The sequence below is a fragment of the Petromyzon marinus genome, chromosome 36 (genome assembly GCF_048934315.1).
Source record: "Petromyzon marinus isolate PM22_M1 ecotype Great Lakes invasive population chromosome 36, UKy_Petmar_22M1.pri1.0, whole genome shotgun sequence".
In the NCBI taxonomy this organism is placed as follows: domain Eukaryota; kingdom Metazoa; phylum Chordata; class Hyperoartia; order Petromyzontiformes; family Petromyzontidae; genus Petromyzon; species Petromyzon marinus.
The window spans coordinates 12896262-13040440 of record NC_133702.1 but is presented as its reverse complement, the minus strand read 5'-3'; the positions used below and the strand labels follow the sequence as shown (position 1 = coordinate 13040440).

The window sequence follows — 144179 nt, the reverse complement described above, 5'->3', positions numbered from 1 at the left end:
TAAATGCCAACCCTTAAACGCCAAACCTTTAATAACAACCCTTAATCGCTAACTCTTTAAATGCCAACCCTTAAACGCAAACCCTTAAACACCAATCCTTAACCGCAAACCCTTAAACACCAACCATTAAACACCAACCCTAAAACGGCAACCCTAAAACGCGAACCCTTAAACACCAACCTTAAACGTTAACCCTTAAAGGCCAAACTTACACGCCAAACCTTTAAACACCAACCTGTAAACACCAACTCTTAAGCACCAACACTTAAACGAAAACGCTTAAACACCAACCCTTAAACACCAACCATTAAACGCCAACCCTTAAACGTCAACCATCATCCGGCAAACCTTAAACGCTAACACTTTAAAGACCAACCCTTAAACACCAACCCTTAAATGCCAACCCTTAAACGCCAACCCTTAAACACTAACCCTTAAACACCAACCATTAAACGCCAACCCTTAAACGCCAACCCTTAAACACTAACCGTTAAACGCCAACCCTTTAACGCCAATCCTTAAACGCCAACCTTTAAACACCAACCCTTAAACGCCAACCCTTAAATACCAACCTGTAAACACCACCTCTTAAGCACCAACACTTAAAGGACAACTCTTAAACGCCAAAACCTAAACACGCTAAAATTCAAACCCTAAAACGTCAACCTTTAAACACCAACCCTTAAACACCAACCCTTAAACACCAACCATTAAACGCCAATCCTTCAACACCAAACCTCATCCGGAAAACCTTAAACGCTAACTCTTTAAAGACCAACCCTTAAACACGAACCCTTGAAAGCCAACCCTTACAAACCGACGGTTAAACACCAACCCTTAAATGCCAACCATTGAACACCAACCCTAAATCGCCAACCCTTAAAAACCAACCTTAAAACACCAACCTTTAAACACCTACCATTAAAGCTAACCCTAAAACGCCAACCCGTAAACGCCAACCCTTAAACACCAAACCTTAAACGCCATCTCTTAAACACCAACCTTTAAACACCAACCCTTAAAGGCCAAACCTTAGCCGCCAAACTATTAAATACCAACCTGTAAACACCAACTCTTAAGCACCAACCCTTTAAACACCAACCTGTAAACACCACCTCTTAAGCACCAACCCTTAAACGCCAACCCTTAAATGCCAACCCTTAAACGCCAAACCTTTAATAACAACCCTTAATCGCTAACTCTTTAAATGCCAACCCTTAAACGCAAACCCTTAAACACCAATCCTTAACCGCAAACCCTTAAACACCAACCATTAAACACCAACCCTAAAACGGCAACCCTAAAACGCGAACCCTTAAACACCAACCTTAAACGTTAACCCTTAAAGGCCAAACTTACACGCCAAACCTTTAAACACCAACCTGTAAACACCAACTCTTAAGCACCAACACTTAAACGAAAACGCTTAAACACCAACCCTTAAACACCAACCATTAAACGCCAACCCTTAAACGTCAACCATCATCCGGCAAACCTTAAATGCTAACACTTTAAAGACCAACCCTTAAACACCAACCCTTAAATGCCAACCCTTAAACACCAACCCTAAATCGCCAACCCTTAAAAACAAACCTTAAAACACCAACCTTTAAACACCAACCGTTAAAGACAAACCTTAAACGCCAACCCTTAAACGCCAACCCTTAAACCCCAACCATTAAACGTCAACGCTTAAACGCCAACTATTAAAGACCAACCCTTAAACACTAAACCATAAAACACCAACCCTAAAATGCCAACCCATAAACAAACCCTTTAACGCCAACCCTTAAACGCCAACCCTTAAACGCCAACCCTTAAACGCCAACCCTTATATGCCAACCCTTAAACGCCAACCCTTAAACACCAACGCTTAATCGCTAACTCTTCAAATGCCAACCCTTAAACGCCAACCCTTGAACACCAATACTTAAACGCAAACCCTTAAACACCAACCTTAAAACACCAACCCTAAACGCCATCTATTAAACACCAAGCTTTAAACACCAACACTTAAAGGCCAAACTTACATGCCAAACCTTTAAACACCAACCTGTAAACACCAACTCTTAAGAACCAAACCTTAAACGACAACCCTTAAACGCCAAAGCCTAAACACGATTAAACACCAACCCTTAAACACCAAGCCTTAAAAGCCAACCCGTAAACGCCAACCCTTTAACGCCATCCATTAAACACCAACCATTAAACGCCAACCCTTAAACGCCAAAACATAAACACGCTTAAACACCAACCCTTAAAGGCCAACCCTTTAATGCCAACCTTTATACACCAACCCTTAATGCCAACCCTTAAACGCCAACCCTTTAAAACGCCAACCCTTAAACGCCAACCTTTAAACACCAACCCTAAAACGCCAACCCTTAAACGCCAACCCTTTAAAACGCCAACCCTTAAACGCCAATCCTTAAACCCCAACCGTTAAACGTCAACGCTTAAACGCCAACTATTAAAGACCAACCCTTAAACACTAAACCCTAAAACACCAACCCTAAAACGCCAACCCATAAACAAACCCTTTAACGCCAACCCTTAAACGCCAACCCTTAAACGCCAACCCTTAAACGCCAACCCTTAAACGCCAACCCTTATATGCCAACCCTTAAACGCCAACCCTTAAACGTCAACCATCATCCGGCAAACCTTAAACGCTAACACTTTAAAGACCAACCCTTAAACACCAACCCTTAAATGCCAACCCTTAAACACCAACCCTAAATCGCCAACCCTTAAAAACAAACCTTAAAACACCAACCTTTAAACACCAACCGTTAAACACAAACCTTAAACGCCAAACCCTTAAACACCAACCCTTAAACGCCATCCATTAAACACCAACCATTAAACGCCAACCCTTAAACGCCAAAACATAAACACGCTTAAACACCAACCCTTAAAGGCCAACCCTTTAATGCCAACCTTTAAACACCAACCCTTAATGCCAACCCTTAAACGCCAACCCTTTAAAACGCCAACCCTTAAACGCCAACCTTTAAACACCAACCCTAAAACGCCAACCCTTAAACGCCAACCCTTTAAAACGCCAACCCTTAAACGCCAACCCTTAAACCCCAACCGTTAAACGTCAACGCTTAAACGCCAACTATTAAAGACCAACCCTTAAACACTAAACCCTAAAACACCAACCCTAAAACGCCAACCCATAAACAAACCCTTTAACGCCAACCCTTAAACGCCAACCCTTAAACGCCAACCCTTAAACGCCAACCCTTATATGCCAACCCTTAAACGCCAACCCTTAAACACCAACCCTTAATCGCTAACTCTTCAAATGCCAACCCTTAAACGCCAACCCTTAAACACCAATACTTAAACGCAAACCCTTAAACACCAACCTTAAAACACCAACCCTAAACGCCATCTATTAAACACCAAGCTTTAAACACCAACACTTAAAGGCCAAACTTACATGCCAAACCTTTAAACACCAACCTGTAAACACCAACTCTTAAGAGCCAAACCTTAAACGACAACCCTTAAACGCCAAAGCCTAAACACGATTAAACACCAACCCTTAAACACCAAGCCTTAAAAGACAACCCGTAAACGCCAACCCTTTAACGCCATTCATTAAACACCAACCATTAAACGCCAACCCTTAAACGCCAAAACATAAACACGCTTAAACACCAACCCTTAAAGGCCAACCCTTTAATGCCAACCTTTAAACACCAACCCTTAATGCCAACCCTTAAACGCCAACCCTTTAAAACGCCAACCCTTAATCGCTAACTCTTCAAATGCCAACCCTTAAACGCCAACCCTTAAACACCAATACTTAAACGCAAACCCTTAAACACCAACCTTAAAACACCAACCCTAAACGCCATCTATTAAACACCAAGCTTTAAACACCAACACTTAAAGGCCAAACTTACATGCCAAACCTTTAAACACCAACCTGTAAACACCAACTCTTAAGAACCAAACCTTAAACGACAACCCTTAAGCGCCAAAGCCTAAACACGATTAAACACCAACCCTTAAACACCAAGCCTTAAAAGCCAACCCGTAAACGCCAACCCTTTAACGCCATCCATTAAACACCAACCATTAAACGCCAACCCTTAAATGCCAAAACATAAACACGCTTAAACACCAACCCTTAAAGGCCAACCCTTTAATGCCAACCTTTAAACACCAACCCTTAATGCCAACCCTTAAACGCCAACCCTTTAAAACGCCAACCCTTAAACGCCAACCTTTAAACACCAACCCTAAAACGCCAACCCTTAAACGCCAACCCTTTAAAACGCCAACCCTTAAACGCCAACCCTTAAACCCCAACCGTTAAACGTCAACGCTTAAACGCCAACTTTTAAAGACCAACCCTTAAACACTAAACCCTAAAACACCAACCCTTAAACGCCAAAGCCTAAACACGATTAAACACCAACCCTTAAACACCAAGCCTTAAAAGTCAACCCGTTAACGCCAACCCTTTAACGCCAACCCTTAAACACCAACCCCTTAAAGGCCAAACTTACATGCCAAACCTTTAAACACCAACCTGAAAACACCAACTCTTAAGCACCAACACTTAAACGAAAACGCTTAAACGCCAACCCTTAAACACCAACCATTAAACGCCAACCCTTAAACGCCAACCCTTAAACACTAACCCTTAAACACCAACTATTAAACGCCAACACTTAAACGCCAACCCTTAAACACTAACCGTTAAACGCCAACCCTTTAACGCCAATCCTTAAACGCCAACCTTTAAACACCAACCCTTAAACGCCACCCCTTAAATACCAACCTGTAAACACCACCTCTTAAGCACCAACACTTAAAGGACAACTCTTAAACGCCAAAACCTAAACACGCTAAAATTCAAACCCTAAAACGTCAACCTTTAAACACCAACCCTTAAACACCAACCCTTAAACACCAACCCTTAAACACCAACCATTAAACGCCAATCCTTCAACACCAAACCTCATCCGGAAAACCTTAAACGCTAACTCTTTAAAGACCAACCCTTAAACACGAACCCTTGAAAGCCAACCCTTACAAACCGACGGTTAAACACCAACCCTTAAAATGCCAACCATTGAACACCAACCCTAAATCGCCAACCCTTAAAAACCAACCTTAAAACACCAACCTTTAAACACCTACCGTTAAAGCTAACCCTAAAACGCCAACCCGTAAACGCCAACCCTTAAACACCAAACCTTAAACGCCATCTCTTAAACACCAACCTTTAAACACCAACCCTTAAAGGCCAAACCTTAGCCGCCAAACTATTAAACACCAACCTGTAAACACCAACTCTTAAGCACCAACCCTTTAAACACCAACCTGTAAACACCACCTCTTAAGCACCAACCCTTAAACGCCAACCCTTAAATGCCAACCCTTAAACGCCAAACCTTTAACAACAACCCTTAATCGCTAACTCTTTAAATGCCAACCCTTAAACGCAAACCCTTAAACACCAATCCTTAACCGCAAACCCTTAAACACCAACCTTTAAACACCAACCCTAAAACGCCAACCCTAAAACGCGAACCCTTAAACACCAACCTTAAACGTTAACCCTTAAAGGCCAAATTTACACGCCAAACCTTTAAACACCAACCTGTAAACACCAACTTTAAAGCACCAACACTTAAACGAAAACGCTTAAACACCAACCCTTAAACACCAACCATTAAACGCCAACCCTTAAACGTCAACCATCATCCGGCAAACCTTAAACGCTAACACTTTAAAGACCAACCCTTAAACACCAACCCTTAAATGCCAACCCTTAAACACCAACCCTAAATCGCCAACCCTTAAAAACAAACCTTAAAACACCAACCTTTAAACACCAACCGTTAAAGACAAACCTTAAACGCCAAACCCTTAAACACCAACCCTTAAACGCCATCCATTAAACACCAACCATTAAACGCCAACCCTTAAACGCCAAAACATAAACACGCTTAAACACCAACCCTTAAAGGCCAACCCTTTAATGCCAACCTTTAAGCACCAACCCTTTAAACACCAACCTGTAAACACCACCTCTTAAGCACCAACCCTTAAACGCCAACCCTTAAACGCCAATCCTTAAACCCCAACCCTTAAACGTCAACGCTTAAACGCCAACTATTAAAGACCAACCCTTAAACACTAAACCCTAAAACACCAACCCTAAAACGCCAACCCATAAACAAACCCTTTAACGCCAACCCTTAAACGCCAACCCTTAAACGCCAAACCTTAAACGCCAACCCTTAAATGCCAACCCTTAAACATCAACCCTTAAACACCAACCCTTAATCGCTAACTCTTCAAATGCCAACCCTTAAACGCCAACCCTTAAACACCAATACTTAAACGCAAACCCTTAAACACCAACTTTTAAACACCGACCCTAAAACGCCAACCCTTAAACGCCAACCGTTAAACACCAACCCCTTAAAGGCCAAACTTACACGCAAAACCTTTAAACACCAACCTGTAAACACCACCGCTTAAGCACCAACCCTTAAACGACAACCCATGAACACCAAAACCTAACACGCTAAAACGTCAACGCTTAAACACCAACCCTTAAATGCCAACCCTTAAACACCAACCCTAAATCGCCAAACCTTAAAAACCAACCTTAAAACACCAACCCTAAACGCCATCTATTAAACACGAAGCTTTAAACACCAACACTTAAAGGCCAAACTTGCATGCCAAACCTTTAAACACCAACCTGTAAACACCAACTCTTAAGAACCAAACCTTAAACGACAACCCTTAAACGCCAAAGCCTAAACACGATTAAACACCAACCCTTAAACACCAAGCCTTAAAAGCCAACCCGTAAACGCCAACCCTTTAACGCCATCCATTAAACACCAACCATTAAACGCCAACCCTTAAACGCCAAAACATAAACACGCTTAAACACCAACCCTTAAAGGCCAACCCTTTAATGCCAACCTTTAAACACCAACCCTTAATGCCAACCCTTAAACGCCAACCCTTTAAAACGCCAACCCTTAAACGCCAACCTTTAAACACCAACCCTAAAACGCCAACCCTTAAACGCCAACCCTTTAAAACGCCAACCCTTAAACGCCAACCCTTAAACCCCAACCGTTAAACGTCAACGCTTAAACGCCAACTATTAAAGACCAACCCTTAAACACTAAACCCTAAAACACCAACCCTAAAACGCCAACCCATAAACAAACCTTTTAACGCCAACCCTTAAACGCCAACCCTTAAACGCTAACTCTTCAAATGCCAACCCTTAAACGCTAACTCTTCAAATGCCAACCCTTAAACGCCAACCCTTAAACACCAATACTTAAACGCAAACCCTTAAACACCAACCTTTAAACACCGACCCTAAAACGCCAACCCTTAAACGCCAACCGTTAAACACCAACACTTAAAGGCCAAACTTACACGCCAAACCTTTAAACACCAACCTGTAAACACCAACTCTTAAGAACCAAACCTTAAACGACAACCCTTAAACGCCAAAGCCTAAACACGATTAAACACCAACCCTTAAACACCAAGCCTTAAAAGTCAACCCGTTAATGCCAACCCTTTAACGCCAACCCTTAAACACCAACCCCTTAAAGGCCAAACTTACATACCAAACCTTTAAACACCAACCTGAAAACACCAACTCTTAAGCACCAACCCTTTAAACACCAACCTGTAAACACCACCTCTTAAGCACCAACCCTTAAACGCCAACCCTTAAATGCCAACCCTTAAACGCCAAACCTTTAACAACAACCCTTAATCGCTAACTCTTTAAATGCCAACCCTTAAACGCAAACCCTTAAACACCAATCCTTAACCGCAAACCCTTAAACACCAACCTTTAAACACCAACCCTAAAACGCCAACCCTAAAACGCGAACCCTTAAACACCAACCTTAAACGTTAACCCTTAAAGGCCAAATTTACACGCCAAACCTTTAAACACCAACCTGTAAACACCAACTCTTAAGCACCAACACTTAAACGAAAACGCTTAAACACCAACCCTTAAACACCAACCATTAAACGCCAACCCTTAAACGTCAACCATCATCCGGCAAACCTTAAACGCTAACACTTTAAAGACCAACCCTTAAACACCAACCCTTAAATGCCAACCCTTAAACACCAACCCTAAATCGCCAACCCATAAAAACAAACCTTAAAACACCAACCTTTAAACACCAACCGTTAAAGACAAACCTTAAACGCCAAACCCTTAAACACCAACCCTTAAACGCCATCCATTAAACACCAACCATTAAACGCCAACCCTTAAACGCCAAAACATAAACACGCTTAAACACCAACCCTTAAAGGCCAACCCTTTAATGCCAACCTTTAAGCACCAACCCTTTAAACACCAACCTGTAAACACCACCTCTTAAGCACCAACCCTTAAACGCCAACCCTTAAACGCCAATCCTTAAACCCCAACCCTTAAACGTCAACGCTTAAACGCCAACTATTAAAGACCAACCCTTAAACACTAAACCCTAAAACACCAACCCTAAAACGCCAACCCATAAACAAACCCTTTAACGCCAACCCTTAAACGCCAACCCTTAAACGCCAACCCTTAAACGCCAACCCTTAAATGCCAACCCTTAAACATCAACCCTTAAACACCAACCCTTAATCGCTAACTCTTCAAATGCCAACCCTTAAACGCCAACCCTTAAACACCAATACTTAAACGCAAACCCTTAAACACCAACTTTTAAACACCGACCCTAAAACGCCAACCCTTAAACGCCAACCGTTAAACACCAACCCCTTAAAGGCCAAACTTACACGCAAAACCTTTAAACACCAACCTGTAAACACCACCGCTTAAGCACCAACCCTTAAACGACAACCCATGAACACCAAAACCTAACACGCTAAAACGCCAACGCTTAAACACCAACCCTTAAATGCCAACCCTTAAACACCAACCCTAAATCGCCAAACCTTAAAAACCAACCTTAAAACACCAACCCTAAACGCCATCTATTAAACACGAAGCTTTAAACACCAACACTTAAAGGCCAAACTTGCATGCCAAACCTTTAAACACCAACCTGTAAACACCAACTCTTAAGAACCAAACCTTAAACGACAACCCTTAAACGCCAAAGCCTAAACACGATTAAACACCAACCCTTGAAACACCAAGCCTTAAAAGTCAACCCGTAAACGCCAACCCTTTAACGCCATCCATTAAACACCAACCATTAAACGCCAACCCTTAAACGCCAAAACATAAACACGCTTAAACACCAACCCTTAAAGGCCAACCCTTTAATGCCAACCTTTAAACACCAACCCTTAATGCCAACCCTTAAACGCCAACCCTTTAAAACGCCAACCCTTAAACGCCAACCTTTAAACACCAACCCTAAAACGCCAACCCTTAAACGCCAACCCTTTAAAACGCCAACCCTTAAACGCCAACCCTTAAACCCCAACCGTTAAACGTCAACGCTTAAACGCCAACTATTAAAGACCAACCCTTAAACACTAAACCCTAAAACACCAACCCTAAAACGCCAACCCATAAACAAACCCTTTAACGCCAACCCTTAAACGCCAACCCTTAAACGCTAACTCTTCAAATGCCAACCCTTAAACGCTAACTCTTCAAATGCCAACCCTTAAACGCCAACCCTTAAACACCAATACTTAAACGCAAACCCTTAAACACCAACCTTTAAACACCGACCCTAAAACGCCAACCCTTAAACGCCAACCGTTAAACACCAACACTTAAAGGCCAAACTTACACGCCAAACCTTTAAACACCAACCTGTAAACACCAACTCTTAAGAACCAAACCTTAAACGACAACCCTTAAACGCCAAAGCCTAAACACGATTAAACACCAACCCTTAAACACCAAGCCTTAAAAGTCAACCCGTTAATGCCAACCCTTTAACGCCAACCCTTAAACACCAACCCCTTAAAGGCCAAACTTACATACCAAACCTTTAAACACCAACCTGAAAACACCAACTCTTAAGCACCAACACTTAAACAAAAACGCTTAAACGCCAACCCTTAAACACCAACCATTAAACGCCAACCCTTAAACGCCAACCCTTAAACACTAACCCTTAAACACCAACCATTAAACGCCAACCCTTACACGCCAACCCTTAAACACTAACCGTTAAACGCCAACCCTTTAACGCCAATCCTTAAACACCAACCTTTAAACACCAACCCTTAAACGCCAACCCTTAAATACCAACCTGTAAACACCACCTCTTAAGCACCAACACTTAAAGGACAACTCTTAAACGCCAAAACCTAAACACGCTAAAATTCAAACCCTAAAACGTCAACCTTTAAACACCAACCCTTAAACACCAACCCTTAAACACCAACCATTAAACGCCAATCCTTCAACACCAAACCTCATCCGGAAAACCTTAAACGCTAACTCTTTAAAGACCAATCCTTAAACACGAACCCTTGAAAGCCAACCCTTACAAACCGACGGTTAAACACCAACCCTTAAATGCCAACCATTGAACACCAACCCTAAATCGCCAACCCTTAAAAACCAACCTTAAAACACCAACCTTTAAACACCTACCGTTAAAGCTAACCCTAAAACGCCAACCCGTAAACGCCAACCCTTAAACACCAAACCTTAAACGCCATCTCTTAAACACCAACCTTTAAACACCAACCCTTAAAGGCCAAACCTTACCCGCCAAACTATTAAACACCAACCTGTAAACACCAACTTTTAAGCACCAACCCTTTAAACACCAACCTGTAAACACCACCTCTTAAGCACCAACCCTTAAACGCCAACCCTTAAATGCCAACCCTTAAACATCAACCCTTAAACACCAACCCTTAATCGCTAACTCTTCAAATGCCAACCCTTAAACGCCAACCCTTAAACACCAATACTTAAACGCAAACCCTTAAACACCAACCTTTAAACACCGACCCTAAAATGCCAACCCTTAAACGCCAACCGTTAAACACCAACCCCTTAAAGGCCAAACTTACACGCCAAACCTTTAAACACCAACCTGTAAACACCACCGCTTAAGCACCAAACCTTAAACGACAACCCTTAAACGCCAAAGCCTAAACACGATTAAACACCAACCCTTAAACACCAAGCCTTAAAAGCCAACCCGTAAACGCCAACCCTTTAACGCCATCCATTAAACACCAACCATTAAACGCCAACCCTTAAACGCCAAAACATAAACACGCTTAAACACCAACCCTTAAAGGCCAACCCTTTAATGCCAACCTTTAAACACCAACCCTTAATGCCAACCCTTAAACGCCAACCCTTTAAAACGCCAACCCTTAAACGCCAACCTTTAAACACCAACCCTAAAACGCCAACCCTTAAACGCCAACCCTTTAAAACGCCAACCCTTAAACGCCAACCCTTAAACCCCAACCGTTAAACGTCAACGCTTAAACGCCAACTATTAAAGACCAACCCTTAAACACTAAACCCTAAAACACCAACCCTAAAACGCCAACCCATAAACAAACCCTTTAACGCCAACCCTTAAACGCCAACCCTTAAACGCCAACCCTTAAACACCAACCCTTATATGCCAACCCTTAAACGCCAACCCTTAAACACCAACCCTTAATCGCTAACTCTTCAAATGCCAACCCTTAAACGCCAACCCTTAAACACCAATACTTAAACGCAAACCCTTAAACACCAACCTTTAAACACCGACCCTAAAACGCCAACCCTTAAACGCCAACCGTTAAACACCAACACTTAAAGGCCAAACTTACACGCCAAACCTTTAAACACCAACCTGTAAACACCAACTCTTAAGAACCAAACCTTAAACGACAACCCTTAAACGCCAAAGCCTAAACACGATTAAACACCAACCCTTAAACACCAAGCCTTAAAAGTCAACCCGTTAACGCCAACCCTTTAACGCCAACCCTTAAACACCAACCCCTTAAAGGCCAAACTTACATGCCAAACCTTTAAACACCAACCTGAAAACACCAACTCTTAAGCACCAACACTTAAACGAAAACGCTTAAACGCCAACCCTTAAACACCAACCATTAAACGCCAACCCTTAAACGCCAACCCTTAAACACTAACCCTTAAACACCAACCCTTAAACGCCATCCATTAAACACCAACCATTAAACGCCAACCCTTAAACGCCAAAACATAAACACGCTTAAACACCAACCCTTAAAGGCCAACCCTTTAATGCCAACCTTTAAACACCAACCCTTAATGCCAACCCTTAAACGCCAACCCTTAAACACCAACCCTTTAAAACGCCAACCCTTAAACGCCAATCCTTAAACCCCAACCCTTAAACGTCAACGCTTAAACGCCAACTATTAAAGAACAACCCTTAAACACTAAACCCTAAAACACCAACCCTAAAACGCCAACCCATAAACAAACCCTTTAACGCCAACCCTTAAACGCCAACCCTTAAACGCCAACCCTTAAACGCCAACCCTTAAATGCCAACCCTTAAACATCAACCCTTAAACACCAACCCTTAATCGCTAACTCTTCAAATGCCAACCCTTAAACGCCAACCCTTAAACACCAATACTTAAACGCAAACCCTTAAACACCAACTTTTAAACACCGACCCTAAAACGCCAACCCTTAAACGCCAACCGTTAAACACCAACCCCTTAAAGGCCAAACTTACACGCAAAACCTTTAAACACCAACCTGTAAACAACACCGCTTAAGCACCAACCCTTAAACGACAACCCATGAACACCAAAACCTAACACGCTAAAACGCCAACGCTTAAACACCAACCCTTAAATGCCAACCCTTAAACACCAACCCTAAATCGCCAAACCTTAAAAACCAACCTTAAAACACCAACCCTAAACGCCATCTATTAAACACGAAGCTTTAAACACCAACACTTAAAGGCCAAACTTACATGCCAAACCTTTAAACACCAACCTGTAAACACCAACTCTTAAGAACCAAACCTTAAACGACAACCCTTAAACGCCAAAGCCTAAACACGATTAAACACCAACCCTTAAACACCAAGCCTTAAAAGCCAACCCGTAAACGCCAACCCTTTAACGCCATCCATTAAACACCAACCATTAAACGCCAACCCTTAAACGCCAAAACATAAACACGCTTAAACACCAACCCTTAAAGGCCAACCCTTTAATGCCAACCTTTAAACACCAACCCTTAATGCCAACCCTTAAACGCCAACCCTTTAAAACGCCAACCCTTAAACGCCAACCTTTAAACACCAACCCTAAAACGCCAACCCTTAAACGCCAACCCTTTAAAACGCCAACCCTTAAACGCCAACCCTTAAACCCCAACCGTTAAACGTCAACGCTTAAACGCCAACTATTAAAGACCAACCCTTAAACACTAAACCCTAAAACACCAACCCTAAAACGCCAACCCATAAACAAACCCTTTAACGCCAACCCTTAAACGCCAACCCTTAAACGCTAACTCTTCAAATGCCAACCCTTAAACGCTAACTCTTCAAATACCAACCCTTAAACGCCAACCCTTAAACACCAATACTTAAACGCAAACCCTTAAACACCAACCTTTAAACACCGACCCTAAAACGCCAACCCTTAAACGCCAACCGTTAAACACCAACACTTAAAGGCCAAACTTACACGCCAAACCTTTAAACACCAACCTGTAAACACCAACTCTTAAGAACCAAACCTTAAACGACAACCTTTAAACGCCAAAGCCTAAACACGATTAAACACCAACCCTTAAACACCAAGCCTTAAAAGTCAACCCGTTAATGCCAACCCTTTAACGCCAACCCTTAAACACCAACCCCTTAAAGGCCAAACTTACATGCCAAACCTTTAAACACCAACCTGAAAACACCAACTCTTAAGCACCAACACTTAAACGAAAACGCTTAAACGCCAACCCTTAAACACCAACCATTAAACGCCAACCCTTAAACGCCAACCCTTAAACACTAACCCTTAAACACCAACCATTAAACGCCAACCCTTACACGCCAACCCTTAAACACTAACCGTTAAACGCCAACCCTTTAACGCCAATCCTTAAACGCCAACCTTTAAACACCAACCCTTAAACGCCAACCCTTAAATACCAACCTGTAAACACCACCTCTTAAGCACCAACACTTAAAGGACAACTCTTAAACACCAAAACCTAAACACGCTAAAATTCAAACCCTAAAACGTCAACCTTTAAACACCAACCCTTAAACACCAACCCTTAAACACCAACCATTAAACGCCAATCCTTCAACACCAAACCTCATCCGGAAAACCTTAAACGCTAACTCTTTAAAGACCAACCCTTAAACACGAACCCTTGAAAGCCAACCCTTACAAACCGACGGTTAAACACCAACCCTTAAATGCCAACCATTGAACACCAACCCTAAATCGCCAACCCTTAAAAACCAACCTTAAAACACCAACCTTTAAACACCTACCGTTAAAGCTAACCCTAAAACGCCAACCCGTAAACGCCAACCCTTAAACACCAAACCTTAAACGCCATCTCTTAAACACCAACCTTTAAACACCAACCCTTAAAGGCCAAACCTTACCCGCCAAACTATTAAACACCAACCTGTAAACACCAACTCTTAAGCACCAACCCTTTAAACACCAACCTGTAAACACCACCTCTTAAGCACCAACCCTTAAACGCCAACCCTTAAATGCCAACCCTTAAACATCAACCCTTAAACACCAACCCTTAATCGCTAACTCTTCAAATGCCAACCCTTAAACGCCAACCCTTAAACACCAATACTTAAACGCAAACCCTTAAACACCAACCTTTAAACACCGACCCTAAAATGCCAACCCTTAAACGCCAACCGTTAAACACCAACCCCTTAAAGGCCAAACTTACACGCCAAACCTTTAAACACCAACCTGTAAACACCACCGCTTAAGCACCAAACCTTAAACGACAACCCTTAAACGCCAAAGCCTAAACACGATTAAACACCAACCCTTAAACACCAAGCCTTAAAAGCCAACCCGTAAACGCCAACCCTTTAACGCCATCCATTAAACACCAACCATTAAACGCCAAAACATAAACACGCTTAAACACCAACCCTTAAAGGCCAACCCTTTAACGCCAACCTTTAAACACCAACCCTTAATGCCAACCCTTAAACGCCAACCCTTTAAAACGCCAACCCTTAAACGCCAACCTTTAAACACCAACCCTAAAACGCCAACCCTTAAACGCCAACCCTTTAAAACGCCAACCCTTAAACGCCAACCCTTAAACCCCAACCGTTAAACGTCAACGCTTAAACGCCAACTATTAAAGACCAACCCTTAAACACTAAACCCTAAAACACCAACCCTAAAACGCCAACCCATAAACAAACCCTTTAACGCCAACCCTTAAACGCCAACCCTTAAACGCCAACCCTTAAACACCAACCCTTATATGCCAACCCTTAAACGCCAACCCTTAAACACCAACCCTTAATCGCTAACTCTTCAAATGCCAACCCTTAAACGCCAACCCTTAAACACCAATACTTAAACGCAAACCCTTAAACACCAACCTTTAAACACCGACCCTAAAACGCCAACCCTTAAACGCCAACCGTTAAACACCAACACTTAAAGGCCAAACTTACACGCCAAACCTTTAAACACCAACCTGTAAACACCAACTCTTAAGAACCAAACCTTAAACGACAACCCTTAAACGCCAAAGCCTAAACACGATTAAACACCAACCCTTAAACACCAAGCCTTAAAAGTCAACCCGTTAACGCCAACCCTTTAACGCCAACCCTTAAACACCAACCCCTTAAAGGCCAAACTTACATGCCAAACCTTTAAACACCAACCTGAAAACACCAACTCTTAAGCACCAACAATTAAACGAAAACGCTTGAACGCCAACCCTTAAACACCAACCATTAAACGCCAACCCTTAAACGCCAACCCTTAAACACTAACCCTTAAACACCAACCATTAAACGCCAACCCTTAAACGCCAACCCTTAAACACTAACCGTTAAACGCCAACCCTTTAACGCCAATCCTTAAACGCCAACCTTTAAACACCAACCCTTAAACGCCAACCCTTAAATACCAACCTGTAAACACCACCTCTTAAGCACCAACACTTAAAGGACAACTCTTAAACGCCAAAACCTAAACACGCTAAAATTCAAACCCTAAAACGTCAACCTTTAAACACCAACCCTTAAACACCAACCCTTAAACACCAACCATTAAACGCCAATCCTTCAACACCAAACCTCATCCGGAAAACCTTAAACGCTAACTCTTTAAAGACCAACCCTTAAACACGAACCCTTGAAAGCCAAACCTTACAAACCGACGGTTAAACACCAACCCTTAAATGCCAAACCTTAAACGCCAACCCTTAAACACCAACCCTTAATCGCTAATTCTTCAAATGCCAACCCTTAAACGCCAACCCTTAAACACCAATACTTAAACGCAAACCCTTAAACACCAACCTTTAAACACCGACCCTAAAACGCCAACCCTTAAACGCCAACCGTTAAACACCAACACTTAAAGGCCAAACTTACACGCCAAACCTTTAAACACCAACCTGTAAACACCAACTCTTAAGAACCAAACCTTAAACGACAACCCTTAAACGCCAAAGCCTAAACACGATTAAACACCAACCCTTAAACACCAAGCCTTAAAAGTCAACCCGTTAACGCCAACCCTTTAACGCCAACCCTTCAACACCAACCCCTTAAAGGCCAAACTTACATGCCAAACCTTTAAACACCAACCTGAAAACACCAACTCTTAAGCACCAACACTTAAACGAAAACGCTTAAACGCCAACCCTTAAACACCAACCATTAAACGCCAACCCTTAAACGCCAACCCTTAAACACTAACCCTTAAACACCAACCATTAAACGCCAACCCTTAAACGCCAACCCTTAAACACTAACCGTTAAACGCCAACCCTTTAACGCCAATCCTTAAACGCCAACCTTTAAACACCAACCCTTAAACGCCAACCCTTAAATACCAACCTGTAAACACCACCTCTTAAGCACCAACACTTAAAGGACAACTCTTAAATGCCAAAACCTAAACACGCTAAAATTCAAACCCTAAAACGTCAACCTGTAAACACCAACCCTTAAACACCAACCCTTAAACACCAACCATTAAACGCCAATCCTTCAACACCAAACCTCATCCGGAAAACCTTAAACGCTAACTCTTTAAAGACCAACCCTTAAACACGAACCCTTGAAAGCCAACCCTTACAAACCGACGGTTAAACACCAACCCTTAAATGCCAACCATTGAACACCAACCCTAAATCGCCAACCCTTAAAAACCAACCTTAAAACACCAACCTTTAAACACCTACCGTTAAAGCTAACCCTAAAACGCCAACCCGTTAACGCCAACCCTTAAACACCAAACCTTAAACGCCATCTCTTAAACACCAACCTTTAAACACCAACCCTTAAAGGCCAAACCTTACCCGCCAAACTATTAAACACCAACCTGTAAACACCAACTCTTAAGCACCAACCCTTTAAACACCAACCTGTAAACACCACCTCTTAAGCACCAACCCTTAAACGCCAACCCTTAAATGCCAACCCTTAAATGCCAAACCTTTAACAACAACCCTTAATCGCTAACTCTTTAAATGCCAACCCTTAAACGCAAACCCTTAAACACCAATCCTTAACCGCAAACCCTTAAACACCAACCTTTAAACACCAACCCTAAAACGCCAACCCTAAAACGCGAACCCTTAAACACCAACCTTAAACGTTAACCCTGAAAGGACAAACTTACACGCCAAACCTTTAAACACCAACCTGTAAACACCAACTCTTAAGCACCAACACTTAAACGAAAACGCTTAAACACCAACCCTTAAACACCAACCATTAAACGCCAACCCTTAAACGTCAACCATCATCCGGCAAACCTTAAACGCTAACACTTTAAAGACCAACCCTTAAACACCAACCCTTAAATGCCAACCCTTAAACACCAACCCTAAATCGCCAACCCTTAAAAACAAACCTTAAAACACCAACCTTTAAATACCAACCGTTAAAGACAAACCTTAAACGCCAAACCCTTAAACACCAACCCTTAAACGCCATCCATTAAACACCAACCATTAAACGCCAACCCTTAAACGCCAAAACATAAACACGCTTAAACACCAACCCTTAAAGGCCAACCCTTTAATGCCAACCTTTAAACACCAACCCTTAATGCCAACCCTTAAACGCCAACCCTTAAACACCCACCCTTATATGCCAACCTTTAAACGCCAACCCTTAAACACCAACCCTTAATCGCTAACTCTTCAAATGCCAACCCTTAAACGCCAACCCTTAAACACCAATACTTAAACGCAAACCCTTAAACACCAACCTTTAAACACCGACCCTAAAACGCCAACCCTTAAACGCCAACCGTTAAACACCAACACTTAAAGGCCAAACTTACACGCCAAACCTTTAAACACCAACCTGTAAACACCAACTCTTAAGAACCAAACCTTAAACGACAACCCTTAAACGCCAAAGCCTAAACACGATTAAACACCAACCCTTAAACACCAAGCCTTAAAAGTCAACCCGTTAACGCCAACCCTTTAACGCCAACCCTTAAACACCAACCCCTTAAAGGCCAAACTTACATGCCAAACCTTTAAACACCAACCTGAAAACACCAACTCTTAAGCACCAACACTTAAACGAAAACGCTTAAACGCCAACCCTTAAACACCAACCATTAAACGCCAACCCTTAAACGCCAACCCTTAAACACTAACCCTTAAACACCAACCATTAAACGCCAACCCTTAAACGCCAACCCTTAAACACTAACCGTTAAACGCCAACCCTTTAACGCCAATCCTTAAACGCCAACCTTTAAACACCAACCCTTAAACGCCAACCCTTAAATACCAACCTGTAAACACCACCTCTTAAGCACCAACACTTAAAGGACAACTCTTAAACGCCAAAACCTAAACACGCTAAAATTCAAACCCTAAAACGTCAACCTTTAAACACCAACCCTTAAACACCAACCCTTAAACACCAACCATTAAACGCCAATCCTTCAACACCAAACCTCATCCGGAAAACCTTAAACGCTAACTCTTTAAAGACCAACCCTTAAACACGAACCCTTGAAAGCCAACCCTTACAAACCGACGGTTAAACACCAACCCTTAAATGCCAACCATTGAACACCAACCCTAAATCGCCAACCCTTAAAAACCAACCTTAAAACACCAACCTTTAAACACCTACCGTTAAAGCTAACCCTAAAACGCCAACCCGTAAACGCCAACCCTTAAACACCAAACCTTAAACGCCATCTCTTAAACACCAACCTTCAAACACCAACCCTTAAAGGCCAAACTTTACCCGCCAAACTATTAAACACCAACCTGTAAACACCAACTCTTAAGCACCAACCCTTTAAACACCAACCTGTAAACACCACCTCTTAAGCACCAACCCTTAAACGCCAACCCTTAAATGCCAACCCTTAAATGCCAAACCTTTAACAACAACCCTTAATCGCTAACTCTTTAAATGCCAACCCTTAAACGCAAACCCTTAAACACCAATCCTTAACCGCAAACACTTAAACACCAACCTTTAAACACCAACCCTAAAACGCGAACCCTAAAACGCGAACCCTTAAACACCAACCTTAAACGTTAACCCTTAAAGGCCAAACTTACACGCCAAACCTTTAAACACCAACCTGTAAACACCAACTCTTAAGCACCAACACTTAAACGAAAACGCTTAAACACCAACCCTTAAACACCAACCATTAAACGCCAACCCTTAAACGTCAACCATCATCCGGCAAACCTTAAACGCTAACACTTTAAAGACCAACCCTTAAACACCAACCCTTAAATGCCAACCCTTAAACACCAACCCTAAATCGCCAACCCTTAAAAACAAACCTTAAAATACCAACCTTTAAATACCAACCGTTAAAGACAAACCTTAAACGCCAAACCCTTAAACACCAACCCTTAAACGCCATCCATTAAACACCAACCATTAAACGCCAACCCTTAAACGCCAAAACATAAACACGCTTAAACACCAACCCTTAAAGGCAAACCCTTTAATGCCAACCTTTAAACACCAACCCTTAATGCCAACCCTTAAACGCCAACCCTTAAACACCAACCCTTTAAAACGCCAACCCTTAAACGCCAACCCTTAAACCCCAACCCTTAAACGTCAACGCTTAAACGCCAACTGTTAAAGACCAACCCTTAAACACTAAACCCTAAAACACCAACCCTAAAACGCCAACCCATAAACAAACCCTTTAACGCCAACCCTTAAACGCCAACCCTTAAACGCCAACCCTTAAAGGCCAACCTTTAAATGCCAACCCTTAAACACCAACCCTTAATCGCTAACTCTTCAAATGCCAACCCTTAAACGCCAACCCTTAAACACCAATACTTAAACGCAAACCCTTAAACACCAACCTTTAAACACCGACCCTAAAACGCCAACCCTTAAACGCCAACCGTTAAACACCAACCCCTTAAAGGCCAAACTTACACGCCAAACCTTTAAACACCAACCTGTAAACACCACCGCTTAAGCACCAACCCTTAAACGACAACCCATGAACGCCAAAACCTAACACGCTAAAACGCCAACGCTTAAACACCAACCCTTAAATGCCAACCCTTAAACACCAACCCTAAATCGCCAAACCTTAAAAACCAACCTTAAAACACCAACCCTAAACGCCATCTATTAAACACGAAGCTTTAAACACCAACACTTAAAGGCCAAACTTACATGCCAAACCTTTAAACACCAACCTGTAAACACCAACTCTTAAGAACCAAACCTTAAACGACAACCCTTAAACGCCAAAGCCTAAACACGATTAAACACCAACCCTTAAACACCAAGCCTTAAAAGCCAACCCGTAAACGCCAACCCTTAAACGCCAACCCTTAAACCCCAACCGTTAAACGTCAACGCTTAAACGCCAACTATGAAAGACCAACCCTTAAACACTAAACCCTAAAACACCAACCCTAAAACGCCAACCCATAAACAAACCCTTTAACGCCAACCCTTAAACGCCAACCCTTAAACGCCAACCCTTAAACGCCAACCCTTATATGCCAACCCTTAAACGCCAACCCTTAAACGTCAACCATCATCCGGCAAACCTTAAACGCTAACACTTTAAAGACCAACCCTTAAACACCAACCCTTAAATGCCAACCCTTAAACACCAACCCTAAATCGCCAACCCTTAAAAACAAACCTTAAAACACCAACCTTTAAACACCAACCGTTAAAGACAAACCTTAAACGCCAAACCCTTAAACACCAACCCTTAAACGCCATCCATTAAACACCAACCATTAAACGCCAACCCTTAAACGCCAAAACATAAACACGCTTAAACACCAACCCTTAAAGGCCAACCCTTTAATGCCAACCTTTAAACACCAACCCTTAATGCCAACCCTTAAACGCCAACCCTTTAAAACGCCAACCCTTAAACGCCAACCTTTAAACACCAACCCTAAAACGCCAACCCTTAAACGCCAACCCTTTAAAACGCCAACCCTTAAACGCCAACCCTTAAACCCCAACCGTTAAACGTCAACGCTTAAACGCCAACTATTAAAGACCAACCCTTAAACACTAAACCCTAAAACACCAACCCTAAAACGCCAACCCATAAACAAACCCTTTAACGCCAACCCTTAAACGCCAACCCTTAAACGCCAACCCTTAAACGCCAACCCTTATATGCCAACCCTTAAACGCCAACCCTTAAACACCAACCCTTAATCGCTAACTCTTCAAATGCCAACCCTTAAACGCCAACCCTTAAACACCAATACTTAAACGCAAACCCTTAAACACCAACCTTAAAACACCAACCCTAAACGCCATCTATTAAACACCAAGCTTTAAACACCAACACTTAAAGGCCAAACTTACATGCCAAACCTTTAAACACCAACCTGTAAACACCAACTCTTAAGAACCAAACCTTAAACGACAACCCTTAAACGCCAAAGCCTAAACACGATTAAACACCAACCCTTAAACACCAAGCCTTAAAAGCCAACCCGTAAACGCCAACCCTTTAACGCCATCCATTAAACACCAACCATTAAACGCCAACCCTTAAACGCCAAAACATAAACACGCTTAAACACCAACCCTTAAAGGCCAACCCTTTAATGCCAACCTTTAAACACCAACCCTTAATGCCAACCCTTAAACGCCAACCCTTTAAAACGCCAACCCTTAATCGCTAACTCTTCAAATGCCAACCCTTAAACGCTAACTCTTCAAATGCCAACCCTTAAACGCCAACCCTTAAACACCAATACTTAAACGCAAACCCTTAAACACCAACCTTTAAACACCGACCCTAAAACGCCAACCCTTAAACGCCAACCGTTAAACACCAACACTTAAAGGCCAAACTTACACGCCAAACCTTTAAACACCAACCTGTAAACACCAACTCTTAAGAACCAAACCTTAAACGACAACCCTTAAACGCCAAAGCCTAAACACGATTAAACACCAACCCTTAAACACCAAGCCTTAAAAGTCAACCCGTTAATGCCAACCCTTTAACGCCAACCCTTAAACACCAACCCCTTAAAGGCCAAACTTACATGCCAAACCTTTAAACACCAACCTGAAAACACCAACTCTTAAGCACCAACACTTAAACGAAAACGCTTAAACGCCAACCCTTAAACACCAACCATTAAACGCCAACCCTTAAACACTAACCCTTAAACACCAACCATTAAACGCCAACCCTTACACGCCAAGCCTTAAACACTAACCGTTAAACGCCAACCCTTTAACGCCAATCCTTAAACGCCAACCTTTAAACACCAACCCTTAAACGCCAACCCTTAAATACCAACCTGTAAACACCACCTCTTAAGCACCAACACTTAAAGGACAACTCTTAAACGCCAAAACCTAAACACGCTAAAATTCAAACCCTAAAACGTCAACCTTTAAACACCAACCCTTAAACACCAACCCTTAAACACCAACCATTAAACGCCAATCCTTCAACACCAAACCTCATCCGGAAAACCTTAAACGCTAACTCTTTAAAGACCAACCCTTAAACACGAACCCTTGAAAGCCAACCCTTACAAACCGACGGTTAAACACCAACCCTTAAATGCCAAACCTTAAACGCCAACCCTTAAACACCAACCCTTAATCGCTAATTCTTCAAATGCCAACCCTTAAACGCCAACCCTTAAACACCAATACTTAAACGCAAACCCTTAAACACCAACCTTTAAACACCGACCCTAAAACGCCAACCCTTAAACGCCAACCGTTAAACACCAACACTTAAAGGCCAAACTTACACGCCAAACCTTTAAACACCAACCTGTAAACACCAACTCTTAAGAACCAAACCTTAAACGACAACCCTTAAACGCCAAAGCCTAAACACGATTAAACACCAACCCTTAAACACCAAGCCTTAAAAGTCAACCCGTTAACGCCAACCCTTTAACGCCAACCCTTAAACACCAACCCCTTAAAGGCCAAACTTACATGCCAAACCTTTAAACACCAACCTGAAAACACCAACTCTTAAGCACCAACACTTAAACGAAAACGCTTAAACGCCAACCCTTAAACACCAACCATTAAACGCCAACCCTTAAACGCCAACCCTTAAACACTAACCCTTAAACACCAACCATTAAACGCCAACCCTTAAACACTAACCATTAAACGCCAACCCTTTAACGCCAATTCTTAAACGCCAACCTTTAAACACCAACCCTTAAACGCCAACCCTTAAATACCAACCTGTAAACACCACCTCTTAAGCACCAACACTTAAAGGACAACTCTTAAACGCCAAAACCTAAACACGCTAAAATTCAAACCCTAAAACGTCAACCTTTAAACACCAACCCTTAAACACCAACCCTTAAACACCAACCATTAAACGCCAATCCTTCAACACCAAACCTCATCCGGAAAACCTTAAACGCTAACTCTTTAAAGACCAACCCTTAAACACGAACCCTTGAAAGCCAACCCTTACAAACCGACGGTTAAACACCAACCCTTAAATGCCAACCATTGAACACCAACCCTAAATCGCCAACCCTTAAAAACCAACCTTAAAACACCAACCTTTAAACACCTACCGTTAAAGCTAAGCCTAAAACGCCAACCCGTAAACGCCAACCCTTAAACACCAAACCTTAACCGCCATCTCTTAAACACCAACCTTTAAACACCAACCCTTAAAGGCCAAACCTTACCCGCCAAACTATTAAACACCAACCTGTAAACACCAACTCTTAAGCACCAACCCTTTAAACACCAACCTGTAAACACCACCTCTTAAGCACCAACCCTTAAACGCCAACCCTTAAATGCCAACCCTTAAATGCCAAACCTTTAACAACAACCCTTAATCGCTAACTCTTTAAATGCCAACCCTTAAACGCAAACCCTTAAACACCAATCCTTAACCGCAAACCCTTAAACACCAACCTTTAAACACCAACCCTAAAACGCCAACCCTAAAACGCGAACCCTTAAACACCAACCTTAAACGTTAACCCTTAAAGGCCAAACTTACACGCCAAACCTTTAAACACCAACATGTAAACACCAACTCTTAAGCACCAACACTTAAACGAAAACGCTTAAACACCAACCCTTAAACACCAACCATTAAACGCCAACCCTTAAACGTCAACCATCATCCGGCAAACCTTAAACGCTAACACTTTAAAGACCAACCCTTAAACACCAACCCTTAAATGCCAACCCTTAAACACCAACCCTAAATCGCCAACCCTTAAAAACAAACCTTAAAACACCAACCTTTAAATACCAACCGTTAAAGACAAACCTTAAACGCCAAACCCTTAAACACCAACCCTTAAACGCCATCCATTAAACACCAACCATTAAACGCCAACCCTTAAACGCCAAAACATAAACACGCTTAAACACCAACCCTTAAAGGCCAACCCTTTAATGCCAACCTTTAAACACCAACCCTTAATGCCAACCCTTAAACGCCAACCCTTAAACACCAACCCTTTAAAACGCCAACCCTTAAACGCCAACCCTTAAACCCCAACCCTTAAACGTCAACGCTTAAACGCCAACTATTAAAGACCAACCCTTAAACACTAAACCCTAAAACACCAACCCTAAAACGCCAACCCATAAACAAACCCTTTAACGCCAACCCTTAAACGCCAACCCTTAAACGCCAACCCTTAAACGCCAACCCTTAAATGCCAACCCTTAAACACCAACCCTTAATCGCTAACTCTTCAAATGCCAACCCTTAAACGCCAACCCTTAAACACCAATACTTAAACGCAAACCCTTAAACACCAACTTTTAAACACCGACCCTAAAACGCCAACCCTTAAACGCCAACCGTTAAACACCAACCCCTTAAAGGCCAAACTTACACGCAAAACCTTTAAACACCAACCTGTAAACACCACCGCTTAAGCACCAACCCTTAAACGACAACCCATGAACGCCAAAACCTAACACGCTAAAACGCCAACGCTTAAACACCAACCCTTAAATGCCAACCCTTAAACACCAACCCTAAATCGCCAAACCTTAAAAACCAACCTTAAAACACCAACCCTAAACGCCATCTATTAAACACGAAGCTTTAAACACCAACACTTAAAGGCCAAACTTACATGCCAAACCTTTAAACACCAACCTGTAAACACCAACTCTTAAGAACCAAACCTTAAACGACAACCCTTAAACGCCAAAGCCTAAACACGATTAAACACCAACCCTTAAACACCAAGCCTTAAAAGCCAACCCGTAAACGCCAACCCTTTAACGCCAACACTTAAACACCAACCCCTTAAAGGCCAAACTTACATGCCAAACCTTTAAACACCAACCTGAAAACACCAACTCTTAAGCACCAACACTTAAACGAAAACGCTTAAACGCCAACCCTAAAACACCAACCATTAAACGCCAACCCTTAAACGCCAACCCTTAAACACTAACCGTTAAACGCCAACCCTTTAACGCCAACCCTTAAACGCCAACCTTTAAACACCAACCCTAAACGCCAACCCTTAAATACCAACCTGTAAACACCACATCTTAAGCACCAACACTTAAAGGACAACCCTTAAACGCCAAAACCTAAACACGCTAAAATTCAAACCCTAAAACGTCAACCTTTAAACACCAACCCTTAAACACCAACCCTTAAACACCAACCATTAAACGCCAATCCTTCAACACCAAACCTCATCCGGCAAACCTTAAACGCTAACTCTTTAAAGACCAACCCTTAAACACGAACCCTTGAAAGCCAACCCTTACAAACCGACGGTTAAACACCAACCCTTAAATGCCAACCATTGAACACCAACCCTAAATCGTCAACCCTTAAAAACCAACCTTAAAACACCAACCTTTAAACACCTACCGTTAAAGCTAACCCTAAAACGCCAACCCGTAAACGCCAACCCTTAAACACCAAACCTTAATCGCTAACTCTTCAAATGCCAACCCTTAAACGCCAACCCTTAAACACCAATACTTAAACGCCATCTCTTAAACACCAACCTTTAAACACCAACCCTTAAAAGCCAAACCTTACCCGCCAAACTATTAAACACCAACCTGTAAACACCAACTCTTAAGCACCAACCCTTTAAACACCAACCTGTAAACACCACCTCTTAAGCACCAACCCTTAAACGACAACCCATGAACGCCAAAACCTAAACATGCTAAAACGCCAACGCTTAAACACCAACCCTTAAATGCCAACCCTTAAACACCAACCCTAAATCGTCAAACCTTAAAAACCAAACCTTAAAACACCAACCCCAAACGCCATCTATTAAACACCAAGCTTTAAACACCAACACTTAAAGGCCAAACGTACACGCCAAACCTTTAAACACCAACCTGTAAACACCAACTCTTAAGAACCAAACCTTAAATGACAACCCTTAAACGCCAAAGCCTAAACACGATTAAACACCAACCCTTAAATACCAAGCCTTAAAAGCCAACCCGTAAACGCCAACCCTTTAACGCCAACCCTTAAACTCCATCTCTTAAACACAAACCTTTAAACAGCAAACCTTGAAAGCCAAACTAACACGCCAAACCTTTAAACACCAACCTGTAAATGCCAACTCTTAAGCACCAACCCTAAAAACTAAAACCCTTAAACGCCAACCTTTAAACACCAACCCTTAAATGCCAACCCTTAAACGCCAACCCTTAAACGCCAACCCTCTAAACACCAACCCTTAAACGTCAACCCTTAAACACCAACCATCATCCGGCAAACCTTAAACGCTAACACTTTAAAGACCAACCCTTAAACACCAACCCTTAAATGCCAACACTTAAACCCCAACCCTAAATCGCCAACCCTTAAAAACAAACCTTAAAATACCAACCTTTAAACACCAACCGTTAAAGACAAACCTTAAACGCCAAACCCTTAAACACCAACCCTTAAACGCCATCCATTAGACACCAACCATTAAACGCCAACCCTTAAACGCCAAAACATAAACACGCTTAAACCTCAACCCTTAAACGCCAACCCTTTAATGCCAACCTTTAAACACCAACCCTTAAACGCCAACCCTTAAACACCAACCTTTAAACACCAACCCTAAAGCGCCAACCCTTAAACGCCAACCCTTTAAAACGCTAACCCTTAAACGCCAACCCTTAAACCCCTACCCTTAAACGTCAACGCTTAAACGCCAACTATTAAAGACCAACCCTTAAACACTAAACCCTAAAACACCAACCCTAAAACGCCAATCCATCAACAAACCCTTTAACGCCAACCCTTAAACGCCAACCCTTAAACGCCCACCCTTAAACGCCAACGTTTAAGGCCAACCCTTAAACACCGACGCTTAAACGCCATCCCTTAAACACCAAGCCTTAAACACCAACGATTTGAACGCCAACCCATAAACGCCCACCTCTAAACACCAACCCTTAAACGCCAACCCTTAAACGCCAACCCTTAAACTCCGACCCTTAAACGCCAACCCTTAAACGCCAACCAGTAAACGCCAAACCTTAAACGCCAACCCTTAAACACCAACCCTTAAACGCCAACCCTTTAACGCCAACCCTTAAACGCCAACCCTTAAATGCCAACCCTTAAACGCCAACCCTTAAACACCAACCCTTAATCGCCAACCCTTTAAACGCCAACCCGTAAACGCCAACCCTTTAACGCCAACCCTTAAACACCAACCCTTAAACGCCATCTCTTAAACACCACCCTTTAAACACCAACCCTTAAAGGCCAAACCTTACCCGCCAAACCTTTAAACACCAACCTGTAAACACCACCTCTTAAGCACCAACCCTTAAACGACAACCCTTAAACGCCAACCCGTTTAACGCCAACCTTTTAATGCCAACCTTTAAACACCAACCCTTAAAGGCCGAACTTACACGCCAAACCTTTAAACACTAACCTGTCAACACCAACTCTTAAGCACCAACCCTTAAACGCCAACCCTTAAACGCCAACTCTTAAGCACCAACCCTTAAACGAAAACCCTTAAAACGCCAACCCTTAAACACCAACCCTTAAACGCCAACCCTTAAACGCCAATCCTTAAACGCCAACCCTTAAATGCCAACCCTTAAACGCCAACCCTTAAACGCCAACCCTTAAACGCAAACCCTTTAACGCCAACCCTTAAACGATAACCCTTAAACACCAACGTGTAAACACCAACTCTTAAGTACCAACCCTTAAACGACAACCCTTAAACGCCAAAACCTAAACACGCTTAAACATCAACCCTTAAACACCAACCCTTAAACGCCAACCCTTTAAACACCAACCTTTAAACGCCATCTCTTAAACACCAACCTTTAAACACCAACCCTTAAAGGCAAAACTTACATGCTAAACCTTTAAACACCAACCTGTAATCACCAACTCTTAAGCACCAACCCTTAAACGAAAACCCTTAAACGCCAACCCTTAAACACCAACCTTTAAACACCAATCCTTTAACGCCAACCCTTAAACGCCAACCCTTAAACGCAAACCCTTAAACGCCAACCCTTAAATGCCAACCCTTAAACGCCAACCCTTAAATACCAACCCTTAGTCGCCAACCCTTTAAATGCCAACCCTTAAACGCCAACCCTTAAACACTAATCCTTAAACGCAAACCCTTAAACACCAACCTTTAAACACCAACCCTAAAACGCCAACCCTTAAACGCCAACCCTTAAACACCAACCCTTAAACGCCAACCATTTAAATGCCAACCCTTAAACGCCAAGCCTTAAACACTAATCCTTAAACGCAAACCCTTAAACACCAACCTTTAAACACCAACCTTTAAACACCAACCCTTAAAGGCCAAACCTTACCCGCCAAACCTTTAATCACTAACCTGTAAACACCAACTCTTAAGCACCAACCTGTGAACACCACCTTTTAAGCACCAACCCTTAAACAACAACCCTTAAACGCCAAAACCTAAACACGCTAAAACACCAACCCTTAAACACCAACCCTTAAACGCCAACCCGTAAACGCCAACCCGTAAACGCCAACCCTTTAACGCCAACTCTTAAACACCAACCCTTAAATGCCATCTCTTAAACACCAACCTTTAAACACCAACCCTTAAAGGCCGAACTTACACACCAAACCTTTAAACACTAACCTGCCAATACCAACTTCTAAGCACCAACCCTTAAACGAAAACCCTTAAAACGCCAACCCTTAAACACTAACCCTTAAACGCCAACCCTTAAACGCCAACCTTTAAACGCCAACCCATAAATGCCAACCCTTAAATGCCAACCCTTAAACACCAACCCTTAAACGCCAACCCTTTAAAGCCAAGCCTTAAACACCAACGTTTAAATGCCAACTGTTACACGCCAAACCTTAAATGCCAACCCTTAAACACCAACTCTTAAACGCCAACCCTTTTTCGCCAACCCTTAAACGCCAACCCTTAAACAGCAACCTGTAAACACCAACTCTTAAGCACCAACCCTTAAACGAAAACCCTTAAACGCCAACCCTTAAACACCAACCCTTATACGCCAACCCTTAAACGCCAACCCTTAATAGCCAACCCTTAAATGCCAACCCTTTAACGCCAACCCTTAAACGCCAACCGTTAAACACCAACCTGTAAACACCAACACTTAAGTACCAACCCTTGACAACCTTTAAACGCCAAAACCTAAACACGCTTAAACACCAACCTGTAAACACCAACCCTTAAACGCCAACCCTCGAACGCCAACTCTTTAAACACCAACCTTTAAACGCCATCTCTTAAACACCAACCTTTAAACACCAACCCTTAAAGGCAAAACTTACACGCTAAACATTTAAACAGCAACCTGTAAACACCAACTCTTAAGCACACATCCCTTAAACGAAAAACCTTAAACGCCAACCCTTAAACGCCAACCCTTATACGCCAACCCTTATACGCCAACCCTTAAACGCCAACCCTTAAACGCCAACCCTTAAACACCAACCTTTAAACACCAACCCTTAAACGCCAACCCTTAAACGCTAACCCTTAAACGCCAACCCTTAAATGCGGGAACTTGTACCAAAACGGTCAGGCCGATCTGCTACAGAGCAAACAAATCAGGGAGACACATGGAAGGGGAGCTTTATTGACATTGGGACACTGCTTAAGAACTGGATAAAATGGTACAAAAGCGAAAACGATGTAAAAACTTCAGAAATAGCTACGCTCAACTCAGACCCTCTCGCACAGACAGACAAACAGAGATTATAGAATGAGGAAAAATTCGGAAAAGAAACGGGTGGGGCTGACAACCCCGATGTCAGAGGGAGACAGAATATTAAAACTAAGTCACCAGGGGATTCTGTACTGATAACGCGAGAAAGGGCGGAGCCGAAGCTCCGAGGCAGCTCTCCAGGAAAACGCACACCACGCACAGACGGCCGACACAAACATCGCGACAGGCACGACGCACCAGACAAATATAAATCAAACACCCCACAAAAACCACATAAGTATGAGCCATGGGATAAACAGGAGTCACCGAGCAAAGCTGACCCACGTTACAGGCGCAAAAGACACTACAAAAATCATGTTAAGCAACGCCACCGTGATATTAATAACTCATCCGAATCTGACTCGGATGACGATGATCAACTTTCCGATTACTTGTTCAGTAGTAAAACTCTGAAATCGATGGACAAAGCTCTCGCCAGAATTCCCTATTTTGATCGACACAATAAGAACAGAGACATACACACTCACATTGCAATGGTAGAAGCAGAAGCAATGATCAGGGGTCTGAGAAAAACGGATGAGAAAGCCAGTTTGCTGAAACACAGCTTGCATGGACAGTCCATATCATGGGTAAAGTTGCTACCATACGAGGTTCGGAACGATTTTAAAAAGCTGAGCTTGGCAGTGATTCGGAAGTTTGGACAATATCTAATACTGTCTGAGGGAATTAACGCTGCAAAATCTATGACCCAGTGCGCAGATGAGGATCCTCGAGAGTACCTCATACGATTTAAAAGAGCGTACTATGCGGGCGATGTGGATCAGTATCACGAAGGTGACAAAAGATTAAAAATTATGTTTGTCGGATCCTTGGGTCCAGAGATTACAAAAATCGTGGGAATGGTTTTGGATCCAGAGACGGCCTCCTTACACCGCATAGTGAATAAGGCTCACATGGCTTGGCTGTACAGGGATAAGAACAATAATTCCACAACACACAGTGAACAAGGCAAGGCAACCAGTATTTCAGAAGGAAATAAAAATCAGGGGAGCAGAAACAAAACATCACCTGCGAGGCACTCAAGACACGCAGGCCCACAGTGCAGGAAACAAAAAGCACCCGCGAATTACCAACGTAATTACATACCCAGGTGGCCAGATAGCAATTACACGAGACAATGGCACACAGACCAGGAGCGATCGCAGCGTGCAGGGACGCGTATTCGCGAGAATCGCAATGTGTGGAGACCACGAGCAAAGTCAGACCAGTTCCCAATTCCACGGCACACAGACCGAGAGCGTTCGCAGCGTGCAGGGACGCGTATTTGCGAAAATCGCCACGGGTAGAAGCCAAGAGCAGGACCAATGCCACGGCACACAGCTAGCCAAAATTACCCACACAGATGGCGAGATAACAATTCCACAATTCCACGGCACACAGGCCGGGAGCGTCCGAAGCGTGCAAGGACGCGTATTTGCGAAAATCGCCACGGGTGGAAGCCAAGAGCAGGACCATATCTATACCCAATGCCACGGCACACTGCTGGCCAAAATTACCCACACAGATGGCGAGATAACAATTACGATCGACAGTGGCACATAAATAATGGGCGATCGCAACACACAAAGACACAATCACGAGAATCACGGCGCGTATAGGCCAAGAGCAGAATCACGCCGATTCCCAACTGCTGTGACAAAGCGGGTGACATGGGCACGTGATGAATCGCTCACAGGGGTTGAGAGGAAAATGACAGGAAGAGCAGTGTCCGCTGAGCTGGAAAAAACTTCACAGCCCTTGAAAAAAATCAAGCAGGCTGGAGGTGACGAACAAAACCAGGAGGGTAACCATGATTGTGGAAAACTAAATGCACCATGCACCCGTTCTGATAATGTGGTGGAGAACGCGAGAGTCGCTCCCGTGGTGAATACACCTATTGAACAGGGAAAAATAACAATGAAGTGTGATCCAACGAGAAATGATAAGCAACAGGATCGGGGGGAGAAACCTGCTTGTTTGGTAAATGGAAACGCGATCAATTGTGTCGCGAAATTGCGTGAGAGTACTGCGAATGTGGCAGAGAAAGTTGCTACGGAGACAGAAATCCATGATGGATCGGGGAATGTGTTGAAATCCAGCACATGCAAAAACATGGAATCGAATCGTGGTACGGAGTCATCAAATCAGCACATGGCTGCGGAGAAGGCAAATGACCCCAACAGTCGAGCACGGAAACTCGTGTTGTGTACTAATCCTGGTGGCGCACGACATCGCTTCACGCCACATAAACCCACAGGGAAGGCGAGGGATAAAAAAAATTACCGATACGAACCAAGGAACCGTGCTCATTTGGCTAAAGCCATACCGACGATGAACCAAAACGACGATGTGATGATGTTGCATGGAAAGGTCACAGGTTACTCTAAAATATCTGGCCATGAGAAAAAAATATTCTGCACTCTTGACCAAAGGTGGCAGTAAGGTTGCCAATAACTTGGTAAACATTAAACAAAGAGATGCCAGGAGGGAAACGGTGTACCACCGGGCTCGAAACCGCTATCCAGTGTTTCCCAGGAACTGAAACAAAAATCAAAGTAGCAATAATTGATAAGAACCGATGTAACATGTTGCCTTAATTTTTTATTTTTCCTGTTCTTTTATTTTCTTATTTCAAATGTAATCATGCTAAGTTGTGACACGTACGCGCGCGTTGTAAGGAAAATCACAAACTCGAGGACAATCAATGCTTATGATGGGAAAAGGCATTTTTCTTTTATTTTAAAAATAATCCGTGGCAGACCACAGATCATTTTTAAAAGGGTGGTGTGTTGGATATGAGCCTTTTTCCAAAATTGATATTAACAATAATATCTGCCGATATATATAATTTTTTAAATAATAACAAAGATAAATAATGCATAAAACGCATCAACCCAAAAACACGCAAACACAGATGGAGATCATAAACAGACCATAAATAAAAAAAAGAAATAATAAAACTCTCGAGGCGAGGATGTTAACAGCTATCTGCGAAGATCTCCAGATGAACAAGAGTTTGATGTGCCCCTTTGGAAAGGTCACCCAGAGGTGAGCCTCAGGAAGACAGACGCGAGTTAAACCAATTTTTTTATTTTCCTTATTTGCCATTAAAACAACGGTTTTAATTTAAAATGCAACAACAAGAATAAGCTAAAATTAGCGATCCTCACGATCACTCCAATTAAGACCAGGCCACCAGATGCATCAGTGAATCCTTATCCAATTATTAATTCGATATCAAATTATTTTCACCTTTAATACGTTTTACTGTTAAAACAAAGCTTGGAGACAGAAATACCGAGTCACATCAAAGATTTTCGAGAAGGAATGAGACAACGGGCAAACTTACGAAACGAGTTAAACAATACTCCAAGAAACCCCGACCACCTTTGTCTCTCTCGCAGCGCGGAGAAACAGGAATTCCACCCTGGCAAGGGGCCATCTGGAAGCAGCCGGGTTTAATGAGAAAACAAAGATCCCCCATATAGCCTTAACAGACTGTAGGGGCAAGTGCTGTTAGCGAGCACCTATGAAGGCCGGAACGGTACACGAGGGGGTGGGTGGCCAGCACCACGCCCGACCGCCTTTGTCTCCCTAGTGGCAATGTTTACACACCGCACCAGGTACTCATTTGAGGCTGAGTCGACCTAGGGGAGGCCCGGGACCGGTTCAGATAATCGTCACTGGTGTTGGCCGTGAGCGGGAATCGAACCCGGGTCACCCCACACACAAACTCACCCCCCCCCCCCCCCCCCCACGATACCCTTCGGAAACAAAGGAAGATGAGGGTGGGGGGGGAACAACTCCCAAAGCCATAACCGCCAGCAAACATTTTTTTTTTAAGAAAATTGTTTAACAGGTTTTCCCTGCCAGGGATCTGAACACAATTAATTAAAAGATTGGTCCAAGATAAGAATCTCAAAGGAATACATTGCGGCCATTTGAGTTATGTGGTTACGGTCACTTGGGGGTATTTGAGTGGTTCGGTTTTTTTTTCTATTGCATAATCTTGCTGGTATCCATGAATGAACAAGACGAATCTATGAACGCATATTTGTGCCTTTAGGAATAATAATGGCTTGAGTGTCTTTCCATATGAACAGCGTTGCATAATAATCAATCGTCCTACTGTTAACGTGACAAGAATCTGCATTAAGGGTCGCATATGATCAATGACCGAATGCCGTGTTGTGTAACAATTTAAATACGAATTACATATTATAAGGTTAAGGTTTTGATAGGATAGTTTGCATGTTTTAATCTCTCTCTCAACAACCGATCAATTGCGTTACGCGTCGGGAATTAAACACAGGTGCCGTTATCGAAGTGAAACAATGCAATCGTGATGTGTACCTTGTTAATGCTGTGTTGAAATTCCGAGGTTGAGAGTTCTCATATTATCCAAAAATTAAGGTTTAGCTAGAAAATAAAATTGATTAAAGCAGAAGAGTTGTGTGTGATTCTTTCCGTGATTCTGCATAGAATTGTTCTGCGAATGAGATCTGAATCTTGGGGACCTATCATAAGCACACTAATCACTAATCCAGCACATAATCAATAAGTGTTAAATCGAAGATAATTGTATCCTTATTGAAAACACGGAATTAAATAACAAGTCGAGTCGACTCTCTCTCATTCACGCTCACAATACCTGCACAACTGCATACGATTAATTGCGTTGTTCCAATTAATAACCAACCTTCGTCACCGAGGCTGGACCTAATTATCATTACGACCTGCATCATAACCACGCCCACTCGCATAAATTAATACGATTATCTCTCGAATTAGCATAGTTTATGCACATAATTACACCAATTAATTCGGATAAATTATGCAGATTTCAAATTTAATCAAATTTTCATTATTTTCATCAAATTTTCATAACCTACATATACAACAACCTTCGAGCACCCATATCTCACAGAGCGGGCCCTAACCTATAACAGCTGGCAGTTCACCAGCATTGCTTCAAGTGAGATGGAGCGTACTGATGAATATAAAAAACGGACCAGAGCTTGGTTTGTGTACAACCAATACTGCTGAAATGATGCACTCCCAGCAGGAAAGCCGTGTGGCTAATGGGATGTGTACAAATACTTGTATTTTTTAAGTGGAAAGACAGATATGTGAAGGAGGGGAATCATCGTTTGCCTGTTAATTTTGTTACTCATATCCACGATGTAAGCGAATTATTATGTTGAAACTTCGCAGAGCTTTCATGAGTAAGAAAGTTGTACCAACAATAATTATTATCGGTTCTATTGCGATCGAGGGCTGCACGTTTCAACGGGCACACATGTGTCATGCTGCGATGGTGACGGTGCTCCCGGAAGTGAGGGCTTCACCTTTCTGGCAAATTGCCCGATGATGCTGGATGTAATTACCAGCGAAACGTCGTACTCAAAAATTGTAAATGTTGTGGATTCACTCTTCAACACACCGGTGGGCTGCAGGAGTGAACTATATCTCTTTTGTCAATGTGACACTTTTTTTTGCTGATTGGCCGTGTCGGGTAGTGGAGGGTTACGACACATTTATGAATAATGCGATCTAACCCAAAAACGTTTATTATGAATAATATTGGTCGTGAAAGCCTACGGCCTTTCTGGCCGTGATTTTTATTTCAGCAGCATTGGTTCAACACGAGCAAACGTCAGAATGGTTTTCAGCTCTGCAAAGCTCATGATGACTTTTTGTGAAGTATTCCACAGTTTTGCATAGAACTAGGACCTGTAACTAACAGAGAGCATCCTTGCCTGCAAATATCTGGCAGTTCACCAGCGTCGGTTTGAGACACTGAATGCTCAAACGAACGCAAATGTGGTAATGATTATTTTGTGTTATCTCCATATATATAAAAGTTGTGAATATGTGTGCCTGTTCAAAATGTTTAGCGTACTTCCCGACATGCAACAAACTTGAAATTTGCCATGTGGGTACTTTCCAGACTGTACACCATGCAAAAGTTATGAAAACACACTTTTTTGTGTGTGGGGAGGGGGAGCTCAATAATGCATTTTTTTGTACGGCAAGTGAGCTGTGACGTCAAATCTGTCACGTGACCTGTTGTATATGTGGGTGTGTGAAAATTGATGAAAAATAATTAAAATTAAATGAAATTCGAAATTTGCATAATTAATCCAAAATTATGCTAATTCGTGTAATTATGCGTGTAACTATGCCAATTAAGAGGTAATCTTATTAATTATACGAGTGGGTGTGATTGTGTTAATGATAGCCTTTATGATAATCAGGCCCCGCCTCGTTGACGAGGTGGGGTTATCAATCAGGATAGCGCAATCAATCGTGTGCAGTTTCGCTAGTGTCAATTCGGCCTCGTTGTCTAACTTCGTATTATTGATCAGCATAATACAATGATTCTCGCTTTAACACTCCCCGAGTGTTCATATCTTAGGTCCCAAGTTCATATCATTCGCTTTAATTAACGTTTAATGAGTGTGGATTGGTGTGTTTATAGTTTAGGTTCCCGAGTTCATATCTCGTCGCAGGATACAGATCTTATGCAAAAACTTCAGGAAAGAATCACACGACCACTTCTGTATTAATCAATTTATTTTCTAATTAAACCTTAACTATAATATGTATGTGACTCTCAATCTCGGAACTTCAACACGGTATCCACACGGTATCAAGACAGTATCATCAACGACTGTACGATTTCACTTGGATAACACATGGACCCCGCATAAAGCGATTGCTGTTAGTGAGAGAGTCAGGACATGCAAATGCTATGCTACACAAAAGCTTATACATTATAATATGAACGATCATTATGCTTGAAATGGTCAGCACATTATCACAGGCGATTGATTAACATGCATCGGTATTCATATAAAAAGACAATCAAACAGTTATTATTTCCAAAGGCATAAATGTAACAACAGATCCACCGGACAGACTATAAGATTACCGAAATGGCTTAGTGTGAGGGTATGCGGCGGAACGTGTTATCTCACGGGAGATTAATTAATTAATTCGTGAATAAGATTGTATGATCAGAAAATCGGTTTAGCACGATTCCTCCCCGGGAGCGTAGCTCCGTGGCGAAGGTGCCAAGGGCTAATTCGTATTGATGGATCGGTTGGTAACTTATGCGATTAGAAGTACAGTCCAAAACAAAATATTGAAGAGGGAAATTATGAATATACTTATAAATGACGGACTGTTATCACACGAACGATGCTTCCACAGCCAGATGGTTCACGGACTTGAGTGTTCGCTTCTGGTTAAGGACCTGTGTATGTTTGAGTGATATGAATTGTTTTGAATAGTCAGTGTTTGGAATTAATTATTTGCGTTGCCATACGCTGAAGTTGGCATCGCTTGTAGGAGAAGTAGCCTCGCTCCCTTTAGAGCGGTGAGGTGTGTGGGAGTGCGTCATACGAATCGCCGACATCCTCCACGCAGCAGCCAGCCTCCGTCCACGGGGGAGAGTTGCTTGATCGCTCTCAGTGCTGCTCAGTGGACACCTCTCTCCACTGCTGGATGAGCTGCGCGATCACGCTCGTGCTGGTTCGCTGACAGCAGTTTCTCTCCGCTGTTGGATGAGCTGCATCGGCACGCTCCCTCTCTCTGGGTGGAGAACTCGAACGTGCTCGTTGCTGGTTTGCTGAAAGCAGGTTTTTCTCCACTGCTGGATGACTCAAGTCGCACGTGGTCTTGCACTGGTTTGCAGAAGCTCTTGCTTGGTGCGTCGGTCGCTCTGCAGCTGGACTCAATGTAGAATAATCTTTCAGCAATACTCTGTCTTTCAGCTCTTGGAAATCACACTAGGTGACGCCTCACTACCCTGCGAGTCTTGCCAACGTCAGTGGGTAGCGACGGGGCCACTTTGGCCTCTGTTCGCCGCCCCCTGCTCTGCAGCTCGCCGGCTGGCGACCTGTTGCTCTCGTTCCCGATTGGAACAGCTCCTGAGCCGACCCACTGGTCGAACTCCCCGCGTTCCGACCTCCTCCGAGTCGAACTCCCCGAGTTCCGACCCCCTGGTCGAACTCCCCGAGTTCCGACCCCTCCGAGTCGAACTGTCTCCCGAGAGTCGACCGAGAGTCGGTCGAACTCTGGTGAGCCGACCCCCCCCCCCGGTCGAACTCTGGTGAGCCGACCCACTCCTGTCGAACTGTCTCCCGAGAGTCGACCCCCCGGTCGAACTCTGGTGAGCCGACCCCCCCCCCCCCCCAGTCGAACTGAGGTTTCAATGCTCAGGATCCTCTTTTTATGCCCAAAAATCCCTTCACTCGAATCCTGCCCACAAGGCGGGGTTTCTTTCGATTTTTGCTGTGTCAGGATTTGTCCGTATGTATCTGCGTCCGTGTGTGTGTGTCTGTACGTGTGTCAGTGTGTGTCCTTGTGTGGATCACCCACGGTATATTCCGTTGTCATACTCCTACCATAAAACCCACAAGTAAAACAATCAAATGTTATAAATTGTCTCGAAGGCGCCTCTCTGTCTGGGTGCACAACCTGGAGGGAGGGGCGATATTCCCTCCGACTTTCACCGACGCACAAAGGAATGGTTAAAAAGTTTTAAGTTAACATTTCATTTCATCAGAGTTCCACAGTTATGATTCTGTATTAATCCAAGGTCTGGGTCAGCTTCCCGTTGTGGTCTTTGACTCGTGTTTCCCCAAGCGTATACACACTCCTACCCCGCGCTGCGGGGATACAAAGACGGCCGGGATCTCCCTTTCTCTCCTACCCTGGGTTTAACATCGCCCTTTGCTTACGTTGCAGTTTTGCTGTGCGCTTGCATTTATTTTCCTCTCTACTCTTACTTTAACCCGGCTTATTATTTGCGTATGGGTGGATTAGAGCATTCATGTTGACTTAGGAAAACCTTTTTGTTAGGCTTCGGGTCAAGTCGTATAGAAATTATTAAAATATGTAAATACATTTCATATTAAATTAATAGACGGGTGATGGTTACATTGACGTAGCTTGTGGCAGGGTTCAATTGAAGTGGGTGTGAAGATCAATAACTTTAGCCTACCCTGTCGTTAAATTCCGACTTTAAGTTACTTTAATAGTAATGCAGAACCAATTAGCTTTTTTGACTTAACTAGATCTAGGCTAACGCAACCTCCCAGTGACCCTGGCTTTGTGTTTACGTCAGCCCTTTTGCAATCCGCTGCGCTCTGCTCTCTATCTGCTCCCTCTGACCCTGGGAGGGCTCTGAACGTCAAACTCGTGTTAGTGGGTCAAGGTAAATATGACCTCCACATGCCATGCTGAGGCCTGGTTTGGTGTTTTTATTCATTATTAAAATTTAAAAGAAACAATAGAAATATGTATCTATATGTATTGAAAAATTACTTGTTAATATTAAGATGGAAAGGGGGGCATATACAACAGACCCGCACATGTGGAAGCGTAACGCATTGTGTAGTGGTTAGCGCGCTGCGCTGCGAATCCGGCGACCCGAGTTCGATTCCCGCTCACGGCCACTACCAGTGACGATTAGTTTAACCGGTCCTGGGCCTCCCCTACGTCGACTCAGCCTCAAAACGAGTAACTGCTGTGGTGTTTAAACATCGCCACTGGGGAGACAAAGGCGGCCGGGCGTGGTGGATCCAAGTCCCAGGAGAAGCTGGGTAGTACAGCTAGTGTATTCATACTCTTTGGTTCTATTGGGTAAAGTCACGTAGGTGAAAAAAATAACAAAAAATCACGACGTTTTGGCCACAACACAAGCGGCCTTCATCAGGTGAAGGGACGAGACTGTCTGGAGGACAGCGCTGGAGTGAGAAAAGCCACGCTTAGATCACGACCTTTAAGCTGCGTGAGAAGAAAACAAAGCGCCTTGACAAAGGAATTCGCATATAATTTAGCATTGAAATGGCTCATTGAAATAGCTAAGTTAAAGTATACACATCCGCAGAGGTACCCCTTGACAAAGGAATTAGCATAGAATTTAGCATTGAAATAAATGAGTGATTAGCTTGTAACTGGTCACAGAAATAGCTATGTTAAAGTCAGAGCATATACATTCACCGAGGCACCTAGTACTAATCAAACAGGAGAATTTAGCGTAACACAACCATGCTCAGACAGCGGACCTTTAAACTGTGTGCGAGCAAACAAGGTGTTCTGACAAAGAAATTAGCATAAAGATTAGCATTTGATTGGCCAATTTTAGAAAAGAGGTGGTGTACGTGCCGGTGGACTTGCCGCCCCCCGCGCCAAACGGCAAGGCGAGGGGTGAGGAGAACGAGGTGAGAAGATGAGGGGTGAGGAGAACGAGGGGTGAGGAGAACGAGGGGTGAGGAGGGCGAGGTGAGGGGTTAGGGGTGAGGAGGACGAGGCTAGGGGTGAGGAGGATCAGGCTCGGGGTGAGAAGGATGAGGTGAGGTCGGTAAGGGAGGTATCCGTCTCCGGAGTGTTGCATGATATTTGTTGCTATGCTCGATGTTTGGTTGGTGACATAACATTCAATAAAGTTCTAAATAACATCCTGAAAGATAATAAATTACTTGTGTCTGCTGCATAGAGGCCAGGTACCCGCGTTTGCCTTCCGCGTGTGCGGGTAGATAAATCAGAATCTGTATTTTACATGAGTTTTGACGTTCTCTTTCACACACGTCCTTCTCTAACCCCTCGCTCTCCTCACCTCGTCCTCACCCATCACCTCGTCCTCCTCACCCATCGCCTCGTCCTCCTCAACCCTCGTTCTCACCCCTCGCCTCCTCCTCACCCCTCGCCTCGTCCTCTTCACCCCTCACCTCGTCCTCCTCACCCCTCACCTCGTCCTCCTCACCCCTCACCTCGTCCTCCTCACCCCTCACCTCGTCCTCAGCTCGTCCTCTTCACCCCTTCTCCTCACCCCTCGCCTCGTCCTCCTCACCCTTCGTCCTCCTCACCCCTCACCTCGTCCTCAGCTCGTCCTCTTCACCCCTTCTCCTCACCCCTCGCCTCATCTTCCTCACCCATCGTCCTCACCCCTCGTCCGCCTCACCTTTTACCTCGTCCTCCTCACCCTTAGCTCGTCCTCACTCCTCGTCCTCCCCTCCCCTCGCTGTCCTCACCATTTGCCTCGTCCTCCTCACCCCACACCTCGTTCTTCTTACCCCTCATCTTGTCCTCACACCTCGACTCGTCCTTCGCACCCCTCACCTCACCCTCCTCACTCCTCGTCCTCCTCACCCCTCGCTCTCCTCACCCCTCGCTCTCCTCACCCCTCGTCCTCCTCACCCCTCGCTCTCCTCACCCCTCGCTCTCCTCACCCCTCGTCCTCACCTCGTTTTTCTTCCCACCCCCCGTCCTCACCCCTCGCTCGTCCGCCGCACCCTGCTCCTCACCTCCTCATCCCTCGTCCTCCTCATCCCTCGTTCTCCTCACCCCTCGTCCTCCTCACCCCTCGCTCTCCTCACCCCTCGCTCTCCTCACCCCTCGCTCTCCTCACCCCTCGTCCTCCTCACCCCCACACCTCGTTCTTCTTGCTTCTCACCCCCCGTCCTCCTCACTTCTCGTCCTCCTCACCCCTCGCTCGTCCACCGCACCCTGCTCCTCATCCTCCTCACCCCTCACCTCGTCCTCCTTACCCCTCACGTCGTCCGCTTGACCCCTCACCTCGTCCTCTTGACCCCTCACCTCGTCCACCTCACTTGTCCTCAATCCTCACCTCGTTATCACCCCTCACCTCGTCCTCCTCACCCCCACAGCTCGTTCTTCTTACCCCTCACCCATCACTCTCCTCACCCCTCGTCCTCCTCACTCTCGTCGTCCTCACCCCTCGTCCTCCTCACCCCTCGCCTCATCTTCCTCACCCATCGTCCGCCTCACCTTTCACCTCGTCCTCCTCACCCCTCGACTCGTCCTCCTCACCCCTCGACTCGTCCTCACCTCTCACCTCAGCTCGTCCTCCTCACCCGTCTTCGTCCTCACCGCTCACCTCACCGTCTTCACCCCTCGTCCTCCACCCATTGTCCTCCTCACCGCTCGTTCTCACCCCTCGTTCTCCTCACCCCTCAGCTCGTCTTCCTCACCCCTCACCTCACGTCGTCCACCGCACCCCGCGCCTCGTCATCCTCACGCCTCGCCCGCCTCACCCCTCACCTCGTCCTCACCCACACCGCGTTCTTCTTACCCCTCACCTCTTCCTCCTCACCCCTCGACTCGTCCTCCGCACCCCTCACCTCCTCACCCCTCGTCCTCCTCAACCCTCGTCCTCACCCCCACACCTCGTTTTTCTTCTCACCCCCCGTCCTCACCCCTAGCTCGTCCACCGCACCCTGCTCCTCACCTCTCGTCCTCCTCACCCCTCGTCCTCCTCACCCCTCGTCCTCCTCACCCCTCGTCCTCCTCACCCCTCGCTCTCCTCAGCCCTCGCCTCGTCCTCCTCACCCCTCGTCCTCCTCACTTCTCGTCCTCCTCACCCCTCGTCCTCCTCACTTCTCGTCCTCCTCACCCCTCGCTCGTCCACCGCACCCTGCTCCTCATCCTCCTCACCCCTCACCTCGTCCTCACATCTCACCTCAGCTCGTCCTCCCCTCGCTGTGCTCACCATTTGCCTCGTCCTCCTCACCCCTCGTCGTCCTCACCCCTCGTCCTCCTCACCCCTCGTCCTCCTCACTCTCGTCATCGTCACCCCTCATCCTCACCCCTCGTCCTCCTCACCCCTCGCCTCATCTTCCTCACCCATCGTCCTCCTCACCCCTCGTCCGCCTCACCTTTCACCTCGTCCTCCTCACCCCTCACCTCTCCCTCGCCTCGTCCTCCTCACCCTTAGCTCGTCCTCACTCCTCGTCCTCCCCTCGCTGTCCTCACCATTTGCCTCGTCCTCCTCACCCCACACCTCGTTCTTCTTACCCCTCATCTTGTCCTCCTCACCACTCGACTCATCCTACTCACCCCTCACCTCACCTCACCCTCCTCACTCCTCGTCCTCCTCACCCATCGTCCTCCTCACCCATTGTCGTCCTCACCCCTCTCTCTCCTCACCCCTCGCTCTCTTCACCCCTCGCTCTCCTCAACCCTCATCCTCACCCCCACACCTCGTTTTTCTTCTCACCCCCCGTCCTCACCCCTCGCTCGTCCACCGCACCCTGCTCCTCACCTCCTCATCCCTCGTCCTCCTCACCCCTCGTCCTCCTCACCCCTCGCTCTCCTCACCCCTCGCTCTCCTCACCCCTCGCCTCGTCCTCCTCACCCCACACCTCGTTCTTCTTACCCCTCATCTTGTCCTCCTCACCACTCGACTCATCCTACTCACCCCTCACCTCACCTCACCCTCCTCACTCCTCGTCCTCACCCATCGTCCTCCTCACCCATTGTCGTCCTCACCACTCTTTCTCCTCACCCCTCGTTCTCCTCACCCCTCAGCTCGTCTTCCTCACCCCTCACCTCACCTCGTCCACCGCACCCCGCGCCTCGTCCTCCTCACCCCTCGCTCTCTTCACCCCTCGCTCTCTTCACCCCTCGCTCTCCTCAACCCTCATCCTCACCCCCACACCTCGTTTTTCTTCTCACCCCCCGTCCTCACCCTTCGCTCGTCCACCGCACCCTGCTCCTCATCCTCCTCACCCCTCACCTCGTCCTCACATCTCACCTCAGCTCGTCCTCCCCTCGCTGTGCTCACCATTTGCCTCGTCCTCCTCACCCCACACCTCGTTCTTCTTACCCCTCATCTTGTCCTCCTCACCACTCGAATCGTCCTACTCACCCCTCACCTCACCCTCCTCACTCCTCGTCCTCCTCACCCATTGTCCTCCTCACCGCTCGTTCTCCTCACCCCTCGTTCTCCTCACCCCTCAGCTCGTCTTCCTCACCCTTCACCTCACCTCGTCCAAGGCACCCCGCGCCTCGTCATCCTCACGCCTCGCCCGCCTCACCCCTCACCTCGTTCTTCTCACCCACACCGTGTTCTTCTTACACCTCACCTCTTCCTCCTCACCGCTCGACTCGTCCTCCGCTCCCCTCACCTCCTCACCCCTCGTCCTCCTCACCCCTCATCCTCCTCACCCCTCGCTCTCCTCACCCCTCGTCCTCCTCACCCCTCGCTCTGCTCACCCCTCGTCCTCACCCCCACACCTCGTTTTTCTTCTCACCCCCCGTCCTCACCCCTCGCTCGTCGACCGCACCCTGCTCCTCACCTCCTCATCCCTCGTCCTCCTCACCCCTCGCTCTCCTCACCCCTCGCCTCGTCCTCCTCACCCCTCGTCCTCCTCACCCCCACACCTCGTTCTTCTTACTCCTCACCCCCCGTCCTCACTTCTCGTCCTCCTCACCCCTCGCTCGTCCACCGCACCCTGCTCCTCATCCTCCTCACCCCTCACCTCGTCCTCCTTACCTCTCACGTCGTCCGCTTGACCCCTCAACGCGTCCTCTTGACCCCTCACCTCGTTCTCACCTCTCACCTCGTCCACCTCACTTGTCCTCAACCCTCACCTCGTCCTCCTCACCCCCAAAGCTCGTTCTTCTTACTCCTCACCCCTCACTCCATCACCCCTCGTCCACCTCACCCCTCATCTTCCTCACCCATCGTCCTCCTCACCCCTCGTCCGCCTCACCTTTCACCTCGTCCTCCTCACCCCTCACCTCTCCCTCGCCTCGTCCTCCTCACCCTTAGCTCGTCCTCACTCCTCGTCCTCCCCTCGCTGTCCTCACCATTTGCCTCGTCCTCCTCACCCCACACCTCGTTCTTCTTACCCCTCATCTTGTCCTCCTCACCACTCGACTCATCCTACTCACCCCTCACCTCACCTCACCCTCCTCACTCCTCGTCCTCCTCACCCATCGTCCTCCTCACCCATTGTCGTCCTCACCACTCTTTCTCCTCACCCCTCGTTCTCCTCACCCCTCAGCTCGTCTTCCTCACCCCTCACCTCACCTCGTCCACCGCACCCCGCGCCTCGTCCTCCTCACCCCTCGCTCTCTTCACCCCTCGCTCTCTTCACCCCTCGCTCTCCTCAACCCTCATCCTCACCCCCACACCTCGTTTTTCTTCTCACCCCCCGTCCTCACCCTTCGCTCGTCCACCGCACCCTGCTCCTCACCTCCTCATTCCTCGTCCTCCTCATTCCTCGTCCTCCTCACCCCTCGCTCTCCTCACCCCTCGCTCTCCTCACCCCTCGCCTCGTCCTCCTCACCCCTCGTCCTCCTCACCCCCACACCTCGTTCTTCTTACTCCTCACCCCCCGTCCTCACTTCTCGTCCTCCTCACCCCTCGCTCGTCCACCGCACCCTGCTCCTTATCCTCCTCACCCCTCACCTCGTCCTCCTTACCTCTCACGTCGTCCGCTTGACCCCTCAACGCGTCCTCTTGACCCCTCACCTCGTTCTCACCCCTCACCTCGTCCACCTCACTTGTCCTCAACCCTCACCTCGTCCTCCTAACCCCCACAGCTCGTTCTTCTTACTCCTCACCCCTCACTCCATCACCCCTCGTCCTCCTCACCCCTCGTCGTCCTCACCCCTCGTCCTCCTCACCCCGCGTCCTCTTCACTCTCGTCATCGTCACCCCTCATCCTCACCCCTCGTCCTCCTCACCCCTCGCCTCATCTTCCTCACCCATCGTCCTCCTCACCCCTCGTCCGCCTCACCTTTCACCTCGTCCTCCTCACCCCTCACCTCTCCCTCGCCTCGTCCTCCTCACCCTTAGCTCGTCCTCACTCCTCGTCCTCCCCTCGCTGTCCTCACCATTTGCCTCGTCCTCCTCACCCCACACCTCGTTCTTCTTACCCCTCATCTTGTCCTCCTCACCACTCGACTCATCCTACTCACCCCTCACCTCACCTCACCCTCCTCACTCCTCGTCCTCCTCACCCATCGTCCTCCTCACCCATTGTCGTCCTCACCGCTCTTTCTCCTCACCCCTCGTTCTCCTCACCCCTCAGCTCGTCTTCCTCACCCCTCACCTCACCTCGTCCACCGCACCCCGCGCCTCGTCCTCCTCACCCCTCTCTCTCCTCACCCCTCGCTCTCTTCACCCCTCGCTCTCCTCAACCCTCATCCTCACCCCCACACCTCGTTTTTCTTCTCACCCCCCGTCCTCACCCCTCGCTCGTCCACCGCACCCTGCTCCTCACCTCCTCATCCCTCGTCCTCCTCACCCCTCGTCCTCCTCACCCCTCGCTCTCCTCACCCCTCGCTCTCCTCACCCCTCGCTCTCCTCACCCCTCGCCTCGTCCTCCTCGCCCCTCGTCCTCCTCACCCCCACACCTCGTTCTTCTTACTCCTCACCCCCCGTCCTCACTTCTCGTCCTCCTCACTCCTCGCTCGTCCACCGCACCCTGCTCCTCATCCTCCTCACCCCTCACCTCGTCCTCCTTACCCCTCACGTCGTCCGCTTGACCCCTCACCTCGTCCTCTTGACCCCTCACTTCGTCCTCTTGACCCCTCACCCCTTTCTCACCCCTCACCTCGTCCACCTCACTTGTCCTCAACCCTCACCTCGTTCTCACCCCTCACCTCGTCCTTCTCACTCCCACAGCTCGTTCTTCTTACTCCTCATCCCTCACTCTCCTCACCCCTCGTCCTCCTCACCCCTCGCCTCATCTTTCTCACCCATCGTCCTCCTCACCCCTCGTCCGCCTCACCTTTCACCTCGTCCTCCTCACCCCTCGACTCGTCCTCACCTCTTACCTCAGCTCGTCCTCCTCACCCGTCGTCCTCCTCACCCCTCACCTCTCCCTCGCCTCGTCCTCCTCACCCTTAGCTCGTCCTCACTCCTCGTCCTCCCCTCGCTGTCCTCACCATTTTCCTCGTCCTCACCCCACACCTCGTTCTTCTTACCCCCCATCTTGTCCTCCTCACCACTCGACTCGTCCTACTCACCCCTCACCTCGTCCTTCTCACCCACACCGCGTTCTTCTTACCCCTCACCTATTCCTCCTCACCCCTCGACTCGTCCTCCGCACCCCTCACCTCCTCACCCCTCGTCCTCCTCACCCCTCGTCCTCCTCACCCCTCACCTCCTCACCCCTCGCTCTCCTCACCCCTCGTCCTCCTCACCCCTCACCTCCTCACCCCTCGTCCTCCTCACCCCTCGTCCTCCTCACCCCTCGTCCTCCTCACCCCTCGTCCTCCTCACCCCTCACCTCCTCACCCCTCACCTCCTCACCCCTCGTCCTCCTCACCCCTCGTCCTCCTCACCCCTCGTCCTCCTCACCCCTCGTCCTCCTCACCCCTCGTCCTCCTCACCCCTCGTCCTCCTCACCCCTCACCTCCTCACCCCTCACCTCCTCACCCCTCGTCCTCCTCACCCCTCGTCCTCCTCACCCCTCGTCCTCCTCACCCCTCGTCCTCCTCACCCCTCGTCCTCCTCACCCCTCGTCCTCCTCACCCCTCGTTCTCTTCACTCCTCGTTCTCCTCACCCCTCGTTCTCCTCACCCCTCGTTCTCCTCACCCCTCTCCTCGTCCTCCTCACACCTCATCTCGTCCTCCTCACCCCTCACCTCCTGACCTCGTTCTTCTTACCCTTCACCTCGTCCTCCTCACCCCTTGCCTCGTCCTCCTCACCCGCTCCTGACACGGCCAACACACACGCCCATGGCAACCTCACTTAGGGCACGGCACACCGACTTAGCATCACCCTCATTTATACCTCCACGTTTATCGGCCTCGTTCTATCGTGACGGCCAAGACGCTGGACGTTTGTGATAAAGAACTTCGTAGCTCATCGGATTCCTCCTCCAGTGTACAAATAAATAAATATCACGGCTCTGATCTCTTTGCGGCGCCGCAGTGGCGTTCATCACTCGCCGCCTCCCCATGGCACGACTACGACGCCCTCTGTTGGACGCTGTGTGTCATCAACATTGTTGCCTGTGATTACACTCAACACAACGTTGTTGTTGTTGTAAGTTATTACACTCAACACAACGTCGTTGTTAGTGATTACACTCAACACAACGTCGTTGTTAGTGATTACACTAAACACAACGTCGTTGTGTGTGATTACACTAAACAACGTCGTTGTGTGTAATTACACTCAACACAATGTCGTTTTGAGTGATTACACTCAACACAACGTCGTTGTGTGTGATTACACTAAACACAACGTCGTTGTGAGTGATTACACTCAACACAACGTCGTTGTGAGTGATTACACTAAACACAACGTCGTTGTGAGTGATTACACTAAACACAACGTAGTTGTGAGTGATTACACTAAACACAACGTCGTTGTGAGTGATTACACTCAACACAACGTCGTTGTGAGTGATTACACTCAACACAACGTCGTTGTGAGTGATTACACTCAACACAACGTCGTTGTGAGTGATTACACTCAACACAACGTCGTTGTGAGTGATTACACTCAACACAACGTCGTGTGTGATTACACTCAACACAACGTCGTTGTGAGTGATTACACTCAACACAACGTAGTTGTGAGTGATTACACTCAACACAACGTCGTTGTGAGTGATTACACTATACACAACGTCGTTATGAGTGATTACACTAAACACAACGTCGTTGTGAGTGATTACATTATACACAACGTCGTTGTGAGTGATTACACTATAGACAACGTCGTTGTGAGTGATTACACTATACACAACGTCGTTGTGAGTGATTACACTAAACACAACGTCGTTGTGAGTGATTACACTATACACAACGTCGTTGTGAGTGATTACACTAAACACAACGTAGTTGTGAGTGATTACACTCAACACACGTCGTTGTGAGTGATTACACTATACACAACGTTGTTGTGAGTGATTACACTAAACACAACGTCGTTGTGAGTGATTACACTAAACACAACGTAGTTGTGAGTGATTACACTCAACACAACGTCGTTGTGAGTGATTACACTATACACAACGTCGTGTGTGATTACACTCAACACAACGTCGTTGTTAGTGATTACAATCAACACAACGTCGTTGTTAGTGATTACACTAAACACAACGTCGTTGTGTGTGATTACACTATACACAACGTCGTTGTGTGTGATTACACTAAACACAACGTCGTTGTTAGTGATTACACTAAACACAACGTCGTTGTGTGTAATTACACTCAACACAACGTCGTTGTGAGTGATTACACTAAACACAACGTCGTTATTAGTGATTACACTCAACACAACGTCGTTGTTAGTGATTACACTCAACACAACGTCGTTGTTAGTGATTACACTATACACAACGTCGTTGTGTGTGATTACACTAAACACAACGTCGTTGTGTGTGATTACACTATACACAACGTCGTTGTGAGTAATTACACTAAACACAACGTCGTTGTTAGTGATTACACTCAACACAACGTCGTTGTTAGTGATTACACTAAACACAACGTCGTTGTGTGTGATTACACTATACACAACGTCGTTGTGTGTAATTACACTCAACACAACGTCGTTGTGAGTAATTACACTAAACACAACGTCGTTGTTAGTGATTACACTCAACACAACGTCGTTGTTAGTGATTACACTCAACACAACGTCGTTGTTAGTGATTACACTAAACACAACGTCGTTGTTAGTGATTACACTAAACACAACGTCGTTGTGTGTGATTACACTATACACAACGTCGTTGTGTGTGATTACACTATACACAACGTCGTTGTGAGTGATTACACTCAACACAACGTCGTTGTTAGTGATTACACTATATACAACGTCGTTGTGAGTGATTACACTAAACACAACGTCGTTGTGTGTAATTACACTCAACACAACGTCGTTGTGTGTAATTACACTCAATACAACGTCGTTGTGTGTAATTACACTCAACACAACGTCGTTGTGAGTGATTACACTCAACACAACGTCGTTGTGAGTGATTACACTATACACAACGTCGTTGTGAGTGATTACACTCAACACAACGTTGTGAGTGATTACACTCAACACAACGTCGTTGCGTGTCATCAATATTTTTGTGTGTGATTACACACACAACAACGTTGTGTGTTTAATCACACAACAATGTTGCGTGTAATCACTCACATATTGAGTGATTACACACTCGGCGTGTGTCTGTAGCAGTTGTACGTGTGCCGCTTGTCGTAGATATTCGCGGTTTGAATCCAGCGGCCGCCCTGTTTAATGCTACAGGCGTGTTCACCACAAAGACGCCATGTGCCGTCTGCTTCAGTGGACGTTGAAGATCCCAGCTTCATGGACCAGATTAACCGAATTAAATACAATTACCCGCAAATTACCCAGTTGGAATATACTGTGCCTAGTAATCATTGCTGAGAAATGTGGTAGAACCCTCCTGAAAAGAGCCAGTAGGGCTATCCTGGGTAAAACTGACCACCCACCCCCTCGTGTGGCATGTTAGCCTTAATAGGTGCTCGCTAACAGCACTTATTTATCGAACAGACTGTTAAATGAAGGGACTGTGTCTTCATTTGAGTCCGTGACTGTGTAACCTGGTACATAAGGGTGCCGCGGTGGTGGAATGTTAACTCCTTCACCTGGTATGCAAGAGGTCGTGGGTTCGATCCAGACCCTGACGCCTGTATATTTGGAGTTTGCATGTCTCTCTCTCTCTCCCGTGGTCGCGTGGATTGTTCTCCAGGTCTTCCAGTTTTTCCCTCCATATTTAGAAACATGCGTTTAGAGCAGGAGTCTCAAACTCAGCTTACCTGGGAGCTGCTGGAGGTAGAGTCTGGGTGAGGCTGGGCCGCATCAAGTATTCCAAAAAAAAGTACAACTGATCCAATCTTCTCAATCTTTATTAATAACAGTTCAGAACATGAACGGTTCTTCAGAACATAGGCTTCTCTTACCTACTCCTTGCTTCCAGAGACCTGGCAGTGCTTCCTCTTCTTACACAGCTGAGCCACATTTGGCTTGAGGGAGGAAGCAATTGAGACCCTCAGTATGGCTTGAAATGCTCATCAGTAAGTTTGGACCTGTACTTTGACTTATTAAAGTTCATGGTGCAGAAGAGCTTTTCACACAGATATGTGCTCCCAAAAAGGCACATGGCCCGCTTGAACATCCTGGAAAGCTCAGGGAAGGTGGGGGTGATATATTTACATGTTTCTATCCCAATACCTGAGTATTTGGGATCTTATTTAGTATGCCCTTTCTATATATTCTGAGAGGTATTGGAAAACTTTATCATTGTTCATAGCTTTTTTTGAGCACTTCGTTTTTCTTATCATTATTAAATTCATCAATCGTGTTCTCTCTCAGGTGTTTATACCTTTCACATTCATAAATAAATTGATCTAGATTTTATTCTTTTTGTTTACATCCTACATATCCTTCTGCTCTACCGAATCTCTCTGGATGCCATTGAGCTAACTCTGGTGTCCATGTTACTCCACCTGTCTTAATTCTTAACATCAAGTGCATTGTCTCATGTTTTATATTTTTTAATTTCTTGCTCTTTTTGATTAAATTGTTCTTGGTAAATTATTTTCTTTTGGGATTGCACATATCTGTTCTTTTTCCTTGTCTTTGTTTCTCGTGTAATAATAATCTATAACTTCTTTATAATATTCAAGTTCTAACCACCATTTGGCTTTTGTTCTTGCCACCCATCTCATGCTATTTGCTATCCATGTAATTATTTTCCCTTTCCTATTGCAACTTTCTGTTGTCTTTATTAGGTCTCTGATTACTCTTGTTGAGTCCGCCCAGTTCCTAAGTCCTCTGTACCTTGCACTGGGTGACAGGATATATTTTCCTTCCACTTGGTGTCACTCCGGAATCACGTTTCAACCAAGTGACTAACGTTGCTAATTCGCGTTGGCTAACTTGTCAACAAACACCGGAAGCTGTCACGAGCCTGAGCTATGGAAAAAAATACAATAATCAAAAAATAATTAAATAATTGATGTCAAGTAGTGGGCCACAAAATATCGTTCCGCGGGCCGCAATTGGCCTGCGGGCCGCGAGTTTGAGACCCCTGGTTTAGAGTATTTTACTGCTATAAATTTCCACAAGATGGGCCACTCCGTTAAAACTAACATTTGTGACCAGATCGCTTCTTAAAAAGAGCTATATGGATCACTTACCTGGTAAAATAAAAAGTTACATTTCAAATAATCACCACGGTAATGTTACCCACACGACCTTGAACTTGAGGCATCGCGCAGAACGCGGCATGCAGTGTGGGGTTAGCTGGGTGGTGCAGGGAGCTGCTACTACTTGCAGAGGGGGGCGGGGCATGGGGGGACTGAGTCCTCTTGCATAATTGACTTGCGGATTGACCGATGCATAGACGAAAAGATAGCACGTGAATGAATGAGTGTACGGCTGGACTGCAAATGAATGGACAATATTCTTCATAGCCATTTAAAAAAAAACGTAACATTGTAATCTATCACCCTGTACATCTGCTGAACCAACGTATCCTACAGCAGCATATGAGTGTGTTTTCATACATTGCCTGGGTGTGTGTTTCTTGCGTATGATCGGTATGTGTTTTACGCATGATCCATATTTGATATCACACAAGATATTTGCGTCTTGGGTGAGTAGGTCAGTGGCTCGGTGAGTTCCTGAATTAATGGGTGGGTTAGTGAGTTGATGGGTGAGTGAGTGGGAAAGTGCATTGGTAAGTGTGAGGGTGAGTGGGTGGGTGGTTGCATGAGTGTGGTTTAGATATTTTAGTGGGTGGCTTTTTGAGTGGATGAGTTCGAGTGGGTCAGTGGTTGCGGTAGTGGGTGGTTGAGTTAGTGGGTGGGTGAATAATTACGTGGGTAGTGGGTGAGTGTGTGAAGAGGTGAGTGGCTGAGGGAGTAGGTGTGTGGGTGGGTTAGAAATTGAATGGGTGGCAGAGTGAGTGAGTCCTGGGTGAGTTAATGAGTTGGTGGGTCGGTCAGTCGGTGAGTGTCTGGATGGGTGATTGAGTAAGTCGGTGAGTGAGGGGTTGGGTGAGTGATGGGTTGGGTATGTGTGTTTTTGGTTCGCGAGTTTGTGGGTGAGTGAGTGGGTCAGTTCGTGGTTGGGTGAGTTCGTTGGTGAGTGTTTGAGTTAGTATGTTGGTGGGTGAGTGTGTAGTTTAGTGAGTGAGTGATTTAGAGATTAAGTGGGTGATAGGGTGAGTGGGTAGGTGAGCAAGTGGTTAACTAAGTGAGTGAGTGGTTGGGTGGGTCGGTGGGTTGTTGACTGAATGGGGTCAGAAAGTGGGTCAGTGAGTGAATGGGTGAGTGACTGCTGGGTGGGTAAGTTAATGTTGGGAGGTTGAGTGGGTAAGTTAGCTTGTGAGTGAGTGGGTGAGTCAAAGAGTGGGGCGCCACGGTGGTGAAATGTTCACTACCTCGCCTAGTATACATGAGGTTGTGGATTCGATTGCGATCCTGCCGCCTGTATATTTGGAGTTTGCATGTTCGCCCCCTGGTCGTGTGGATTTTGCTCCGGGTCCTTTCCTCTGCATTTAGAATCAACATGCTTTTTGAGGATTTGGCTGCAATAAATGTATGTGATAAGCCACTTCGTTTATCTATCATTTGTAGCCAGACCGATTATGAAAAGGGTCTATATAGCTCAATGGGCCTTACCTGGTGAAATAAAAAGTAGTTTAGTTTAGGGGGTGGGTGGCTGGTTGGGTCTGTAGGTCGGTTAGAGGTTGAGTGGGCGGCAGGGTGAGTGGGTGAGTAGGTAAGTAGCTGGGTGAGCGGGTGGACTGGTGAGTGTGCGAGTTAGAGATTGAGTGGGTGGATGGGTGGGTGTGTAATTGGGGGAGTGAAATTGTGAGTGGGTGGGTGAGTGGATTGTTGCGTGAGTGGATTGTTGCGTGAGTGAGTGGGTGTGTAAGTGGATGCGTCGGTAAGTGGTTGAGTTGGTGGCAAGGTGCGGGTTTTTGAGTGGGTGGGTGTTTGAGTGGGTAGGTGGCTGAATGGGTGGGTGAGTGGGTGACTGAGTCAAGAGAGTGGAGCGCCTTTTGTACAGGAGGTTGTGGGTTCGATCTCGATTATGACGCCTGTATATTTGTAGTGTGTATGTTCTCCTTGTGGTTGCATGGATTTTTCTCCGAGTCCGGGTTTTCTCTCCATATTTAGAAACATGCATTTCGAGGTTTTGGCTGTTCTCGAACTCACCCACTCAACTACTAAAGCCACCCACCAACCCACTCACAAACCCGCTCACCCTGCCATGCACTCAATTTCTAATCCACGCACCCACCTACACACGCACTCACTAACTTATTTGAGCAGTCATTTGTGGCCACGTCGCTTATGAAAACAATCTATATAGCACCGTGGGCCTTTCCTGGTAAAATTAAAATAGTTAAATTTTAGTTTACAGTTGGGTGAGTGGGTGGTGAGTGCGTCGGTCGGTGAGTGAATGGGTGATTAAGTAAGTAGGTGAGGGGCTGGGTGAGTTGTTGGGAGATTGAGTGGGTCACAGTGTGAGTGGGTGGGTTGGAGCGTGAGTTGGTCACTGAGTGAGTGGGTGGGTAGGTTGGGTGGGTGGGTAGGGTGGGTGGGTGGGTGAGTGAGTTAGTGAGTGCATGTGTAGGTGGGTGCGTGGATGAGTGGTTGAGTGAGTGAGTGGGTGTGTGCGTTGATTAGAAATTGAGTGCATGGCAGGGTGAGCGGGTTTGTGAGTGGGTTGGTGGGTGGCTTTAGTAGTTGAGTGGGTGAGTTCGAGAATTGTACGGCACTGTGGCGAGATGTTAGCTACCTCGCCTGGTATTTTGGAGTTCGTAGGTTCCATCCCAACCCTGATGCTTGCATATTTGGGGTTTGCATGTGCTCTCTATGGTCACGTGGATTTCGAGTCCACATTTAGAAACATTCATTTATCGGATTTGGCTGCTATACATTACTGTGTGATAGGCCACTTAGTTAAGCTCGCATTTGTGGCCAGGTTACTTTGGAAAAATATTTTATATAGCTCTGTGGGTCTTACCTGGTAACATTACTGTGTGATAGGCCACTTAGTTAAGCTCGCATTTGTGGCCAGGTTACTTTGGAAAAATATTTTATATAGCTCTGTGGGTCTTACCTGGTAACATAAAAAATAGTTGAATTTAGTCAGTTTGGATTAGTGAGTAGGTGGAATGTTGAGTGTGTGGGTTAGAGATTGATTTTGTGGCAGGGTGAGTGGCTGGGTGAGTATGTGATTGGTTGGGTGGGTGAGTGTGTGAGTTAGACATTGAGTTGGTGGATGGGTGGGTGTGTGAGGGAGTGAATAGGTGGCCTGGTGGGTGAGTGGATTGTTGAGTGAGTGGGTTGTTGAGTGAGGGAGTGGGTGGGCTGGTAAGTGGGTTGGTGAATTAGTTTGTGGGTGTGTGGGTGAGTCAGTCGGTTAGAGATTGATTTGGTTAGTGTGTTGAGTTCCCGACGACGACTCGGAGACGGCTTGAAGGTAAGGGCTTTCGCCAAAGATTTATTAAGTATATTACAATAACACAAAGGGTGTGACAACTTCCCAGGGGTTAGGGGTCCTACACTAAGTCCTGGTCCAGCCCGGCTAGCTCCGGTCTCTCTCCCTCGAGTCGGATGGGGGAACTAGCCAACCCCACCGACCGGGAAGAGCCGCACCTCCTACGGCTACCACCGGCTTCACTCCTGACTCTTCGTCGATCCCTCTCTACCCCTGGTTCCCTCTCCACCCTTCTCACTCTACCCGTTCCCACAGTGACCCCGCTTTGGTCACGGGGTCCCCCTTAAATACTAGAGGAGACATGACGTCATCGATCCGCCCAGCACGCATGACGCCACGTTCCGTGACGTCATCGCACTAGACGGCACACATGACGTCACGTCCCCATTTTACTCCTCTCCAAGTGGTTTGTGTGTGGGTGGGTGGGTGTTTGAGTGGGTGGTTGAGTTAAAGAGTGGAATGTCAAGGTGGCGAAATTTTAAGAACCTCGCCTGTATATTTAGAGTTTGCACGTTCTCCCCCGTGGTTGCATGGAATTTTCTCTGGGTACTCCAGGTTGCCCCTCCACATTTAGAAACATGCATTTATAGACTTTGACTGCTATAACGTTCTATGTGAAAAGTCATTTCATTGAGCAATCATTTGTGCTCTGCTTGTTTCTGAAAAAGATGTATATAGCGTGGGCCTTACCTAGTAAAGTAAAAAAAAGCTACATTTTTTTTTGGTGTGTAGATGGGCGGTTTTGTGGGTGAGTGCATGGGTGGGTGCGTGGATGAGTGAGTGCGACGTTCGATGGGTAGTAGGTGAGAGGCTTGGTGAGTGTGGATTAGAGATTGAGTGCGTGGCTTGGCGAGTGCGTGGCTGGGTGAGTGAGTGTGTGCAAGGCTCGGTGGTTGAATTAATGGATGGTTGAGTTAGTGGGTCGGTGTTTGAGTGTGTGGTTTCGTGGGTGGGAGAGTCAGAGAATGGAGTGTCATGGTGGCAAGATGTTAACTACCTCGCCGGGTATACAGGATGTTGTGGGTTCGATTCCACATTTAGAAACATGCATTTAGAGGAGTTGGCTGCTATAAATGTATACGTGATAAGCCACTCTGTTGAGCTATCATTTGTGGCGAAGTTTCTTCTGAAAACAATCCATATATCTCAGTGGGCCTTGCCTGGTAAAACAAACATAATTTATATTTAGGCTGTGTTGGTGAGTGGTCGGGTTGGTGAATTAGTGGGTGAGTTAGTGGGTTAGTGGGTTAATAATTGGATGGGTGAGTTCATGAGTGGGTGGGTGAGTGGGTGTGTTAGTGGGTACGGGTTTGAGAGGGTGGCTGGGTGAAAAGGTGGGTGGGTGAGTGATTGGGTGGGTGGTTTGGTGCGTGGGTGAGTGAGCAGGTGGGGGGGTGAGTAAATGGATGTTTGTGTTTGAGTTAGTGGGTGGGTGATTGGATGAGTGGGAGGTTGAAAAGGTGAGTGGATGGGTAATTTAATGCTTGGGTGGGTGAGTGGTTACGTGGGTAGTGGGTTGTGGCTGGCTGAGTTGGTGTGTGAGTGTGTCGGTGAGTGAGTTGGTGAATGAGTGGGTGGGTTAGTGATTAGAGTTAATGGGTACAAGATTGAGTGAATAAGAAGATGGGTGAGTTGGTGAGTGTTTGGGTTAGAGATTGAGTTGGTGGTTATGTGATTGAGTAGGTGAGTGGAGGGATGGGTGAGGGAATGGGTGTTTGAGTTAGTGGGTGGGTGATTGGATGACTGTGCAAGGTTGAAGGGATGAGTCGATGGGTGATTAAATGGTTGGATGAGAGGGTGGGTTTGTTAGTGGGTGGGTGAATGTGGGAGGTTCAGTGGGTGAGTTATTGGGTGAGTGTGGATGAGTGAAGGGTTCGGTGAGTGAGGGGGTGGGTGAGTGAATGTATGGATGGGTGAGTGAGTGGGGTGAGTGAATAGTTGGTTGAGTGAGTGGGTAGGTGGTGAGTGTGGGAGGTTGAGTCGGTGAGTTTATGCGCGAGTGGGTTGCTGAGTGTATGAGTGGGTTGGCGGGTAGGTGAGTGGGTTGGCTGGTAGGCGAGTGGGTTGGCTGGTTGGTGAGTGGTTTGGCTGGTAGGTGAGTGGGTGAGTGGGTTGGCTGGTAGGCGAGTGGGTTGGCTGGTTGGTGAGTGGTTTGGCTGGTAGGTGAGTGGGTTGGCGGGTAGGTGAGTGGGTTGGCGGGTAGGTGAGTGGGTTGGCGAATAGGTGAGTGGGTTGGTGGGTGGGTGAGTGAGTGGGTGGCAGTGGGTGTAGTGGAGTTGTAGCCTCAGTAGTGGGTGAGTGACTGGGTGAGTATGTGGGTGGATGAGTTCGTGGCAGGAGAATTAGTGGATGCGATAGTGAGTTAGTGCATGAGTGGGTGAGGGGATGGGTGAGTTAGTGGTTGGATGATACGGTGAGTTTGTGAGTGCGTGGGTAGGTATTTGAGTGAGTGGATTGTTGAGTGAGTGGATGGGATGTTGAGTGAGTGAGTGGGTGGTTGGGTTGGTTCGTGACTTTGTGGGTCGGTGAGAAGGTGAGTTCGTGGGTGAGAGAGTGAACGAATGCCTGTTAATACGTGGGTGGATGAGTAGGTGGGTGTGGGGGTTGGTGAGTGAGTGGGTGGGTTAGAGATTGAGTGGGTGGTTGTGTGATGGAGTGGGTGGTTGTGTGATTGAGTGGGTGAGTGGACGGTGAGTGTGTGGATATTTGTGGTTGATTAAGTCGGTGGCTGATGCGAACAGTGTGGGAGCTTGAAGGGAGTGAGTGGTTAGGTGAGTGAGGGGTGGGTGAATGAGTTGGTAGGAGCGCTAGTGGGTGGGTGAGTGATTAAGTGAGTGAGTTGTGTGGCTGAGTGAGTGACTGGATGGGTGGATGACTGGGTGAGTGAGTGGGAGAGTGATTGAGTAAGCGAGTCAAGCGGTTGGGTGGGTGGGTGAGAAATTGAGTCAGTTGGTGGGAGAATGGGTGAGTAGTTACGTGTGTAGTGCGTTGTGGGTGAGTATGTCAGTGCCTGGGTGAGTTTCTGAATAATGGGTGGGTTCGTGAGTTGATGGGTTAGGTCAGTGATGTGGTGTGTGGGTGATTGAGTGGATGGATGAGTGAGTGGGTGAGTGCATTGGTAAGTGTGAGGGTGTTTGAGTTAGTGGGTGGGTGATTGGATGAGTGTGCAATGTTGAAGGTGTGAGTGGATGGGTAATTGAATGGCTGGATGAGAGGGTGGGTTGGTGAGTGGGTGGGTGAATGTAGGGGGTTGAGTGGGTGAGTGTGTGGATGAGTGAGGGTTTGGGTGAGTGAGGGGTTTGGTGAGTGAAGGGGTCGGTCAGTTCGTGGGTTAGTGAATGGATGGAATGGGTGGGTGAGTGAATGGGTGGTTGAGTGAGTGAGTGGATGGGTGGATGAGTGAGTGGGTGGGCAAGCGGGTGAGTTGTTGCATGGGTAATGGGTGAGTGGGTGGTGAGTAGGTGTATGTGGTTGAATTAGTGGGAGGGTGGGTGAGTGGATGAGTGTGGGAGGTTGAGGATGTGAGTGGATGGGTGAGTCAGTGGTTGAATGAGAGGATGGATGGATTGGTGAATGAGTGTGTGAGTGTGGTATGTTGAGTGGATGAGTTAATGTGTCGGTGTGTAGCTGAATGAGTGGTCGGCATCGCGCTCACTAAAGGTGAATACCTTGAGGGAAGTTGTGTACTGTACGCAACTTCGCACAATTCTGTGAGTCACTTATAACTGCTTTGCCGTTACTTATTGCCAATTATGGACTCAGACTATTATCCTATCATCTCATAGAGTTCCTGGCACGTAATAATATGCTACACAGTGGCAGTAGGGGTCGCAAAATGCCGATTTATTACTAATAAACACCTTAATGATCCGATCGAAATTAGGGATTTTGGTCGGATCATTGGGGGGCCACGTGCCATCACCCCCCCCCCCCCCCCACACTGGCGGAGTGGATGGGTGGGTGAGTGTGGGAGGTTGAGTCGGTGAGTTTATGCGTGAGTGTGGCTGAATGAGTGGGTGGGTATGTGAGCTGCTGAGGCTGCGGTGCCTCAAATATTGGATGAAGTCACCCCCTGTGAGTGGTTGGCTGAGGTGCCATCTGCTGAGGAAGTATTGAAGGCGATCCGGAGTCTGAGACCAGGAAAGGCAGCGGGCAGAGATGATCTCCCAAGCGAAATGCTGAGGGAGGGTGGCGTTTGTGCACAGACTGCCCTATATGACATCATAACAACAGTCTGGACCACTGGACGGGTTCCGCAGGATTGGAAGGATGCCCTGGTGGTCCCCCTTTTTAAGAAGGGGGACCGCACAGACTGTAACAACTACAGGGGCATCTCACTCCTCAGTGTGCCGGGAAAGGTCCTGGCAAGGATTATTCAGCATCGCCTTGCCAGGCACGCTGAGGAGAGGCTTGCGGAGCCCCAATGCGGTTTCAGGAAAGGGCGGTCCTGCACAGATGCCATATTTTCTGTCCGTCTGCTACAGCAGAGGTGTAGGGAATTCCAACAAGACCTACATCTCTGCTTTATTGACCTGGTCAAGGCCTATGATACCATCAGTAGGCCTGGGCTCTGGGTCGTTCTTCGTGCTTTTGGAGTACCTGACCCTCTGCTCACGATCATTAAGGACCTTCATGATGGTGAGCGGGCCCGGGTAAAACTACGTGGCCGGGAGTCAGAGCCATTCCCTGTACACCTTGGGGTGCGACAGGGATGTCCTCTGGCTCCCACATTATTTAACATCTATTTTGACCACGTGGTTCGTGAAGCCTTCAATAGCTGTACCGGGGGAATCTCCATATGGTACAGATATAATGGGAGGCTAATCGATGCCCGGGTGCGGTCAAGGGATGGCTCCCTATTGCTCAACCACGTTATGTATGCTGATGACTTGGTAATAGCTGCTCAGTCAGAGGAGGAGTTGGAGACGCTGCTGCTGAGACTGGAGCGTGCCACTAAGAGGTGGGGCCTTACCATCAGCCCCACCAAAACTAAGCACCTGCCTGGGTATTTTGTACCATCGGACACTCCACCCCCACAACTCCCAATCGGTGATGGGGCAGTTGTGGAGAGAGTGGAGAGTTTCCCATACCTGGGCAGTGTGCTTATGACTGGCTCCAGTTTAACAGCAGAGGTCTCACTCCGAATCAGTCGAGCGGCAATATCTTTTCATCGGTTGCGTAACGCTGTGTGGAAGCTACCTGGTCTGTCGCTCCGCACTAAGCTTCAGGTCTTCTCGGCCACGGTCATTCCCTCCCTTCTCTACGCTTGCGAAACGTGGACCCCCCTAATGGAACATCTTCGCCGGTTGGAAACATTTAGGCTGGCCTGCCTACGATCCATCCTGGGTTTTACCAGACTGGATTGTGTGAGGAGCTCACAAATCCTTGAAAGATCTGGGCAGGGTCCCATCGGTGAGCTCCTCCGGCAGGCAAGGCTGCGATGGCTGGGTCATGTAGCCCGCATGCCCAGCCACCGCATGCCGAAACAGCTTTTGTTTGGCCGGATTGAGGGGGCTAAGCGGGCACGGCACGGGCTAGAGAAGAGATGGAGTGATGTGGTACAGGAGCTGAGTGGACTTGCCGATGACTGGTACCAGCGGTGTCAAGATCGGCCTCTGTGGAGGAGGCTCGTGAAGGATGCTACTGGGCAGTTGGAGGCAGTCGCCCTCCAACAACAACGGAGGGCGGAGGAGCGATGCTCACAACAGCGAGCGGAGCGCCGGGTGGCTAAAGCACAGCAGGTTGGCACAGTAGGGGGCACAGGTGGTGCATCAGCCAGTCATCTCAGTCAGTCGACCCGTGGCACCTGGGTCTGCCCCGTGACCTCCTGCCAGCGGGCGTTCGACACTTCACGTGGCCTCAGGGTGCACATAGCCTGGCACAAGCGTCGTGGTGACGTCACCGCCACTTAGTGGCGAATGGCGGTTGTTGTTGTTGTTGTTGGGTATGTGAGTGAGTAGTTGGGTGGGTTAGTGGGTGGGTGGATTGGTTGGTGGGTGTGTGAGTGGGTTTGTGGATGGGTTAGTGGGTTTGTGGATGGGTTAGTGGGTTGGCGGGAAGGGGAGTGGGTTGGCGGGTGGGTGAGGGGGTTGGCAGGTGGGTTAGTGGGTTGGCAGGGAGTGGGTTGGGGGGTAGATGAGTGGGTTGGGGGGTAGGTGAGTGGGTTGGCGGGTGGGTGAGGGGGTTGGCGGGTGGGTTAGTGGATTGGCAGGGAGTGGGTTGGGGGGTAGATGAGTGGGTTGGGGGGTAGGTGAGTGGGTTGGCGGGTAGGTGAGTGGGTTGGCGGGTAGGTGAGTGGGTTGGCGGGTAGGTGAGTGGGTTGGCGGGTAGGTGAGTGGGTTGGCGGGTGGGTCAGGAGTGACTATGTGGGTGGGGGAGTAGTAGAGTGGTAGCCTGGGTAATGGGTGAGTGGGTGGGTTGTTCACTGGGTGACTACGTGCGTGGGTTCGTTAGTGACAGGCGACTTAGTGGATGCGATAGTGAAGATGCGATAGTGAGTCAGAGTGTATGGGTTGTTGATTGAGTGGGGTGAATGAGTGAGTGGGTGAGTTAGTGAGTGGATTGGTGAGTGGGTGGGTGAGTGCACGAGTGAGTGGGTGGGTTAGAGATTGAGTGAGTGGTTGAGTGGATTGGTGATTCAGTGGGTGAGTTAGTGGGTGTTTGAGTTAATTTGTGTGTTAGTCTGTGGGTGATGGAGTCGGTGACTGGGTGAGTCTGTGCTGGTGGCTCGGTGGATGGTTGAGTTCATGGATGGGTTTTTGAGTGAGTGAATGGGTTGTTGAGTGAGTTGATGGGTGAGTGAGTGGGTGAAACGGTGCGTGGGTAGGTTAGTGAGTGAGTGGATGGGTGGGTGATTGATTGGGTGAGTGTGTTGGCAAGTGAGAGGGTGAGTGGGTGAGTAAGTGGGTGGTTAATCGGTTGGTGGGTGCGTGAAGGAGTGGTTGGGATGAGTTAATTAGTGAGTGGATACGTCAGTGAGTGAATGGGTGGGTGAGTGGGTGAGAGGTTGCGTTGGTAGTAGGCGAGTGGGTGGTGAGTGGGTTGGTTCTTGAGTGAGTAGGTGGTTTGCTAAGTGAATGAGTGGGTGGTTGGGTTGGTTAGTGAGTTTGTGGGTGAGTTGGTGGGTGGGTGAGTTAGTGGTTGAGTTAGTGAATGAATGCCTGTGTTAATAAGTGGGTGAGGGGTTGGTGGGTGAGTGGGTTGGTGAGTGAGTTAGTGAGTGGATGGGTGGGTGAGTGAGTGGGTGATTGAGTGGATGGGTGGATGACTGGGTAAATGATTGGGTAAGTTATGAGGGTGAGTGAGTTACAGGGTGAGTGGGTCGGTGGGTGATTGGGTGGGTGGGTGAGTAGGTGTGATCATCGCCATGCTCTCCATGGAGCTCTCTGTAGTGAGGGGCAGCTCACAGGGACAGCTGTCGCAGGGATTCACAACAGCTGCTTCTCCTCCAGTTCTGAATCAGCTGACCAGGGTTGCCAGACGAGGCCAAGCAGCTCCTCGAGTTGTTCCACAGCTTCCTTCATGCCTGCTGTGCCACGTGCGGCTTGTGCATTAGACTGCTGCGCCGCGTGTGAGGCTGCTGTGTGAAGCTGCTGTGCCGTGTGAGGCTGCTGCGTGAGGCTGCTGCGTGAGGCTGCTGTGCCACGTGAGGTTTCTGCGTGAGGCTGCTGTGTGAGGCTGCTGTGTCGCGTGAGGCTGCTGTGTGAGGCTGCTGTGTCGCGTGAGGCTGCTGTGTCGCGTGAGGTTGCTGTGCCACGTGAGGCTGCTGTGTCGCGTGAGGCTGCTGCGTGAGGCTGCTGTGCTGCGTGAGGTTGCTGTGCCACGTGAGGCTGCTGTGCCACGTGAGGTTTCTGCGTGAGGCTGCTGTGCTGCGTGAGGTTGCTGTGCCACGTGAGGCTGCTGTGCCACGTGAGGTTTCTGCGTGAGGCTGCTGTGCCGCGTGAGATTGCTGTGCCGCGTGGGTCGACGTGACATCACCGTCACTCTAGGGGGATCTTTGTATGAGTGATGGGGCAGTCGTAGAGAAAGTGGAGAAGTTTCCGTACTTATGCAGTCAGCAGAGGTCTCACGCCGAATCAGCTGAGTAGCATTATTTGTTCGTCGTGTGAACCAAAATTGAGGTGAATAATTTTGAGTAAAAAAAATGATGACATTACACTGGCTATGAATATGACTATATAAAAGGTTAGGATCTTGTGTCGGATGCATATTTGCTGGACTTTATACAGTGGCTTGGGCCAACAAACTGGCATTCAGAGGCAAACTTGTCATGGTGGGGATTTGTTTCCAGAAACACACTCAGCCACCTTTGTCTCTCCAGTGGTGATGTTTACCAACCACACCTGATACTAATTTAAGGTTAAGTCGACTTAGGGGAGGCATAGGGTCGATTAGAATATAATTCATCACTGATTTTGGCCACAACCGGGAATTATATCTCATAAGACTGCGATCAAGAATACTTGAAATACTGTCGGGGCCAGAGGACATCCCCATCACACCCCACAGTAAACATGAGGAAATGGCTCTGACACCCGGCCATGCAGCGTTACGTGGGCCTGCCCACCATCATGGTCTTTAATGGTCGTGAACAGAGTCAGGGACCCTAAATAACACGAAGAATAATCCAAGACCATAGCCTCTTAATGGTAATGCAGGCCTCCAGCAGGTGAAGAGAGCTTCCTGATGCGTTTGTGCGTTTTTCACCGTTGCGGTGCCCCGCCGTGGCATTTTGGTGATGCTTTTGTTTTCCATTTGTGGAGGCAATTGTTCGTGCCATGGCCGGGTTGGATCCGGTGTACGGTGGCCCCCCACTGCTTGCGGTGGTGGGGGGCCAGCGAGCTTCTTGATGGTTTGATCCACGATGAGGCACTTCTTGGGGATGTTTGAGTTCTCCCAATTGTTTATCCACTCATTTGTACCGGTTGTGTGGACAGAAGCCGGAGGGATTTAAGAAAAGTCCACATTTATTAAAATGGCCACGATAAATCGAACTGGCGACTTCTATATTGTGTACCAACCATTACATCATGGCAACATCCTGTGATGTCACGTTTATAAGGGTGGGGGGAAATAACAACCAGGGTACTAGGTGTTAGTGTGTTTGAGGACGCAAGTTTCAAATACAATTATTTTTTATCTTGTCCTCTTCCCCCAACTGGGGTTAAAACAATCAACAATTGAGGAAAGGGTTGGTGGGACGTGTGCAGAGATCGCCAGTAATCCCAGGTGGACTCCCGCTCGCTGCACAAACGCCTCCTGTGGAATCCATCCAGCAGTTTGTCGACGGAAACGATGATGGTAGGCGACCATGGTTTTTGGAGATCGTAGCCGGGGCCGGAGCGGCAACAGTGATGAGGGAAGGGGGGGAGCGAGTGGCGGGGGCAGAATGGAAGGGGAGATGAGCGGTATCATTGGTGACGCGCGAACGCGCCCCAAACTGTTTGCGATCAGTCATGTCCATGGGTGGGACGGTGCTCGCGTCCACTTCCATGAAGGTGTCCTGCAGACACCTGAGAGTGGGCGCACACATGCACAAGAGAGAAGCCAATGTAACAATCCAGTTTGTCAACCAGGTATCTAGGCCCAGCCTGGATGCCCACGGCAGCCTCAGTGGGCGACGCCTGCCCCAAGTGGGCCACGCAGGCCCCTTAAACTGTGCCACTTGGCCCACTTTCCTATGGGAGCTGCTCGCTTTGATGTTGGCCGACCTTGGAAACGATCGTGATGTCACGGAGTCAATGCAAAAGAGAGGCAATTGTCAAGTTAGTGCTGATTAAGGTGAAGTTTATGGCAATAAATGTAAAAAAACAGATTCCAGCTGGGTATATGTGTAAGTCATCTCAACCACGTTAATAATAATTGAAAAATAAATATTGTCGCTTTCATCTGGCTGTGGGCAAAAGGGAGGGTGGGAAGTGGTCGGAGTAATGAAAGGATTTGTGGCCATAGAGCCACAAGGCCCTCAATGTTTGGAAAATAATTGTTGCTCGTTATTGCAACGAAGCATAAAAGCGTATTGCGGAAAGTGTCGCGCATGTGTCTGTAGCGCCGTGCCCCCACATGTTCTCATTCACCTCAGCGACCATATCACAGTTCATGGTGGACTGCGAGGAGAACTCCCAAACCATCTTTTGCTGCTGCTGTTCCTGCTGCTGCAGTGTCAGGATGGGCACCGGGATGCTGGGCACAACAGTAGGCGTAGGGGGCACCACAGGAGTAGACGTGGGCAGCTGCTGCGGCAGCACCTGGCCATCCTGATGGTGACGATGAAGGTTATGGTGGTTAAGGCTGTGTGTGTGTCATGGCAATAATGGGAATGATGATGACTGATTGATTTTTTTGGTGATTATGGTTATGGTATTGGTAGTTGTGGTGATGAAGATAATGGTGATGATGGTAATCATTGTGGTGGTGGTGGTGATGGTGAAGGGGATGATGGTAATGATGGAATGACGTTATGTTGTTGGCGGTCAGGATAAAGATGACTGCAGTGGTGGTGTTGGTGATGGTTGCAATGACGGTGATGTTGATGATTGTGGTAATGATGGTAAATGTGATAAAGATAGTGGTGATGATGGTGATAACTGTTGGCACGACAAAAACAAACAACAGATATCGACGTTCAACAGCTGCTCATGTTCTTCCTTGCAATCTGTAAAGTGCACGTAACCTTTTCTTGAGTGAGTTCTCATCATAATAAGGGTTGATGGATGATGATCAAGAATAATGACAGTGGCAGCAATGGGATGGACCTCGTCTAACAGGATGTTCACCAAGCAGATGGAGAATGGCAATTGGCTCATGGACAGGTGCAGGGTGGGGTTATTACAATTTCGCGATGGTGAGAAATTGTCTTGGCTTGAGGAAGGTCTTCATCCAGCAGTAGTTTGACCAAGGCGTGTGATGATAACATTCTTCGGGAATATTTTACTTGCTGCATTTGGCCAAACCCTCTGATCACAATACACATCAGAGAGAGGGGAGATGGCTTTAGGACCGGCATCTGTGGAGGGTCACTCACCAGCATCACGAACTGTAGGAATTGTCCTCGGATGGTCCTGTTTCCAGATGCACGCAGTTGGAGATGGGACAATCGCAGGGGAGTGTGTGTGTGTGGGTGAACGGGCGGACATGTGCATGAGCGGGTGGGTGGTTGAGTGCGTGAGTGAAGCTGGAGGGTGGTTGAGCAGGCAACCTTAAAGATAAACCTGTTAGACGAGCGGGTGGATTAGTGCGAGGACGAATGAGTGCCTGGGTTAGTGGGCAGCTACGTGGGTGAGTGGGCAATGATGCGTTCACGACGGAGGAGTATTACCTTGTGTCGGTATCTTGGTTGGGGAAGGAGTGGCACAGTGGGTTCCTCTTCAGTCACAGCTCTCTTAAATCGAAGGCCTTGATGGGGTCTCAAGGTGTGTCTCAGCCGATTTGCATACAATTAGAGGCATCAAGGGCCATGCCTTCGGGCAACTTATAACAAGTTAAGCAAAGTTCTGCTCACGCATGAATTGTAATGCTTTACAGAATGCATTTGTCCTAGCAGTGCAAAAGCTGACGGATAGCTGTCACGGCAAAATATGTACGCATATTGGTAAACAGTCCTTTTGTACTATAGTTTGGATATCTTTTGGGCAACCCTTCAATCAATGTTGGGCGTATTTCATTAGGGTGTGTCCCTAATAGCAACGCCACTTGATGGGAGTGTTTTGTTTATATCGGATCACGTTTTACGAAAGTTACATTTCCCCCTCGTTACGAGTGGGCAGCGTAAATGCAGAAACGCCGTCAACATTCGTTGAAAATGGTGAACAGAGTAGAGCAAATTCTGAAATTTCACTGGATCCGAAGTGAACAAAGCGGGTCCCAAATTATTTTATTATTTATTGACTTAAAGCTTTCGTGACTATGGGTCTTTCGGTTGCTTGTGTTGCCATCGAAACATCGTGATCTTTTTTTATTGTTTTTTCTATTTACGTGGCTTTACCGAAAGACCCATAGAATATTTTATTATTTATCGTGTTTCAACAATTATTGAATTCAAGAGTCAATGCCATGCTTCGTGTTGTGTTTGCGTTTTAATGTATTGGCACACCGGTGGTGGTGCGTGGTATAAAGAAGTCACATTGTTCGTGATGATTTATTTTCACGCAATTTGCAACCCCAGTAAGAACTTGCGGGGTGCGTCACAATCAGTTCTTGTGATGTCGAAGCAGTCAGAAGACGAACGTCACAAGCAGCTGAACACGAAGCTTCACAGTCTGTTGCTGTACAACACCCAGGCTGATGACAATTGACTGCTCCGTCTTCCAAAGGCAGATTTGACTCCTCGTGCCCGAGACGTGGTCGAATGGTTCCTCGGTTTATTTCCGGAAAAATGTTTTGGCGTTAGGTGGCATAAAACGATTGCGAGTCACGTCACACGTTCGAATGGGATTGCAGCTGCTGATTCTAAGGCAACTTCTGATGGCGAGTCTGCAGTTCACTCACGGGCATCAGCAACAACATCACAGACTATTTAATGAGGACCGGTGTATTATGCTGCACCAGCATACTACCAATACGTTCATTTATTGTATTTGGTTTGTGTGGTCTGTCCTGTTGTATATATGCTGTGTCCCATTTGTTGTCTAATAATCCATCTCATTGTGCTTTACTGTCTGCACTGTCTTGTTACCTATCTTGTTCATGCAGCCTGATCTGTTGTGTCCGTGTAATTAGTTGTCTGCCTTGTCAGTCTCGTATGCTTCATTAGCCTAAGTTAACATTTGCATATAATTTGCATAAATAATAAAGAACTGGTTCCTACACACACGATTTGGTGCATGTGTTGTGAATGCTATTAAGTCAATTGACGAATTGATGCGGAGTTACAGGCCTCCAGTACCAAGTACATCAACAGGTACGACCCGTAGATGGTACCTGTTGATAATAAACCGTCTGCTATGACGGGCTGTTGGTGAACACCATTGTTAAACACAATGTGAGAACACAGCATCACCACGTCATCTACGCGCATCACGCGTGACGCAGTGACTCGGCTTTTGCAGTGGAAAAACAACCTGTCGCCTCCTGAGCAGTGCCGGGCTGACTTGGCATAGCAGTGGGTGCAGTAACACTCAGACCTAGCAGTCTGTCACTGCTAACGTTGTATTTGTAATGGTCCAGTACGGTCATTTTAGTTCAACTTGACCAAGCTCGGATGCTCACTCTACCAGCAGGGCGAGTACTATAGCAGTGAAGTGTGCTTGCTAAACCAACGACTTCCTTTCCAGATTTGAAGCTTTCGTGACTGCAAGGATCCATACTCTTTGGTTCTATTCGGTAAAGTCACGTAGGTGAAAAATAAAACAACAAAAATCACGACGTTTTGGCCACAACACAAGTGGCCTTCATCAGGTGAAGGGACCGTGCTGTCATGAGGACAGCGTTGGAGTGAAAACAGCCAAGCCCAGGTCGCGTCCTTTAAGCTGTGTGGGAGGAAACAAAACGCTTTGACAAAGGAATTAGCATAAAAATGAGCATGATGTACGTAGGAGGTACATGATGGACCATGATGGACCAAGCGCGGGGGGGGGGGGGAGTTTACATAATGTTAGTGTGGAGAGAAATAAGCAGCTGTGAAAGTTTGGGATACCACTACTTGAAAAAATATACTGTACCATTGAAAATTAGTTTAATGTTTGGTTTGATTTAGAACATCTTTCCAATGATTGCTTTATTTGAAATCATCCTCTTGGTTGAAATTGTGTCTGTGTTTGTAAATCTGAATTGCCTCGTGGCAATTCAGATTTACAAAACATGTACACCTGGCCCTCAAGAGAAACGGATACTCTGACCGTACCATCTGCCAAGCTGTTTCTCCCTCCATACAGAAACAACCACTTGATACTCCAGTCAAAACCATCACACTACCATATATAGCAGGTGTTACTAAAAAGATCTCCAAAATTCTAAACAAACACAAGATCCTGGTCCGGTTCAATACAGTACACAAAATACGTGACCTGATCCCATCCGTGAAGGATGTCGTTCCTGACTTACAGTACCCCGGGGTTTACAAATTGAGCTGCACTTGTGGTGATTGCTATATCGGGGAGACGAAGCAACATGTCTCTGACCGAATTCGCGAGCACAAAATCAGATTTGAAACACGGCAGAACGAATTATTCTGCCGTAGCTGATCACTGTTACAACGCTGTGGGTGATCACGATATAGTTTTCTCCGATACCAAGGTTCTCTGCAAACCCACGGGTTTTTATGAGAGATTTGTCCACGAGGCAATTCAGATTTACAAACACAGACACAATTTCAACCGAGAGGATGGTTTCAAATTAAGCAATCATTGGAAAGATGTTCTAAATCAAACCAAACATGAAACTAATTTTCAATGGTACAGTATATTTTTTCAAGTAGTGGTATCCCAAACTTTCACAGCTGCTTATTTCTCTCCACACCAACATTATGTAAACTCCCCCCCCGCGCCTGGTCCATCATGGTCCATCATGTACCTCCTACGTACATCATGCTCCTTTTTATGCTCATTCTTTTGTCAAAGTGTTTTGTTTCATCCCACACAGCTTAAAGGACGCGACCTGGGCTTGGCTGTTTTCACTCCAACGCTGTCCTCATGACAGCACGGTCCCTTCACCTGATGAAGGCCACTTGTGTTGTGGCCGGAACATGATTTTTGTTTTATTTTTTACCTACGTGACTTTACCGAATAGAACCAAAGAGTATCAACCACTTCCTCTTTATATTCTTGGTTCTTTCGGTAAAGTCACGTAGAAGAGAAATAATAAAATAATACACATAACTAAATTGTATTTTTATTATTTCCCTTCAACGTGACTTTACCGAAAGAACCAAGAATATGAATACCTGCAGTCACGAAAGCTTTAAATCGAAATTCAACCACTTGCTGTTTAAGCCTACAGTCTTGTGGCGGCAAGTGGTCTTCATGAACACCAATTAATGCCAGCAAGGTGCACAAGAGGGTGGTGTGGTGAGCGCCACACTGGGTTGTTTGCCTCCCCATTGGTGATGTTTAAAAACTGAACCAGGTGTTCATTTTTGGTTTCATCCCAATAAGTAAGTGTCATACCATCACAGAAGCCTAGGAGAGGTTCATGATCAAAAACCACTTGCCACTGATATTCAACATGGTTGGTCATCGAACCGGGGTGGCCAAATCACTCCCCCTTATACACAAAGATCCCCCGCATACCCCTTCAGACTAGACGAGTTCTGTTAGAGAGCATCTATTTAGACTTGCACAGTGCAGGAGAAGATGGTATGGCCAGAACCATGCCTGCTAATATTTACATACCACACCAGGAACTCATTTAAGGCTAAGTTGAACAAAGGGAGGCCCAGAACAGGTTCAGATATCACTTTCACAGAATCTACGTATTGTGTTCGCTGTTGCTGGTGTTTTTAAAAATAAAGTGACCTGCGAGTGCTTCCTGTTGAATTTAATGTGAAAATAACTGAATTCCCATAAAGCAGCTGACATCCCAATAAGCTCCATTATGTTTCAAATGAGACCTATATCACTGACGTTTCATCTAGCCTTTCCTGGTTAACATCTGGACGTAATCGATTATAATCAATTAACGAAGTCAATTTTGGATGCCGACTTAGAACTATAGACTTAAAAATTTTCAACTTTAGTTTGCTTAACTATTTGAGAATTCAAGAGACCAGGATGCCGTAAAATTTTCTCAAGGAGCATGAAACATCTTCAACTACTGGATATGCTCACTATTAAATTTACATTGAAAACGAACTTCTTTAGAATATATTTTTGTTAAATCATGGGACCTCCTTTGCCAGTGTAGTGTCCCGCTCAGAGACACTCGGAGACGGCGTGGATGCAACACGTTTATTACAACTTCCCCTAATACACACGGAAGGGTCTAGCTGCCCCGTTGTCAGCTTCCCCAGGGAGGTATCTCCTCCGGGCTAATCCTCCCCGTCTGCACGGGGTAGCTAGCCACGACCGGACCATAGCTTGGGTCCGGGTCTCCTCTATCGGCAGGTCTTCTCCTGGCATGATGGCTTCCGGCTTCTCGTCGGCAGCCCCCCTAACCTGTTCGGGGTTCCGGTTTATATTCCCAGCCCAGGGAGCTCCGTCCGCCCCTTTCCAGGCCTCCCTTCTCGGGCTTCTTAGAGGGGTCTCGTCTCACAGGCCGGCTCAATGTATCCTGCAGTGGCATCCAGCGATGCCACTACACCAGTACCAACATATGATAATAGTAGAAATAATAAAATAAAATTACATAATAGCATACGACGTTTCGATTGCAACGCAAGCAATCATCATCAGGTATAGATGAGCTAAATTTCAGAAAGAGAGGAAACAGAGATGGAGAAGCACATCAAATTGAACAAGATTTAGTAAAATTTGGAAACAATATAATGCAGCACAGAGGGTCGGTCAAAACACAACGCATGGTCTGGCTGATTACGTTATTTCAAAGATTGCTAAATTATAGGTTAAGAGTGATAGAGTACAGAGACACAGAGAGAGACACACATGGGAAACAGTGAAACAATGCTTCTCTGTCGAAGCCTTAAATAGAGGGGGAGGGAGGGGGGGCGGAGACAGAGCAAAGGAATACAAATTAGCATGGACTGGCATGAGTAAGTTTAAGAGCCACCGCACATGCCGCTACAGCGTGGTGAGGGGGGGGAAGGGGGCACAGAAATCAGATTAGCATGTCCACAGGGACTGTGGGGAGAGACAAGACACATACACGTAGACACAAAGGCAGAAACACAGGTAGAGACAACATAGAGACACAAACTTAAGTTAAGTGTGACATTTGAGAGAGAGACACGACACATACACGAAGACACAGACAACACAAAGACACATACTTCATACCTCCCCGTAGAGGTGGTTCAACTTGATTTGGTGCTTTCGTGACTGCAGAAATTAATCTTTGGTTTTTTCAGAAAAGTCACGTAGAAATAAGAAATAATAAAATAACATTTCTACGTGACTTTACCGAAAAAAACAAAGAGTAATTCCTGCAGTCACGAAAGCACCAAATTAAGATGATAATAGGTTTTCCCCTTTTTATGGCAACAAAACAGGTGTTAAGATGTTGAAACACCAAACTGAAACCTTTTACAAGGAATCATGTGTTCATTAACCGCAATACTTGTGGTCAGAATGAAAAAAAAACTAGCATATGCATTGTCATTGAAGCTGATTGGTCCGCACCAGAGACAGCTTTCTTTCGAGCCTAGTCTCAAAGTGTTAGACCAGATATCGCCTTTTGACGACCTCTGGTCTAACACCGTTTGAGACTAGGCTCGAAAGAAAGCTGTCTCTGGTGTGGACCAATCAGTTTCAAAGACAATGCATACTATCAGTATGTTTGCATTCTGACCACAAATATTGCGGTTAATGCACACATGATTCCTTATAAAAGGTTTCAGTTTGGTGTTTTAACATCTTAACACACCTGTTTTGTTGCCAGAAAAAAGGGGAAAACCTATTCTACTAGATTCCTGTGTTTAGTTTGTTGTCCTTCCCCCGCACATCCGATCAGCACAGTTGGCTATGCATGGTCCGAAAGAAGTCAAAATGCATTTCCAATAGTGACGTGGCTCACCAAAATGACAAAACGTCCCTACATTCTAGAATTATTTTGGTGTTAACCTTTAATAATTGGCATCTCTTATAACCTGATACCTCGGATGCTTCATCTCCACTTGCCTGCAACACACCCCACTGCATTTACCGTGATCTTGAAACAAAACGATCGGCTGGGCACTGCACAATGGGCCAGGACGATGCGCCGCTTGGCCACCAGCTGCTGATGGCCGCTGCTGCACTTTGGAGGTGGACGTCGCGTGGGGCACGCTGGCGGTGCCGAGCCCGGTGCACCTCGAACGAAACTCGACGGCACAGAACGGTCAGCGACGAGGGCAACAATTGGGCACACGAGCAAAGCCTGCGCTGTGCCCACAGAGTCAGTGTGAAGGCCGCACTCGATGGTTGCATTTTATATTCTGGGTCGCTAGTAGACTAGGGTAGGAAGGTGACTAATAACCATAGCAATATGTATACCGGATGTGGCGTGCCTGATGTGGTTATTTATAAATTACTGACCCAGACAGACCCAGGTGAAACTAAGACCTGACTTTAAAAAGAAAACGAACGCTTAACTAGAATGTGAGCATCGCCATTAAGGAGACAAAGGCGGCCGGGCGTGGTGCTGGCCACCCCACCCCCTTATGTGCCGTGCCGGCCTTCGTAGGTGCTCGCTAAACACCACTTTCCCTAAGTCTGTTCAGGCTACACGGGGGATCTTTGTGTAAACGTGTAAAGTTAATTTTAGGCAATCCACTGCTGGATGAGGGCTCCGCATGCCACGTGGGTGGTGGGGAGTTATCTGAGCCACGCTGCACCCCGCTGGTCAGTAATGCGGATTGGTGAATGCGCGATCAGAGCAGGGCCCGGCAGCAATGAGATTGGCTGCCGATGCCCGCCACTACGAAGTGTCTCCGTGGTCCACCACCGCCCACGGCCCTTGCTGCTGCTGCAGCAGGGGCCGTGGGCTGCTTCCCAGACTCAACCCTCGCTTGGATTCCCACATTGGACGAGTTGGAGCAGCGCACTCCGGGTGATGTGGAGATTCGCAACTGTGCGTCCCAACCCACATCAACTCTCTCTGGCTTCTCGCTATTTTTCTCTGTGATATGAAGGTCATAGGCAGAAATGTCACCGATTCTTTGTTTTTATTTTGAAGCCTCAGAGTTACTGACGAGTGTATTGAGTATTTGTGCGTGTGTCTATGCTAAAATATTTCATGTACGGTATTATTTATGTCCAGGATTTTGGTGATCGTGTACTCTGTATTTACCCTGTATAATTAGTGTTAAAGTTTACTGCTGTACATTAGTGTTGAGTACAGTATTTTTGTCATTGAATGTAACGTTGTGGGTACGTGATCCTTCAGCAGCATGACTCCGAAGCGTGTTTTAAGTGACAAGGATGTATCTGTGGCTAAGAGGCAGCGTAAAAGTGTTACCTTGCAAGTGAAGTCAGATGGGACTCGGCGCCACCAGTGAGGCGAGACGCACGCGCGCGCCCGCCCGCTCCTGTGAGTGTGTTTGTGGATCTGTGTGTGTGTGCACTTGTGTGTGTGTGTGCTACCATCAGTAGTTCTCGGCTCTGGGTTGTTCTTAGTACTTTCGGAGTCCCTGACTACGGTCAGATTTATTAAGGACGCTCATGATGATGAGTGGGCCTGAGTAAAACTATGTGGCCGGGAGTCGGAGCCATTCCCTGTTCACCTTGGGGTGCGACTGGGATGTCCTCTGGCTCCCACATTATTTAACATCTTTTCGACCACGTAGTTCGTGAAGCCTTCGATGGCTGTACCGGAGGAATTTCCGTCTGGTACAGATACAATGGGAGACTAATCGATGCCCGGGTACGGTAAAGGGATGGCTCTCTATTGGTCAACCACGTTATGTATGCCGATAATCTGGTGATTGCTGCTCACTCAGAGGAGGAGTTTGGAGGCGCTGCTGCTGAACCTGGAGCGTGCCACTAAGAGGTGGAGCCTTACCATCAGCCCCACCACAACTAAGAAACTGCCTGGGTATTTTGTACCATCGGACACCACCCCCACCACACCCAATTGGTGATGGGGCAGTTGTGGAGAGAGTGGAGAGTTTTCCATACCTGGGCAGTGTGAGCATGACCGGCTCTGGTTTGACAGCAGAGGTCACACTCCGAATCAACCGAGCAACATTATCTTTTCATCGGCAGCGTAACGCTGTGTGAAAGCTACCTGGTCTGTGGCCTCACACGAAGCTTCGGGTCTTCTTGGCCACGGTTATGCCCTCTCTTCTCTATGCTTGCGAAACGTGGACCACCTAATGGAACATCTTCACCGGTTAGAAACATTTACACTGGCCTGCCTACAATCCATCCTGGGTTTAACCAGGTTGGATTGTGTGAGCTCACAAATACTTGAAAGATCTGGACAAAGTCCCATCGGTGAGCTCCTCAGGCAGGCAAGGCTGCTTTGGTTGGTCATGTAGCCCACATGCCCAACCAACGCATGCCTAAACAGCTTTTGTTCGGCTGGATAGAAGGTGCTAAACAGGCACGGCATGGGCTAGAGGAGTGATGTGGTACAAGAGGACGTGGAGCTGAGTGTACTTGCTGATGACTGGTACCAGCAGTGTCAAGATCAGCCTCTGTGGAGGAGGCTCGTGAAGGACGCTACTGGGTAGTTGGAGACAAGTCGCGCTCCAGCAACAAAGGAGGGCGGGCAGAGGAGTGATGCTCAAACCAATGAGCGGAATGCACAGTTGGTGCATCGGCCGGTCATCTCAATCAGTCGACCCATGGCACCTGAGTCTGTCTCGTGACCTTCCTGCTATCAGGCATTCGACACTTCACGTGGCCTTAACGTGCACATGGCCTGGCACAGGCGCCATGGTGACGTCACCGCCAATTCGTGGTAAATGGCGGTTGTTGTGCTTTGTGTCTATATAGTATCTGCCAACACGTGTGCTCGTATATCTGTGTATGTATCTGCGAATATTTGCACGCGTGTGCATGCCCATGTGTCTGTGTGTTCTGTGCATCTGTACGTGCAAGTGCGCGTGTCTACACGTGGATGAGCGAGTACGAGTCGCCCACCTGGTCGCCCATTGTGGCTCAGGCTGACTGCGAGATAATTTTTCAAGATAACGACATTTTTTCTTTCCAATAATCACGATATTAGTTTGCCGTAACTTCCAATCCTAGTTCACGATTTAATTTGATAGTGCTTGTGCTTTTGCTGCACTTCTAAAGTGAATACAGATCACTTCACCACATTCAACTCAGCGAAAGCCTGCCATGAGTAATTCAATCTGCACCACTGCTGTGAGTAGGTCCATCATCACCACTTGACGACCCTGTGACGCGCAGGACGCACGTGCTGCCCGTCGCGCAAGGAGTCGTGAAGTAATCGGATTAACGCGGACACGGTGTGGTATGATCATCATGCCTTTAATACCTCCAGAAAACATTTTGCAAAGGACTGATTTACAGTAATGGGCACGACGAGCTGGTTACTTGGGAACTTTAATTACCGTGCCTTGGAGGAGGGGGGGGGCTTGGGGGCTGTGCTCAGCAACCGTGATAAATACAAAAAAATCTTTAAAATATTTCGTCAGCAAATAAAATAAATTGAGTTACGACAATCACGGTGACATTCTACCAAATAGACGATACGGTTACCGCGGATGGCATCGTCCGTACGGAAACGCGTCGCGGTATCGTCGTCGCACGATCATCATCGCCGTATTGTCGTCGCGGCGAACCCTAGCCGTAGCTGCCCGGCCCCATGTCCCACTGGTGGCCACCGCCCTAGGGCACGGTGACGTGGAAGGGGCTGCCGGGGATGCCGTCGTCACCCCACTTGACGATGAGGACGTAGTCGCCCTTCTCCTTCACCATGTAGGTAACATTGTAGACGCGGTTGCCCATGTGCTTCACGTGCACTTCCTCGCACGGCGTGCGGGGCCCGTGCACCCCCACCATCAGCATGTTGGTACCTTTGGGGGGTGGGACGCGGGGGGAAGAGTGGTGGCATAGTGGTTAGCGCGTTGCGCTATGAACACGGCGGCTCGAGTGACCGAAATCTGAACTAGTCATGGCCCTTCACTAGGTTGACTCATTCTTAAATGGGCACCTGGTGTGGTATGTAAAACACCAGCACTGGGGAGACAAAGGCGGCCGGGCGTGGTGCTGGCCACCCATCCCCTTGTGTGCCCTGCCAGGCTTCATAAGTGCTCGCTAACAGAACTTGCTCTGTCCATCGGGGGGGGGGGGGGGGGGTCTTTATCTTTGTGAAAGGCGGGGCTTGGCATGGTGAGCAGAAGAAAGATGAATGAGTCGGTGAGAGAGGTTGGATTTAGGGACTCGCATGTTGGAAAGTGTTGCAGGATCCATGCGTGTGCATTACTGTTCTCCCTTATTAAGCAGATAGCAGAGCTACAGGCTACATGAACAGCTTGCAAGTAGAGAAGAGCTGTGTCCATGTTGAGTTTGTCTTTATTTTAACACCGAGAACTCTGAACAAGCAACCTGACCATCGCCGAGCCCACTCAAGAACCTCAGCAGGATGGAATCTCTGACTTGAATACGAGGTTTGGTGGAAGCTCGAACCGGCACACCGCCTGACAGATCCACCCACTGCCACCTTCACGCTGGAGATTCGTAGAAGTCCCAGCATGCCATTGCAGAACCACTGACCAGAGTGTCGACCACACATTCATGAACTTCTATGGGCTCTATGTGAGTCTGTGGATCTCGAAGTGAGTCTGTGGGTCTCTGAGTCAATGAGTCTCTGTGTGAGACCACACAGTCGCAAATCTACGGAGCCATTGAAGCAATACGCACACATCAACTCAAGGTGTGCGAGCACATGGGGGCCTCACCGGCGTTGCTGCAATCCACAGTGAAGGTGTTCTTCTGTGCCGTGTAGGCCTTTGTTAGCCCAGGTCCCCGCGCCACCACCTACGGCAAAGCAGGCACGCACGTCCCGTCATTCACACTCTCCCTCCGCTCCGCTCTCATCACGCTCCGCTCTCATCACGCTCTCCTCGGCTCGCACGTAACCTTCTGAATGTCAGAGGTCGCTGCTTGTCCCGTTACCATGAGCCCACGTTACAGACACACGGATGGACGGCCATAACGCATCGATGCTCTGAACCTCTGTTGTAATAAAGAGAGCGGGAGGGAGAGAGAGGTCTCCCTTAGCTCGGCCGGGAGGCACAATCGCCGCGCACCTTGGTCGCGTCGGACGTGAACCTGGTGGCGGACACCGTCCCTGTGAGGGCGCTCGCCGATGATGAGGATGACGAGGTGGTGGCCACAGCGGCTGTCGAGGAGGAGGCCTTCGAGGATGACTTGGTGACCGTCTCCACCAGCACTGTGGACGTCTCGTGCGAGCTGTGGCCTCCTGCGAGGCGAGGGCCTGGAGCGGGAGGGCGGGAGGGGCAAGGGTCAAGCGTGTGTCTGCACGAGCCGCCGTCGCTCCTCGACGCTGCTTCGGTGCGAACTCAACCCTAAATGGCTGGGCCTGGAAATCCGAATGGTCGGGGCGTGTTCCTTCCTTGTGCTGCCACCGCGCTCTCATAAGCCTAGACCACCGGCCATCGGCCCCCCCCCACTGCCCCGCGACACGTCCTGCCCAAGCCCACTCACTTTACTTGGCAGTCAATGATGTTGCGGTGGGGTGAGATCTGTGAGTGCTGGTGAACGCGGCGGTGTCAGGGTCACCCCCCCCTCCGTGGAACGGATAGCGCAAAAATTCGTCGTGCAACCTTGGGACGGTGGTGCAGCCCAGTGATAGCACACTCGCCACTTGCTGCAGAGGTTTGCGGTTCGATATCGGCAGGCTGCCCTGGTTAATACTGCCTGTTTAGAAACCATAAAATGCGTGCCGTTTGCGTCACAGTGTGGACGTTAAAGATTTCACGACGTCATTCATGATACCCATTCGATGGTAACCTCAGTTATAAGAGTGGTGCATTTATAAATGTACTTAGTATGCCATTGCGTGCTGGTGCCATGGTCCAATTTTACAAATGGGAAAAACTATCTGTAGATTACCCAATTGGGAATCCACACAGCAACATTGCCCCCCTACTGCGAAAATACTAAAGATTGTTGGGAAACACAGCAGCACCCTCCTTTACGGTAACCCTTGTGCTATAAGAATGATCGTGTGAATAACACGTAAACTAAATTATATTTATTTTCATTGAGGATTGTTGAGAATTCAATAAATTTCATCTGTCCACAAGGGCCGGGCTGTAATGAGATTACATGAGTAACCGATCACTCCAACGATTATCGGTTTGATCGCTCGACTAATAGGACAACACGGAAACAGTTGAGAAAAAAGTCTCGCCTGCTGCCACATGTGCCGCTGAATGGGATGTGATGGGCAGGGCTCGGTGACAAAATCAGCATCACCGTCAGCCACGCCACGCTGGGCGTGGCTTGTCGAGGGTTTCCGGCCTTTGATTTTAACGGTGCCGGAGTAACAAAGTAGGTGATTACGATCGACAAATCCTCGTAGCCCTAACTTGCACATCGTGGCGGCCATACTTCCCCATACTCGCACGAACCTGTGACCTTTGCCTTGTAGGGGCTGCCGGGCACGTGGCCGGGACCGCCGTACTTGACGGAGATGTTGTAGATGCCGGGCGCCATGGGCGTGTAGTTGACGCGGTAGCCCTCGGAGCTCTCCACGCAGTCCAACTTAGCCTTGGAGGGCCCCTCCACCGTGACGGCCAGGGCGCCGGCGCCGGCACGCCTCGTGTCCACCACAAATTCCGCCGGTGAGCCTGCACCCCCGGCCAACGTGGGCCATCGCAAGCACCGTCACGCACCGGGTCAATATTCCACACGTGCATTGCCGCTGCAATCGCGTTGCTGCCGCTGCGCGCCATTTTGATTCAACGTGTGCCAGTGCAAACCCGTGTTTAACAATAGGTTTTACCTTTCTGGCAATAAAACAGTTGTGTTAAGATGTTAAAACACCAAACAGAATCCTTTTTTAAGGAATCCTGTCTCCATTAACCACACGTACTTATGGTGACCATGCAAACAAAAAACCTGCTCTGATAATATATGCATTGTCTTTCAAACCGATTGGTCCACACCAGAGACAGCTTTCTTTTGAGCCGAGTCTCAAAGTGTTAGACCAGAGAACGCCAAAAAGCTAACAGCACAAAGACAATGCACTATCAGGGCATTTATAGTTCAGGGTGAGCAGCTACACTATGGGACCTTTCTTGGCAGTATTATACAACCCGTGTTTGTGAGCATCTCCCCGTGTTCATCCGGTATGCTCCAGAGCCAATGTATGTCACCTCTGATAAGTACGGTCGGCTACGTACGGTGCGAAAGAAGTTCAACACACATGTACATGCTCCATACGTCGCTATGTGCAAATGTGTGCTACTGTGAACCAACTCAAGCCAGTGTGTGCAATGCGTGCCACTATCAATCCACGTGACTCCCGCGTGTGCCAGAGCGTCCGTTATGATCCCACAGGTGCCGTTGTGACCCCAACCCATCCGTGCCAGTGTGCGGTGTGTGCCGGCATGGCCGTACCGGTGGTGCCGCCCTCGAGCCCGGCTCCATACACCGACACGAGGCTGGGGTCGCCGGTCTGGCCAGGGTCGCCGACGCGCACGCGGAAGGGGCTGCCGGGGATGTGGCTCCCGTTGAACTTCACCTCCACGCTGTGCGTGCCGTTCTCCCTGGGCAGGAACCGCACCGCGAACTTGTCTGCGTGCGGAACGCGGCACAGAGACCAGAGGCGTGGATTGGATTAAACAACTGGCGGTGAGTAGTGGCAAGCGCTCGACATGCGATGAAGCGACTATCGCGATCCTCCGTGAACTCACTCAACCCACTGTGTCTGTTTCACTGTGTCTCTTCCTGTGTTGCTGTTTCTCTCTGTGATTGTCTTTCAGTCATCTACATCTCTTTGTCTCTCTTCACTATCTTCAAGATCCTCAATAATCTTGTCCCCGTCTCAAACCTCTACCTCATTTCTCTCGACTTCACATCCGTCTCCATGCCATGTCGCCCGCCCACCCAACAACTTCGTCAGATGGTGGCACCGTGATCGTGAGCACCGGAACCATCGTCTTCATCAAAGAAGCATCAGTTCCTCTAGAAAGGAAACATTCCTATGTCCGTCCACTTCACAAAGGGGGCCCTAAAGATGATCCAAATAACTACCGACCTATCTCAATTTTGTCCCCGTTGATGAAAATTTTTGAAAAATTATTGACCTACCAAATTAGCAGTTTCCTGTCCACCAACAATCTACTACATCTAAAACAATCTGGGTTCCGAAAAAAATACAGCACCACATCTGCTGCATTAGACTCTCTGAATCACATTTACAGTAGCCTTGATAATAAGCAGTACTGTGCCTGTCTTTTTCTAGACCTGTCCAAAGTAAACTAAGTTGCCTCGGTTTTTCAGAAAACGCAGTAAAATGGTCACAAAATTACCTCGTTTCTCGCACCCAAACTGCATTCACAGATGCTTGGAGGTCAAACAGTGTTAAGATAACAAAAGGGGTTCCACAGGGTTCCATCCTCGGCCCCCTTTTGTTCTCTCTTTATGTCAATGACTTGGGCACTGACCTGGATCATTCCAGGGTAAATCTTTTTGCAGATGACATGATACTGTTTACTGCTGGCCGCTCTCTGGATGACGTGATTGCTAAGCTACAGGGTGATTTCAACAAACTACAACATCAGCTAGTTGCTCTTAAACTAGTCCTGAATACCTCCAAAACCAAGGTGCTATGCTTCTCACCAGGACTAAAGCAGGAAGTTATTTTTCTCCAATTACATTCCTTAAATAATTATCAAATAGAGCAAGTCAAGATCTATAAGTATCTTGGGGTCATCCTGGATTCAAAACTGAATTTTGAAGATCACATTGATTATATTGGTAAAAAGACAAAGATAAAAATTGGTTTTCTGTAGCGACACAAGCGCTGCTTCCCCCCAATGTTCCGTTTGGAATTGATAAAAGATACCATACTGCCTCTTCTTGACTACTGTGATATCGTGTATAAATCAGCCCCAAGTACTGTACTGAAGAAGCTCGATTCCATCTATCACTCGGCCTTAAGATTTACATTAAACTGCCCATATAGGACTCACCACTGTGATCTCTACATTGGGTCAAACTTAACATCTATTAATGTTCGACGGCTTGTGCACCAGATCTTATTTATTCACGATGTGCTTTCAAAAAAATCCGCAGACTACCTGTTGGATCTCCTCACTGTTTAAAAGAACAAATTTGACCTCGGGTCTTCGCTCATTTACCAGCTTCACATTCCCTATTGCCGTATAAAAACTGGAGGATGGGCCTTTGCTATTGATGCCCCCAGGATATGGAATGCTATTGCCAATAAACTGCAACTGGAATCGCTACCAATGAGATCTTCTCTCAAAACTGCTCTAGAGGAGTTGTACAACCCTAGCTGTCACTGCTATTCATTGGCGTAAAATAAAATAAAATGTTTCGGTCCGGATGACGCTGCAAAGTATTATCTGTATTTTGATTTAGCGTGCTGATCTTAAAGGTGCATTGAAAAACTTGATACTCCGACTGATGCTTCTGTGGTTGTGGAGTAACTCATGCAGCCAGCTATGGCTTTAGGATTTGGTGTTACATGTTATTTATGTAGTTTATTGTAAAAATTCGGTCACAGTCCCTATGATCACTGTTACGTTGCAATTATGGCTTTATTCTTTGGTGATTTCGAAAAGTTTGTTGGTTTGGACATGTTTGTTTTGTTGTAGTACGGAGTTAGACTGACGGCCTTAATCTAAGTTTTCTTGTGGTTGTTGTTGTTTGATTTGCATCCCACTGGGATTTTTTGCACACAGCGTTGGTGTACGGTGCTCTTTTCAGGATTATTTTGCTGTTTTTTTTCATGGATTTTCTGTTTGCACAGTCACATAGTCACTTTAAGATGTTTTCTTGTTCGTGTTTTTGTTTTTTTTTGTCTGTTGTGGTTGCACCCGATTCAAGAGCTGAATGGCTCACAGGGCTATACCAAAATAAATAAACTGAAACTGAAACCATCAGTCATGCTCAATCCACTGCTGGACAAAGGCATCCCCAGATCGCCCGTCACCCCTCGCCCGTGCGGAGTCCTCACCTGCGTCGATCTCTGTGATGCTGCAGGCCTCCAGGGCGCCTGACGGAGACAGCATCTTGGCGTCGAGGGAGCCGCGCGCGCCATTCAGCTGCACCGCAAACGATGCCGGCTGGTTTATCTTGAGCCCCGATTCCTGCGGGGAGAGAGGCGCAATGCGGAGGCGTTAGGGGCGAGGATGCAGGGACGATAGCGAGCTCGTTGGCCGGGTCTCACCCCCGTGTCGGGCGATATCGGCTACCGCTCGGTGTCGTTATCGCCACCCCGCACCGCGCATGCGGGATGACCGCGGAAGACTTTGTGACGTGGCCTAAGGCCTCGATTGTTTATTTAAAAAATAAAATCGCTGAGGCGCGGCGGCGGTGGCGTCTGCAAAGCTCGACGTGACTACAATCGCCGATCGGCTCAACATCATAAACACGGCAGGCGAAGCGTCGAGCCGCTCGACTGACGGGTGTCTATGACGCCGATTGCCTCATCTGACACCGTCACTGCTCGGTGACCGTGCGGCGGCGCAGGGGTCACCCGGGCCCGGGGGTCGAGGCCGGGGTCTAATGAATGTCGAGGTCACGTGAGGATTAGGACATCGTTGAACCTTCGGCCGCTGTCGCCCGGCTGGAGGCGCAGCCGGCTCAAACACAATCTGACCACGAGCCCTGAGGGGCGGGTGGCTCACCTGCAGGCTGGCTACGGTGAGGCGCCTGGCCTCCTCGGATGGCACCGACACAGGCACGGTGAAGGGCGAGTCGGGGATGTGCTCGTCATTGAACCGGATGGACACCTCGTAGTCGCCTGTGGGGACGGAGACAGGATGAGAGTGTGGTCGTGAGGGTGAGGGTGAGGCTGGGAGGGAGAGAGTGAGGGTGAGTGTGTGGGATGTCACCACTGTGCCTAATACAATAACCATAACTGAAACTCTAATACGAGCACCAACCGCTTGATCCTGAACCTCGAATCCTCGCTCTAACCCCTAACCTAGCCCGAGCCTAAACCACTAATCCCTAACTCCTTCGAGCCCTAACCATAGCCATAACTGAGGCTTCCTAACCCAAAACTCAACTCCAACCTCCAAACTCTAGTCTATCGTCCTACCCAAACACCCAACCCTCGTCCTAAATAATCCCAACCTTAGGCCCAGGGTTTCAACTTCAAAGAAGCCGACAGTTATATTTAAGTCTTTGGGACCTTTTAGCCAATATCAAAGAAATTGAAGCCTTTTCTTAATTTTCATACATTGATATTCAAACGAGGGTGATGATGCAGCTGCTGCTGATTTAAATGATTATTATGATGATAATGATGACGGCGACGATGAAGTTGACGATTAACTCACCGGGTTCGGTGACGACGTAAGAGACCCCGCAGGAGCCGTCCTTGCGATCCTCAAATGAGATCTCGGCCTTGCTGGGCCCCTCGATGGCGATGGAGAGCCCCCCAGCCCCCGCCTCCCGCGTCCAGATGCTGAACTCCGCTGTGTGGGGGGAAGGTGACACGACATTACGGAGGGTGGAGTGTTAATGGGGGCTGTGGCAACGGTGTTAATGAGGCTCTTTCAAGCTGGCGAAATTGAAATGAGCAGCGCTAGCGTGGTCAAGCGGCCGTGGCTTCGCCTCCGTCTCCATACGGAAAGATTTTGTCTCTCGTCAGAGTCTGCACGGAGTCCTTCGCATCGAGGCCTCCCCACCGAGCTCTGAAGAGCATCTGACTCTCTTCTCAACGGACAACTGAATGTTGCATCAGTGACAGCCGATGCTCGGGATCGAGCTTCGAGCTCAGTGCGAGCGTGGGTGCCGGGCGGATTCTTGCACCCCAGGATCATGAGAGGTGACGGCGTCTTGGGGAGGGCTTCATCCAGCAGCGGAATGAAAATGGCCGATTATGATGATGATCGACGTTGGTGAGAGATGTCAACACTCTAAAATATGTCATGTTTTTAATAAGTTTCTTCACGGGTGTGGAGTTATAGATTTGTGATGGTGGCGCGTTCCAGCGGTAACGCGTTTCGTGATTCGAATGCATCAAGCCTCCCTGGTTATTACCGCGGTATACATTAATAAAAAAAGACTACATGTCACCTGCTTCATAGCGGACGTTAAAGATCCCGAGACGTCATTTTTAATGAGCCAACCACTGTGTGCCAGCGTCATGGTCCAACTTTGCCAGATTCATAAAATTACACCGCAAACGACTCAATTGGGATCACACGCACAGCAACTATGCCCCCCGACTACGAAAACGACTGCAGCCTGTATCTGTGAAACACAGCGGTGCCTTTCTTCGTGATATCCTCGCGCTATAAGAAGGCTACCATTGCCCATTCTCTTCCTTTTAACTCCCCTCGCCCCTCCATTGCTTCCCTCCCCTACCCTTCCCTTACCCCTACGTACCCTCTATTGTGGTCACCCATTCCTCATCCCTTGTACGCCCCTGCCATGTAAATAATGTCTCGTACCATTTTTGAAAATCACACGAAGCACCTCGATTTAAGGCGCTCTATAAATATAAGATGAGAGTATCGCTTTTGCACGTGTGCACACGCGCGAATATGCACACTCACCCGGCATGCCGGCCTCCCCTCGCTCCAGCCCCGGCCCGCTGGCGCGCACCTTGTTGGGACCTCCCTCTCCGAGCGGCCCCACCGTGAACTGGAAGGGGCTGCCGGGCACGTGCTGCCCGCGGTAGCGCACGGCGACGGTGTGCGCGCCGGTCTCGCGCGGCACGAAGCGCACGCTGTATGTGCCGTCGTCGCCCTCCACGATCTCGGCTTCCTCCGTGCGCCCACCGGGGCTCGTCACCTGCGCTGTCAGCTCGTACGTGCCGGCCTCTGTGAGCGAGCGGGGAAGCGGCGGCGCCGGACGATTAGCACGCCGCATATACGGACGCGGGGCTTAAAAGTGCGTTGTGCGGGGGACGCGCGCTTAGGATCGCGCCGAGAGACAAAGGAACGCCCAGATCCGCGCTGTGTAGCCTCCTCTATCCGGCACAACAGAATCTGCTTGAGCGTGCAGTGGATGTGCACATGGGCTATACGACCCAGCCAATTCAGCCTTACTTGCCGGAGGAGCTGACTGATGGGACTTAGTTCTGATCACATACACGAAACTACAACGGCCGTCATTCGCCAATAAGTGGTGGTGACATCACCACAGCGCTTGTGTCAGGCTATATGCACCTTGAGGCCACGTGGTTACAGGACAGAGCCAAGTGTTATGGGTTAACTGACTGAGATGACTGACAGATGCGCCATCTGTGCTCCCCACTGTGCCACCATATTTGGCAACACAAGACAAAGACAAATACAAAGACCACCCTATAGCCTTAACGGACTGTTGGGGCAATTGCTGTTAGCGAGCACCAATAAAGGCTGGCAAGGCATACGACGGGGTGGTTAGCTCGCAACACGCCCTGTCACCTTTGTCTCCCTAGCGCTGACCTTTTTACACCACTCCAGGTACTCAAGGCTGAGTCGACCTAGAGGAGGCCCAGGTACGGTTCAAATATTCACCACTGTTATAGGCTGGGAGTGTGGATGGCAATCGGGTCACTTGGTTCGTAGCGCAGTGCACTAACCACTGTGGTACCACAAAGGGTGGCCAGCACCGTGCCCGGCACCACATACACGTGCACATACATGCACGCATACGCACACATGCGCACGCACACGAGTGTACACATACACACGAAACAGCGGCGCCAGTGCTAGCGCCGCGGCTCACCGTCGGGACGGAAGGGCGAGCGCGTGTCGCGGCCGATGAGGTCCCCGAAGACGGCGGGGAAGGACGGCGGCTCGCCACCGCCCACCTGCGTGGACTCCTCCACACGCACCTCCCGCTTTGTCTCCCCGCCGCGCGTCTTGCTGATCTCGGTGCGCTCCGTGCGCGTGTACGTGTGGCTGCTGCGCGTGAACGTGCGCGTCAGCCGGTCCTGCGCCGACACCATCTGAAACCAGTTCCCTACGGCGGACAAAACGCATGGGCCCCTTCCGTTAATCTCACCGCTGGATGAGGGCCTCTGTGCTCCGTCCGGGGCCATGGTAGAGGTTACGGAACCTGGCCAACTGGCCTGGGTTTGTAAAGGTGCAGAGACAGACTGGAGCACAGCAGTTCAGTACAGCAATAGGTGGATTTTTATGTATCGCGTTAGGGTTACGGTGGATTCGTATGCGTCGTGTTAGGCCAGGCAGTAGGGAAGCGGTGTACGCGCCATACTACGATTCCGGTGAGCTGATTTTGGCCGCACCTTTACCTATTATATACATCGTGTGTAATTGTCACGATCGTGACGAGGTATTGAACCGAGGAAGGGGTGGGGGCGGGGGGATCATGAGATGCGTCGTGGTGGCCGCCGCTCCCCCCCCCGCACTCCTCACCGGGGATCTTGAGGTTGAGGTCGCAGGTGGACCCCACGGTGGCGATGGACGGCGCTTGGCGGCGCCGCGTGATGCTCTCCTTCATGCGGCCCTCGCCTGACACCTTCACCGAAAATGGACTCCCTGCTCACACACAGAGACAAAGGTCCCCCGTGTAGCCTTCAATAGGGGCAAGTGCTGTTAGCGAGCACATATTAAGGTCGGCACAGCACATGAATGTGTGGGTGGGCAGCACCATGCTCGGCCGCCTTTGTCTCCCCGGTGGCGATGTTTCATTCACACGCATGCACGCAGCGTCACACTCTACTGTGGTGCCGTGTAGCGGAACCTGTACCGGGCACGTGCTGGTCGGAGAACTTAATATTGATGATGTAGGTGCCGGGCTCTGTGGGGCAGTAGGTGACGCGGCACGTGCCGTCCTCCTGGTCCTCGCAGTTGATGTCGACCTTGCTGGGGCCCTCGATGGACAGGCCCAGGCCCCCGTAACCTGGGCGATGAACGAGCGGACCGTCAGAGCGGTGGCAACGTGGCCAGGGAGCCCGTTCCGTGCACGGGGGTTGTGTCCCAATCCACACACACACAAAGATCCCCCGTATAGCCGTAATAGAATCTGGGGGGCAACTCCTGTTCACGAGCACCTATGAAGGCCGGCAAAGCCACTCGAGGGGGTGGGTGGCCAGCACCACTCCCGGCCGCCTTTGTCTCCCCGGTGCTGATGTTTACACACCAAAGCAGGTACTCATTTTAGGCTGAGGCGACCCAAGAGAGGCCCAGGACCGGTTCAAATATTCACCAGTTATTGATCGTGAGCAGGAATTGAACTCGGGTCGCCAGCTTCACAGTGTAGTGCGCTCCCCATACACACTTACACATGTAAATACACACACACACACACACGTGTACACATACACACGTGCCCACTCACCAGCGCCACGCGTGTCCACCACGAACTCGGCAACTTCATAGGTGCGTCCCTCGGAGAGGCCGCGCCCCCAGGCCTTCACCTTGGCCGCGTCACCGATGTCTGACGGCCCCACGGTGATGCGGAATGGGCTGTTGGCCACGTGGCGCTCGCCCTTGCGCACGCTCACCATGTGCTCGCCTGCCTCGCGCGGCGTGAACGAGATACCTGGCCAACGCACGCCACGACGCATGCGTCACTACGGCAGGTCCGCACGCATTGTCCATCCCCACCCACCGACATAGATTGATGTCCCCCCTGACAACCACCGACATCCTCTCTGATATCCATCGATATCCAATCCCATAGCTGCCGTCATCATCCACCGACATCCACCAGGTGGCAGCCACACCGTGTGGCTATTTACATGATAAATTGATTTTTCACTGGCAGATATGAGCCGTGCCAGAGCCGTGCTGGGCCATCCCGGCGCACCTCTGGTGGCACCAGTGTTATTTTTGCACTGCAAATGCCGAGCCGTGCCGCTCACAGAACGTGTGACGTCGAGAAGCGTCGGAGCTGTATCCCACAAGTGTCCTCAAAGCGTACCGACGTCTCAAGCGGTGAACGAGATGATGCGGTGATGCCGAGTGCGGGTTATACTGACTGCAGCATTATTAGCAGCATCATTAGCCCCATCCCTGGCCCCGCTCCACCAGATTCAGATGTCTTCTTGTGACACCAGCGAATCACTGTTTGGTCACGGCTCGGCAGTGAAAAACCACTCAAAAGGTGACAGCTCCAGGCTGGTCTGGCTTGGATGTGCCAGTGGAAAACAAATGAGTGTATTTGAGTCGTGTCTGTGCTGCAGCGGACGGGGGCGGCATGTGTGTGTGCGTGTGTGGTTGTGTGCGCGCTTGCAAGAACGTGGTAGCCCCACCGATGTGTCCGTTGGGCAGACGCTTGAGCAGGCAGGCCTCCTCCTTGCCGGACGGCGCGCGGATGCTGGATGAGAGCGAGCTCAGGTCTGACTCGAGGATCTTGAGCGAGACGTCGGTGGCGGTGCCCACGCTCAGCTGCGTGGTCCTCACTGAGCCGTCCCCTGCTCGCACGCACGAACAAAGACAAAGATCCACCGTATAGCCTTTAACAGACTGTTTGGGAAAGTGCTGTTAGCAAGCACCAATGAAGGCCGACGCGGCATACGAGGGGGTGGGTGGCAGAACCACGTCCGGCCGCCTTTGTCTCCCCAGTGGTGATGTTCAGATAATCTTCACTGGTATTGGCTGTGAGCAGGAATCGAACTCGGGCTGCCAGATTCGTACCGCAGAGCGCTAACCACTACACTACCGCTCCTGAGAGTGCACACGCGTGTACGGACATACGTATATGTAAGCTGCAGACGAGCGTGATGCAAGCGTCAAAAATACGCCACATGCTGGGCGTGCGACGTGGCCGGGTTCCACTCGGGCAAGTCCCCAATGATAGCACGACCTTCCACTGGAGTTTAATTTACATCGGATCTCCGTCACGAGAGTTCCCATGACCCCGTGCAGCAGATATGGACGCGTGAACAAATCAACGGGAGAGATGGAGAGCTGATGCGCTGACTCCCTCGACCTTAGTTGCAAAACGTGGCAGACGGAATTCTCGGCAGGCCCTGAGAGATGCCTACGCAACTTCTGTACTCGTCGTTTTGTGCTCCGGGGTTCAAACAACGTTCATTATTGTAACCCCAGAGTTCAAATTCGAAGGGGTGAAAATACTCTCCCTCAACTAGGTTTGTGCTCATACCGATGATCTTGGCGGTGAAGGGGCTGCCCGGGATGTGCTGGTCGTCGAACTTGACGATGATGCTGTAGGCGCCGGGCGCGGTGGGCAGGTAGGATACGGTGCACGTGCCGTCCTTGTTGTCCTTGCAGGAGATCTCCGCCTTGGAGGGCCCCTCCACGGCCAGAGAGAGACCTCCTGATGACGGGATACAAACACGGACGGGCGCGTCATTGTCTAGAGCGGTCTTTGTGAAAGTCGTGTCTCTCACGGCCTGATCCCCGTGTCTTTGTTCCCCCGTCTCTGTGGTGTCTGTTCCCCTGTCTACGTCTCTCTGTTCCTCCGTCTCCATGTCTTCCTTGTCCCTGTGTCTTTAACGTTCCAGTTCTTCCCTGGTCCCTTTGTTTCACCTGTCTCCATGTCTTCCCTGTTCCCGTTTTTCCCCTGTCCCCGTGCCTCCCCTGTCGCCGTGCCTCTGTCTCCGCTGTTCCCGTGTCCCCGCTCCAAGTGTGAGTGGGCACGTCACCTTCGCCCGCGTTCTTGGTGATGATGGTGAAGATGGCCGGCTTGTTGGCCACGCCATGGGACAGCCCCGGCCCGAAGGCGCTCACCACCCCGCTGTTTACCGCGTCCACGTAGAACTGCAGGGGGCTCCCTGTGCAAGGTGGGGAGGGGGGGAAGGGGGACACGGGTTCAACAGTCAGGTCGTTTGACAGTCGTGATCAATCCACGACTGGATGAAGACCTCCCCAAGCTGTTCACCGGCAATCATCACGCCGTGATGCGTCGACGCACCCCAGCACCGCCAGCGCACGAGCCTAGCGTAGCGCTCCGTCTCTGCTGTGGACGTCCTCTCAGGCACGTCATCCCTTCTGGACATGATGCGTCCCGCCCACACCCACTCTTGTCATCAGTAAATGTGATGTCCTTAGCTCGTGCAACTTCTCTGATTCAGGTGTTCCTCAATCTTCCTCTCCATGCTTCTTTGTGCACTTTTCACCTTTTGCTCCCATTTATTCGTCAATGTTTCAGATCCATACTTTAATTATTATCACTCCACTTGCTTACCCAGAAACGCCTCACAGAGTCTCATGGCTTTTTTCAGGAGGGTCCCACCGAGTTGTTGCCATGTGGATTCCGATCGAGCGATCTATCGCTGCGCGACCACGGCAGCTTCCGATATGCACCGACCCCGCAGCGTTCTACCAAACAAATCGCTCTTGCTGTTCAGTTCAGCATCCGCCTCTATGCATCAATTATTGACATAAGCACAACCGCAACACCGGAGTCGTAGTGTGGGAGCTGAGCCGTGTGGGAGCGTACGCAGAATGCATCGCCACTCGCAGAGCAGCAGCGCAAGGCATGCATTATTGAGTAGAACATTGCTCGTAATGGCTCCATTCACAGTGCAATAGGCGGAAGGGGGGGGGTCATGATTCAACATAATTGTTGAGCGTAGTGAGTGGGTGGGTGAGTGAGTGTGTTGTTGTGACCTGCAGTGTGGTGGGAGCTGAATGCAGTGTGGATGATGAGATGAAACAGTGTCTGGCAGACCAAATGATGGGGCGTTCCGTGATTTCATCTGAAATCCTCCATTCCAACAGAGCCACGTTTGACTCGCAGCCAAACCGGCTAGCAAACGCCATCCTCTCCGGATTAAGAGATACTCCGGAAAGTAAGACATGACCCAAACTTGTGCCTGGTCTGGATATACTTAAACCAATCTGGTCTCAAACATGCACAGCGACCGGATTCTATTATCAGACACACTCCAGCTTTTGCTTTAAAGCAGAGGCGAAACAAGTGAGTCATACAATCTTAAGAATCCGGCATTCTACAGCCCACATCGTATCGTACGGTCGCATCGTGAGCATCACCATTCTCTCTAAGCTCCCGTAGCACCGATTACATTGTGGGCACAAGCCCCTCGTCTCTATCAGAGTGGGTGGAGGCCAGCAAGAGATGGACAAAAAAAACGTGCGTAGCCAACTGTATATATCGGAGGTGTCTCAAATAAACAAATTGCCAATGACCCGTGTCTCATGGAGCGGTGTTGTGCGGTGTGGTTGCGGTGCAGTGTGGTTTGGTGTGGTATATTGCTACGTGGTGTATAACGTGGCATGGTGTAGTGCGGCGTGGTTGCGGTGCGGGGGGGGGTACCTGGGATGTGACTGCCGTCGTACTTGATTTCCATCTCGTGGAGTCCGGGCTCGGTTGGCGCGTACTTCACCGTCACCGTTCCGTCCTTGTTGTCTGTGATGTCCGGGCGTGCCGTCTTTCCTGATGGCATGCGGACTTGTCCTGTGTGAGGAGGAGGAGAGAGGAAGCAGGACGGAGAAAGAGGTGGGGGGGAGTAGAAGTGACATCATGCTCACCCAACTACTCTTCCTCTCCATTAATACCCAGCCCCAACCCCTCCCCTTTGGCACATGTACGCACAGTGTGTGTGTGTGCCACTTAGTGGCGAATGGTGGTTTTTAGTACACGTGTGCTAGTGTGTGTGCGCGAGAGTGCCTGTGTGCGATTGTGTCCGTATACAAACCAGTGATCTCCCCCTTCTGCACGGTGAACGGGATGACGAGGTTAAACGGCCGGAGCCCTCCGGGGGTGGCGTCCGTGCCGCGGGGCGGCTGGTCCGTGGCCTGAACACGCACAGAGACACGCGGGGACATCGTCTTGGCGAGCCTCGCGCAACGTGTTGGCTCGTCCGAGTCGTTGTAAGTATGCAACGTCACGTAAATTGCTTCGTGAGCGCTCTTCCAAGCGTGCTGGAGAGTCCTGTCGCAGCTCGGGGCTCCGTGTTGAGAAGACGTAAATTCTGCAGCCCCGGTCATTTGATCATGCGTGCAGGTGAATTCATTGAGAAACTGCAATACGTTGGCTTCACCATGACAATAATAATAAGCACATAAATTTGTCCAGCGCCATAGTTCAAAGACAATGGGATGAGGCCGAGGCCTGTGGCGATGCTCCAGTGTAGAGGTGCTTTTAGACCCACAGACTAACACGAGTCACGTAGGATCAGACTGACCTACAGACTTACAAAAGAGACTCTAATTAAAACACATTCCCGCGGAGGGAGCTGGTAGGAACGTTGGGTTGCTCGGTCAATGGCCAGGGTCAACGGCGGCGTGGTGTATTCCGCAAATATGCCCGACTGTGAGGGCGGGCACAAGCCGGCGTGAGTAGGTTAAACGTTGAGTTTTATAAGGGCACCACGGGGTGATCAGCCCCTCCCCACCCAGCCTCACCCCTCCCACCCCCCACCCAGCCCCACCCTCCCCACCCAGCCCCTCCCCACCCTCCCCACCCAGCCCCTCCCCACCCTCCCCTCCTCACCCAGCCCCACCCTCCCCACCCAGTCCCTCCCCACCCTCCCACCCCCCACCCAGCCACACCCTCCCCACCCAGCCCCTCCCCTCCCTCCCCACCCAGCCCCTCCCCACCCTCCCCTCTCCACCCAGCCCCACCCCTCCCATTTTTGGATGCACGACGGACGGACCGACACAATAATCCCCTGTGGGCTGGTGTAACCAGGAGGTTCCTACCAGTAATAGAAATCCATAAGGTTACAAAGAGACTCATTGACTTATATAGAGAACCATAAACTTGCGTACCATTAGACTTACATTAGAGAGACCCATAGACTCACAGAGAGACCTATACACTTACACGGAGGCATAGAGATTCACAGTCATCCGTAGACTCACACGGAGTCCCCCTGCCACTTGGAGCGGAGTCTGGGGCATTGCTCCGAACCACGCACGGTGCAACCCGAACCACACATGGGAGCCGTGCCACACAGCGGCGAGAACCGGCACAGCGACGTTCGCAACACTCATGCCGCCCACAGCACTAGCGGGTGCGATCGCGCCTTGTCGTACCAGCACGTGGAAGGGGCTGTTGGGGACCAGCTCGCCGCCGAAACGCACGGTGATGGTGTAGTTGCCCGGCTCGGGCGCCGTGTAGTAGATGTCGAAGGTGCCATCGCGGTTCTCCACCACGTCCACGTCCAGCTCGGCACCGTCGGGGCGGGACACCGAGCACGTCACCTTGCCCTTGCCGGCCGCCTTGGCGTCCACCGTGATCACCGTCTCCTCGTTGATCTGGATCGTGGGGCCCACACCGGCGCCTAGCACGGGGGCGGGGTGGGGTGAGGGGCGGGGGATTCGGGTTACCGCCTGTCCCGGTTGTCCCAGGATTGTCCGCTTGTTGAGGAGGAAGCTGGTATCGTGAGATATAATTTTTCCCATGATATGTCCTCGTCACGCTCCTGTTGCTATGGCCACGGTTGCCGTTCATGTCAACTTCTTCACACATTGATTCCTCCACCCATGTTACGAACTTGGTCTGACAGACACTGACCTACCCATTCACTCACTCAACCACCACACTGCAGATCATGCACGCACCCACTCACCCACTCACCCACCCCTGCACTCAACAACCACATTCTAGATCATGCACGCATCCACCCACCCACCCACGTACTCACTGAACCACCACACTGTAGACCATGTACGCGCCCACCCAAATGCACGCCTCTGTATAGGGCGGATGAGTGTGAGTTGTTCATCCTGGAGCTGTACTTACCCAGCCCGTGGCCCCCGATGGACACTGCGGGGAGGGACACAGGGCAGAGGAGAGAGGGTTAGCAGCAATCCTCCGAGCGGTGAATCGGCCATCCCAGCGGTTGACGGCTGCAGCTCCAACGCGTCCGCGCTCGTGCACGTGCTGATGTGCAGATTCAGCATCGCGCGTGTCTGTTCGAGCGCTCGTGTACGTTTTATGGAAAGCGTTAGCATGGTGATTACCGCACTGCACTTCGAACTCAGTGACCCAAGTTCGATTTCCGCTCATGGCCCACACCAGTGACGATTATCTGAACCGGTCCTGGGTCTCCCTTAGGTCGACTCAGCCTCAAATGAGTACCTGGTGCGTCCCCCACTCACTGACGCGCACCCGCACGTACCAGTCACGGTGCACTTGCTGGCGTCGCCGGTGGGCAGGGCGCGGATGCGGTACGGTGAGTAGGGGATCTCGTCTCCGCCGTACTTGATGGTGATCGTGTAGCGCCCCGTCATGTCCGGCACGTACGACACCGTGTACGTGCCGTCGCCGTTGTCCCTGATGTTCGCTTTTTTCGGCTTCCCGTCCGGGTCCTGCCAGAGATTGTCGCCACCAAGCGCTCCGCTCACAACACCGCTCGTTTATTGCAAAGGTTCGCGGTTCAAGCGCCCCTGGCCGCCCCGGTTAACGCCTCGGCGACATTGCCTGCGAGTGCACCGCGCCGTCATGTTTGCGGCGGATGTTATGGATCCCGTGTCGTCGTTCGGTACGGAGTAGGCCACGGGTTCGTACGCCGGCATCATGGTCCACATTTTTTGGACTGTGAATTGCTCACGTTAGTGAATTAGAGATGAGTTAATTTGAATAACCAATTAGCAACACCGCAACCGAAAACTTCCAGGCCGGTGCTGCATCACTTTGTGCCGCACAGGAACACCTGCCCTTCACATTATTAAAGAGATGAGATTTACGGCACTTTCAGATGCTTGGACATTCAAGAAAGTTTCCCAATAAATTAAAACCCTTGTCTTGTCCTTTCATTCCGAGGGGTGCTGCAGAGAAACCTATTACAAGGTAAAGGTGCAGCATTGTAATTGATCGCTAATGCCAATGCTGGCAGATCTCCAAGGGAGGGTACTTGGCCTACTTCTCCACAATGGCCAGACGTCTTGGAAGAGGTGGGAGTACCCACACTTTATCTCATCACAGGCGACCTGCCGATCTACTTTCTGTGGAGTTACTCGTTTAAAAAGCTGTTTGCATCGCTAAAACTTACAGAGCTTGGTCACTCTGTGTGAGCCACGTCAGTTATGGGGGTTTCTTAACTGCAGAGCTTGGCTAATACATTTTAATGATATATACTGGATACCTAATGTGGATACAAAGTGAACGATTTAATTGTCTCATGTGATTCAGATAAAAAACACCAATTACAAAATACAAACGTAATGATATCTCAGTCACATGCAAATGAGATTTTGCCCAACTCTGAACCGTCACTTTGACCATACTTCACCACACTCGTCAGTGTGGGGGCTGGTGAAGAGGGTAGACGCTCAGGACCGGTTCGAACTTCACTTGCCACTGATGTTGGTTTATGTTCCAGAGAATTGATTTCAGGTCGCCGGGTTCATGTCATGGCGCGCTACCCACAGCGCCACTGGTGCTCAGCTCCCAAATGGAAGCTTGTGCGGGGGAGAATTCTATTTGGCAGTGCCAGTCGGTCACAAAGCTGACGTTCATTTCTGGAGGTCCACTTTTGTTTTATACCAACTAACTATTTTTATTTGATCAGGGAAGGCCCACTTGAGCTATAAAGCCCTTTTTCAGAAGTGACCTGGCCACTAATGATAGCTCAACAAAGTGGCTGATCACGTGAAAATGTATTTCAGCCAAATACTCTAAAGGCATCTTTCTAAATGTGGAGGGAAAAACCAGAGGACCCAGAGAGAAATCGACTCGACTACGGGAAGAGAGTCGAACCCACGACCTCATTTATACCAGGTGAGGGAGTTAACATATCGCCACCGTGGCGCCCCAAAGACGGAGACCGGGGAGCGAAGGACCCATGCCAGAGGAGTTGCGTCGCACGCGGCAGTGAAAAAAACCACACACTCCGCGCCATGCGCCCTAGCGTCGTCGCTGCTTGGCTCCAAACCCCAAACACAAGCACGCGGCGCCAGCCCTAGTACTACCGGCTGCTCGGCCGCCCATCGAGTGTGAGGGGAGGAAGGTGAAGTTTGGCGGCACCCCCCCCACTCCGATCGAGAAGCAATGGATTGCGTGCCGCAAGTTCGTGCTGTGCAGAGAGAGAGGGGCGATCTTTGCAAAGCCACCGTGCGCCGAGCGAAGGGCAAGCAGCAGGCCATCCAAGCACGCCGCATTCACTTGCAGGCACAGGCCAGGCTGGAGGGGACGAGCGGGGAAGAGGGGGGGGCGCCTTACGGAGAAGGTGGTTGGGGTGGAGTGGGGGGCGGCCTGAGGGGCCTGGGGGGAAGGCTTTGAGCCCTCCATCGCTCGGGATTTCCAATCGCGAACGAAAATCGTCGCCTCGGACGTGTTTCCCTTCGCGTCCTAGCGAGAGGGAGGGGAGCGGGGGGAACGGGACGAGGATGATGACGATGGCGACGATGGTTATCATTACACAACCATCGCATCGTGGGTTATCGACTCCTCGCTCGATTGGCCCGAAGGGAGTCACGTGATTAGTGGAAGCAGAGCCCAATTGGTCAAGGGCAGCACTAGAAGCAAAATTCCGATGTGGAGCAGAAGGAACCTCGACGGGGACGAGGGTGATGGCGGCGACCTCCGGTGGGACCACAGGCGAAGCTTCACCGAGCCCCCATGCAAGGGGTCAAGGGTCACCGATCCCCCTTGTGCAAGAGGGCATTTGCGCAACCGGAGCCCCTTGACCAGAGATCCCAGCATTCAGACCACGAGCAGCGCGGCAGTGACCAGGTGCGGAGATCATCCCGACTCCACGGGGCACGTGGAACACACACGCACCTCGACGCTGCCCGTGCCATCTCACCACGAGTGTGCATAACCGCGAGTGTGATCGTTACAGTATTGAGCAGTGGTGTCCCTGGAAGGGTTTCCTGTGTCCCCATGTCTCCATCTGTCCGCTTGTCCCATGGCTCCATCTCTCTTGTCTCTGGCCATGTCTCGGTGTAACCTGCTGTTCTGTCCCCAGCCATCATGTCCCCGCATCCCCAGCTGTGTTTCCGTTTCCCCGCGTGTCCAGCTGTGTCTCCGTGTCCCCAACTGTGTACCCACATCCCCAGCTGTGTGCCAGCTGTGTGCCAGTTGTGACCCCGTGGCCCAGCTGTGACCCAGCTGCGTCCCCGTGTCTGACACCTCCACGTCCCGCGCCGCGTCCACGCACCGTGATCTGCACTGTCAGGAGGCCCTCTCCAGCGTCGCGTGCGTCGATGGTGAACTCGACAGGGAGGCTCGCCGACACGCCCGACGAGTTGAGGCCGGGCCCGCTCGCCTTCACCTTGCTAGCATCGTGCGTCGGCAGCACCTTGATCTTAAATGGGCTGCAGTGACCCAATAGAGACGTAATAATAAAAATGATCTCGATTTTAAAATGCGTCTTCGTCATGAAGTCTCAGAGCGTTATACACATACACAAAAAAACACTCCCAAGTGTAAATAATTCCAAACGAAATACAAAAAAAGCTGACAAAGACTATAATAACTACACCCGCGAAATAGATAACATGAAGATCTGTGATACAAGCCAATGGTAAAACTACAGGCTACAGGAAAAAAGCTTTGAATTTAAAATCGGTTTTCAAGCTGGGAGTCACGATTCTGGAAGTGGGCAGGGAGGGCAGGGAGGGCAGGGGTCCTCCACAGCAGCAGAACGCACGATCGCCGAGCGGTCGCCTCTTTGAGATTTGTACAGAGAGGAGTAGCCCAGGGGGCGTAAATTGGAGCGTAAATTGACAAAGGTCCCACGTTTACTCCCACACGCTGCTGCTGCTACTGATGCTGCTGCTGGGGTAAGTGCTGTGAGCGATCGCCTGCACAGGCTGGCAACGGCGCACAAACGGGCGGTGCGGCCGGCGCCATGCCCGGCCGCCTTTGTCTCCCCAGCGCCGATGTTTACAACTCACCGGAGCAGGCGCCTGTGCACCTGCGCGTGTGTCTAAGCGAGCACCCACGCTCCACCGCGCGCAAGACTGTCGCGTACCTGCGGGGCACCTCCTGGTCCCCGTACTTGACGCCGATGGTGTAGGGCCCGTCCTGGCTCGTCAGGTAATTGACCGTGTGCGTACCGTCCCCGTTGTCCTGCACCTCCAGTGGCTCGGGCAGACCTGGACACGCGGCGGTGGCACGGACAAAGAATCCGCTCGGAACTCTCGCAGAGCTGCGCCACCCCCCTTGGTCTTAGAGAACAGCCCGCGGAAGCGGATATCGCAGAGCTACCTCTGAGATCCCTGCAAGTGCCCTCTAGTCCACACATGCATTCGGGTGCAGCACTCGTCCGCTTGCTCTGCGCCAGAGATGATTGCTCATCGCAGTGACGGTTAAACCGATATTTGCCATGTTCAGAGCTGGAATTTTGACAAATGAAGTGCAGAGCCAGATAATATATATGTTGGATTTTTTTGTAGTCTTTGGTGATCAGGCTGAGAATTATGTGCTTAAGAATCTTGTTGAGTCACAAATCTGTGGCGGTGAGTCTATCAGTCTCTACGTTAAGTCTATGGGTCTACATTTGAATCTGTGAGTCTATTTTAATCTATGGGTCTCGATGGATGTGAGTCATTGGGGGACAGGCTGCTACCATTCACTACACGGTTTGATCACGTTTGGGTTTGAACGCAGGCTCTCGGCGGTACTGGCTCCAAGTCTCTCGAGCCACCCGGCCGCCTCCTTTTCTTGTCCACTGCTGACACTCAGCACTGCGCAAGAGCCTGCCAGGGCGGTCGTCATTACCGTCGTCACCGTCGTCACCATCGTCACCGTCGTCACCGTCATTGTCACAATCGTCCCTGTCGTCACCGTCGTCACCCTCATCACCATCGTCACCCTCGTCACCGTCGCCACCATCGTCACTGTCGCCACCTTCATCATCGTTGCTACCCTCGTCGTCACCATCGTCACCCTCGTCACCCTCATACATATTTTTTTCTTTTCCGCTGTGTTTACCCCAGATATTTTAGAGATGGCAATTCTCCTGCTGTGTATCCTACTGCTGTCCCTCCCGGCCATATCTAGTGCCAGACTCAACTCTACAAACAGCTACCCTCGTTACTTTGCGTCCATACTTGTTGCTTGATTTGCCACTACACCTGCTAATGAAACAGCTCATAGACACTTCTACACTCCATCATTGTATCCTTTTAAACCCTATCTTTATCCCATTACTTCACCAGCACTCCTTCCAAACTTCATTCTGCTCTTAAAATAACACCATCTGCGAGCTACTGCTATTCGTCCAAGGTTCGCCGCTCTTCATCCTTTCACAGAAAATACATGTGCAAACTATTAATTCTACTTTTCTTATTTCTTAGTGGTATTGAGCTTCATCCTGGCCCAAATGAAAATAACTCGTATAATTCTGTAGATTTTTCTGGCAGGAAAGGTGTTGGTGTTCTACATGTCAACATCAGAGGGCTTGTGATTAAATTAAGTTAACTAAAACTAGAAGTGGCAAATCTTGACCTGGACATTTTTTGCCTAACAGAAACATTTCTCACTCCTGCCGTCAATGACTTGCAGACTGCGATTGACAACTACAACCTTTTTCGGCTTGACCGAGGATCTAAAGGAGGTGGAAATGCCATCTATGTTCGTAATACTATTTGAAGGTCTGGCTCTCAGAATAACTCTCCCAAATAATCAACAGATATTGGTAGTGTGCTGCTATCGACCGCCTAGTGGGAAGGATGTTGAAGCTGCATCTGCACTGAGAGAGCTTTTTGGGGGCCTCCCTAAAGGTGAAATAGTTTTAGTGGGTGATCTAAATTGGAATTGGCTAAACCCGCCGGCCGTGGCCACAAATTTTGCAGATGAATTTAATCTGTTTCAATTAATAAATGTCCCCACAAGACCCAACCTAAAAAATCCGGGACAGTCATCTCTGTTTGACGTCCTATTGACAAATGCCCCTCACAATTTCACACTGACTGGTGCTCTGGGTAATAACCTTAGTGATCACTCCTTCATTTTTGGGGTGAGATCATCAGCCAGACCCAAAGCCCCCCCTAAATTGGTTGAGAAGCACTCTATGAGACACTTCAGCACTCAGGAATTTACCAATGATGTGCTTCACTCGGATATTGACAAGGTCTGTGATATCCCCAACCTGACTACGGCTTGGGAGACCTTCAGGTACACGTTTCTCCAAATTCTTAACAAACATGCTCCGTTGGTTAGATTTAAAACTAAAGGCAACCGCCCACCATGGTTTGATCCTTTGATTACAAAGCTCATGAAAACTAGGGACAAGGCTTGGGCATGTGCTCAGAAAAGTAATTTGCTCAATGACTGGCTAGAATGCAGGATATTAAGGAATAGATGCGTAAAAAAAATACGGCATGCAAAAAATGCCTACTTTTCCTCCACTCTCCTGGAATCACATGGAAATGCCAGGATTTTCTGGAAAACAATCAAATGTATCGAAAAGGCATCCAAAACAGACAATCTGCCCGTTGAGCTTAACCGAAATGGGGAATATTTTTCAGATCCCAAAAAAAAGTTCGCAATTTTAACCTTCAATTTTCTGAAGCTGGTAATCTTTTGATAATGTATTGGGAGTCACCCCTGCCAATGCAAATTCCTACACCCCTGTCCAAACATTAAACGAATTTAGTTTCCAGCCAATCCACGAAAGTAATGTTCTGAAACAACTATCCTACCTCAAAGGGTCCTCTACCAGAGCAGATAGTATTCCCGTCTTTGCTCTACTAACTGTTGGTCGCCTAATATACAAAGCTATAGCCCATATTTTCAACCTGTCCATCAAAGAAGCATCAGTTCCTCTAGAATGAAAACATTCCTATGTCCGTCCACTTCACAAAGGGGGCTCTAAAGATGATCCAAATAACTACCGACCTATCTCAATTTTGTCCCCATTGATGAAAATTTTAGAAAAATTATCGACCTACCAAATTAGCAGTTTCCTGTCCACCAACAATCTACTACATCTAAAACAATCTGGGTTCCGAAAAAAATACAGCACATCTGCTGCATTAGACTCTCTGAATCACATTTACAGTAGCCTTGATAATAAGCAGTACTGTGCCTGTCTTTTTCTAGAACTGTCCAAAGCTTTTGATACAGTAGACCACAACACCCTGCTTAGTAAACTAAGTTGCCTCGGTTTTTCCGAAAACGCAGTAAAATGGTTACAAAATTACCTCTTTTGTCGCACCCAACTGTATTCACAGATGGTTGGAGGTCAAACAGTGCTAGGATAACAAAAGGGGTTCCACAGGGTTCCATCCTCGGCCCCCTTTTGTTCTCTCTTTATGTCAGTGACTTGGGCACTGACCTGGATCATTCCAGGGTAAATCTTTTTGCAGATGACACGATACTGATTACTGCTGGCCGCTCTCCGGATGACGTGATTGCTAAGCTACAGGGTGATTAAAACAAACTACAACATCAGCTAGTTGCTCTTAAACTAGTAATGAATACCTCCAAAACCAAGGTGCTATGCTTCTCACCAGGACTAATGCAGGAAGTTATTTTTCTCCAATTAAATTCCTTAAATAATTATCAAATAGAGCAAGGCAAGATCTATAAGTATCTTAGGGTCATCCTGGATTCAAAACTGATTTTTTAAGATCACATTGATTATATTGGTAAAAAGACAAAAATAAAAATTGGTTTTCTGTATCGACACAAGCACTGCTTCCCCCCAATGTTCCGTTTGGAATTGATAAAAGATACCATACTGCCTCTACTTGACTACTGTGACATCTGTATAAATCAGCCCCAAGTACTGTACTGAAGAAGTTTGATTCCATCTATCACTCGGCCTTAAGATTTACATTGAACTGCCCATATAGGACTCACCACTGTGATCTCTACATTGGGTCAAACTTAACATCTCTTAATGTTCGACGGCTAGTGCAGCAGATCTTATTTATTCACGATGTACTTACAAAAAAATCCGCAGACTACCTGCTGGATCTCCTCTCTGTTTCAAAGAACAAATTTGACCTCAGGTCTTCGCTCATTTACCAGCTTCACATTCCCTATTGCCGTACAAAAACTGGAGGAAGGGCCTTTGCTATTGATGCCCCCAGGGTCTGGAATGCTATTGTCAATAAGCTGCAACTTGAATCGCTACCAATGAGATATTCTCTCAAAACTGCTCTAGAGGAGTTGTACACCCCTAGCTGCCACTGCTATTCATTGGCGTAAAATAAAATAAAATGTTTCGCTCCAGATGACGCTGCAAAGTATTCTGTATTTGATTTAGCGTGCTGATCTTAAAGGTGCATTGAAAAATTTGATACTCCGACTGATGCTTCTGTTGTTGTGGAGTAACTCATGCAGCCAGCTATGGCTCTAGGATTTGGTGGTAAAAATTCGGTCACAGTCCCTATGATCACTGTTACGTTGCAATTATGGCTTTATTTTTTGGTGATTTCGAAAACGTTTTTTGGTTTGGATATGTTTGTTTTGTTGTAGTACGGAGTTAGACTGATGGACTTAATCTAAGTTTTCTTGTGGTTGTTGTTGTTTGACTTGCATCCCACCATACAGCGTTGGTGTACGGTGCTATTTTCAGGAATATTTTGCTGTTTTTTTCATGGATTTTCTGTTTGCACAGTCACATAGTCACTTTAAGATGTTTTCTTGTTCGTGTTTTTGTTTTTTTGTTTGTTGTGGTTGCACCCGATTCAAGAGCCGAATGGCTCACAGGGCTATACCAAAATAAATAAACTGAACTGAAAACTGAACTGATCACCGTTGTCACCCTCATCAGCCTCGTCACAGTCGTTATCCTCGCCACTCTTGTCGTCACGGCGACGCGTGGGCCTCACCGCGTGGATCCAGCACCATGACCTCCAGCGTGGCGCGACCGGCCTTGCTGCAGTCGACCGTAAAGGTCTGCGGAATCCCGGCGCGTACCGCAGGCCCCAAGCCGGGCCCCGAGCAGCGCACCTTGCTGGCGTCCACTGCGTCCTTCACCAGCACCCGGAATGGGCTCCCTGCTCCACCGCCGCACACAAACCGCACCGCAGCGACAATCGCCGCGTGAGTTACCGCGACGACAGGCGTCCCGGTTAGCGGGGCAACGCGGCGCCGAGACGCCACACCAAGGGCCTCTCTGTGTGCTGCTCGTTTGACTAATTCACCATGTTGGACAGTATAGCCTTTTGAAGTGGGGGGGGAATGGGTCCCAGGACTGTTTCAGACATCACTCGCCATTGATGGTATTCAGGTTCAGAGTGGAGTGCTTGAACAGAACAACCCTGCCACCTCCCCCCCCTCCCCATTAGGGACTTTGACTCTGCCACTTCACATTCGTCGTCGAGTGCAGGGAGAGAGGAGCTGCGGGCCACGGGCTGGGTACGGCGCAAGTTCATTCCAGGCGGCCTGCGTCCACACGAGGCCTTCCACCTCCACATTTAACCATCGCTGCCACCACCCTAGCCATACTTATCGACCTGCTACAAAGCACTGTGCTTCTTAATTTAGCGCAGCCCTCAAGTCGCCAGTGAAGGTGAGCCATGATTATTCTTCGCATTATTATCGGATAGCTACAAGGTGTGGGTGTGTGCGTGTGCGAGTGAAGGTATGGTTGCCCGCCAAACTAAACTAAAAATGTAACTTTTATTTTACCAGGTAAGGCCTACTGCTCTATGTAGCTCTCTTTCAGAATCGACCGAGCCACAAATGATAGCTCAACGAAGTGGCTTAGCACATGGAAATGTATCGCGGCCAAATACTCTAAACTAAACGCCTGTATACCAGGTAGTTAACATCTCGCCACCACATTCTGTTTGGCCCCGAGTGAGGAAATGGTTCGTTGTCCTTGGCCTGCCGTGCCGTCGCCGCGCCGTCACCGGCCATCGAGCCGCTGAAATGGATCGTCCACGGGGTCGTTAGGAACGCGATCGCGGGTGGGTGACGGGCGTCCGCGTGCGCGAGGGCCTCACCGGGGATGTGAAGGCCCCCGAAGGTGATGTTGATGTCATAGTCCCCGGGGGTGAAGGGAATGTACTCCACGCTGCAGCTGCCATCTTTGTTGTCCTTGCAGAGCATCTTGGCCTCGGAGGGGCCCTCGATGGCCAGGCCCAGGCCGCCCGTGCCCGCACCGCTGTGCACGCGTCAACATCATCGTCATCATCGTCATCGTAATTACCGCCATCGTCGTCATGGTTTTTCAATGCGAGCATTATCATCCTCACCGACACTGTCAGCACCGCCGCAGACAATTGTCTCCATCACCATTGTCTTCATCACCATTATCAATTGTCCTGACCACCCTTATATCAACATTGCAGTCGTCATCAACATTCCCAGCAACTCCACCACCTTAGGGTGGCAGGGTGGCCGAAACGTCGTGATAATTTTATTGTTTTATTTTATTCTCATTCTACGTGACTTTACCGAAAGAACCAAAGAAGATGCATCGGTAATGCTCGTGCCTCACAGCAAGAATCGCCTAGGTTCGAATTCTGTCTCGGGCACCTTTCTTTGTGGAGGTTGTGCGTGCTCCCCCTGTTCTGCAGAGAACGAGTGAACGTGTATGTGTGAGAGTGACATGTGTATGTGTGAGAGTGACAGCATGGTTCCTTCATCTGATGAAGGCCACTTGTGTTGTGGCTGAAACGTCGTGATTTTTGTTGTTTTATTTTTTACCTACGTGACTTTACCGAATAGAACCAAAGAGTATGAGTGCAATATGTATGTTCTCCTCCTGTTCTGCAAGGTTTTCCTCGGAATTACACGGTTTCGTGCCATTGTAAAAAAAATACAACCATAGCGTAACTGGTATTGGCAAGAACATCTCAGTGCTGAAACATTCTCAAACAACATTTGCCCCCCTCCAGTGAAAACCTCCAAAGACCCTCCTGAAAAAGTGTTGAGAATTTCATAGGTAAACAAGCGTAAATAAAAAAAAGGGTTACGTAAATAAAAATAACAAATCACCACCATGGTAATGATGGTGACGAGGCAATACGAGTGCTCACCGAGTCTCCACTGTGAAGCGGTTGGGGGTGTGCGTGAGGCCGCCCTCCAGGCCGGGCCCATAGGCCCGCACCCTGGTGGGGTCGCAACCCTCCTTGACCTCAACGCGGAACGGGCTCCGCGGAACTGGCACCTCGTCCACCGTCACCTCCACCGTGTGCACACCTAGTGGACGCATGGCCACCGCATACGTCGTCAGCAGCGGCAGCAACATCGTTGAATATTCGTCATCATATTCATTGGGTCTTTCAGTAAAGCTGCGTATATAGAAAAAATAATAAAAATATCACGACGTTTCGATCGCAAACATCCTGCCTCAGCAGCTCTTCCGCTATGTTTTCACCTGATGAAGATTGCTTGTGTTGCGATCGAAACGTCGTGATTTTTTAAATTATTTTTTCTATCTACGTGGCTTAAACGAAAGACCCAATGATTATGAATTCCTGCAGTCACGAAAGCTTTAAGTCAAGATTCATCATCGTGTTTGTCATCATCACCATCAACTATTCTCACTGTCATTAGCATCAGCATCATAAAATATTTCTAATCAGCATCATCAAATATATATATCATCACCATAAAACGTTCTCACGGTCATCAGCATTATTATCAAATCCTTATAATCAGTATAATCAAATATCATTAACATCATTGTCATATAGTCTTGGTTCTTTCGGTAAAGTCACGTAGAAGGGAAACAATAAAATAATAAAACAATGCAATTCTCCCGACGTTTCGACTGCAACACAAGCAATCATCATCAGGTGTGAAAGCCACAGCAAGAACATTTGAAAAAAGTGGCGTTTTTTTTTTTACGTGAGCACCACGGAGAGCGATTTGGCAGTTATTTAGATGGACGAGTCCATCTACGTTCGGAAAAGAGGAGGGGGGAGACGAAAATAATGGATGCGGTCTGAAAGCCACCATAAGCATGAACAATCAATTAAGACCCGAAATGATTTATCAAATCCTTCCAATGATTGCTAAGCCAGAATCCATCTTCTCGGTTGAAATTGTCTCTGTGTTTGTATATGTGGAGAGCCTCATGAACGAGTCTCTCATGGTAGCCAGATGGCTTTCAAATAACCTCTGTCTTGGAGAAGTCAATGTCATGTGAGCCTACTGAATTATAACAGTGATCTGCCATGGCCGAGGTGTTGGTCCTACCGTGTTTTAGGTCTGCTTTGTGTTCCCGAATGTGGTCCGAGGCATGACGTTTGGTTTCTCCAATGTAACTACTACCACAGAGGCAACTTAGTTTGTAGACGCCAGAGTCTTAAAAAAAAAACGCCACTTTTTTCAAATTTTCTTGCTGTGGTTTTCACACCTGATGATGATTGCTTGTGTTGCAGTCGAAACGTGGTGAGAATTTTATTGTTTTAAATATATATTTTTTATTTTATTGTTTCCCTTCTACGTGACTTTACCGAAAGAACCAAGAATATGAATCCCTGCAGTCATGAAAGCTTTAAATCAAAATCATCATCATATGTTTGTCAGAATCACCAGCATTATCATCAGAATCATCATGGTTGTATCAATGCATATGATCATTTATCATCATCGTCGTCGTCGTCATCAACTGTGTTATAATGCCAGATAATAGCACAGACTGCAGACTCTCCGAAGTGATACAGGACGCAAGGAACCAAAATCGCTGGGAACAATCACCACTCAGTACACAAAGGTGCGGTGGCAGCGCTGGTTACCATTTCTCAGCCTTAAATTCAGACTCGCGGCGCGTGCCTCTCTGCATTGACAGTGGAAGTTGACGGGAGGAAAAGCGCGATCAGTGAACTGTGCGAGGTAATAACGGCGATTGTCGAGTGCGCTTGGTTATTCGTGTAATTCTTAGAGCGCAGGGCTATTGTGGAGGCCGCTGTGTTTCAAGACGAATCGAGTCTGCAAATAGTGAGTGATGTTGCTACGTGCGTGTGTGTGTGATCCCAATTTAGTGTTTTCAGTGTCATTTTTCAATAAATTTACACACTGGTGCCGGCACGCAGGTGGCAGACTTACGGTGAACAAGCACACCGCAGCATTAGCCGGGGCGGTTCGCCAGATTCGAACCGTGAATCTCCGCAAAAAAAACAGCAAACACGTTACCACCGCTCGGGTGCCGTTGCTACGCCCCAAGCCCGGGTCATACATCCGTTGGCCCAGAGAACCCCGGACCCGGCCCCCGGAGCCCCCGCGCGTACCCTCCTCGTAGGCGGTGTACTCGGCGCGGTAGGTGCCGTCTCCCTGGTCGGTGAGCGTGGCGTCCGTCTTGGTGCCCGACGGCCCCGTGAGGCGCGCCCGCACCTTCCCCGCAGCCACCCCCGGGCTGCCCCTTGCCACGGTGGTCGTCGTGGTGGTGGTGGTGGTCGTGGAGCGAGCGGAGAACAAGGAGCGAGCATCCACGGTGAACTCGGTGCTCACCTCACGCAGCACGCCTGGGGTGAGGGGATACATGGCAGCCGAGCTTAGGGGTGGCACGTGGCAGCGGCGCAGTGGGAACAACGCTCGTGCCTCACAGCGAGAAGGGTCTGGGTTCAATTTCCGGCTCAGGCGCCTTTCTGTGTGGAGTTTTGCGGTCTCCTTCCTGTACCTCCCCAACCGTTCGTGATCCCTAAGTACCCTCAATCGCGGTCACTCATTCCTCAATCCTTGCACTGCCCTGCCATCTACATCATTCTATTGTGTAACCGTTTTTTTAAACTATGCTAAGCGCATTGCGTCAAGGATTTCTATAAATATAACATTACATTAGATTTGAGTGAGTGTGTGGCGTTTATACGTTCTCTTCCCTTGTTCTGCATGCGTTTCCTGTGGGTTCTGCAGTATTCCCCCCACAGCTAAACTTATGCACACAAAAGGGGGTGTAAAACGAGGAGGCTGAGTTTGACCTGCAAACAACTCAGGTTCAATCCCTGCCTCTGGTCGCATGGTACTCTACTTTCCTATCCTCTTGGCTACAGCGTCTCATCGCTTCGTGAACATGCTGTTAAAAATGCATTTCAAGCGTATTTCTTGGATGAGCTCGATTATTGCCATGAGAGCTTGAGAGAAAAAGAGACGATGGTGGGAGAAGAGAAATCCAAAGTGGCACAGTGCAAGGAAAGAAAATGAGAAAGAGAATCATTGAGACCTGCAGAGTGGTGAGAGTGAGTTGGTGAGTGAATGGGCGAGCGGGCGGAGGAATCAACGAGCGAAATTGGCATGGGCGACACCACCGCCGGACGATGGCCTCCTCGCCTAGCCGCGTGCATCCACCGCGGCGCCATCACTCACCGCGAGGCTCCACGCCGGGGCCGAAAACGCGGACTCCGCTGGTGTCGACGATCGGCTCGATGCGCACGCGCACGGGTACGCGCGGCACGGGCACTCCGCCGTACTTCACGGTGACGGCGTACAGGCCCGGGCCGGGCGGCACGTAGGTGACGGCGTAGGTGCCATCGCCGTTGTCGTGGACGCGCACCTCGGCGCGTGCCGCGCCGTCCGCCTGCACCACCTCAACGGTGAGCTCGGCCGTGCCGGCGCGGGAGCAGTCCACCGCAAAGACGCATGCCTCGCCCGCCTTGCCACGCTCCAGCCCGGGGCCCCGAACCGTCACCTTGCTCGGGTCGAAAGAGGGGCGCACCTGAAAAGGCCGGGCAGCAGCGCCGGGGGGCGAAGCGTTCACTGAATTGTCAAATAATTCGTCACTTTGTACTTTGGGATCCGGTTTGGCTAATAGCAGCTGTATTGTGTGTGCGTGTGTGCATGTGTATGTGTGTTTAGCGATGGCCTTCATAGGTGCTCGTGAACAGCACTTGGCCCAAGCAGTGTGTTAAGGCTATATGGGGGATCTTTGTCTTTAGCGATGGGAGGAAATCAGAGAACCCGGTGGAAACCCCTGCAGAATGTCCGTAGAACAAACACACTCCACAGGAGGATCCTGCCAAGTTTTTCGCAGTTGGGGACAATGTTGCTCCTGCTGTGTGTGATCTCAATCGAGTAATTATGCAGGTAATTTCTCAGCATTGGAATGTTGTATCGGCCGATTTCAGTGGCATTCTGTGTATTTTTTTTCGCTACGGCAGGAAACTGGAGAGAACCCGGAATAAAATCACGAAAAACGATTGGAAGCAATAATCGTGGAGGTGGGGGGGGGCTGGGTGAAAAAGGGGAGGAGGGGGCGGCACCTGAGCTCGGAAGGGCGAGCCCGGCACGTGGGTGTCGGCGAACAGAATGTTGATGGTGTACTCCCCCGGCGCCGTCGGGAGGTACGACACGGAGCACGAGCCATCGCCGTTGTCCTGGCACTGGATCTTGGCCTCGCACGGCCCCTCCACCGTGAGACCCAAGCCGCCCGTGCCGGCACCCTTCGTGTCGATGGTGAACGGCGCCGGCTTGCCCACCTCACCGCCGCTCAGGCCCGGCCCGTAGGCACGCACCTGTGGGGAGGAGTGGAAGAGAGCGAGGAAGAGGGGCATATGTGGGGAGTGGGCGGGGGGGTGCGGTGGGTAGTGGGGGGGGGGGATTCATTGAGATTGAGTCGGGACTGTCTGTGTCAGCACCTGGAGCACCACGGCACCAGCCCCGTGGTGTCGGGAAACTGGAGGGGGCTGAGCCCCCCGCCCCCACTCCGCTCCCTGCTGAAGGCTCAGCGCCCCTTCTCAGATTCTTTATTTAAGACTGGAGGAATTTGATGAACTATGAAGCTCTTTTTGACAGATGTCCAGTAGATATAGTTTGATATTCTAGATATTCTTCCATATTCTCCGTCGCCAAGCCAAAAATTGTTGGTGCAATATTCACATCGGGAGTGAGAGCGAGAGCAGAACGCACAAGAGACAAAAGCAGATCGCATCGTTACTCATTTTGTTTGGCGTTTAACATTGGTTTTCATCTGTTGATGAATACTCGTGGCCCGTTGGCTTTCCAGACCAGACCAACATTCTCAGATTTATTAACAGTGGCTCTGCGTGAGCACAATGGGACAGGGTGGGGGGTGGGGGGCTGGGGGGGGGTGGGCGGGGGGAGGCGAGTGTGCGTGCCAGGCCACACCTTGGTGGGGTCGGCGGGCGTGATGGCCTCCACGGCGAAGGGGCTGTCGGGCACCGGGTGCCCGTCATACGTCACCTCCACCTTGTGGGGCCCCTCCTCCTTGGGCACGTAGTGCACGGAGAGGGGGGCGCCTGGCCCGGCCGCGGGGGGCGCCGGCTCTACGCGGCATGGCACAGGCTTGCGCGAGGGCCCCCACACACGCACGTCCAGCTTTCCCTGCCCGCCGGCGTCGCGTGTTGCTACGGTGAAACTCTGCTCGCGGCCCACGTCGACGCCTACTCCGCAATCAGTGGGGGAGGAGGACAAAGGCCGTGGTTAAACAATGAGAATGGTGCCGACGAGGTTCCTGTTGCTGTGGTTTTAGCCCCCTGCCCGCTGGGGCGTCGCGTTTTACGCGATAAGTGACTTGGGTCGCATCTCAACACATCTGAAAGGGCACCCCCAGTGGCAGCTATCCGTGTGTGGAACAAGGTCACCGAGTACTGGAGTGGGCATGAGTTTTGCCAGTAGGAAGTGATGATTGCTGCTATGCATCTAAATCCCAATCCCAATTGATATACGCAAAGTTTTCCTGACTTTGGCAACATTTGGACTGCGACAGCGAACGGCCGACTCATTTACAAGGATGTCAGGGGATCTTTAATGTCCTCTGTGAAGCAGAGGGTGCACGGATCTTCAAGGTTAGTCTCCACACTGGAGTATTATGCAGGGCAGCTTGGCGGATTCGAGGCCGCGATCGTCATCATCAGTGATCGATCACTCAGCCCTGCAGAATTATTGATCACGCCATTTCCGGTGGGACTCCATCTAAATCCCCCGTGTAGCCTACACAGACTGTTGGGGCAAGTGCTGTTAATGAGCACCTATTAAGGCCAGCACGGCACACAAGCGGTAGTTCGCTCAATACCATACCAGCCGCTGATGTTTAAACACCACACCAGGTACCCATATGAGTCGGCCTAGGGGATTTCCAGGACGAGTTCAGGTAATCATCACTTGTTACTGGTCGTGAGCAGGAATTAAACTGGGGTCGCTGGGTTCGTAGCTCGGCACGCTAACCACTACCCTACTGCTCCCCACACAGCTCCATCAGCCACCCTCCCTGCCGGCTACACATCCAGGCAGACAGTGTTCTGTAGAGCAGCGCACTCACCATGACATTACTACTCCCCACACGCACCTCCGATTAAGTGCGGTTGGCTACATACGGTGCGAAAGAAGATCTAGATACATGCATACAAGAACACACGCACATTATGGTATAAGCCTCGCGGCAGTGCCCGCGCCATGCCACACGCCGTGCCGTGCCACGTACGCGACTGCAGGCCGCTGACTTTAACTTTGCTCAGGTCCAGTGCCGGCGCTACGGCAACGGTGAAGGGGCTCTTGGGAACGTGGTCCCCGCCATAGGTGACCACCACCGTCATGGAACCCTGCGGCGACACACCAGGAAGGGACGGCACCATTACCCTCATGCTCCTCGTCGCGATTGCTTTTGCCCCGATTTCTATTCGCTTTATCGGTGTTTTTTTTTTTACAAAAATGTTGGTGTCCCTTGCCACTCTTGCAAAGGAGGCTCCTATCCTGGTCTCTTGAGTTCTTGCCTGGTTAAGCAAAATCAACTTGAGCTTGAACTTATAATAATTTAGAACATTTGGTATTCGCGTGACCGTTCTTATAGCACATGGCGATCATCACGAAGCAAGGCACAGTCTGCAGTGGTTTTACAGTTGCAATGTGCAATACCAATTGAGTAAGCTGTAGGTCATTTTTCAAATTTGAAAAATTTGGACAGTGATGCCGGCACACAATGGCCTACAATTTATAAATGACGTGGGGCGATCTGTAACGTCCACTGTAAAAGCAGACGGCGCATATCATACGATTAATAAACCTGCTGTGTTAACCAGGGAGGCCTGTTGGATTTGAGTGCGCTATCTTGACTCGATCAGCTCTCATCTCATGTCTGTGACCCAGCGTTTGGGAGGCAAGAGCTGGTGAATCACGTGGATATGTGCGACTCGGTTATCAGGCCAGTGGGTGAGTGAATGAATAAGTGAGTGAGTGAGCGAGTGGGTGAACAGGTGAGCATTTCAGCAGGTGGTTGAGTGGACGATAGGATTAAGAGATAGGGCGAGTAGGTTTGGGAGCAGGTGGGCGGGCAAGTGGGTGGGCGAGCAGATGGGTGAGCAATCGGGCGAGGCTGCACCTGCTGCACGGCCGTGTAGCGCACAGTGTAGGTAAAGTCGTGGTTGTCAATGATCTCAAAGTCGCGCACGGCGTCGGCCTTGGTGGAGCTGGTGAAGTGGACCTCGAGTCCGGCCTTGCCGGCGCCCTTGGTGAACACCGTGAAGTGGGTCGGCACGCCCACTTCCACGCCTGCCATCATCATCGCCATCATCATCGTGATTAGTTTTATATACGGCATTGTCGTTCACACAAATTGCATCTCTCACAATTACCAAAGAGGAAACACACAGACGAGCGGGAAGGCGGCAGGAGCAGCAAGAGGGTGATGAGCCGGCAAGACCAACAATTCCCCTAGCTCTACTGCTCTCTATACATTAAGATGTTTTCAGCCAATTAATATGTATTTATAGATGGTGCGAGGAAACCTGAGCATCTGGAGCAAACCCACCATCATTAAAGTCATTAGCACCATCAACACCACAAACAGCAGTGGCATCATTACTGTTATCATCATAATCAACCAGTTGGGTGGTGGCTCATGGTGATGGTAAGGGACTCAGGTCAGTAGTGAGGGAGCCCCGTGGCGGTTCGTGGGGATGGTGGGGGGCTCACCTTGTGGCCGGAGTCCCGGGCCCTCGGCCTTGACCTTGCTGGCATCGTGTGATGGGTCGACCTTCACCCGGAACGGGCTGGACGGGATTTCCTGCAGTACCACCATCGACACAGGCTCCATCACCGAGGTCCCATCACTGGGGTGTCATCCCTAGTATCTCATCAATTCACCGAGCCAGGGACCCACGCACGCATGTGAAGAGTGTGCTGAGGCGGGGGATTGCGGTTAGCGTGCTGCGCTATGAAACCAGTGACCCGAGTTCGATTCCCGCTCACGGCCACCAACACCAGTGACTATTATCTGAACTGGTCCAGGGCCTCCTCTAAGTCGACTCAGCCTTAAATGAGTACATGTTGCGGTGTGTTAACATCGCCACTGGGGACACAGAGGAGGCCACCCACTCCCTCTTGCACCGGGGAGATCTTCGTCTGTGTGCACGTGTGCGTGCATTTGTGACGACCGTTCGTGCACTTGTGTCTATATGCGCACGGTGCGTGCATGCGAGCGCGCTACAAACCTGCTCAGCGAACAGCACCATGATGGTGTAGCGGCCGGCACCCGGTGGCGAGTACTTGACGGTGAAGGTGTCGTTGTCGTTTTTGATGATGTTGAAGTCGATGTCGGCCTCCGTGGGGCCCACGACCCCCGGGGCGCACTTAATGCCGATGCTCACATCGCCTGCGTGGGGGGGGGGGGGCGAGGAGGGGGACCCTTCCGTCAGCAAAGCCGCCGCTACAACCGCCGCATATTGGGGAAATTCCACATTGCTATTGGCGGGGACCAGTTTATCTTTCTCTTGACTTCCCCCTGCAAAAGTGGCAGCTATTTCACAAAGTAATCTCCTGCTGCTCAAATGGGAATAGAGGTATTGGTTTACAGCCCTGCAGAGCCAGCCGTGGAAATTCCTCGTTTTTAGTTTTATTGACCCCGGAGAGATGATGGGCCAAGTCAACCAACAACTGGGGATTGAACTCTGGGCCTTCCGACTGTGAGCCACTCGCTCTACCGCAGAGCTACCTGAGCGGTCAGATGGAAAGAAAAGAGACAGTGTGTGTGTGGCTTCATCTCTGTATGTATGTATGTTGAACTTACTGTTTGGTTCTATTCGGTAAAGTCACGTAGGTAAAAAATAAAACAACAAAAATCACGACGTTTCAGCCACAACACAAGCGGCCTTCATCAGGTGAAGGGACCAGACTGTCTCGAAGACTGCGCTGACAGTCTGGTCCCTTCACCTGATGAAGGTCGCTTGTGTTGTGGCGAAAACGTCGTGATTTTTGTTGTTTTATTTTTTACCTACGTGACTTTACCGAATAGAACCAAAGAGTATGGATCCTTGCAGTCACGAAAGCTTAAAATCTAGAATATGTTGAACTTATTTTGCACCGTACGTAGCCAACTGTGCTAATCGGAGGTGTGGGGGAAGAACAATAAAGTAACACTAAAATAAGTTCTCAAGAAATGTGTTTTCAATCTAGATTATTTACAAGTAGCATAGCTCCAGTGGCTTCCTAATATCAGAAAAAAGAACGCTTCAGATGGCCACAGACGCACATCTGAAAGTGCGCGATGCAGTGACCATCTGCCTTCGATGGCCAGCTTAAAGTCGTTGCGAGAACGACCGGAGTTCGGGTGATGGTATGTATCTCAATCTCCATCTCAGTGTGTGTCTCTGTATCTCAGTGTGTGTGCCTGTCTTTGTCTCTCTGTAATGACTGTCTCCATCTCAGTGTGCGTTTATCTCTCTGTCTACTATAACGACGATCTTGGCGCTGTTGTCGCTGAGGCCTCACCTTGGCCGGCTTGGCTGCAGTCGACGGTGAAGTAGGTCGGCTCGTTGGCCTTGAGGCCGGTTTTCTCCACACCCGGGCCGTACACCTTCACGTTCTCCGGGTGGCTCCCCTCTCCAACATTCACCTGGCCGAGAGGAATCACGGGGCACAGACGCCAGGTGAGGCATCTCTTCGAGTAAGAAAATCAAAGTGAACGCTAAAAAGTCCACGTGATTTCTGATCTCCCGTTTACAACCCTGCAGAGCCAATGATGGAAATGCCACATCGCTCTGGCGGCGACAAGTCTATCCATATGTAGTGGATTCGAATTAGGTGCACACACAACGTCTTGGGAGGCAACACTTATTTTATTAATGAACACAACAGTTAACTCTTACATTACGCATAGGGTGGTGACCACCGACTTACTCTAGATAACACACACTTCTCAGATACTCTAGGGAGGTACAGCCTCCTGTCTTGGCGGGACTTACACATCTACCGCTATCCTAGAATTCTCCGGCTGGGACCTAAAAAACGGATCTCTTCTTGGTGTCTTCACGATGCATCTTCATTCTTGATACGGGTAGCCTCGAACCTCGTGAGGAGGCTGCTTATATGGGCCTCGGCGTGCCCGGGCCCCGCCCCGGCCACGCCTCCCTTCAAGAACCCTCTCGAAGCCCCTCCCCTGCTGTCCACGTGCCCCCCGAGGTGCCCCCTAGGCCCCCGGCCCCCACTGGGGTCCAGTCACGTGTCCAGCCGGGGTCACAGAGAGTGCCACGGCCTCACACCACCCTCGTGGCCTCCCGAGTCCAGAACCGGCCCTGACGTCATTCCCGCCTCCAGCCGGGATGACGTCATGTGTGTGTGTAGACCCGCGTGGTCGTGATGCTCCCCCGTATAGTGACATCACACGTGTGCGTGTGTACACAGTAGTGATGCTACCATCACTACACATAAGACAACCACTGTTGACTTCCCCACAAAGTAGTACTAATTCTATTGGCCCTTGAGGGATGATGGGCTGAGTCAACCTCCAACCAGGATTTGAATTCGAAACCTTCAGAAAGTGCTCGCACTACCGCTGAGCCAGCGTGACGCGTCTGAAGATGCAGAGGACATTGCCAAGCTTCGCCTATCACCTCCCATCCAGCGGCACGTGGGAGTAGAGGTGAGACTCTTTTCCCTGTGTTACCCGATTACTCGAACAATTGAATCAATAATCGGGGGCGTAAATGATTACATCGATTATACTTCCAAGATTATTTGTGTAACCCAGTTATGTATGTATATTGAACTTGAACTCTCAAGGCCAGGATGAGTCTCACTTGCAATTGTGGCCTGGGGCATTGGTCTGTTGCCAGTAGGGGGCGATGATTACTGCTGTATAATCCCAAATAGGTACATTGCGGTAATAACCAGGGCAGCCGCTGGATTCGAACCGCGACCCCCTGTAACGAGCAGTAAAGGCGCTGCTACCGTTGAGCCGCGTCACCACCCAGCGGGGTTTCCCAGCTGTAGTGCGGTTGTTGTTGTATGTTTGTTGAAATTCTTTCCCACCGTATATAGCTAACTGTGCTAATCGGAGGTGCAGGGGATTAATAACAAATTAATCACAATGATTTTTCAATCAAGATATAAAAGTGTTGATGCTGCTGCTGCTGCTGCTGCAAGTGTTGGGCGCTCACCCTGAAGGGGCTCAGCGGGATGTTGACGCTGCCCCACGCGATTATGATGGTGTGCTTGATGGCCTTGCGCGGAGTGTAGCAGCAGTGGAATGTTCCATCGTGGTTGTCGCGGACCTCAACGTTGATCAGTTCCCCCTCGGCGTTCTACCACACAGCGACCATCACCATCGGACATTCACTCCACCGTCACTATTGATCAACACCACGACAATTATCAACATCACCACTACCATGATCATCATCTTCATCAACGCCGACCGTCACGAGCGACTATGCTATATTCACTGCAAAAAAAAGAGATTCCCCCATATAACCTTAACAGACTGTAGGGGCAAGTGCTGTTAGCGAGCACCTATGAAGGCCGGAACGGTACACGAGGGGGTGGGTGGCCAGCACCACGCCCGACCGCCTTAGTCTCCCCAGTGGCAATGTTTTTATCCACCGCACCAGGTACTCATTTGAGGCTGAGTCGACCTAGGGGAGGCCCAGGACCACCGCCACTATCGTCCTCAGCAGCATCAACACCACTGCCAACATCATCATCAATTGTCAAACAGCACTCTCTTGTCATTGCTAGCCTCATCAGCAGCATCAACATTGCTTCCTTTATCATCATCACCATCCAAAATAAACTGAACATACTTAAAGAAACGATCCCCTGTACAACAAAGCACACGAGGGGGTTCTGTGGCTAGTGCCAAGCCCGTCCGCCTTTGTCTCTCCAGTGCTGATGTTTACGCACCTCACCACATACTCATTTAAAGCTGATTCGACATAGGGGAGGCCCAGAACCGGTTCAAATATTCGCCACCGTTATTGGTTGTGAGCGGGAATCGACTCAGGGCACGAGGTTCGTAGCGCAGTGCACTAACCACATGCACACACACACACACTCTGAGTTTCCAAAGCTATTGGTGTGTCCACTGACAGGTGTTACCCAGCAAGTGAGGCAGCTAATTAGCATGCTGCTCATTAAGAATGCTGGTTCATTAGAGTACATGCTTGTTAGTGAGTTAGATCGTTAGCATGCCGACTTGTTAGGGTGCCAAACCCTGAGCATGCCAGCGCATCAGCATTCCAATTTGCGAGCGAGGCGGTTCATTTGCATGTTGGCTCGATGGAGCGCGGCTTCGTTAAGAGGAACAACTCGTGAGCACGCTGGCATGGCCGCATGGTGTCTAGTTAGCGTGCCGACTTGCTTGCGCACAGACGAATTTGTATTACGGCTCGTTGGCGTGCTGCCTTATTAGAATCCTGACACATTATGCCAATGTTTCATTTAGCAACCTGCAGTGCCGTCCGCAACCCGTGCGCCCGCGCGTCACCTGGGCATAGATCTTGAGCGCCCCTCGCCCCGCGGCACGAGCGTCCACGGTGAACTCTGCCGGCGCGTCCACCACGCAGCCTGTGCGTGCCAGGCCCGGGCCGTGGGCCTTGACGCGCTCGGGGAAGTGGTCAAGCGGTGCCGGGAGGATGTGGGCGATGAAGGGACTGCCCTTGATGTCCTCATCGTCGCACACGACGTGCACCGCGTACTCGCCCGGCTCCGTGGGCCAGTAGCAGACGTCGCACGAGCCGTCGCCCTTGTCCTCGCACTCGATCTTCGCCTGCGACGGCCCCTCGATTGAGAAGCCTGGTGCGACGAGGTGGGGGCAGGTGGGGGGTGGGAGGGGAGTGAGGAGAGGGCCGGAAATGGGGAGACGTCAACGACATCGTCATCGACGTTAGTGTCACCGTCACAGTCAGTGTCACCGTCTACGACACGAATGTCGGTGGCACCGTTAGCATCAACAACATCAATGCCGCCTACATGGGTGTCATGACTAACACCATTATGTATACGTGCGTACGAGCGTGTGTGCGTGACCGCGTCTTTTGTGTGTGCATGCAGCTGTGCGTGTGGCCGTGCATCTGCGCGTCTCACCGAGCGTGCCGACCTCTGTGCCCACGGCCTCCACCACGAAGTTTGCCGATTTCCCGACAACGCCGGTCTCGAGGCCGGGTCCCCAGGCCCGCACCTTCTGGGTGCCGGCCTCCACCTCCACGATCACCTCGAAGGGGCTGGTGCAGCAAAATGTACATCACTAATTTATTCCTGTGCCTTCATTACGAGGCTGAGAATCTCCCTTTCACAGCCGAGTTAGGACAAAGCAGTATTGAAGGTAGAAAAAGGTCATGGATTCCGTAACACTGTCAAAGTCAAGCGTTTATTCTCGGAAATGTCTGATTAGTGATGATAACGTTACCGTGCGAGCCGCACAACGAGATGTCGCACGCGGCGTGACGCGTGACCGTCCGACAGTCCGCGAGTCTAGGCCCGATTCTTTTTTTATGCATCTGGAAATCGGGAGCACCTAGCTGCTGTGCACTAAGTTTACAAACAGGATCGTTTCCTGGAAGGCTGTACAAAAGTTTGAAAGCCTACCAGTTAACTTTAGAAACAAACTGTATTTGAATAATCAGCGTTCGTTTGAAATAGTAAATCGAGTCGGAACCGCGATCGTCGCTGTGCCGCGTGTGCTTGAGACCGTGGGGGCGCGCACATGGTCACCTGCGAGGGATGTTGTGGCCGCCCCACGTGATGGTGATCGTGTACTTCCCAGGCGCCGCGGGGCAGTACTCGAACTCGAAGACGCCATCGCCGACGTCTGTGCGCTTCACCGCCTCGTCCGTGCCACCTGCAGGAGAGGCGAGGGGAAGGAACGGCCCATCGGGTCGTGAACTCTCCACCGTGACCCCCATACTCTCCTCTGCATGCAGTCTCAATGAATGGAGGCATGCAGTGGTCATGGTGATAGATGGAGAGAGAGAGAGGTATAAAAACCGAACAGGTAGCCGCCATTCGCCACCAAGTGGCGGTGGATTCACCACAGTGCTTGTGCCAGGCTAGGTGCACATGGAGGCCATCACGTGATTTGTGGATGGCTCGTGCTGCTGGCAGGATGTCACGGAACATACCCGGGTGCCATGAGTTGACTGTGATGACTGGCAGATGCACCACCTGTGCCAAAATCGCTGCATTTTACCTGCCCGTCACTCTGCTAGTTGTTGCGAGCATCGCTCACACGCACAAGCGCATCCTCGGCCGCAAGCAGCTTCATTTTATTTATCTCGTCGGCAGGGCGCGGCCACTCACGCGGGCCGCGGATGGTGACAACAAGCTCTCCTGTGCCGGCGCCCTTGGTGTGCACGCGGAAGTCGGCGTGTTCCTTGACGCGCACGCCCTTGGGCTGCAGCCCCCGGCCCCACGCGCGGCACGCGCTCGGGTTGCAGGCTGCACACACAAACGAACACAAAAAAAAGATAAAGATCCCCCGTATAGCCTTAACAGACTGTTGGGGCAAGTTCCTGTTATCAAGCACCTATGAAGGCCGGCATGGCACACGAGTGGGTGGGTTGCCAACACCACGCCCGGCCGCTTTTGTCTCCCCAATGGTGATGTTTACACACCACACCAGGTACTTATTTGAGACTGAGTCGACATAGGGGAGGCACAGGACCGGTTCAGATAATTGACACTGGTGTTGGCCGTGAGCGGGAATCGAACTCAGGTTGCCAGGTTCGTAGCGCAGCGTAGCGCTAACCGCTTCACGACCGTTAGCGCATGCACACACGCAAACACACATGATTATAACGGTGAGTTGTGTGTGTCTCATAGACCTGTCCTCCAGCACACGGTGGCGGCGTTTCGGAGCGAATGACCTGTATCTAATCTATTCATCTGAACGCATTTGCAAGGACACTCCCCCGCCAGTGGCAGCTGTCCCTGTTGCGGCACAAGGTCACTAGCCTGTAAGCCAGATGGCATTAGTTTGCCAGTAGGGGACGATTATTGCTGCTGTTGTGAAAAAACAATGCATTAGTTTGGGTGTAATTTTCAGAATTTGGCAAATTTGGACCGTGATGTCGGCACTTGTTTCGAATGACGTCATGGGATCTTCAACGTCCACTGTGAAGCAGACGGCACACGGTATTTTCAGTATTAACCAGGGCGGCAGCTGGATTCGAACCGTGACCCTATGCAACGAGTGGTGAGCATGCTACCACTGGGCCACGTGAGTAAAGACAAAGATTCCCTGCTCAGCCTTAACAGACTGTTGGGGTAAATGCTGTTAGCAAGAAGCACCTATGAAGGCTGGCACGCCACATGAGGGAGTGGGTGGCCACCACCACGCCCGGCCGTGGTGGTGGCCAGGACCAGTTCAGATAATCATCATCGGTGTTGGCCGTGAGCGGGAATAGAATTCGCTTCGCCGGGTTATTAGCACAGCGCAAACCGCTCCACTACCGTTGCCCACACAAACACACTCACACATGCGCGTGAACGTGCACGCTCACCCTGCGAGATGACAACGGTGTAGGGGCTGCGGGGGATGGGCTCCCCGGCGAAGGTGATGTGCACAGCGTGCGGGCCCTCGGTGACGGGCCGGTACGTGCAACGGTACACGCTGTTCCCGCGGTCTTCCAGCGACACCTCCACCGAGTCGGCGTGGCCCTGTGGGTCCACGATCACCACGCCCACCTCGCCCACGCCCGCTCCTGCCAAAAAGAATAAGTATATGTATTTATCCTTGATGAATCCGATGAGCTATGAAGCTCTTTTTGACAGATGCTAAGTAGGGGCAGGTAATACTGTTACAACACACACACGGGCGCGCACATACACGCATGCACACACACACAAAGGTGCACACACGGGCACGCACACACGGGCACGCACACATAGACACAAATGTGCACGCGCACACGTGCGCACACATGTAAGCATGTGTGCGTACAAATACAAAGATCCCCCGTATAGCCTTAACAGACTAGGGGAAAGTGCTATTAACGAGCACTTATGAAGGCCGGCACGGCACATTAGGGGGTGGATGGCCAACACCACACCCGGCCGCCTTTGTCTCCCTAGTGGAGATGTTTACACATCGCACCAGGTACTAATTTTAGGCTGAGTTGACATAGGGGAGGCCTAGGACCGGTTCAAATAATCGTCACTGGTGTTGGACGTGAGTGGGAATCGAACTCACGTCCAACACCAGTGACGATTATTTGAACCGGTCCTAGGCCTCCCCTATGTCAACTCAGCCTAATAGTAGTGTAGCGGTTAGCGCGCTGCGCTACGAACCTGGCAACCCGAGTGGGAATCGAACTCGGGTTGCCAGGTTCGTAGCGCAGCGCGCTAACCGCTACACTACTATGAGCGCATGCACACACACAGACGCACACACATGCAAAGACAAAGATCTCTCGCGTAGCCATGAAGCCAGGACTGCTAGCAAATGTTTTTAAGGGCTGTGCCGGATTCGTGATGGTGGTGGCAGTATGATGATGATGGTGGTATTGGAGTTGGGTGGTGTTCGCGATGGTGCTGGTGGTGTCTGTGGTGATGGTATTTGTGGTGATGGAGGTGGCTTTGGTGGCAGTGTTCATGATGGTTGTTGGTAGCGCTGTTGATAACGGTGTTGTTGCTGGTAGTGCTGGCGGAAGTAGTGTTCGGCATCGCCGTAGTGTTACCCGCGGTGTAGATCTCAAAGTAGGTGGGCTTGTGGGCCACGTTCCCGCTCGGCTCCAGGCCGGGTCCCCGTGCCGTCACCTTGCTGGCGTCGCCCACAGCGACCGTTGCCACGTCGACCTGGAACACGCTGCCGGGGATGTGCTGCCCAGCGAACAGCACGGTCACCTAGCAAACGCGCAAACACACACCCATCAGGGAGAGCCTGCTTCCAGGATTCGTGGAGGTCGACCAATCCAGGCCGGTGACCTGGGCCCCGTGGGACTGGGTCCCACGAGAGATCTCCATCGCCAATGACGCCGCACACAACGGTCAACGTCAAAGCGACGTCCGACCTCGAGTGAACATTCAGGGCAACTGGTGCTCACCTCCAGTTTACAAGCCCTGAGACGCTGGTGTAAAATTCCACATTCCCTGTGGCAGGGGGTTGAGTCTGTCCAGAGGTCAACCACATTTGACTTATCCCCACAAACCGGTGCTCGTTTTATTGACTCAGAGGATGATGGGCCGAGTGAACCCCCAACCAGGTGTGAGCTTGTAACCTGGTTCCAGTCACTATACAGGCCCTTTATACAGTCGGTACTGTAGAAGAAGATCACAAACCCCAACCAAATTCAACACGTTCCGTGTCAATAACCACAGCGTGGCCTTAAGAGGAAAATAATTAAACAGGCGACATTTTGGACAACGGCCCTTATTCGTATGCTACGATAGGGCCATTTTGCCCGAAAAGCCGCGTATCACACAAAGCGTTCCCTTTATAAAGGCGATATTACAGCGTGATCCATTTATAGATACCCCCAATTTTCAACAGATGACAATGCCATAGCCGAAAGGCCTCGTGTCTTAGCAGAGGAGGAGATGCGAGTTAGGGAACAGTCAAATAGAGAGAGAGTTAAGAGGAAAAAGTAGTTCCGGTTATTTTTTTTTATGTTTGATACTGTAGAAAGCGGGGCCGTCGGTAAGTGGATTGTCCGTGAAAGGCCCTCGTGGGCCATCTGTAAATGGATCGCCCGCGACGGGGCCCACTTTTTGTGGGCGCTCTCACCTTGTGGAGGCCGGCCACCTTGGGGTGGTACACGACGGAGAAGGTGCGCCTCTTGTCGTTGTTGGGCGTCACCTTGGCCTAGCGGACGCGCAGACGGCGAAGTGAGGCGGGGGGGTGGGGGCCCTGACGACCGCGACCCCAGCAGACACTGAGACCCCCTGGGCGCCAGGGTTACAGGCCTGGCGCCCAGGGTATTTACACGCAGAGCACCAACCGCGGTGTTGTTTTACGAAGTTTACTATGATAACATTGCAAACGCCGCTCACGACGGGCGTTAAAGATCCCGTGAGGGCCCAACCGCGTGTCGCCGGCGTCAAGGTCCGGACCAACACGAAGATCCCCCCCCCCGTGTGGCCTTGAGACCGTTTGGGGGCAGGGGCTGTCGGCGAGCAACACCTTTTAAAGGTCGCCACGGCACACGAGGGGTGGGTGGGCCACAAACCAAGCCCGGCCGCCTTTGTCTCCCTGTGTTTTGCGCACAGCACCAGGTCCTTATTTGAGGCTGAGTCCGACCTATGGGAGGCCCACGGACCGGTTCAGATCATATAATCGTCGCTAGTGTTGGCCGTGAGTAGGGTCACCGGGTTCGTAGCTCCGCTCCAGAGACAAAGATCCCCCGTGTAGTCTTAAACAGACTGTTGGGGCAAGTGCTGTTAGCGAGCACCTATGAAGGCCAGCACGGTACACGAGGGGGGAGTGAATGGCCAGCACCACGCCCGACCGCCTTTGTCTCACCAGTGGCGATGTTTACACACCGCACCAGGTTCTCGTTTGAGGCTGAGTCGATCTAGAGAAGGCCCAGGACCGGTTCCGATAATCGCTTTCACTGGTGTTGGTCGTGAGCGGGAATCGAACTCGGGCGCCCGGGATCGTAGTGCAACGCGCTAACCGCTACACGACCGCTCCTCTCCACTTTGTAAGACAAACATCAGCAATCATTGCCCCCTAATGGCAGCAGACGAATGCCCCAAGGCTTCGCTCTTCCAAATGAAGACTCCCTATCCACCACGTCTCTTGAGTTAGTTCTCTCTCTCCTGGCCACACAAACTCATCCTCGACTCGCGTGCGGCCCTCTATAATCTATTGGGACGGAGCACAAAATATCTACCAGTTCAGGTGGCGAAGCGTTAAGCCGCCCCAATGTGTTTGCATGGCCACTGAGAGTGAATGACTAAACGCCGGCTCGCTACAAACGGCGAACCCTTCATCCACCGTAATTTTTATGGGATTTGGCACCGCACTAGTAGTGAGACATCTGCTCTGGGCACGCGGACTACTGGCGTTGTAGAAATATTAACGATGCCCTTTTGGCTTAGATTTGTCTTCAGACACGGTTTGCTGAGCAGAGGGCTCAAAGGCCGAAAACATCAAGCGGACAGCAACAAACATCACCATTAGTAAACGCGTAACAGACGAGAAGAGTGTGCAACGCGATCCTTGAACATGAGCAAGGCGATTGTTATTGCTCAGACAACGGGAGGGAATTCCACAGTGGAGGCAGTGCGACGGAAAAAGTCACCACCACGTGACAACACGACTTGTCATCGTCAGTCTGGTGGCACGGGAGGCTGTAGGGGGGCACGGGGGGCTGTGGGGGGAAACGGGGTGCTGTGGGGGAGGGTAACGGAGGGCTGTGGGGGGCACGGGGGCAGTGGGTTGGGGGCACGGGTGATTGTAGGGGGACTGTAGGGGGCACGGGAGGCAGTGGAGGTGGTAGGAGTGAGTGAGTGTGGCCCCTCACCTCCTCGGTGTGCCCCTCGGGGTCCTCCACGTACACCAGCACCTCGCCCACACCTGCGTTGAGCGTCTCCACGGTGAACCTCGCGGGGCGCGTCACCTCGTTACCCGAGCGCTCGATACCTGCCCGCCGGTCACATCGTCACCACCGTCATTATCCGCGCCTTCGCCCGATGTCATCGTCATCGCCATCGTCTTTGTTTTCGTCCACATCGTCATTGCCGATATCCTCGTCATTGTTATCAGTATCGTCACTATCGTCATCATTGCCAGCAGCACTAAACGATATCATCGTTCCCATTACCACTATCGTCACCGCATCATTGAAATGTTAATATTCATCATTGCCACCGTAATCGTCATTATTATTGTCAAATGACTCATTATCGTTGCCACTTTGTCATCACCATCATCATCATAATCATTACTTAATTTGATTAATCATCATTATCACCATTACAATTATCATCACAACCATCATTATTCTCATCATTCTTATCAGCATCATCAATACCAACTTTCATCGGTGTCATCTTCTCTATCACCATCACCACTATACTCGTCACCCAGTCATCTCCAGCATTGTCACCACGCGGTGCAGCAAGTGTTTGTAGCAGCAGCACACCTGGCCCGAAGGCCTTCACGCTGTTGGGGTCGATCTTGGGCCGGAGGGGGGTTCCCGGCTTCAGCTTGGCCTTGGGGAACTGCGACAGGTAGGTCATCACCGAGTGCTCGTCCACATTGGGGTCGACGATCTCCTCCGGAGCGATTACCTGAGTGGGGGGCAGATCGAGGTGAAGGTCATGTGGAGGTCACCCAGCATTTATGGTGCTACAGGCAATTATTAATATTAGTATGTGCGTGTGTGTGTGTTTCACTGAGTGCCATGACTGTTTTTCAGGAGGGAGCTGCCACATTTTTGTAATCGAGTAGCAAGAATTTCTGCTGCTTCATGTGATCCAAATTTAGTGATTTGAAGGTAATTTTCAAATATGGAAAATAATATGGTTCGCAACGCCGCCACACAACGGCCTACTCGTTTTGAATCACGTCGCGGGATCTTTGATGTCCACAATGAAGCGGATGGCGCGAATTTTATAGTGAACACATCCGCATTAAAAACCAGGGAGGCCTGCTAGATTGGAACCACAAACCTCTGCAACAAGCTGGGCTATTTCACCACCCAAAAACACATTGGATGGTTAGACTGACTCACTGTTGGCAATCACAGAGGTCAGACGTTTCTTGTAGTTGTCCACCAGGTTTGCACACATCTCAGGAGGGATTTTGTCCCACTCCTCTTTGCAGATCTTCTCCAAGTCATTAAGGTTTCGAGGCTGACGTTTGGCAACTCGAACCTTCAGCTCCCTCCACAGATTTTCTATTGGATTAAGGTCTGGAGACTGGCTAGGCCACTCCAGGACCTTAATGTGCTTCTTCTTGAGCCACTCCTTTGTTGCCTTGGCCGTGTGTTTTGGGTCATTGTCATGCTGGAATACCCATCCACAACCCATTTTCAATGCCCTGGCTGAGGGAAGGAGGTTCTCACCCAAGATTTGACGGTACATGGCCCCATCCATCGTCCCTTTGATGCGGTGAAGTTGTCCTGTCCCCTTAGCAGAAAAACATCTCCAAAGTATAATGTTTCCACCTCCATGTTTGACGGTGGGGATGGTGTTCTTGGGGTCATAGGCAGCATTCCTCCTCCAAACACGGCGAGTTGAGTTGATGCCAAAGAGCTTCATTTTGTTCTCATCTGACCACAACACTTTCACCCAGTTGTCCTCTGAATCATTCAGATGTTCATTGGCAAACTTCAGACGGGCATGTATATGTGCTTTATTGAGCAGGAGGATCTTGCGGGCACTGCAGGATTTCAGTCCTTCACGGTGTAGTGTGTTACCAATTGTTTTCTTGGTGACTATGGTCCCAGCTGCCTTGAGATCATTGACAAGATCCTCCTGTGTAGTTCTGGGCTGATTCCTCACTGTTCTCATGATCATTGCAACTCCACGAGGTGAGATCTTGCATGGATCCCCAGGCTGAGGGAGATTGACAGTTCTTTTGTGTTTCTTCCATTTGCGAATAATCACACCAACTGTTGTCACCTTCTCACCAAGCTGCTTGGCAATGGTCTTGTAGCCCATTCCAGCCTTGTGTAGGTCTACAATCCTGTCCCTGACATCTATGGAGAGCTCTTTAGTCTTGGCCATGGTGGAGAGTTTGGAATCTGATTGATTGATTGCTTCTGTGGACAGGTGTCTTTTATACAGGTGTAGAGTAGTAGTTAGTGACGTATGTCACGCACGCCCTCCGGTACGATGACGTCACGTATGGTGACGTCATGGACAGGGGGCGGGACGGTGACATCACAGGGTGGTGTGGGACCCTGCCGTCCATGGGGTAATTGTGTGATTTCGGTTCGATTACCGGTGTTGGTTGTGCATCCAACGCGTCGGAATCTGTATATTTTTGTTTTCTTTTCTCCCGCCGGGTGGTATACAATCATCTCCACTAACCTGGGGCCGGGTGGCTGTCGTGTCCGACATGCTGAGGTGCGTTTTATTCTGCTGTGCCTCAGGAGGTTGGGTTCTCCTTCTCGTCACAGATTTCCGGCGCCTGCCACGCTTGGAGTCACCGGTCGTGCTGACTGGATGTGGACTTGAAGGGGGAGTGGAGCGCCTGTTCGACACTCCTGCTCTACCTGTTGTTCTCCGAAGTTGGCTTGAGCCATGCAGATGGACCGGCCACACGGACACGCTCTAAGACTCCGCGGTTTTCTGATTGATGAGTGTCTGCCCGTTCTTGCGTGTCGGTTACCATTGTTGTCACGTTAATGTCTATCTATCCGGGTTGCCGGGGCTCTATTTTCGTAATGGTTGCAGCCGGGTCGGCTGATTTTTTTTCACGGGGGGTGTGATGTAGAGTAGTAGTTAGTGACGTCATGTCACGCTTGCCCTCCGGTACGATGACGTCACGTATGGTGACGTCATGGACAGGGGCGGGACGGTGACATGTCCCCCTGGGATATTTAGGTTGGGACCCGTGACGTGTTCGAGGTCGTTGCGGGGAGCCAGGAACGTGTGAAGTTGGGAGTTGGGACCCAGGGTAGGGGGAAATTAGCACCAGGCTCGGGGAGCCTGGAGGTGTGCTAGGGACTTCCCCAGTACCCTTCCCCTGGGGTGTCGAGTGTAGGCAGTGAGCGTGCAGTACACGGAGTCATGTATGAATAAAAGTTCTTAATAAAATAACTGGCGCAAGCCCCTACATGAAGATCTGCCTCCGAGTCGTCATTTACGCCTCAACACAGGTAACAAGCTGAGATTAGGAGCACTCCCTTTAAGAGTGTGCTCCTAATTTCAGCTCGTTACTTGTATAAAAGACACCTGGGAGCCAGAAATCTTTCTGATTGAGAGGGGGTCAAATACTTATTTCCCTTATTAAAATGCAAATCAATTTATAAAAATTTTGACTTACGTTTTTCCGGATTTTATTGTTGTTATTCTGTCTCTCACTGTTCAAATAAACCTACCATTAAAATTATAGACTGATCATTTCTTTGTCAGTGGGCAAACGTACAAAATCAGCAGGGGATCAAATACTTTTTTCCTCACTGTATATAGGAGATCGTCGGTTCGATCCCAACCCCGTCACCTGTATATTTGGAGTTTGCATGTTCTCCCCCTGGTTGCGTGGATTGCTCTCCGGGTCCTCTGGTTTTCCCCTCCACATTTAGAATCAACGTTCATTTTAAAGTATTTGGCTGCTATACATTTCCATGTGAATAGCCAATTCGTTGAGCTGTGATTTGTTACCAGGTCGCTTCTGCAAAAGAGCTGTATAGCTCAGTGTGCCTTACCTGGTAAAATAAAAAAATATATGTTTTTAGTTTGGTCGCCATGTGAGCTCACTTGTGGGACGCCGAGCCAGTCATCCGCCTGCTGCATGGCCTCCCGAGCATTGTCCACTGGCTTGTTGGGGTCCCAGGACTGCCAGTCGGGGCACAGGCCTTCACACCCGAGATCACACACAAAGACAAAGATCCCCCGTATAGCCTCAACAGACTGTTGGCATAAATTCTGTCAGCGACCGTTACGGCCAACATCCCGCTCGGCTGTATGTATGCTGAACTTCTTTCTCACCGTATGTAACCAACCTTGCTAATCGGAGGTGCGGGGGAAGGCCACACTCCTCAGTGGTAATGTTTACACATCGGAGCAGGTACTCAGTTTTAAGCTGGGTCGACCTAGAGGAGGACCGTGATCATAAATTTTGCCACTGTTTTTGGTCACGAGCTGGAATAGAACTAGGGCCACCAGGTTCATCACTGCACGCCACCGTTCTCCACACAACTACCATCACGACTGCGGCACTATGGTTGGTGGTAGCGATGGTGGTTGTGGTGGTTGTTTTGATGGCGGTGCGACACTCACCGGGAGCGCAGTTGTCCACCAGTGCCCCCAGGGCCTTGCCGTCTTGCCAGTCGCGGTGGAAGTTGGTGATGGGAATTTGCGGAACCTTGTTCTGGATCCAGCCCAGCAGGCGCTGCTTGGGGGTCTGCTTCTTCATCTCCTCCTCGTCCTCGTCGTCCCACATGGGCATGGAGATGGAGTAGTGCAGGATCAGTGTCCACACGAGGCCCAGGATCAGCTTCAGGTTCCCATCCACGATGGCTTTGCTGTCTGTGGGGGGCACCAGAGGGGAGAGGGGGCCCAAGGGAGATGAGGCTTTAGTTCGGCGTCCTTCCCCCGCACCTCCGATTAGCACGGTTGGCTACGTATAGTGCGAATGAAGTTCAACATATACGTTAAGCGGGAGCGCACGCGTTTCCCGCTTGCGTATTATAAGGATAAATCAGGGCCCGTGGGAATGATCACTGCTCTTGTGAATGTTGATATCATGACATCTCTGCATCTGATGATGATGATGGCGCTGTCATTTACACTTCACCATCTATTCATCACGCATCACGTGCACATTCATTATCAGTCATCAATATCGCTATAGTGTAATATCGTCAAGTATGATAATAATGCACTAATTGGTTATTATAATTACCACGATCAATTATCATCTGTATTCACCATCATAAATAATATAGCCCACACCGCAACCATCACCATCGTTAATGATGACAATGAAAATTAACATCACCATCATAAATAATACCACCATCAATAACATCACCATCATAGTAATCCTCACCATCTATTTTCAGGAATACATTTCGAAACATCTGTGACAGGTCTCATTATGCTTTACAATGGGGCAGGTAGAACACAAGCAGGGATTGGGATTCGTTCAGAACGCTGTCTGCTTGAATGTGTAGACGCCAGGGAGGGTGGGTGATGGAGGTGTGTGGGGAGTGGTAGTGTAGCAGTTAGCGCACTGCGCTACCAACTCGGTTGATGTGAGTGTGTGGGTCTCCATACGAGTCTATGGATATCTGTACACGTCACGAGTGACACAGGGCTGAGACCATCAACTCCCTACACTTGAGAACCTGTTGTAATCGCTGTGGTTGGTCGGCTGAAACTCGGATTTGAACCCAAGGTCTCAGCGGCACCGGCTCGGCATCTCAGTGACCCCCTGGGACAGTCGCCCACTTCTCCCCGAGCGAATATTATTATGAACAGTCCGAGAATGTGGGACCCTGGGCTCTCCCGACACCCAGCCCGGCACGGGGAGAGAAGTGGAGGTGCGGGAGGGGGGGTGTGGGAAGGAGGTGGCGGGTCGCGGTGACAGCTGGGCCAAGACGAGGTTAAGTAACGTGGCCATATTAGGAAGGCAAAACCTGGCACGGAATCTCGGCCGCATAAATGACAAGGGACCGTTTTATATATATATTTTTATACAAGTAATTTAAGAAATCCTTTGCTATAATTGGTACTGGCCGTGGCTGGCATGACCTCACGGGGTATTCGGGGGTTGTGGGGAGGCGGAGACGGGGGAATAGGAGGGAGATTGATTTACGGAGGCCGCAGTAGGACTCTGAAGGCCTCCCGTCACCGACGACAACGTTCGTCGATCGTACGGGCAGAGCGGCGGCGCAGCGGTTGGCTTGCCGCTCCCCGACGGAACCGGCGACTCGAGTTCGACTCGCAGCCGCGGCCGACACACTAGTGGGAACCGATCCCTCACGACCAAATGAGTTATGAAATTTCTGCTTGACTGGAGACGGAGCGATGGCACCATGTCGTGTGCAGGAGTCAGATGAATTGATCATGGCTGATAACGATGACGTATATGAAATGCTCTTACAGACGTTTACATCCGGCCAAATGTTGTTGTCCTCTTATTCAACCCAGCCTGGCACACACTCAAGCCACACACACGCGCTAAAGCCTCCTGCACCGGCACTGCGGACGCTCTATTCAATGGACTACGGTCCTATCCACAGCTCAGTATGCCGTGTATCCGACCGTCACGTATCCAGCCGGACCAATTAACCGCCCACACCCAGTGGAGTATTTTGCACGGTGCAACTGCCCTTTTCTGTCGACGACCACAAATCCGACCTCACACATTGGCCCATTATCCGAGTCTCCAGCAATTGGGACGTGCGACATGACGTGCACTATATTGATGTCAAATGGTCCTTCAAGGTCAACCTGCTCTGATTTTAGAGCTGGAAAATTGCGAAGTCGAGTTAATAAAAAATATCATGAGTTTTATGGTAAACGCCCCGTAGTTTACCAAAGGGAAAATGCAATACCTATAGGCGAACATTCCGTTATCCCCAAGTTAGTCTATGGGCATTCCGTTATCCCCAAGTTAGTCTATGGGCATTCTGTTTAAGCTATATTAGTCTATTAACACTGTTTTTTTGTCATTCGTTTTAAAAACAAACAGGACTGATATTTATATTCTTGGTTCTTTCGGTAAAGTCACGTTGAAGGGAAACAATAAAATAATAAAATATATATAAAAATAAAATTCTCACGACGTTTTGACTGCAACACAAGCAGACATCATCATTATGACTGCAACACAAGCAGTCATCATCACGTTTATATATATTTTATTATTTTATTGTTTACCTTCAATGTGACTTTACCGAAAGAACCAAGAATATGAAACACTGCAGTCACGAAAGCTTTAATTCAAAATTTAAACAGGACTGAGTTATTTCCCCCGGCTGCGCATTCATATTTGTCCCATTGGCGTGCGACGTCCGAATGCAAGGAAGTGCAAAAGGGTCGAGGGAATAGCCGCAGCCCGTTCATATCATCCTCACCACGTCTTACCGAGCCGCAGCCCGTTCAAGACATCCTCACCACGTCTTACCGAGCCACAGACCGTTCAAGACATCCTCACCACGTCTTACCGAGCCGCAGACCGTTCAAGACATCCTCACCACGTCTTACCGAGCCACAGCCCGTTCAAGACATCCTCACCACGTCTTACCGAGCCGCAGCCCGTTCAGGACATCCTCACCACGTCTTACCGAGGCACAGCCCGTTCAAGACATCCTCACCACGTCTTACCGAGCCGCAGCCCGTTTAAGACATCCTCACCACGTCTTATCGAGCCGCAGCCCGTTCAAGACATCCTCACCATGTCTTACCGAGCCGCAGCCCATTCAAGATATCCTCACCACGTCTTACCGAGGCACAGCCCGTTCATGATATCCTCACCACGTCTTATCGAGCCACAGCCCGTTCAAGAAATCCTCATCACGTCTTACCGAGCCACAGCACATAAACCATGTCGCACCACTCAAACACTCACATTAATCATATGCCACATGTTATCCAGGAGAGGCTCACCGAGGCTCATGACTCTTGCAGGAGGGTCCTGTGAGGTTTTCGTATTGGGAGTTGGTGATGATTGCTGCTGCTGCTGTGTGTGGTCTCAATTGAGTCATTTGCAGTGGTATTTTTCAAAGCTGTGCCGATTTACACCACGAGAGCCAGGGTCAAAAGAGAACTGTGCAGATATAACGTCCTATATAGACCATCAACCGCATGAGAATATCGATAGGTCGATGCACAATATAAATAGAGATAGAGACTCACAGAGATATACATGAAAGACAAGCCACAGTCGTGCGATTGTGGCCATGCAATCAAAACTATGGACCGTAAAATAAATCACTGTGGTCTGCGCTCTTTCAAAAAAGGAGGAACAGCAAAACGAAACTCTCTCATGAAACCCTCTCGTCGTGGCCAGCAGACCTCGACATTTGCATCGAGCTCCTGGACACATTGGTGCAGTCTTGCCCGAGAATAGAATGGAACTTCCTATAAATATCAGTTGCTCTTATATTTTCTGCCACCAGGAACTCAATTGCCCAACGCTGCTTCCCCATAGCAATAGGAAACGCAGTTTTCTCACCGCCATAATGGAACTACCCACACTGATTTTCGAGGCTGTAATGAGACTTTAATTAAGAGTCGCCATCAAATGTGCACACGTTAAGCGGCGGCCTCTCTGTTGTTCTCTTGCGGTTATCCACGGTAAAACGTCAGTCGAGCTCGGCTATTCGATTATCCTGTAAACACGCAACGTTGAGCCAACATTGGCCCACTGTTTTGTGTTTACTGGGCACTCATATAATCGATCACTCTACCGATTATAGGTTCGATTACTTAACTAATCAGATCGGGTAAGACGAAAATACATTGAAGTATCACGCGTGATGCTGGACGGCAACTGATAGATGAATCGCGAACCTCCTGCTAAGTCACGTGGGTGTTTGTTGATGAATTAATTACGCGGCACGGCGCCACGTGTTGCCGATCACGTGGTACAACAGCAGATGAAACGGCGGCGGTGACTACGCCGCTGCTGCACGTGGATGGCTGTGATCATCCAGCGCTGTGGAGGCAGCAGCGAGGGTTGGTGGTTCACCACACTGATTTTATTGTGAAACTCCCAACCTGAGGGCGTGGAGGAGGTGCCATGTCCTGGCTCGCCAGGAGAAGGCGGTTGTGGTGCCGCCGCAGCGGAGCCGCTCCATCGGGGCCGTGCCCACCGCCGTGACACCGCCACCGGGGAGTGACGGTGCGGACGCGGCGCGCCCCTCGCCGCCCCTTCCCCCCCCCCCCCCCACATGAATGCACGCACACCCCACGTAGGGCCGGGAGGGAAGGTCACCTGGCCGACAGGTTTTTATCCAAAAGCCCCTAATGGGTTCAAGCTTCATGGTTTCCTGCGGCCGGGCAATTGGGCGATCTACCCCCGAGGCTGACATGCACCGCAGCGCCGTGGCCTGATATTAAAGTTACGTGGTCACGGCAGAGGCCGTTGAGCCACCGCGAGTGAAACCGCACACACAAGCACGAGTCAGGAGGCCAAGGGGGTACGGATCGGAATGCCTTTGTTAGGATTAGGGATCTAGATAACAAAGGGACAAGAATAGCCAGGCCTCTGAATGGACAAAAGGGCACGGGCAAGCAAGGTCCACGGAAATGCCTTTTGTGATAGGTAGGATAAAAGGCAGGTGATTGAGACAGTAAAGGGTTCTTCAAATCCTCGCGGTCCATGGAGCATTGGAGTCAGCCATCGAGTCGTCCGTGTGACGAGCTTCAGCGCAGCCAGGCTCAACCCTCTACGGAGACGACCCACCACATCGCCCTTCAACAGCTTCCAGCGCATCAGGGTAGGAATAAGCGTAAGTAGAGGAGAGGTAAGCTTGGGCTATTTTACCGAGGGTAGAAAGCGGGGCGATAGGCAGAGTAAATTCAGTCTAGGATCCCAAGGGGAATAGGCTGGCATCCGCTGACCCACACAATCACGCGTAGTTTAACGGGTGACTCGCGGTAAATAAAATAGCTAGCGGGGGGATAAACTGCGTCGTGTGGTCTCTGTGAGTGTGAAGAGGAGGGTGGAGCGTGCTTTGTGTTCGCGTGCCTGCGCGGTTGTTTACAACGAGGCGGAGTGCTTAGCGTGCGCGTGCCTACGCGGCTGTTTACGGTGGTGCGTAGCGCTCGCGTACCTGTGCGGTTGTCTATAGCGAGGTAGCGAGCTAAGCGCCGGGTGTGTGCGTATATGTGCGGCGGTTAAAACGGCCCTTCAAACCAGAGTGGATTCACGCGTCGGCGCGCTATACCCATCTGTGTCCGTGGAAGACGGAGTCTTGCTTCGCGAGCACGCTCACCGCAGCACGCCGCCGATCTCGCGTAGCGCGCCGCAAGCGCAAAGCGTACGAGCCACCAATTGAAACACGCCTACGCGGGCAGCTGCAAAGTCGGGGGCGCAAGGGGGCGAAGAATTGGGAGTTGGTAGCCCGGACCCCACAGAACAGCCGGGGGGTAGTGGTATGAATGGAACGGGGGAGTCGGGGGGCAACGGCCCCGACAATTCGGTGGTGGCGGGGGACGGTAGCCCCCACACGGTCCAGCAAGTGGGCGAATCGCCATCTGTTTCCGTCTGTACGGGGATGGAGTGTTGCCCCCTTCCACAAGGCGTGGGGTTTCTCCGGGTGCTCCGTCTTCCTCCACACGTGTATCATAATACTATACACGACTTATCATTAATCGGCTGAAGACATCTTACAGATACAAATCTAATGCGAAAGGGACCCTCTTGAAAAAGAGTCCCACGACTCAGTAGCGTGGCTCCCCTGGATAAATAATTAAATTAAATTAGATAAAATTAATACCCAAACTCGCCACGCTCCCCATTAGCACTGCCTCACACATCAGTGAGTGGTGCAGCAGGCCAACGTTTCAGGTAATGGCCCTTCCTCAGAGAAGAGGACACATACTTGTAGTATTAATGGTGATGATAATTATATAATGAGTGATGTGGGCATGACTGTGTTGGAGATTGGTCCACACACACGGACAAAGATCCCCCCTATAGCTTTAACAGACTGTTGGGACAAGCACCTATGAAGGCCGGTACGGCACACGAGGGGGTGGGTGGCCAGCACCACGCCCGGCCGCCTTTGTATCCTCAGTTGCGATGTTTGGTGCGATGTTCACACATCGTACCAGTACTAGGGGAGGCCCAGGCCTGATTCAGATAATCGTCACTGGTGTTGGCCGTGAGCGAGAATCGAACTCGGGTGACCATATTCGTCGGGCAGACCTCTAACCGTTGCACTATCTCGCATACACCTCAAACACACACCCTCGCAAAGACCTCTCGCACACCCCTGTGTAGCCTTCACAGACTGTTGGGGCAAGTCTCAGTGAATATGCAACCTTGGGCCAACGTTGGAATATGGTTGGCGGAACGTTGGACCAACGTTGGGCTATGTTTACTGCCTCGATGTTAGCAAGCACCTATTCAGGCCATCGTGGCGCTGGCCCAACACACACACGCGCACACCCAGCGCGCAAAACACATGCGCATTCTCACACACGCACGCGCCCGCAATCCAGCGCCCAGTCATTTTATCAGCTGTTATCCCACGCGCGTGTGTCGGGGGCTGAGATGCATGTGGAGGTGGTGGGAGGGGTGGGTGGGGGCCACTCAGCTGTCACGCACAGACACAAGAACAAAAAAAAACAAAGATGCCCCGTATAGCCTGTAACATACTGTTGGGGCAAGTGGTGTTAGCGAGCACCTATGAAAGCCATACAGCACACGATGGGGTGGGTGGCCAACACCACGCCCGGCCGCCTTTGTCTCCCTCGTGGCGATGTTTACACACAGCACGAGGTTCTCGTTTGAGGCTAAGTCGACCTAGGGGAGGCCCAGGACCGGTGCAGATAATCGCCACTGGTGTTGGCTGTGAGCGGGAATCGAACCCGGGCCGCCAGGTTCGTAACGCAGCCCGCTAACAGTTACACTACCGCTCCCCACACAAAGACAGACACACACACAGACACACACGCACACACACATTCCTGCCGAGACTCACCCCAATCTCGAAGTCAACAACCCCCGCCCTCTCCTCCCAGCCCCACTGTCGCTCATCATCTCACGCCTCCTTTCACACACACGACCACCATTCCTAGAGGAAGCGATCTGGCGATGGTTCAGTAACTGGTTCATCATCATCATCATCGTCGTTAGTATTAACATCATCACCACCATCATTGGCGCACGTGGCCTCTGCCGTCTAAGTGATCGGTGAAGGAACTCCGCGCACGTGGTTGGCACGCGGGGTTAAAGCGACTCGAGGAGACGACCTTCGTGTGGAGTCGATCGCGTCGTGGCCACAAGAGGACAAACATATAGTAGGCGACGTTTCGGGAAAGGGTCCTTCTGTACATCTCTAGGCTAAACCAACACTGCCCCAGGAGGAAAGCAGTGACGGTCTTCTTCTAGAGGCGGCATTGTTGACGGACGCGCTGACTAGTAGTCGTTGTTGTTGTGCTCGTGCACCACGAGTCACGTGTGTGTGTGTTGTCGAGCACGGAGTGCATGGATCGTATGGCGGCACGAACTTCGACTCTGAGAAAGAACGACGCGATAAGATTGGGCGGGGCTGGAGGTTGTGGGTGGCGGCGTCGAATGGAGATGATTGGTCGGGGGTGGCGAGAACGAGATAAGAGGACCTTCTAGAGCAGGATAAGGAAGCGAGAAGACCCATTAGAACGATCCAAAAGAGGCGATATATGGAGGCTGGGAACGTGCTCAGAGGACTGAGCTTCAGGAAGAATGTTCTAGAGAGAAATGTTGCTGTGTGTGATAGAGCTGATGATTATGCCGTGCCTGTGTTTGATGTTGCTGTGTGTGATGATTTTGATGTTGCTGTATATGATGATGCTGTGCGTGATGCTGCAGATGCTGCTGTGTGCTATGATTCTACGCATCATGATAATGATGATGATCCAGAAAAAGACAAGAGACGTGGACTGGGCACATGCTCAGAGATGGGAGCGGGAGCTCGATGAAGGGGGTCCTGTGAGTGTTCGGGATGCTGGAAAGGAGGCCAAGAGCAATTGAAACAAATATGCTGCTTGACGACTTGAAGGAAGGATGGGGGATGGAGAGGTCCAGTGACATGGAGGAGAAAGCTCCAGATTGGACAGGATGGATGGGGCTTAAGCCATGGGGTAGAGGCCGGCCAACAGATGATGACCCAACCACGCGCGTGATGTGGCGCTTTGGCAGCAAGAGTGAGTGGATAAAGCAGAGATTTGTGAATTTCACAAAACCTCGCCGGGCTGCCAGGATGCCCGCAGATGGTAGGACGTGACGTGGGTATGTGAACCCGTCTGTGTGGACTTTTGAACGTTATCCCAAAGTACGCGTGGGTGTTTCTGTCGTGACCCCCGGCCTCCTCCCCACACGAGACAAAGCATTCTTACTAAAAAAAATGTTTTCCCCATTGAAGCTTTCTTGGATAAATAAACGGCATCGTCATTATTACGACCACTCGTTTTGGAGCGGTGGTGAAGTCACCTCGAGCGCACGAGCTACATGGATTGTCGCATCGCAGGACCGTGAGAAAAGGCCGACGGCTTGGAGAGTTCATTCATCCAGCAGTTGATAGATCATGACTGCTGATGATGATGGTGGTGGTGGTGAATAGTTTCGTAGAATGTCGGGCCGGGATGCCGCTTCTTACAGAAATAAACGACTACCATTTCCGGCCTTAATAAACTCAACTCAATTCGTTTTTTAAGGCCCACTGAACGAGATATTGTAGCTCTTTTTTAGAAGCGATCTGGCCACAAATTATAGCTCAACGAAGTGACTTACCATCACGTGGAAGTTGATAGCAGCATGTTTCTAAATGTGGAGGGAAAAACCGGAGGACCCGGAGAATATCCACGCGACCATGGGGAGAGAGACACGCAAACTCCAAATATATCGCTGCAGTCTACACAGCTGCATGTGGGATCTTTGCTTCTTGTATGTATGTTGAACTTTTTTCGCACCGTACGTAGCCAACTGTGGTAATCGGATGTACGGGGGAAGTGCATATATATACTGTTGTGTATATATGCACACACACACGAAGGATTAGAATCATAAAGAAGGTTCGGCGACCCGGAAAGAGAGTTCCGCACCCGGCACACCACATCCAATAGACCTCACGCCTATGGCTGTGGTCACTACCAGTCACGTGCCACCTACTGCAGTCTCACAGCGACCCGACGAATATTGAATGAGAATTCAATCCCCAATTGTGAGTGTGCGTGCATGCGTGTGGCTTTAATCCAAGCAAAGCCCATGCCTCGGACCTGAGTTCGCATCGCGACAGGGCCCACAGCTCACAGAACTCGTGGCAATCCTCTCGCCAACAATCTCTGTCCGCTTAACTTCAAGCCTGGCCCGTCCAGATCAGCGACCGGGTAAAAATATGTTTTGTCTCACCCTGCGCTCAGGGCCAGATACACATTTTGCAGGCCGCCTGGGCTACAGGTACTCTGAGGCCCCCAGTAATATTTTCAAAAGGAAAAAAAGTTAAAGAAAAATATAATTATTTTTTACAAGGCCTACAACAAATAAAATTCAGCATTCACAAATGAAATAACTTTTTACTGAATCTCTGGAGGCCCTCCAGCTGGCGGAGGCCCCTGGGCTGCAGCTCCTGAAGCCCCCACGCCTTAATCCGGCCCTGCCTGCGCTCAACATCCAGTATAGGTCTCGCGATGACTTGTAGCCACGAGCTACGCGAGCCACCTGTCCCAGTCCACTACCAGCGACCTGGATCATATTGAGTGAGAGTTTAAGCCCTGGTGGGACCCAGGGCGGGATTAATTTACAGGCGGGTGGGGGGAGGGGGGCAAACTGTTATAGATTTGGGGGGGGAGGGCACTGTCTAATCCCTTGCTTGAATTGTTTCACCACCGCCCGTGCCCCCGAGTGATGCCAATCACCCCGTTCTTACTCATCACAGCCATGCCAGTGCTGGCGTTTAAACGTGATGCACGAATGTATGTACTGTATGTATGTTGAACTTCTTTCGCACCGTACATAGCCAACGGTGATAATCGGAGGTAGGGGGGAAGGACAACAGACACAATATAAAATACTTTTTAAAGCACTCCCTAAGTAAACGCGAAATAAGCTACGGTCATCTTCTTTTGTTCTTTCGGTAAAGTCACGTAGAATGAGAATAAAATAATAAAATTAAAATAAGACAATAAAATTCGCACGACGTTTCGGCCACAACACAAGCGGCCTTCTTCAGGTGAAAGAACAGAACTGCCAGGACGACAATGCTTCAATGAGTGCTGCTGAGATTCGTGGCGTCTGAGTGCTGCTGAGATTCCTGGCGTCTTTTAAAAGAAGCCACGAATCTCAGCAGCACTCATTGAAGCATTGTCGTCCTGACAGTTCTGTTCTTTCACCTGAAGAAGGCCGCTTGTGTTGTGGCCGAAACGTCGTGAGAATTTTATTGTCTTATTTTTATTTTATTATTTTATTCTCATTCTACGTGACTTTACCGAAAGAACCAAAGAAGATGATTCCCTGCAGTCACGAAAGCTTTAAATCGAAATGTAAGCTACGGCCATGTTAAATTGGACACGCCGCTGGTAGCGACACTCCGCGTGGTTCAAGCATCGCTGCTGTTAACCTGCTCCGCAGCTCGGCTGAAACGCGAACGGCTCGCCAGAGGATGACTTCCCCCATGCCCCCTTCCAGGGCGCATACAATGAGAAGTCAACAGCGGTTGTCCTATGTACGGATGAACCCGTCACGGGAACGTGTGGCATTTAATCACACACGTTACCCATACAGCGTGTATTGCAGTGGGCGTATCTACATTTCATGGGGTCCTTCAAACTCAAAAGAGGCCCCAGGCTGCACCACCACGAAGCCCCTGCGTGAATTCGGCCCTGCCTCCCGCGTGTCCAGCGCTGTGTCCAGCTCTCTCCCGAGCCACTCACCTATGGACACCAGCTTGATGTGCTCCCGCTCCAGAAACTCCAGGGCCACGGACACGTTCTCGAGCTTCATTTGTCTGAAGTTGGGCCTCGAGTGGTACTTGCGGTACATCCTCTTCTGACTCAGCACCTCCAGCAGCGAGATGAGCCTGAGGCCATCCGCCAGATCCTTCTGCAGGTCGGTCACCGTCTTGTTGGCGCACTTGAGGTGCTCGTTGCACCAGCGGGTGAACGTGTTCTGCTGAATCTTCTTCCATGGTGCGTCCTCGGCGAGCTCCTTCTCGCCAGCCGGGATCTCGTCCTCTGCCTGCACCTCCTGGCCGTGGAGCTCCTCCTCGGGGGAGCCGTTCAGGCGATCTCCGCGCGAATGCGCAACATAGTGCGGCTCTAGATCCATCTCGAGAGCGCGGTTCTTCTTCTTCTACTGCTGCTGCTGATGACGGTTACACCCTCGCCTGCCTTCGCTTACAAAGCTGTAACACGACGACTTGTTTGGTGGGTCGAGGGTTAAACGTCTGTCTTGTTTAAAAACTTCTTGCGGGAAGAGGCCTCTGGCGTCTGTCGGGAGCTGAGCACCACGCGAAGTGCGCAAAAGGCGCAGGGGGAGAAGAGGTGGGCGACAGCTCGGCCACTCCTCGCCGCCTCCCTTATCTGCTCGTTTATAAATAACTCACGAGGAGAGCCGGCAAACTCCGCAGGCGTTCGTGGATCGGCAGCCGATTTCGTCGAGTCTCCTCGCAAACGCGGGGTGAGACGAAGAGAGGAGAGGGAGAGAGAGAGAGAGACGCGTGATTCGTTGACAGCGATCGGAGTGCTGCCTGGTCGCGTTGATCGTTCTCGATCGAACTTCCTCTTGCGCGTCCGCTGATACTGTCGCTACTGCTGCTGCTTCTGTGTTGCTTACAGCTGCCGCTCGTTCCCTTATAAAGGGTCGAGGGGCGAAGGGGTCTCGTCACTCCTAATTAAAGGCGGCTCGCTCAGTGTCCGCGCCGCTCCCGGTGCACCGGGAGCGCGATGCGCTATTTTTGGTCTTCACTTCGCACACATTGGGCCACGAATACGCGCACACTCACTCACAGACACACACACACACAATAACACACATACAGACGTACAGGTGCAGGCACAAATAGACACAATAATCCACACGCACAAAAATACACAAACAAACGTACAGGAACAGACACAAAAAGACGTAATAATCATAATACAGACGCATACAGATCATAATAAGAGACACACAAAAACACCCAATAAAGCCCACTCAGTAAAAGACACACAAACATACAGGAGCAGATACAAACAGACACAAACGTAATAATACACACAGGAGCAGACGCATACACGCAATAATACGAACACAAATGCAACACTTCGAAGGAAAATATCCCCTAGTGTAGCCTTAACAGACTGTAGGGGCAAGTTCTGTTAGCGAGCACCTATGAAGGCCGACACGGCACACGAGGGGGTGGATGGCCAGCAACCACGCCCGGTCGCCTTTGTCTCTCAAGTGGCGATGTTTACACACCGCACCAGGTACTAATTTGAGGCTGAGTCGACCTAGGGGAGAGCCGGGACCAGTTCAGATAATCGTCACCGGTGTTGGCATGAGCGGGAATCTAACCCGGGTCGCCAGGTTCGTAGCGCAGCGCACTAACCGCTACACCACCGCTCCCCAAACACACAGTGACGCACACACACAGTGACACACACACACAGTGACACGCACACACATAGTGACACGCACACACGCAGTGACACGTACACACAGTGACACGCACACACACAGTGACACGCACACACAGTGACACGGACACACAGTGACACGCACACACACACAGTGACACGCTCATACAGAGACACGTTCACACAGAGACACGCACACACAGTGACACGCACACAGTGACACGCACACACAGTGACACGCACACACACACAGTGACACGCTCACGCAGAGATACGCGCACAGTGACACGCACACACAGTGACAGACACACACAGTGACACACACACACACAGTGACACACACAGTGACACGTACACACAGTAACACGCACAAAGTGACACGCACAGTAACACGCACACACGCAGTGACACACACACAGTGACACGCACACACACAGTGA

The 144179-nt window shown here is 49.6% G+C and overlaps 1 protein-coding gene across 2 annotated transcripts; it reads right to left on the bottom strand.

Annotated features, from left to right (window-relative positions):
* Window positions 1–77222: 77222 nt before the first annotated feature.
* LOC116949264 (filamin-C) lies at window positions 77223–142978 on the bottom strand. Of its 2 annotated transcripts, XM_032966359.2 has the most exons (49): window positions 142057–142978; window positions 130747–130995; window positions 130225–130322; window positions 126939–127086; window positions 126318–126436; window positions 124577–124654; window positions 123531–123696; window positions 122355–122555; window positions 121153–121290; window positions 120568–120694; window positions 119941–120077; window positions 119342–119649; window positions 118017–118160; window positions 116350–116473; window positions 115074–115234; window positions 114556–114646; window positions 113963–114132; window positions 113069–113186; window positions 111754–112028; window positions 110889–111140; window positions 109996–110344; window positions 108924–109157; window positions 106725–106887; window positions 105687–105847; window positions 104568–104735; window positions 99755–99878; window positions 98939–99095; window positions 97999–98127; window positions 95957–96146; window positions 95578–95601; window positions 94869–95116; window positions 93527–93626; window positions 93145–93285; window positions 91511–91639; window positions 91009–91182; window positions 90155–90316; window positions 89239–89442; window positions 88648–88800; window positions 88314–88436; window positions 87661–87897; window positions 86502–86768; window positions 85278–85415; window positions 84621–84736; window positions 83948–84080; window positions 81361–81537; window positions 80370–80588; window positions 79023–79210; window positions 78672–78750; window positions 77223–77786 (listed from the first exon to the last, which is right to left on the bottom strand). In XM_032966359.2, the coding sequence occupies exons 1-49, from the start codon at window positions 142448–142450 to the stop codon at window positions 77599–77601; spliced, it is 8373 nt and encodes a 2790-aa protein (XP_032822250.2). In that variant the 5' UTR covers window positions 142451–142978; the 3' UTR covers window positions 77223–77598. The 2 variants fall into 2 exon arrangements, with proteins under 2 accessions (XP_032822250.2, XP_032822251.2); XM_032966360.2 differs by lacking the exon at window positions 97999–98127.
* Window positions 142979–144179: the final 1201 nt, after the last annotated feature.

Bases quoted from the DNA above. Each gene is read 5' to 3' on its own strand.
- LOC116949264 (XM_032966359.2), bottom strand. From the start codon at position 142,450: ATGGATCTAGAGCCGCACTATGTTGCGCATTCGCGCGGAGATCGCCTG. The intron at 130,323-130,746 runs GTGAGTGTCGCA...TCGGGTGTGAAG, and splicing joins GGTGGACAACTGCGCTCCCG to GCCTGTGCCCCGACTGGCAG. The intron at 79,211-80,369 runs GTTCGTGCGAGT...CTCCCGCTCCAG, and splicing joins CTACAAGGCAAAGGTCACAG to GCCCTCGCCTCGCAGGAGGC.